A 144,179-nucleotide genomic window follows, 5' to 3' on the forward strand; every position below is an offset into this window, starting at 1 on the left:
GGGGAGGGCCGCTTCCTTCCCCCACAGCCATCTATCTCCCTGGGCTCAGCCTGTAACCAGAGTTTTTTTTTTATATAAGTCTCTTTGAAGTGGTGTGGGTTCTTTTGAAGGGGGTGCAACAAGGAGCTCACACCTCCTGGTCAAGCTCTAGCCACACTTTACCTCCTTTGAAATCATTGGGCTCCGGCCTTCATGTCTGCAGAGCAGGGAATTATGACGCCCTCTCCAGCATCACATTTTATTGCGTGATAGTTATCGGATATCTGTGATATCCAGTGGGAGTGGGGCTTTGTCATCATGAGTTCCTGCCTTCATCCCAGAACCGGTTGTTCCTTTAATAAGGGTCTATTAAAAGGTGACTGGAGTTTTGTGGGTTGGAACATAATCTGCATTTGCTTTGTTCAACCCCCACATGAAATTTCCCTGACATTTTCTGCTGAGCAATGCTATCTTTCCACTGCGGCTTTTAAAGCCGTTTTCTTTTCACACGTGTGCAGGCTTTTTGCTTTTAATGTTTAAATCCTGTCTTGCAGGTCACAGGATTCTAAGTTCTCCTTCTTAAGTGAATTCACATTTGCTGTTAGTCCAATGATCATGATAGGTAAGCCCCCTTTTACCATGGTTCTTTAATTTGACATAAACACAAAGAAAAAGCCCAGCCGTGTTTCGTTTGCAGTGTTTAAAGGGCTGCTGTTCATGTGAAAAGGAAAACAAAAGCCGTTTTTTTTGTAGTGTTGAAATGCTTCCCCCTCATGTCAAATAACAACAAAGCAGGTCTGTTTTTGGTTGCAGTGTATAACTACTTGTCATTCAGGTGAAAATAAAGTAAAGCAAGGCCTTTTTGGTTCCAGTGTAGAACTTTCAGGGGAAATAAAAGAAAAACAGGGCTGTTTTTTGTTGCAGTGTAGACATTCATGACATTCAGATGAAATAAAAGCAACACAAGGCCGTTTTTGGTCGCAGTGTTTTTATGTTGATGTTCATGTGACAGGGCTTCTGTCTGGGGCCTTTATATATACCCCACACACCCATTATTGGAAGCATCATTCAGGTTGCAACCCCTGTCTTTCCCCACTAAGTGCTTACAGAATTAAATATGCTTCCCTCAGAATGTAACACGCAGGCATAACATAGTTTAGTACAGATATGAGACATTAAATAACTATAATGAGCAGATTTGCTGCTTTCAAGTGAGTGTGTCATTGATTTATTACCTGTGTTGTGCTTTTTATAGTATTACATACACATCTATCACTGTGATCTCAGAAAACTCGTTATGGGGGAAGATTTCAGCATATCTGGGAATCTCTTTGTGGGTTCCTGTGTGCTCCACAGGACAGGTGAACACATTATAGTGCATGATTGATCGAGTTTAGCATGCTAAGTGTGGGATGTTTTTACCCATGCATCCAAGCCCTACAATAAAAGTGTGCAGTACTGGCATGGAAAACATCATGATGGCCAGAACTCCCCAGAGAGTGCGCAGGGAAAACATGAAGAATAGGCTGCCACCCATTTTTGCCTATGTTGTGAGCACAGGAGGGCACTGCCTAAAACCACCAGTGGGCTACACACACAGTAGCCTGAAACCATTGGGAATGGCAATGCTGATTGCCAAAAAAGCAACTCAGAACTGTGGGGAATTCATTTTCTTAATCCCAAAAATGGTTGCATTACCAGTACACACTATCAGAAAGCCGGCGTTTTAAAACCACCAGACTTTTGTGTAAAACTGAACAAATGAAACAAAACCGGACCAAGGAAAGACTTGCTAAGAGGTGGATACAATGTAAAACTATATTCTGAAATGACTTGAAGGAAGTAATTATTTAATGTATATGTAAAAATTTTAAGTGATTTAAACTGGGAACAAAAAGTGACATTTAGCTGAAACCTGGTTTAATGAAACTGAATTCTGCCTGACAACTACCCCGACAGGAGAAACCTGTTCAGCCACTCTTCCCAGGCCTAGCTGCTTCCACTATGCCCCTGGCCAAAAGGAGTTAACACCTCTCTGATGAGATTAGGGGTGGAGCAAAGGCCTGTCCTGGACTCAGGCAAATGTTATATTGGAGGCGTCGTAAAAGTGGCTTCCTCTTGGGAGAAGTGGGAGGAGAAGTGCCTCTGGGAGCCACCCGAGCTGGAGGCGGGGACAGGCAGAAGCTTCCCCCATGTGCTTTGGAACCTAAACCACACCCATCTGGGCCAGAGCATAATTTTAAAAAGATAGATAACTCATAGTGCGGACTTGTCAGAATTATATAAGTAATATCATTATTTTTGTGATTTTTCTGTGAACATTTTGAGAGGTCTTAGGACCCTGTGGTGTATTCTGGGGGGTTGCTAGCGGAAAATAGGGTCTCACTCCAAAATGTCTGCATGTTAAAAATCTAATACTTCATCAATTAATGTCCATACTCCTTGTGCACATGTGTGTAATTTTGGGTAAATGTCCGATATTGCAAAACCAGTTAAAAAGTGCAAAATGTTGTCATTTCTGAATGCAAGCCCCCAGGAAGATCAGAGGCGAACAAGCATGGACCATAAGGAATATATAATGTGTACATGTAATTTCAACAAATTGTATATCTGGGAAGGATGTATTTGAATCAAATATAGATGTGTGGGCAAACTGACCAGGGGAGGATCCTCTGACCATAAAACCTACAGCATCACTCTGACAATCCATTCCTTCCCCCAATCATGGGAGAGGGGAGAATTGGGCCAATGATAAGTAGAGAGGGGCAGGCTTAGCTAGGCCCAGGCACACACCCATTTTCAAAACACATAAAAAGAGACTGCTGGGACAGGTAGAGACATTCAATTCCATTTGCTGCGGAGCATGCTGACCGACGACTTCACATCCCGAGATCCAGACTTCAAATCCATCAATCTCCAAAGACCAGAACTTTACTTCAGAACTTAAAGCAAGGGCCTAAACCCACAAACTGAGAACTCTTCTCAGCAGGCCTCAGCAACCTTAAAATCATTTGCGAGCTATTCCACAGCCGGGTGAGCTGTTTGAATTCTTTTGCCAAGAACAATTGCTAGAGGCTAGACCAGAGATACAGAGTGACCCAGACCGCTGTGAGCAGAACCAGAGAGCTGACCCAGATCACTGTGAAGTGCCGAGACCAGAACCGGAGTCCAGTCCAAAACCTGACCAGATCCGTGGCGAGGCCTATTTCAAATTTATATTGTGAGTACCTAGCAGAACTGTGCAGAACCAATCTCTTAGTTAAAATAATCTAATCCAAACTATTTTAACCTAAGTAGAACAGCCTCCTAGAAATCGTGTCATCTGTCATTTGTAAAGCTGCACCACTGTCACCTGTCAATTCTGAAGCTGCAAGCTGTCACCTGTCATTTTGAGTTTACTTTAAATCCGAAAAACTACCTTTATTTAATCGTCCGTATCTCTGGAACCGTTTCGGCTAGGAACGAAATTTAACTTTCCTCTGAAAGCTTAGAATCCCAGCTCTACTCCTTATACTTTTGCCGTAATCACGATTCACGCACTTGCGAATTTTGCCGCGATTTGCGATTTGGCCTGATTTCTTTACCTGTAAAAAGATAGCAGCTCTTTGCTTTCCTCTGCTAAAATTTTGTTTGCCTCTTAATAACCATCCCTGAATCATTGCTAAAGTGAGCCTGAGCTCATTCCAAGTATCTCTCACTCAACCTGAACCTCCTAAAGGGAATTAAAAGCATTTTCAGCATATTTCTCACTTCATTGCCACCACATTCAAAGCACTTGGGCCTGTGTTTTAAAACTCAGACCGGTTTTCTCTAAGCTTGCTGGGGGGGAACTGAATTTCGTATTGTATTTGATTGCATTCCTGAGAACAGTGTGCTCCTCTTTCCATCTACTTCCATTTCTTACATTGCATAGAGGAGGGGGGTGAATTGCCAGAGAAAAAGTGATTATCTTATCTTTTGCTAAAATCATCTCAAGTATTTCTGTACTGCATTTTATTCCTCATTGCTTTTCCCTTGAAATCATAAAAGTATTTTTGCTACTTGATCCATCCTTATACTTTTGCCGTAATCACGATTCACGCACTCGCGAATTTTGCCATGATTTGCGATTTGGCCTGATTTCTTTACCTGTAAAAAGATAGCAGCTTTTTGCTTTCCTCTGCTAAAAATTTGTTTGCCTCTTAATAACCATCCCTGAATCATTGCTAAAGTGAGCCTGAGCTCATCCCAAGTATCTCTCACTCACCCTGAACCTCCTAAAGGGAATTAAAAGCATTTTCAGCATATTTCTCACTTCATTGCCACCACATTCAAAGCACTTGGGCCTGTGTTTTAAAACTCATACCGGTTTTCTCTAAGCTTGCTGGGGGGGAACTGAATTTCGTATTGTATTTGATTGCATTCCTGAGAACTGTGTGGTGTGCTCCTCTTTCCATCTACTTCCATTTCTTACATTGCATAGGGGAGGGGGGTGAATTGCCAGAGAAAAAGTGATTATCTTATCTTTTGCTAAAATCATCTCAAGTATTTCTGTACTGCATTTTATTCCTCATTGCTTTTCCCTTGAAATCATAACAGTATTTTTGCTACTTGATCCATCCTATACTAACTCCTCATTGATTATAAAGAAGTGTGCTAGTGTCAGATTACCCATTGTTGATTAACATTATATTTATAAGGGCGATATCGATTATTAATTTATTATAAAAGTGTGGTATCTATATTTTGTTTTATTTCTCAAATAAACCTTTTAAACTTGCAAAACAGAACTACTTCTTGGCTCAGTGGGGTCAGTGGGATTCTTAGAGAAGGGTGTTATATAGGGGTAGTCATCCAGAACTCATGAACTGGACATAAAGATATATCAATAAGGGTTTCCATTCAGTATCCCAGACTAGGCATTGACTTAGCTGTAGTGTTGAATTGAATCCTCTTACATAAGGGACCTCCATGATAATGATAGGACAGTCGCGCATGTGCAGAAATCTTAACACGGATCCTGTTACACCTCATGGGTGGTTCCCAAACACTAGGAAACCCGACTTGCAATGCATTTTAATAAAATACAATAAATTACTATTTTGCCGGGGCTGTTAGAACAGAGCTGTGATGTGGCTTGCACAGGGTCTGATCTTTCAGTTGTTGAAGAGTGTTGGCCCCACACGTTCTCACTGCTTCTTCCTGATGCTCAATATATTTGGATTTGAATAGTTGCAGGACTTATGGGGAGCATAGGCCTCCACCCACTCTCCTGGGTGCTCCCTGCCTGGTAGTTTAATAACAGGTAAATTGATTGGTTCATAGTTGATGACATAGCTTCCTGCTATGTTTACTCTCTTACCCGTTAATTATTTTCGTTTGCTTGCAGCAATTTCAGTAATACTGCAAATTCTGGGTGGCAACGCAGCTCAAGGGCAACACACTCAAATTGGAGACAAGACAATGCCGGGAAACATAGGTCTGGAGAGGTCTGGCATTAAGCACAATATAAGTAATCAATCAATACATATTGCAAACAGTAACCATTCTTTCTAGCCTATTATGCACTCTAGGACTCTGTTTTCTCCTAGCTCCGCTTTCCATGACAGGCTTGCCAAATTCCCATACCTCTGTTGGGCTTTCAATTTAATTCCTTTTCTCCTTCATGGCTTGGTTCTCCTGTACCTTGCTTTCAGGGTATTGTTGAGGTCCACGTGTGATTGTATTGAGAAGGGTGAGGCTGCTAAACCTCCCTGGTTTCCACATCTGACCCATGATGAATTCCACCAGCTTTTAAGTGGAATTTTTTATTACACCCATGCCCAGACAACGCAATTGTTCTGGTATATATGTGTGTGGGTTACTTGGATTCTATAGTATTTAATATATCTCCATGGGCCACTTCAAGATGCAGTAGTGGGTGAGGAGAAATGGAGGGGGCAATGGGAGATGGATATGAAGAGGTTATTTAATTAGATGTGAAATAAGAGGTTAGAAGTGAGGAGAAACAGGCGCTGGCAGCGAGCTAGTACTTAGGGAGTACAGTGAGCATGGCAATGTGTATGTGCCTCATTACGAGTGCAGCGATAACGCTGTCGGTGCAACTTGCGGGTTGCCGCCGGACTCATAACATTTTACCAGCACCTAGCTTTCTGGTGCCACTGGGACTTTACAAATCCCAGCGAGGTGCTGGAAAATGTTAGTCCCCATTTCCGTGGAGTCCGATAGGACTCCACGGGAATGGGTTCACGGAAGCATCGGCACCCATTGAGCTTACGACAGTTAGTTTACCAGCACCTCTGTTTCCGGACCTCCACACTCATAATGAGGCCCTATGTGTTTGTTTCATGTATAGTTGGGGGGCACTTTGTTTTTCGTTGTAAACCTTTAAATAAGACTGTCAGCACATTCACAATCATCACTTCTGCATAACGCTGCAAATAGTCATATCTAGCTAAGAGCACTTTAACTCTATGAAAGGGAAACATGACAGGCGGATGCAACAGAAAGTAGGACAGGAATATGCATTGGCATTATAAATGTCTTCAGAGATCCATTATACATGCTGAAAATAGAGGGAAGTGCCATTCTGTAATTGCCATTTTCAAAATGACATTATTCCTGGATTCTGGAAATGACAAAGACTTGGGCTGCATGAAACTCCAGTTTCTCTTTTTCTGCTTCTATAGCATCCTTATGCTATGGCTCTACCAGTCTTTGTATTGAGGTCCACAAGGACTTCAGCTTCTCTCCTCACTGATACTCTGGCTGAACCCCAGCTCTGGCCACACTGTTCTCAGCTTCTCCCCCTCAGCACCCTATTTAGCTCTTAGCCCTCTCGGTTGGCCAATGTTGATTTCTTAATCTGGACCTCGCTGTTCATCCACCTTCTGCCTTCCTTTGGCCTCGACCCTCCTATGCCTCTACTGACTCCCCCCTTCCTCTCTCTTGTTCTCCTCCAACCTCCTCCTCAATCTCAAGCTCCATCTCCTTAACATTGAAAGCGCCCTCACACTATCCAGGCACATGCCCAATCCGCCTGTCCAAGCCTTCATGTAAGATCACTCACATACACCTGTAAACACCCTTTGTATTACCCCTGTTTGTAGTTTCCCCAGTCCAGGTTTTACTGCTAACATCTGCATCTTCGGTTTCCACTGTACAAGTTCTGTAGTAATGTATCACCACTTGTCGGACTTCCCTGGCTACCGTTTGGACCTACCTATGTTTGGCAGTATTTGGGTGGTAAATGAGCCAAACTGGTATTACTGTTACCACCACTTAGTCCCCGCGTATTTATCGCAGGATTACAAGTGGTGGTAGAGCAGTCTAAGTCTCAATTTTTTGGATTCCATCAAGATTTTGGACAGAATTACCACTGGCGGTAATCCAGGTGATGGTAATATCACTGGTTTTCCTTCCTACAGGTTTCTCCTCCTCCTTAACACTAAACCTATAGCACAGCGGTGCAGTAATGCAGCAGTAATGAACTTACCACCTCGTTACTGCCATTGTTTAACCACACCTCTGTACTCGTAATGAGGCCCCTTAATAAGTACAACTATAAAATACTTAATTTCTAAGATGCATTATTTGTTGTTTGAAAGTGTAGGAACTCACATGGCAAAACACTAGGGTGAGGTGCTTGTGAGGAATACCAACATGATTCTTTTATATGGACTATTAAAGAATGAGGTCACAGTTGTTGGCTGCAGTGATCCAATGCAAAAAGCCCTGCAGCAGAAAAAAGGTTTGAACTTGTTTTTCCCTTTCAATGCAGGCGTAGGTGTAAGCAAACTTGTTAAAGGCAGCTGTTGATGGACTCTGGCTTGACAGCCCAGCCCAGCGCTGACTGCAGAATGAATACACAGAGCGCAAAGGGATAGAAATAGAAATCAGTGCCTTGGGGAAGGTGATTCAAGAGCAGATCACACCAAGCTTCTTCTAAAAGTGATTTCACGCTAGTCCATAGGCTGACAGTGCATTGCACGGCCACTGTGCATTGCATGGTTGAAAAAAGCTGTCTTGACGGAGATACCTACATCATAACATTAACACTTTAAGCCAATCAATATGTGTGGGGTTGTGGGTGCTCTGAGTGTGGCTGTGTTACTTGGTAGTGTTAGGTTTGGGAGAAGGTGAAATGGTTGGCAACATGGCTCAGTAGTTTCATAACCCAGGGTTTAAGAAAGCACGCCTGCAGGTTCAGCTGATATCCTGGAGCCATTTGGTTTAATTAAAGTCTCTGCACTGCAGGAACATCCATGTTAAATGGCACGCTTAGCATGTTTTCCAGGCAAGATGCTATTCTCATTGTCCACCTTGCTAAGGGAGCATGGGGCTGCTCCAGATGTCCACAGAGATCGAGCCGCACAATGCATATGTGGCTTTAAACGTTTCTTTCATCCATAAATTATGAAGTGCCCTCTTTTATTTATGTTGCATTTATTTCAGCGCTCAAAGCCCTCAGGCATCTAGCGCTAGTTCCTGAAAGTGCATGATACATTGGTGGAGTGCAAAAAAAGGGCATATGGTTACAGACATACAATAATAGTGTGACACTCCTGCAAAGCCTCACCTCAAGTAACAGGGGGCTACATCAGGCAGCATAAGAGTCATATAGATGTGATTACATGACTGGCAAAGCCTCACCTCATGTTACGGGAGGCTACATCAGGCAGCATAAGAGTCAAATAGTTGTGATTACATGGACTGGCAAAGCCTCACCTCATGTTACGGGGGGCTACATCAGGCAGCATAAGAGTCAAATAGTTGTGATTACATGGACTGGCAAAGCCTCACCCCATGTTATGGGGGGCTACTTAGAGATGAACGGCATAGCTGGGCTAAATAAGTAGAACACGGACTACAGAGGGTACAGTTAGAAAGTGCAAGTTACGTCACGAGAATCAGCTCAGGGCTGATAGAGAATTTCGAAGGTAAATTTACAGTATCAGGCATACTGTATATATCAGAATGATCGATACAGAGAGAAAATGGATATGCATGAAATGATTGTTTATAGAGCTGGGCCGGGAAAGCCAGATCCTGATGACTGGGGGCTACGTCGAGCAAGGAGCGAGAGTACAAGCATCGGAGTTGGGGTAGGTAGTTGGAGCCTTACCTTTTGAGACACGTAGGTATAGGGGGCCAGCCGTCGATTTGATAAGGGCGGATATGCTGAACAGGGAAGCAACGAAGGCAGTTGAAACTTTATGGTATATATGTTATATTTTGCTTTACAGTTATTTTATAACACATTTTATAGCCCCCGAAAGTGGCATGCACTATGGTAATTTGCTATTCTGAGAGCTACGAACTAGTGTCGGAGTAATCTGAATTGTATTCTCATTTTCTGTCATGTGTAAACAGAGGTTATTTATTTATTTGACTTGCAAATCACACAGATAGCATCCTGCACATTAACCGTTCCCTCCAAACTGACCGTACCCACCTTCCAGACCTCTGTACTTTATAGAGATGAACCACATGACCATCAAAACATCAAGAACGTCTAGACTAGGCCTACTGGCATGTTTATGCTACCTTTAAACAAGGAGTTTACTAATGCAGACTTTTCAGTCGATCCTCCCTATCTATGTTGGGAAATGATGTATAGCAATGTACTTCCGGTTCACCACAATGGATTAAATGTATTTCTGGTCTCGCCTCCTCAGGCAAGGGACCTTGGGCCTCCACCGCAATGACGACATCCTGATGCTCTGAAGGGCTCATTATCTGATCCGCCTGTGCCAGCATAGTCCACTGACCTTAGTCCAACGGCCTTTTCCCAGTTACCTTGGGTGGTAAAAGGACTCATAATCAGCAGTTTCTGGTCACAAGCACAGTACAATTATTAACAAACAATCATTTTCCACTTAAAGACTAAAAAAATAACAAAACACGAAGGACAGTGATATGGTGAAAAATCATAGGGGAGGGTGGAAAAACAATCCTTCCAAGGGGCGATCCTGAAAAGAAAAAGCTCTCCCCTTAGGCCTTTAATTCAGTTTTTAGGGCCCATAACTCTCTGTTCAGCCCTCGAGATAGATCTATAAACCTTAAGTACAACATGCAAGCATTCTCATGGAACAATCTGTGGGCTATAGGACCTAGGCTAGCCTGAAGACTGGTTTTAATAGCCACTAGAAGGTTCAGAACAGCTCAGTAGTTACTTTCAACCAATTCCCCGTAGCTGCAAAGGTAGATTTAAGAACTAATTGCTTCCATATACTGTTATATATACTCTTTGGGCCTGATTACACGGTAGGCGGTGAGCCATGGCGCTATTAGCGCCATGGCTCATGCCGGTAAAATACCGGCACCGTCTTGGCGTAAAGGGGATTTACCGCCCCATTCCAAGGTTGGAGGGGCGGTAAATCCCCCTTCCACCATTGCCCTTCCCCATTCCCATTTCTGCCCCATAGGGCTCTAAGGGAATGGGGAAGGCGCTAATTACGGCACCGCAATTTTGCGGTGCCGTAATTAGCTCTGAGGTCCCTTAGCGGGTTGGATTTTAACGCCTGCAAAAAGCAGGCGTTAAATCCCCCAACCCGCAAAGGGACCTCGTAGTAAGGCGGTAAGGATTTACCGGTACCGGTATTTTACCGGTACCGGTAAATCCCTGCCGCCATCCTTGTAATGAGGCCCTTTATATCAAGAGTGACAATGATTATAATAGCTTTCCAGACCGAACCCTCATAGGTCTTATGAGAAAATAGCATTTTTAACTTAAAGTCAGGATTCATTGTCCATATAGTCCAGTTGAGTCTCTGTGACGGATACATAAAATAAAGTTAATGTGCACACATTGTACTGCAGCACCATACATTGAGCACACGTGCTTGCACTTTTTATGTACTAAGTTGTATACCTTAGTTGCAAATATATGTTACACATCATTGGTTAATATATATGTTAAAAGCTGCACCCTGCATATCATTTGCCAATCTAGTGTGCTCCCTCTCTCTCTCTATGCACTCTCTTTCTCTCTCTGGCTATCCATGTCCCACTGTGTGTCTCCGTCTCTCTCTTTGTGGATGTGTGTAGCATCTTTCTAGGTGTAGTATGCCTCGCTCTCTCTGTATTAATGCAATAAGGCCCTCTCTCACTCTATCTCTCTCTCTCTAGCTCAGATAGTGTATACGTGTAAACTAGTGGAGCCCTCTTTTTGTGCAGGCTGGCATATGCTCTCTCTCAGTATGATCTCTTTTTACTATCCCTATCTCCTTCCCTCTTACAGCATCTCCCCCTCTCTGTTTCCCTCTCTCACTCTCTTTTTGTCCCTCTCTCGTTCTTTCCTTCTCATTGTCCCGCTCTCATTCTCATTGTCTCTCCTCTCTGTGTTGTCTCCTTCTATCACTCCCCCTGCCTTTGTGTGGGTGTATGTGTGTTACGCTATCCCTTGCCTGTATCTATATCTCTCCCTCTCTCTCTCTCCCTCCCCACTCATCTCTTTCTTCCTCTCCTACCCTCTGCCTTCATCGCTCTCATAATTATCTCTTCACCTCTTTCTCTTGTGTATTCGCTATACCTCCCTCATTCTTCATCCCTCCCTATCTCAACCTCTCCCTTCGTGTCTCTTTTCTCTGTCAGCGATCACAAAAGATAGGTATCCAGTAATTTTTTGGAAACACAAAGTTTCAAACACCAATCATGAGAATACTTTCTGTCGAAAAGTCTTTTTTTCGAATAGTCATTTTTTAAAAAAAGAATTTCATTATCATATCTAAATGAAGGTTAGTTTAAGTGTTAAAATAGGGTTAGGGTTGGGGCTTGGTTATTTTAGGGGTTAAATTAGGGTTAGGATTAGTGTTGGGGCTAGGGTTTATGGTTGGGGTTGGGGCTAGGGTTAGTTTAAGTGTTAAAATCGGGTTAGGGTTGGGGCTTGGGTTAGTTTAGGGGTTAAATTAGGGTTAGAGTTAGGATTGGAGCTTAGGTTAGTTTAGGGGTTAAATTAGGGTTAGGGTTGGGGATAGAGTTAGGGTTTAGGGTTGGGGTTGGGGATAGGGTTAAGATTTAGGGTTAGGGTTGGGGTTAGGGTTGGGGCTAGGATTAGTTTAAGTGTTAAAATAGGGTTAGGGTTGGGGCTTTGGTTAGTTTAGGGGTTAAATTAGGGTTAGGGTTGAGGCTTGGGTTAGGGTTGGGGGATGGGGGGTGGCGTGGGGGATAGGAGGGGCTGTGGGCGAACCTCCCCAATATACACAAAACTTTAAAACGTTACAAGGGGTTGGCCAGTGCTGAAATTTCAGCACTGGACAGCTCCATGTAACGTTTTAAAGTTACAAAAAAAGCATTGAAATGCTACATTTAACATGTGAAAGTGCATTTCAATTGAAACCAGTCCATGTTTATTGTTGATGGATTGGTTTAGAAAGAAATGCATTTTTGCATGTTAAATATAGCTTGTCAAAGCTTTTTTTTCGAAACTTGCAAAGTTTGCAAAGATTTTGTGATTCAAAACTTTTTTTTTCGAAAGAATCACTATAAACCCAAAAGAAACACATCATTGCTTTTAATATGACTGCAGGCAGCCCTTTCCAAGATAGAGGGCCAATTTAAAAGACAACATGTTGTGTAATCTTGGCAAGAGAAGGTACTAATAAGAATGTTACTTAATTGTGCTAACAATCAGCTTCGTTGTGTATGGGGCAAACCAGGAAACAGGTGCATAAAAGCACAGTGCAATCCTTGTGTGCCTCCATTTTCCGCTCTGCCCATTGCATACACCGAACTCTGCTGTGCTGACCGTCGCTGTCTTGTCAGTGCAATTCATGTCATGTCTGCATGAGTTTGTCCTGCAGGTGTAAACCGAATGGATTCCCATGGAATTCACCTTGATTTAGCACCTGCTAAAGAGCGAACATATTCCATAGGAACCCATCAGTAAATGCTGCCTTCAAAGCATAATCTGCAAGTGGCAGAGACAGAGAGGCAAACTGAAGACTTATCAAGAATGTGCCCAGTTTTACTCTCAGTGTGACCCTGCGCCTTGTTATCATTTAAGATGTCATGCATAGGACACAACCGCATGTAAGTGAACATGTCTGTGGTCCCCTGCATGCGATTTGCATTCAGTAGAAAATGACGACTTTGCAAAATTCACTCCCTTAAAATGTTACATTACCAATTTATATTGACCACTTCCAGTACATATTGTATTTATCGTAATAATGTTGCACTTGCTTAGTAATCAAAGCACGTTATCAAAAACCTAGAACAACTATATGACTTTTTTCTTTGTAGTCGAAATAGCCATATTAGGAAGGGGACACATAACATTACAAATGCTATATCATATCATATATCATATCATATCAATACGAGTTTCCGTCTGTTTTGCATAAAGTTAAGGACCGTTTTGGGAACACTGACCACAGATCTTTATTATACAAATCTGTCTCTGATGAAAGGGTTAAAAGCTTGTATCACTACGTACATAATGCATACTGTGCATGTCGGTCATTTCATTTTTCACAACACTCACCCTCACATGCAAGTGTGTGATACCATGAATCAAATATACTCATTCGAACAGCTTCAGGATTTCTATTGAATGCTGAAATGTCTGTGATTTCTGTCACTCCATTGGGATCTAAAGGCGGTCCTGCTTCTCATTTCCAGAGATGCTACACCCTCTCCCCAAAACTGGATCACTCTCTCAATTTTGGAGCATGAGCAAAGCAGCAGACACACAGATATCTTGGAGTATGGGGCTCACCACTGGTTCCACTGCCACACCGCCAGCTGTTTTAGTCCAACCAGAGTCAGCATAAGCAGTGTGTGTATGCACGGGATCCATAGGTGGTCTGGGGTCAGCAATGCTCTTAGGAATAATAGCACTCGCTACTTGTGCCGGTTGACGTGCCAGCTGTTCCATAGGCCCAGGTCCATAGTCCATGGTCCAGGGTTGCATTGCTCTGCAGCCTTCCCAGTGCCTTAGAGTGGTCAGTTGTCCTCGCCCTCATCCTCATTACCAGCTTTCAGGCCATGGTCACAGTATCAGATAGAGTATTGCTTACAGTGCTCAAATGTTGCATGGAGCGGCTCCTCCTGCGACAGCCGCGCAGAGAGGGGAAGGATGTCGGCACTCATGCTGAGACTGCAAGGCACAGATATCCTTAGGGAATTCTATACAAAGGGTTTTATATACATCTTCAATCTTATTGTTGACATGGGTTGCGAGATATGGGATGTTGCAGGGGGAATGCATAGGTTTGGGATGGGCGGGTGAGTATAAGAGTTGTTGGTGAGAGGTATGACCAGTTTCAAAGTAAATGCCTGAGGGTGGACGAGCTGGGTGACTTCAGGTCGTGGAGTAGTGATGTTTAGGGGAACGATGATAGGAAGACGCTGAAGAAGAAGCCATGGAGGTAGAATGGGAGTATTGTACACAGTGGAGACATTGCATAAACCAGAGGGCACTTACATTCCAGGCCAGAGAAGCTCAACACATCACGGTCATGTGTCAAATGCATGGCTTGCTGCACACTTTATGAAAAAAGGGAAACATGTATTTTACCACTGTAGAGCAATTAAGTAATCTGATAACTTACATTTAGCGGCTTCCTACATTTCAAAATAATCTTTAGTGACAGGAAAATAATACATTTTCTTTATTGTAGCATATTGCTGCAGGTGTCTATTGAAGAATCCGTCTGCCGGTGTCTCAAACCGATGACAGTAGCAGAACGGGATCAAATACCTGTTATGAAAACAAAACATTTATTTTTATTTATTACGGCCGATAAGAAACTATTTGCTTGCAAGGATAGTTCAATGGAATATGTTCGGCTCTAAAATCAATGCGAAAAGTAACGAAATAAATCGAGGCCAACACACAATGAGAAACAACAGTTAGTCTACATGCATGTGGAATGATATGATATATGATATGGCATTTGTAACGCGCCTATACACAAGTGTTTCAAGGCGCAACGAGGCAGGGGGGGAACAAGGGCAGACAGACAACGATCCTACTAGGCCAGGTGTCTTTCAGATCGCGCAAGGGGAAGGGGAGAGGGAGGTAAAAGTGCTGTACATGGTTAGTAGAATACAAGATAAATAATAGGGCTAGCTGGTGCCAAGTGCAAGGTAAATGCCAGGAGAAGGGGCTGAAGGATACAGAGACAGTCCCGTAGTGCAGGTAGGCAGTGCAGGGAAAAGTGGCTGGGCCAAGGACCGAGATCAGTGGACCTGCATGCCCATGTGCCCACTACGAACACGTTTTCCTTGCTTTTCCTAGCTCTTCATTCATTCATTTATTCATGCATCCATTCATTAATTCTTTATTCCAGTATAATAATAATAATAATTTGGCATTTATATAGCGCTACGAACCCTCAGGTATCTGAGCGCTGCTTATTATTATCCACAGTGTGTGGTGCTCATTTATCGACCTCGGAAGGATGAAACGCTGAGTTTGGCACTGCCGGGATTCGAACCTGCGTTCGCAGGCTCTGCACTGATGTCAAAGCGAGCGCTCTACTCGCTGTGCCACTTGACCGGTATAAAAGCGTCTAAAGATTTACTCAAATTATATTTGAAATTTCCATTGTGTCTCTGCGTAATGCAGTCTGTAAATCCGACCGTGCTCTTGACAACGATTTTTCGTATACTGAACTAAAATGAAACTCGGTCTAGTTTCTGAATTTTCTGCCTTATCGTCTCTTACATTATTGCGCACCCCCTTCAAATGAAGTTCTTTCGGCATGGTCCCTGTCTCAAGGTAAAAAAACAATAGACCCTTATACTTCCAGTGCGACTTGTGGGCCTCTTCTGGGTGCGAGCTGAAAATCAAAGCCGCTGTCCTTCGCATTCTTTATTTGCAGCATCCCGTATTAAAGGCATCTTTGAGAACTTGAAGTTTAGAATCCCTCTATGTAGAGTGCCACAATGTGCAAATGCGAACTGGCTTCTCTCCCAAATGCCACGGGCCGCTTTCCGCCTTCTAACGGCCCCAATTTTGTCCCAGTTGTCTGCGAGCTTTGCAGCCCCAAAGAATCATAACTATGGAGACATTTAATTTTTGGTGGAAGGTCAGGGAAAGTATTAAGTACCACAGGAGTTGAGTTAAAAGTGAGATTTATTGTTTGGTTGTTTGTTTTATTATTTGCAATACGCAAGCCTCCCCTCCGTTAACAGTGCGCGACAGTGCGCAGCATTTACATTTACATGAGATGAGACATGAGAAAAATATATACATACAGATATATGAGGTGAATAGAGAGAATTCAAAGATGAAACCCAGCTTGTTCGCCACCCATGATGGTGAAGGTAGGGGTTAGGGTTACAAGTACACTGTACAATAACATTTATTTACAAAAAGACAATCGTATTGCAATTATTTAAACCGGGATTTGTACTCCACAAACAGCTGTGCTTCTGGTGGACATGGCACCGTTGCAATGTTCGGTGGAAATGGACACTGCTCTGCACAGAAACGTCCAAAATTCCATATCTGTGCTTCTCTAACACAGCAACAATAAGGCCTTTCACAAAGTCGAACTGCATTTCATCATAGACTGGTTTGATCACCCATTGCTTACTTCATTTTGAAAACACCTTAGTGTAGCGAGGCATCCTTACTTTACCCCTAGTCCTAGATTGTTCACGTCTGACATTGCTGTTATGGGCCAAGACTGCTAGTAGAGTGCGATGTTTCATGCCCCAAAAGCTAAAATGCAAGCGCTTTGGCCTGTACTTTAGGCACATATTGTGGAACACCTCCAAATCTCCTGTGTGACAGAATTCTGTCAGTCCTCTCAAATCTCTTGATAAAGTTTTGTCGAAAACAATCTTCTCAATGGCTTTGTGTGTCGGTGAAGATGGAATCAACCACTTCTTCTTCCTTGCTTCCTCTGGGGACAAAGGGTCATGTTCACATTGGTGGAAATGTAGGTTTTCTGACCAGCGGTGAACGTTGGTACAGTGGAGAATCAGTGACCGCCATTTTTCAAGTAGTATTTCCACTGACCCTTCACAAGTTTTTGAGCTCCACCAAAGATGGTTGGTGATAGACTGTGACCACTGCAAAATACTTTCAAAACCTTTTTTTTTCCTGCAGCCCAGATTTTCTTACTGATTGATTTAGCAAGATGCCATACGTCAAATTGATGATTAATAAGCGGGAACTGCTCTCTCATTGTCTTGGCAATTGAAACGTGTCTGTCCGTGGCTATGAGGTCGATGTGCATTCCCCTTGATTGTAGATATTCCACTGATTTTATAAATCCTAGTTTCTCCATGGCCACTGAGGATGTACATTGTGTTACCTGCACGACCACCGAACTCATAATTTTCTTACTATCCATGTCCTGAAAGTGTTAGGTGGAGTACTTGGCAGAAAATCCAGGGCTGTCGCACTGTCCATCGCCGGCTAGCCTGAAACGTTTCCCTTCGAATGTACTTGCTAGAAACAATTGTTCAATTTTCCAAGCATCACTAATGGCCGGAAACAGATAATCACGTTGGTATATGTAGTACAGCGATTTAGAAATGAAATGGAGTCCCACAAACTGAAAGAAAGCCTCTAACTTTCTAAAACTGGAGCCACTAAAAAGTGATGCAGCTGCACACAGTAGATTGCCTGCTGGCATTTTCCCCAGCATCGTTTGTGTAGACCATGAGAACCTATGATTTAATCGACAGGCGGCATTTATTTTGACGTTACTGCCTTTTGTTTGACGAGTTACATTAATCAATGGCTTCCCACACACTTTTCCCTCTAACTGAATGCCAACATTTCAGCATACTTATAATTTCCATCAAACAACTGTCGAATACAATGTATTTGCTCTCTTTCATTAGACTGTCATCCTGCGTCAACGTTGTTTCGGCCTGTGACGTTGCGGAGATTTCAACACATTGGAAAGTAATATCGCTGCTATCAAGTTCTGATGCGTATATGGATGCTGCGGCTGGTTCATTCTCTGTCATTTCGACATCTGCTACTTCAACATTGATGGGAGAACACAACAATGTCGACATGTTTTTGGGTGGCAATTTTTTGGCGGCTGTAGATTGTGTGAATTTATCTGCAACTACTTCAGAGCTATCTTCAATACATTCAATATCATCTTTTTGCGGTGGTGCGGTCGCACTGTAGCAATGGTCCAATGCAACTTTGCTGTATTCTCCAAACACAGTTAATTCATGCTCTGGCCATTGGACATGAGCATCTCGAGCCTGAACACACCTCGCCTCGATTAATAGTTCCTCCATAGTGTACATGGTCTGGCAAGCAACATCTCTCATTCGCTTCACTGTCTGTGTATGTATAGTTCTGACACCCACGGGTAACTAGAGGAGAGATTGGAAAAGGGATGTTCAGTTTAAACACAAGATAAAGTGTAGTCCAATTGACTGGAAAAAAAACATAAAATAGTCCCCAGCACAAACATTTTTTTAAAGTTATGAACTGTTTGTAACTAACCTTTTTTTGGTTTTTTTCTTTGCAACTTTTTTGACTCGACCTTCAACATCTGCACGCTGTAGCTCCGATTTGTTTCCGCATGTCCTCCGACTATATTTTCTGTATCTGCATAGACAGCACGGAATGAGGCTCCATCGTCTCCCTGAAACATAGTACTTTCATTACTATGTATCAAAATATTGTTAGCATAAAACACACGTGAGGACGAACACACAGGTACATCTCAATAGCCAAACACGATTTAAACATTGTGTGCAACAATGAAATGACAAGTATTCGACCAGTGATGATCTATTTCGATGGAACTGTCAGTATCCATACCTCTGGCTCTGCATGGACTGCCATGAATGGTTGTATTGGAGAGGAGGCATCAGCATCTCCCTGAAACATAGTACTTTCATTACTATGTATCAAAATATTGTTAGCATAAAACACATGTGAGGACGAACACACAGGTACATCTCAATAGCCAAACACGATTTAAACATTGTGTGCAACAATCAAACAACAAGTATTCGACCAGTGATGATCTATTTCGATGGAACTGTCAGTGTCCATACCTCTGGCTCTGCATGGACTGCCATGAATGGTTGTATTGGAGAGGAGGCATCAGCAACTCCCTGAAACACAGTACTTGCATTAGTATGCTTTTCAATATTGGAAACATAACACAAACTTGGGATCGACGGCACAGGTACATATAGAGAGATAACCACAAATGATGCATTGTCTAAAACAATCAAGGGAAATATAAATATGCAGATTTCATCGACTTATTTGTCCGATTCCTTTACATCATCAAAATGGGATGTTGTGATTGTAGTGGAAGCTCCGTCGTCTCCCTGAAACACAATACTTGCATTATTATGGTTTTCAATATTGGAAACATAACACACACTTGGGGTCGAACGCACAGGTACATATAAAGAGATAACCACAAATGATGCATTGTCTAAAAGAATAAAGGAAAATCTAAATATGATCACATTTCATCGAGCTATTTCTCCGATTTATTTACATCTGCATCATCTAAATGGGATGTTGTGATTGTAGTGGAAGCTCCGTCGTCTCCCTGAAACACAGCACTTGCGTTAATAGGGAAGAAAGTATAGCAAATGGAATCACGTTATATGATCACGCATGATGGAGCTGTCAGTATCCATAATTCGTGCTGCTGAACAATATCTATGGATGTTGCAAATGTAGTGCACACTTCTGAAAGCTGTTGCGCCGATTCGTATACGCATGGTCCCGCTTCCACTTCCCCTGGAATTACTTGAATGTCAGGCTCCGCATCAAGTGCAGGGGTTGACGCTCCATCAACTGCCTGAAACATAGTACTTGCATTAGTGAGGATTACAATAGTGAAAACATAACACACACCTGGGGTCGACAGCACAGGTACATATCAACGGCTAACCACGAATGAAACATTGTGTAGAACAATCAAACGATTGTTTGGTGAAGAACATCTAGAAATGTTGTAGATGTGGTGGACACTTCAGCATCTCCCTGAAAGACAGTACTTGCATTAGTATGGATAACACTAATTATAACTGAAAACAAACACCAGTGGATGATAACTAAGCTGTATATCAATTGGAAAGCACTAACCAAACATTCGGTAAAATAATAAAACGATAGAATAAAACTATTACTTGACATGCATAAAACAAGTCTGTAGCGGATTAGCCTAGTAAGATTACCTGATACGCGCTAGAAGTGGTTGATAACTGCGACCACGTCAAGGATGTAGAATGTTCTTGCTTCAGATGCAAGGGATAGTCAAGAAGTTGTAAAGGTACATTAATGATTGATAATGAAATGCCAATATTAAAAATAGCCATGTAAGGCGACAGAATACTTGAAAAATGCTCAATACAGCACAGTTCCCTGTTCCCATATATATGCATTTCGTTTGTGGGTTATGAAATCGAAAAAGAATATATTGATAAATGTCATTATTCAAAAAGCTATACACTCATATCAATATTGAAATTATTACAAGGGATAGAACACCTACAATATCAATTAATCCATTCGGCTACCTACACACTACCGCAAGGACTAAAGCTAAATCCGGACACTTCACTCACCGGTGGTGGAATGTGGACGAATAGAGTGAGAATAGCGTTTTCAAGCAATTTCCGTGTCGTTCGCCATTTATTCTTCTTTGTTACCCAAGATGTTGTGTACATGTCCAAGGAAAAGTGCCGGCTGCAGATGCGGTATCGATCACCCCTCTTGTCCTGTAAGACTTGTTGGACTCTATTGTCCAGCTCATCCAGTGGATATCCGCAATGTCTGACCCATTCCCTTATTCGATCAACAGTTTTCGGGAATGCATGCATTGTAGTGCCTTCAGATTTCGCATGGGTCTTCGAAGGGCAACCGCTAATCGAACAGGCAGGCATTGTTGATAAATCTGAAAAGTAAATATCGACATTATTATACAATCTTCATGAATAAAGATTTGATACAAAAGTAAATGAATCATACAATGATCAATGCAAGGTTTGTTTTGGTCGCCGGAACTATACCAGTTAATTATGTGCGGCTTAGTATTTGCATAAGTTGCAGAAATGTATAAATGATGTGACTAAAATCTGAACATGTGACTTGTCCCTTGGATGTTCTGTCTTGCACGAGAAGGAAACATGCTTACATTATAGACTGGACCCCGAAGGATGCAATTCGATGACAATAGACAAAGTTGAAAATAAATAGATCTATTGATAGCATAGCAATGGAAACTCAAGTCAATAGCAATGAGACCAATGAACATAGCACTATTGTGTACTCTACTCGCAAATAGATAGAAATTTAAAAATCTGCAAAATATGACTAGGATACATGGCCTTACCTTGACCAACAAACAGTTGGATTCAGCAAGCAGAGCAGTATGTTGCAGGAGAATAGGTGGGTGGCCACAGGTATCACACTGATGGGTTTGCTCAAAGCGGTCACAGAAGTTCACGGATAGCACGACGACGAGCTGATTAGCGTAGATCTCAGTGGTTGCCAGGTAGCACGTTCAGGAGTTGACTTGCAAAACACAAAGATGTTCTCATGAGACATATCAAGTGGTTTATAAAGTATTAGAAACAGGGGTGTGTTTGTGAATGAATGACGTATGTATGCCGTGGTTTTAGGGGGGCGGCCTGCTTGAAGGGGAGGCCAGGCTGGAGACATGGGGTCTGAGGAGCCCATGTGAGCGATGGCCCGTGGGCGTGGGATACCTTTTGAAGTGTACATGCTGTTTGGCACCTTGGCCGTTTGCGCCCGTGACAGCCCCCCATGCCAGCGCTCATCCCCGGGTGCGAACCGCCTTTGATAGAGGGGGTGGGATGGATGGGCCTGGGGCGTGCAGATAAGGCACAGGAAGACTGCTGAACGGAGACACACTTATGTGGATTGCAGGGGGGCGGCCTGCTTCAAGGAGAGGCCTGGCTGGAGACACGGGGTCTGAGGAGGCCATGTGACCGATGGCCCCTTGGCGTGGGATACCTTTTGAAGTGTACATGTTGTTTGGCACCTTGGCCGTTCGCACCCCAGACAGCCCCACATGCCAGTGCTCATCCATGGGTGCGAACTGCCTTTGATAGTATATCGTTGCTTATCAATAACAAATGCCACATACCGGAGATTCTTGTGAGCACAGACCCACACTTCAACTGGTGTATTATAGTGGTTAAGACCCTAAGGCCTGTATAATCCAATGGTAATTGTTAGTATAGATATATGTGTGACTTTTATAGAGACATAACCTACTGAAAGACTTTGAACAAGTGTTATTTAGTGCATGCATTATCGAGAATATGTTATGTTAGCTTAGATAGATAGTGACCACCCTGCTTCACAGCGACCAGACCTTCACCCATTCGGAGCACAGATGTCTGATGTACATGCTTGAATGGAGACACACTTGATTCATTTAAAAAATGAAAACAACCGTTGTTAAAATATATGTGGTGTTTTATTTTGTATCTTATTTTCATGACACAAAAATACAAGACTTTAAAGATTATACAGGTCAGGTTGCAGCACAGCAAGAGAAAATCCCCTGTCCTGACCGTTGTCACTCGGGAACGTTTCTCTTATGGCACGAACGGCACAGGCGGGTATCACTCTTCGAATGCGGTGTCCAAGCCTCCCGTGGAGCCACCATGTAAAGGAACGATAGGCCACCAGCCTGTACCACCTGTGAAAAGGAATGAAACAAACTGTTTTTAAATGACCAAGATAAGTTTAATAAACGTTTGTTGTCAATGACAATTCTTGTAACTAATGGCATTCTGCACGGACAAATGCTATCTAGACAATGCACACTATTGAACGACTTTCATGCCTTACTATGATATGAATATATAATTTTGGATATAGTAGAAGAACATGAAATAGGAGTGGCATGACAAGCAGAGTATACTTACTCATTACTCGGATTACGAGGACGAACAGTTGCGCGAAGTTCGTGCATAAGCACCATCATTATTCTCAACACGGCCCATGTGAGGCAGGCTGCCCTGAAGTCTGGCAGCTCGGTGATGCATTGCGGTCGTGGCTCGCCTTCCGAAATGTAGGCCAGGCTTCCCGAGTTTTCTCGGCAGCAGCAGTTCTAGTCCTCGGTTGCCATTAGCTCGCACCGATTGCAGGTGGAGACGCCGTCCATGCGACTAGGCCCAGGCTCTTCATCTGTTAAATCGTCCTCCCAACTGTCGTCCGAATCCCCATCGTTTTCGCGTGCTTCCCTTTCCAGTAGTTCCTCCTCGGTATACTCGGGCTCGTACATGCAGGGCATTATTGTAGCCATTGTGTGGTAAACAAAGTAAAATAATTTACAGAGATGGTACAGGTGTTCACACAGGCTACAAGCGGCGAAGGTAGCTGACCAGAGCACAGAAACGAGTCACAGAATACTCAAAGTAACACAGAGAGAGGAATGGAATCAAAAAATCTGCTGCTGTGTTTTGGGAAACGGTTTGTTTATACTTATTGAGGAAAGAAGTGTCCTGCCGTTTCCATGGCTACACGTCATTAGCTAAGACGCAACGATTGTTGACACGAGACGTGCTTTGGCGTTGGGAAATGGGCGGTACGAGTCTGCTGATGACAGGCTCAGGGGGGGGGAATTTGATTTAGTGCCGCAGAAGCAGGTCAGCCAGGGCGATGTGGCAAGTGATAGGATTATCACAAAATGGCGGCTCCCTGGTGCCTGTTTTCGCGTGCGTTTAATGGACGAAAACTCGGGTAAGGTCCATAGGAAAGTTTTCTAAAATCGAGCTACTTAGGCTTAAAAAAACATGGCCGTCCCGAAGGGACAATACAATATTTTACTGGACCATGCCTTTTAGTAGTTCTGCCTCTTTCTGAATGATTGAATGCAGCTCGTGGTCATGGGAGAATTCCCTCCCCTTCCCCACTGTGAAGTTTGACCCATGAAGCCCGGGGCTAATCTCAACTTCACTGTTGATTCTATGTGACAGGCTGGTCGTGCAGCGAGTTTCCCACGACTTCCTGGGCATTCTTTGCAGACCTCCAAGTGCATGATGATCAAACAGACAGCAATTAGCCATGTGTTGGGTCAGCTATACACATAACAGTCATGGGCGAACCTGTTAGATGAAAACTCAAACCACACAAATTTTGGTTGATTCCACGTCCCTAGAACATTCACAATATTTAGTTGATCCAGCCTAAAAAGAAAGATTTTTTGGAAGCAGGTAATTATTATGTAACTAGTGTTCACATATTCAGCGTTCCTCCTTTGCTACTCTGTCTTATTCCTCAGTCCAATGTGATTCTGAAAAGATCTTCCTGAAGCGCAGATGGGTGGAGTTTGCCCACAGATTTGGGCTCACATTCCATGTTTGGCTCCTTGCCATAGCCCTTAAATGCGGCAGTAATGCTGTTACCGCTGCATTTAAGGGTTAGTCCAATCATCAGTCTGGCGCAAAAATCTGATTTTTACCTCCAGCTTCTTGCTGGAGGTAAAAATCAAATTTTCAGGCCATTTTCAGCACTATTAGCGCAGCACTATTCGTACCGGTGCTAATAATGCCACCCCTTTTTCTATTAGTGCAGAGGAGTTTGAATGCAATCGTTACCTTCACTGGGATCCAGTGCAATGCTTTCAGGACAGGGATTTTGGGGTCTTGTTTCTAGAGGTTCACTGGATGACTGATTCTGCACTCACTGACAACAGCTGGTGAGTTGTTTTGGGGTATCCCTTACATACATTACATTGCAATATACCAGGGTTTTCCAATTCCAGGCTTCGAGTCCTAGGAGTTGGACAGCTCTGCATTATACAATGCAAAAAATAAATAAAACAGTCAACCATCCCAGCCTGTCCTAGGATTTGCGGCCCATAGTTGGAAAAAGGTGTGTGGGACCCCGCCTTTATTTGCATGCATAGTGACATCAGTGATATTATGTTATGTTATTTTACATTTATATAGCGCCTTATATACCATTGGTATGGTCTGAAGGCGCTGGTAGGTTGAACGCCCTTGGGAACTGAAGTTCAGATCAGTAAAGGGAGTAGGGAGAGTCAAAGGTGTGTGTGGGCACCAGGTATGTGTGCAGCTTGTGCGTGTAATAGCTGCTTCTTAGCGACAGGTGTGGTGATTGAGGGGTCAGGAATATGTGTTCTTTCTGGCAGGATTGATCCAGACCTGATGTGGCTGCGTTAGGCCTGAGGAGTACGCTTGGCTGGGGGCGTGAAACCAGCAGTGTTTACATAGAGTGATGTGAAATATGTGGCGGTTGTTGGTATGAGAACAGTTATACCGAATGGTGTCGTAGTATCTCTGTGTTCTAGTTGAGTGGTGGTGTAAAGGAGAGAGTATGCATATGGTGGGTTATGTGGTCATTCAAACGTTTTCTGCATTCCAAACTATACTATGTACTTCACAACATCCATTCTATGCACTCCTATCCACTCCATGCACCCAGTCTGTTCCCTACATTCCGGTCCGCACCACGCACTCATGCTTTCCAGTTCCAGTCCGTCCTGCACGCTCCAGTCTGTCCCGCGTGCACGAGTCTGGACCACGCATGCTCTACGTCATCATCCCTTCTACGCAACTCGTCTGCTCTACGCAGCACGTCCATTTGTTCCCGGCAATTCTTTGCTCCTGGCACGGCACTCCTTCGCTCCAGGCACTCCTTTGCTCCAGGCACTCCATCGCATTATGCCCTTACATGCACTATGCACTCATCCCCTCTACACACTCATCCCTTCTACGCACTCATCCCTTCTACACACTCATCGTCTCTACGAACTCATCCCCTCTGCGCACTCATCCCCTCTGCGCACCCATCCCCTCTGCGCACCCATCCCTCTGCGCACCCATCCCCTCTGCGCACCCATCGCCTCTACGCACCCATCCCCTCTACGCACTCATCCCCTCTACGCACTCATCCCCTCTACGCACCCATCCCCTCTACGCACTCATCCCCTCTATGCACTCATCCCCTCTGCATACTCATCCGCTCTGCGCACCCACCCCATCTGTGTACCCATCCCCTCTACGCACTCATCCCCTCTATGCACTCATCCCCTCTACGTGTTCATCCCCTCTATGCGCTCATCCCCTCTACACGCTCATCCCCTCTGTGCGCCCATCCCCTCTGCGCGCCCATCCCATCTGCGCGCCCATCCCCCCTGCGCGCCCATCCCCTCTGCGCATCCATCCCCTTTACGCATCCATCCCCTCTACGCATCCATCCCCTCTACACACCCATCCCCTCTACGCACCCATCCCCTCTACACACCCATCCCCTCTAAGTGGCCATCCCATCTACGCGCCCTTCCCCTCTACGCGCCCATCCCCTCTACGCGCTCATCCCCTCTACGCGCTCATCCCCTCTATGCGCTCATCCCCTCTACGCGCTCTTCTCCTCTACGCGCTCTTCTCCTCTACTCACTCTTCTCCTCTACGCACTCTTCTCCTCTACGCACTCTTCTCCTCTATGCACTCTTCCCCTCTACGCACTCGTCCCCTCTACGCACTCGTCCCCTCTAGGCATTCGTCCCTTCTATGTACCCCTATTTTCATATGCAGTCATTCGGTTATATGCGCTCGTCTGTTTTATATTTCTGCCGGCCTTACCCACTGGTCTGTTCTATGCAGTCCTTCACTCTACACATTCTTTCGGTCAGCTCATTTGTCCTGCTCCGCTCATCAATCTGTTCCTCGCACTTGCATGCATTCGGCATTCATCCGTTCTACCTGCTTATCCATTCTACGCACTCACCTGGTCTGTGTAACTCATCCACTCTAGGCGTTTGTCGATTTTGACCCATCGCATGTACTACACCTTCATCTGCTCTATGCATTCACCCACCCTATGCAATCATCTGCTCCCTGCACTCGCCCGTTCCCTGAACTCATCAGCTCCCGGCGCACATCCACTCTCCACTCTCATCCACCCTCAACCACTCTCCCCCCTCATCCGCTCTCCACCCTCGTCCGCTCTCCACCCTCATCCGCTCTCCACACTCATCCGCTCTCCACACTCATCCGGTCTCGGCACTCGTCCGGTCTCCACACTCTTCAGCTCTCCGCACTCATCAGCTCTCCACACTCATCAGCTCTCCACACTCACCCGCTCCCCACACTCACCCGCTCCCCGCACTCACTCGTTCCCCACATTCATCAGCTCTATGCATATAAACATCCATTCCCCATGCTCGTCCGCTCCCCGTGCTCATCCCCGCCCCGTGCTATTCTGCTCCCCGCGCTCATCAGCTTTATTCACTTATCAATTTCCACGCATTTAACAGCAATATCCTGTTCTACATATTCATCTCTACACTCATCCGCTCTATACACTAATCCGCTCTACACACTCATCCGCTCTACACACTCATCCGCTCTACACACTCATCCACACTACACATTCATCCACTCTTCACACTCATCCGCTCTTCACACTCATCCTGTTTGCACATTCATCTTCTCAGCGTTCTACACATTCTTTCGCAGTCACTCGGTCTACACACTCATCTGCTCTACGCACTTCTGCATTCTACGCACATCTCTGTACGTATGCACTTTTCTGCTCTACACATTCATTCATTCTGCACATCCAGCCGCTCTACACACTCATCCGTTCGACATATTCGTCCGTTCTATACACTCCTCATATCTACACAATAATCTGATTTACACACTCATCTGCTCACCGCATTCATCCGCTTAGCGCATGCATCTGTTTCACATGTTTCATCGGTTCTAACGATTTCATCCACTCCATTCACTCCATTCATTCATCATGCATTATATCCGTTTCATTGATTTAAATCTGTTTGTGTACGATGTATTCTTATTATTCACTTCACTGCTTTGCTCTGCTTTACTCGTTCTATTCTGTTTGTCTTTTCAGTTTATATTAGTGGTTATTAGATGTTGATTTCTCACATCTGGTCGTTTGTTGGATTGGTGTCATGGAGGTGCTTTTATTCTGTTTGGGTCATTTCGCGTACGGGTCGATTCTAGAGGAAGAGCCAGGATTTCAGCAGTTTGCGGAAAGACATTAGATACTCAGTAAGGCGGATGTGGGGTGGGAGTGCGTTCCACAGTGTGGGGGCCAAGGCTGAGAATGATGGTCCGCCTAACCTGACTGAGTTTGTCTTAGGGATCACTAGGAGGCTGGCTGAGCTTGATCTTAGAGTGCATTGAGGGTGATAGGGTTTTAGCTTGTTTTGAAGAAATTGAGGTCCGGTTTTATGCACTGCTCGGTGGGAGATGCATAAGGTTTTGAAAGTCACCCTTCGGGCCAGTAGAAGCCAGTGCAGAGTCTTAAGGGCCGGGGAGATGTGGTCTCTTGGGCCGAGCGCAAATAGCAGTTTGGCTGCGGCGTTTTGTGCCCTTTGAAGTTTTTTCAGTTGGTATGCGTGGAGTCTGAGGTAGAGGGGGTTTGCGTGGTCGAGTTTTGATATAACAATTGATTGGACCGCGGAGAGTCTGTTGGGAAAGGAGAGATATGGAAAGATGCACCTAGGGGTATTAAGGTGGTAGTGGCATGACTTTGAGACGTTGTTGACTTGGCGCGAGAGTGATAGGTAGGAGTCAAGCATGCATCCAAGGTTTTTTACTGCGTTGGAGGGGGTCGTGAGTTGCCCATGGCGGATGGCCAGGGTAGTGGGTGTGGAAGAAGTTTGGAGTTACCACATATCATGATTTCAGTTTTGGAGGGGTTTAACAAGAGGTGGCTTTGGGTCATCCAGAGCTCTATGTCAAGGAGGCAGGAGGCGAGGTCAGGTCGGGAGTTGGGTTTTGAGTTCAGGAGTTTTAGTATTAGTTGAGTGCCATCAGCGTAGTTGTAACACAGGATGTTGTGTGAGCGAATTATTGGTGGGAGGGTGATCAAGTAGAGATCGAACAGGAGGGCAGATAGGCATGCACCTTGTGGGACTCCCGTGTCGACTGGTCGGGCTTGGGAGGAATAGGTTCAGAGCATCATTATTTGGTACCTATGTTTGAGGAATGAAGCTATCCATCTAAGAGGGGTTCCACGAATTCCTAGGGAGTGGAGGCGGTCAAGGAGGATTGAGTGACTGATATTGTCGAAGGCGGCGGATAGGTCAAGAAGGATTAATGCAGCGCATCCCGCGGAGTCAGCTGTTATTTTAAGGTCATCCCAGATTGAGGTTAGGTTGGTTTCGGTTCCGTGACGGGCTCTGAAACCTGATTGTGCGGGGTCTAGGAGATTGTTGGCCTTGACAAAGGCATTTAGTTGGGAGTAGGCGGTTCGGTCAATGAGTTTGGCAAGGAACCTTGTGTTTGAGATGGGGCAGTAGTTTTTGGGCTCGAGGGGGCTGAGCGAAAGTTTTTTTAATAGAGGTTTGACATGAACCGTTTTGAATGCGTCGGGAAAGATTCCTGAGGAAAGGGAGTCATTTATGATGGATCTTGCGTGTTCTCCTGCGCATGTGGAAGTGAATATTTCTTTGAGGGTTGTGGTTGTATAAGGGTCTAGGGGAGAGCCGGATGGTTTGCGGGCAGATAGAAATTTGAGAAATTGGTCTGGTGATATTGGACTAAAGGATTCGAACGTTGGTTGCGTAGTGGTCGCAGACGGTGGGTTGGCTGGGAGGGAGGAGGGTTGCCTGGTGGATGTAAGAGAGCCAGTTTGGTGGTTAGAGCATTTGTTCTTTCCAAAGCCGTCACGTAAAAGTGGAGCGAGAGTAAGTCGTATAGTGATTGAGAGGGGGTCGGGACGATCGTAGTGCATGCTGGTTTGGTGAATTTGGATATGATTTTGTGAAGTTCTTTGCTGGGGTTTTTGCAGTTTAAGATTTGGGAGTTCTAGTGGGTTTTTTTTGCTTTGTGGATTTCGGCCTTGTACTGATGAAGGTTTTTGGCCAAGGTGGTACCGTTCTCCTGGGACTTGTCTTTCTGCCATTTGCATTCTAGGTATTTATATAGTTGTTTAGTGGTTTTAAGCTCAGGTGTGAACCATCTAGGGAACAGGCCACGGCGGGCTGATGGTTTACAAGAGGGTGTGAACCGCATTAGTGTGAGTTGAGCCATGAGTCGAAGGCGTCTGGGGTTAGTTGTTTATTGAGTTGACCGGTGGATGGTGGAGATTGGAGGAGTGCGTCAGCTTGCTCAGGAACGATTGTTAGTTTTTTCCAGCATTTGCGTAGCTTCGGAGGTTCGGATTCGCGTACGGGTAGGGGGTCAGGTGAGAGAATGGTGAAGGAAACAATGAAATGATCAGACCAGATGATAGGGGTGGGGGGGTTTAGATGTATCTGGTTGTGGGAGCTAAAGATGGCATCAAGAGTGTGTCCTTTATAGTGAGTTGGGCCGTTTATGTTGGGTTGGAGGTTAATTGCATCTAGACCATCAACCAGAGAGTGTGTCATAGGGTTGGTGGGGATTTCAAGCCATATGTTGAAGCCTCCAAGAAGGGTGAGGTTGGGATGGTTTAGTTGAAGGGTGGCAATAGAGTCACAGAGGTTGTTTGAAAATTGTGTATCATAGCCAGGGGATCTGTAGATTATTAGGAAGCTGTGTGAGAGCGACGGGGAGAGGGATAGTTTAACGAGGAGTGATTCGCAGGCAGGAATGTAGGGTTGGTTGTCGGTGTTTTAGGCGTGGAGGTGAGACTTAAAGACAAATGCTATTCCTCCACCTCTAGAGGGTAGAGGGACGGTTAAGTGGGATGAGGGAGTAGTCAGGGGGGAAGGCTTCATTAGAGATCGGGGCGAAGTCGTCAGAGAAGTTTCGGTGATGAAAACCAGGTCTGGTTTGTCAGAGGCGAGGAGGTCAAAGATGCAGTGTCTGTTTTTTGCTTCGGATTGGGCATTAAATAGGATGCAGTTCACTTCGGTAGGTGAGGTTGGTGTCGGTGCTGGAGTGCAAGGGGGATGGGGGGAGAGGGTGGAAACTGGGGAGGGGAAGGAGAGGGGAAGCGTGGTTGATGATTGATGGAAAAAGTGGGCGAGCAGAAAGGTTGGCTGGTTTCGGGTGGGAGTGGGTGGATGCGTGTGTTAGGATGATAGGGTTTGGACCGGGAAGTTTGAAGGTGGGGTGCGGGCGGTTAGGGGTTTCAGTTGTAGTTGGTGAGAAATCGAGGGAGAGGGGTTTCAGGAAGGGTGAAGCAAGGGGAGAAGGTGGTGAATGGGGGAAAGAGGTAGTGGGTCGAGACAGGGGTGGCGAAGAGTGCTGAGAGATTGAGGGGGACCAGGTACGTTTCCTTTTTAGTGACTTTGTTGTGATTGGCGTGTGAGAGAGGGTTGGGGGGGTCAGAGGGGGAGAGGGCTGAGGCTTCTATTCTTGCTAGTGCTAGGCGTGCCATTTTTAGGGAGGGGAAAGGGTGTGGTCGGGAGAGGAAGGTGGTGGGGGTTTGTGGTAAAGGTGGAGGGGGGATGGTTGAAGGGCGGGGTGTGCCTGGAATGACCGTGAGGGGAGCGGGCATGATCAATGTCAGCTGGTGGGTGATGGGGTTCGGGGGACCAGTGGTCTTGGGGTGGTTGGCTCGCCAACGTGCCTCTCTGGCTTGGTGTTTGGATAGGGGAAGGGTAGGGGATGGGAGGGAGGGTGGGATGATTTAGGAAGGGGGAGCAGGCGGCGAGGCGGACCAGAGAGTGGAGCTGGTCCATGGTGGTTGTTTCCGGCAAACCCTGGTGGAGCGGGTGCATTCATGGTTAGCACGGGCTATTGGGTTAGTATCAGGTGAAGCTTACACTTTATTGGACTATATAAGTTCGGCTATCACTGGGTGAGATTGGTCTTGGTTTCAGTTAATGCTGATTAGGAGGCCTATTTAGTTGGAACTATAGCACAGTTACGCTGATTGGAAGGCTCTCTTCTAGTAAGCTGGAATACAGGTAAGCTATTAGGGAGACATTGAATGAAGTAACACCCCAGGTATGGTTTTAGGTCGACTTTTAAGTGCAGTTTAGGAGGGCTTTCTAATTTTAGTTCTAGATTCAATGTATACTATTAGGCACACTTCTAGATTCAAGCTAGGGGCTCTATTGGGCCCACTTCTAAATTTAGGTTTTGTACAGATAGGATATTCGGGGTGTTTCAGTATTCCAGTAATAACTCAACGATACTGGGCACACTATTGCATAGGGAGGGATATAATGTAGACAGATAGGATATTAGGCACGCTTCTGAGTTCAATTTGCACTGAGAGGGCATTAAGGATAGTTCTGAGTTCAACTGGGGCAATTATTAGCCATACTTCTAAATTCGAGCTAGGTGCGTTATTAGGACCACTTCTAAATTAAGCTTCGGGGGTATTCAGAGCGGATACACTTTTAGGCTCACTTCTAGGTTCGGCTTTACACAGAGATGATGTTGGTCTATTAGATAGACTTCTAAGTTCAGCTGTACACAGGGATGATGTTGGACTATTAGATAGACTTCTAAATTCCGAATTCCGCCGTACACAGGGATGGTGTTGAACTGTTAGATAGACTTCTAAATTAAACTGTACAACAGAGATGGTATTAGGCCTACTTCAGGTAGGTAATTAGACAGAACTTCTGAGTTAAACTTTTCCCAGTTCTAGGGTCAGCTTTGCACGGGGGGTATTGGGTATATTTGGGTTTGGGTTTGCACAGGAAGGGTATTATGTGCAAGGTTTGCATAGAATGGGTATTAGGTGCACTTCTATTTCTAATTTACACAGAAACGAAGTTGGGCACACTTTTAAATTCAGCTTTCACAAAGAGGCTATTGGGCACACTTCTAAATTTTATTTTCACAGAGAGGTATTGGGGACACTTCTACATTCTACTTTCACAGAGAGGTTATTGGGGACACTTCTAAATTCAACTTTTCACAGGGAGGCTATTGGGGACACTTTTAGGTTCAACTTTTCACAGAGAGGTTATTGGGCACACTTCAAAATTCTGCTTTCACAGGGAGGCTATTGGGGAGACTTCTAAATTTAACTTTTCACCTAGAGGCTATTGGGGACACTTTTAGGTTCAACTTTTCACAGAGGCTATTAGGCACATTCTAGAGTCAGCTTTCGCAAAGAGGCTATTGGGCTCACTTCTAAATTCAGATTTGCCAGAGAGGCTATTGGGCACACTTCTAAATTCAGATTTGCCAGAGAGGCTATTGGGCACACTTCTAAATTCAACTTTTCACAGAGTCTATTGGGCACACTTCTAAATTCAACTTTCACAGAGGCTTATTGGGCATACTTCTAGAGTCAGTTTTCGCAAAGAGGCTGTTGGGCACACTTCTAAATTTTAATTTCCCAGAGAGGTTATTGGAACACTTCTACGTTCTACTTTCACATAGAGGCTATTGGGGGTCGGAGAGGCTATTGGGGGCACTTCTAAATTCAACTTTTCATAGAGAGGCTATTGGGCACACTTCTAAATTCTACTTTTCACAGAGAAGCTGTTGGGCACACTTCTAAATTCTACTTTCACACAGAGGCTATTGTGGACACTTCTAGGTTCAACTTTTCACAGAGGCTATTGGGCACGCTTCTAAATTCAACTTTCACAGAGTCTATCGGGCACACTTCTAAATTCAACCTTTCACAGAGGCTTATTGGGCATACTTCTAGAGTCAGTTTTCGCAAAGAGGCTGTTGGGCACACTTCTAAATTTTAATTTGCCAGAGAGGCTATTGGAACACTTCTACGTTTTACTTTCACATAGAGGCTATTGGGGACAGAGAGGCTATTGGGGGCACTTCTAAATTCAACTTTTCACAGAGACGCTAATGGGTACACTTCTAAATTCTACTTTCACAGAGAGGCTAGTGGGCACACTTCTAAATTCAACTTTTCACATAAAGGCTGTTGGGCACACTTCTAAATTCTACTTTCACACAGAGGCTATTGTGGACACTTCTAGGTTCAGCCTTTCACAGAGTCTATTGGGCACACTTCTAAATTCAACTTTCACAGAGGCTTATTGGGCAACTTCTAGAGTCAGTCTTCGCAAAGAGGCTGTTGGGCACACTTCTAAATTTTAATCTCCCAGAGAGGCTATTGGAACACTTCTACGTTTTACTTTCACATAGAGGCTATTGGGGACAGAGAGGCTATTGGGGGCACTTCTAAATTCAACTTTTCACAGAGAGGCTATTGGGTACACTTCTAAATTCTACTTTCACAGAGAGGCTAGTGGGCACACTTCTAAATTCAACTTTTCACATAGAGGCTGTTGGGCACACTTCTAAATTCTACTTTCACACAGAGGCTATTGTGGACACTTCTAGGTTCAACTTTTCACAGAGGCTATTGGGCACACTTCTAAATTCTACATTCACAGAGAGGCTATTGGGCACACTTCTAAATTCTACTTTCACAGAGAGGCTATTGCGGACACTTCTAGGTTCAACTTTTCACAGAGGCTATTGGGCACACTTCTAAATTCTACATTCACAGAGAGGCTATTGGGCACACTTCTAAATTCTACTTTCACAGAGAGGCTATTGCGGACACTTCTAGGTTCAACTTTTCGCAGAGGCTATTGGGCACATTTCTAGATTCAGCTTTTCACAGAGAGGCTATTGGGGACCCTTCTAGGTTCAACTTTGACAAAGAGGCTATTGGGCACGCTTCTAAATTCTATTTTCAGAGAGGCTATTGGGGACACTTCTAGGTACAACCTTTCACAGAGGCTATTGGGCACACTTCTAAATTCAACTTTTCACATAGAGGGTATTGGGCACACTTCTAAATTCTACATTCACAGAGAGGCTATTGGGCACACTTCTAAATTCTACTTTCACAGAGAGGCTATTGTGGACACTTCTAGGTTCAACTTTTCACAGCGCGATTGGGCACAATTCTAGATTCAGCTTTTCACAGAGATGCTATTGGGGACCCTTCTAGGTTCAACTTTGACAAAGAGTCTATTGGGCACACTTCTAAATTCTATTTTCACAGAAAGGCTATTGGTTACAGTTCTAGGTTCAACTTTTCACAGATGCTATTGGGCACACTTCTAAATTCAACTTTTCACAGAGAGGCTATTGGGACCCTTCTAGGTTCAACTTTGACAAAGAGGCTATTGGGCACACTTCTAAATTCATTTTTTCACAGAGAGGCTACTGGGCACACTTCTAGGTTCAACTTTGACAAAGAGGCTATTGGGGACACTTCTAAATTCAACTCTTCACAGAGAGGCTATTGGGGACACTTCTAGGTTCAACTTTTCACAGAGGCTATTGGGCACACTTCTAGGTTCAACTTTGACAAAAAGGCAATTGGGCACACTTATAGATTCAACTTTTCACAGAGGCTATTGGGCACACTTCTGAATTCAACTTTTCACAGAGAGGCTATTGGGGACCCTTCTAGGTTCAACTTTCACAGAGTCTATTGGGCACACTTCTAAATTCAACCTTTCACAGAGTCTATTGGGCACACTTCTAAATTCAACTTTCACAGAGGCTAATTGGGCATACTTCTAGAGTCAGTTTTCGCAAAGAGGCTGTTGGGCACACATCTAAATTTTAATTTCCCAGAGAGGTTATTGGAACACTTCTACGTTCTACTTTCACATAGAGGCTATTGGGGTCAGAGAGGCTATTGGGGGCACTTCTAAATTCAACTTTTCATAGAGAGGCTATTGGGCACACTTCTAAATTCTACTTTCACAGAGAGGCTATTTGGGGACACTTCTAAATTTGGCTTTTCACAGAGAGGCTAGTGGGCACACTTCTAAATTCAACTTTTCACAGAGAAGCTGTTGGGCACACTTCTAAATTCTACTTTCACAGAGAGGCTATTGTGGACACTTCTAAGTTCAACTTTTCACAGAGGCTATTGGGCACACTTCTAAATTCTACATTCACAGAGAGGCTATTGGGCACACTTCTAAATTCTACTTTCACAGAGAGGCTATTGCGGACACTTCTAGGTTCAACTTTTCACAGAGGCTATTGGGCACATTTCTAGATTCAGCTTTTCACAGAGAGGCTATTGGGGACCCTTCTAGGTTCAACTTTGACAAAGAGGCTATTGGGCACGCTTCTAAATTCAACTTTTCACAGAGAAGCTGTTGGGCACACTTCTAAATTCTACTTTCACACAGAGGCTATTGTGGACACTTCTAGGTTCAACTTTTCACAGAGGCTATTGGGCACGCTTCTAAATTCAACTTTCACAGAGTCTATCGGGCACACTTCTAAATTCAACCTTTCACAGAGGCTTATTGGGCATACTTCTAGAGTCAGTTTTCGCAAAGAGGCTGTTGGGCACACTTTTGCCAGAGAGGCTATTGGAACACTGCTACGTTTTACTTTCACATAGAGGCTATTGGGGACAGAGAGGCTATTGGGGGCACTTATAAATTCAACTTTTCACAGAGACGCTAATGGGTACACTTCTAAATTCTACTTTCACAGAGAGGCTAGTGGGCACACTTCTAAATTCAACTTTTCACATAAAGGCTGTTGGGCACACTTCTAAATTCTACTTTCACACAGAGGCTATTGTGGACACTTCTAGGTTCAGCCTTTCACAGAGTCTATTGGGCACACTTCTAAATTCAACTTTCACAGAGGCTTATTGGGCAACTTCTAGAGTCAGTCTTCGCAAAGAGGCTGTTGGGCACACTTCTAAATTTTAATTTCCCAGAGAGGCTATTGGAACACTTCTACGTTTTACTTTCACATAGAGGCTATTGGGGACAGAGAGGCTATTGGGGGCACTTCTAAATTCAACTTTTCACAGAGAGGCTATTGGGTACACTTCTAAATTCTACTTTCACAGAGAGGCTAGTGGGCACACTTCTAAATTCAACTTTTCACATAGAGGCTGTTGGGCACACTTCTAAATTCTACTTTCACACAGAGGTTATTGTGGACACTTCTAGGTTCAACTTTTCACAGAGGCTATTGGGCACACTTCTAAATTCTACATTCACAGAGAGGCTATTGGGCACACTTCTAAATTCTACTTTCACAGAGAGGCTATTGCGGACACTTCTAGGTTCAACTTTTCACAGAGGCTATTGGGCACATTTCTAGATTCAGCTTTTCACAGAGAGGCTATTGGGGACCCTTCTAGGTTCAACTTTGACAAAGAGGCTATTGGGCACGCTTCTAAATTCTATTTTCACAGAGAGGCTATTGGGGACACTTCTAGGTTCAACCTTTCACAAAGGCTATTGGGCACACTTCTAAATTCAACTTTTCACATAGAGGGTATTGGGCACACTTCTAAATTCTACATTCACAGAGAGGCTATTGGGCACACTTCTAAATTCTACTTTCACAGAGAGGCTATTGTGGACACTTCTAGGTTCAACTTTTCACAGCGCGATTGGGCACAATTCTAGATTCAGCTTTTCACAGAGATGCTATTGGGGACCCTTCTAGGTTCAACTTTGACAAAGAGTCTATTGGGCACCTTCTAAATTCTATTTTCACAGAAAGGCTATTGGTTACAGTTCTAGGTTCAACTTTTCACAGAGGCTATTGGGCACACTTCTAAATTCAACTTTTCACAGAGAGGCTATTGGGACCCTTCTAGGTTCAACTTTGACAAAGAGGCTATTGGGCACACTTCTAAATTCATTTTTTCACAGAGAGGCTACTGGGCACACTTCTAGGTTCAAGTTTGACAAAGAGGCTATTGGGGACACTTCTAAATTCAACTCTTCACAGAGAGGCTATTGGGGACACTTCTAGGTTCAACTTTTCACAGAGGCTATTGGGCACACTTCTAGGTTCAACTTTGACAAAAAGGCAATTGGGCACACTTATAGATTCAACTTTTCACAGAGGCTATTGGGCACACTTCTGAATTCAACTTTTCACAGAGAGGCTATTGGGGACCCTTCTAGGTTCAACTTTCACAGAGTCTATTGGGCACACTTCTAAATTCAACCTTTCACAGAGTCTATTGGGCACACTTCTAAATTCAACTTTCACAGAGGCTTATTGGGCATACTTCTAGAGTCAGTTTTCGCAAAGAGGCTGTTGGGCACACATCTAAATTTTAATTTCCCAGAGAGGTTATTGGAACACTTCTACGTTCTACTTTCACGTAGAGGCTATTGGGGTCAGAGAGGCTATTGGGGGCACTTCTAAATTCAACTTTTCATAGAGAGGCTATTGGGCACACTTCTAAATTCTACTTTCACAGAGAGGCTATTTGGGGACACTTCTAAATTTGGCTTTTCACAGAGAGGCTAGTGGGCACACTTCTAAATTCAACTTTTCACAGAGAAGCTGTTGGGCACACTTCTAAATTCTACTTTCACACAGAGGCTATTGTGGACACTTCTAGGTTCAACTTTTCACAGAGGCTATTGGGCACGCTTCTAAATTCAACTTTCACAGAGTCTATCGGGCACACTTCTAAATTCAACCTTTCACAGAGGCTTATTGGGCATACTTCTAGAGTCAGTTTTCGCAAAGAGGCTGTTGGGCACACTTCTAAATTTTAATTTGCCAGAGAGGCTATTGGAACACTTCTACGTTTTACTTTCACATAGAGGCTATTGCGGGCACTTCTAAATTCAACTTTTCACAGAGACGCTAATGGGTACACTTCTAAATTCTACTTTCACAGAGAGGCTAGTGGGCACACTTCTAAATTCAACTTTTCACATAAAGGCTGTTGGGCACACTTCTAAATTCTACTTTCACACAGAGGCTACTGTGGACACTTCTAGGTTCAGCCTTTCACAGAGTCTATTGGTCACACTTCTAAATTCAACTTTCACAGAGGCTTATTGGGCAACTTCTAGAGTCAGTCTTCGCAAAGAGGCTGTTGGGCACACTTCTAAATTTTAATTTCCCAGAGAGGCTATTGGAACACTTCTACGTTTTACTTTCACATAGAGGCTATTGGGGACAGAGAGGCTATTGGGGGCACTTCCAAATTCAACTTTTCACAGAAAGGCTATTGGGTACACTTCTAAATTCTACTTTCACAGAGAGGCTAGTGGGCACACTTCTAAATTCAACTTTTCACATAGAGGCTGTTGTGGACACTTCTAGGTTCAACTTTTCACAGAGGCTATTGGGCACACTTCTAAATTCTACATTCACAGAGAGGCTATTGGGCACACTTCTAAATTCTACTTTCACAGAGAGGCTATTGCGGACACTTCTAGGTTCAACTTTTCGCAGAGGCTATTGGGCACATTTCTAGATTCAGCTTTTCACAGAGAGGCTATTGGGGACCCTTCTAGGTTCAACTTTGACAAAGAGGCTATTGGGCACGCTTCTAAATTCTATTTTCAGAGAGGCTATTGGGGACACTTCTAGGTACAACCTTTCACAGAGGCTATTGGGCACACTTCTAAATTCAACTTTTCACATAGAGGGTATTGGGCACACTTCTAAATTCTACATTCACAGAGAGGCTATTGGGCACACTTCTAAATTCTACTTTCACAGAGAGGCTATTGTGGACACTTCTAGGTTCAACTTTTCACAGCGCGATTGGGCACAATTCTAGATTCAGCTTTTCACAGAGATGCTATTGGGGACCCTTCTAGGTTCAACTTTGACAAAGAGTCTATTGGGCACACTTCTAAATTCTATTTTCACAGAAAGGCTATTGGTTACAGTTCTAGGTTCAACTTTTCACAGATGCTATTGGGCACACTTCTAAATTCAACTTTTCACAGAGAGGCTATTGGGACCCTTCTAGGTTCAACTTTGACAAAGAGGCTATTGGGCACACTTCTAAATTCATTTTTTCACAGAGAGGCTACTGGGCACACTTCTAGGTTCAACTTTGACAAAGAGGCTATTGGGGACACTTCTAAATTCAACTCTTCACAGAGAGGCTATTGGGGACACTTCTAGGTTCAACTTTTCACAGAGGCTATTGGGCACACTTCTAGGTTCAACTTTGACAAAAAGGCAATTGGGCACACTTATAGATTCAACTTTTCACAGAGGCTATTGGGCACACTTCTGAATTCAACTTTTCACAGAGAGGCTATTGGGGACCCTTCTAGGTTCAACTTTCACAGAGTCTATTGGGCACACTTCTAAATTCAACCTTTCACAGAGTCTATTGGGCACACTTCTAAATTCAACTTTCACAGAGGCTAATTGGGCATACTTCTAGAGTCAGTTTTCGCAAAGAGGCTGTTGGGCACACATCTAAATTTTAATTTCCCAGAGAGGTTATTGGAACACTTCTACGTTCTACTTTCACATAGAGGCTATTGGGGTCAGAGAGGCTATTGGGGGCACTTCTAAATTCAACTTTTCATAGAGAGGCTATTGGGCACACTTCTAAATTCTACTTTCACAGAGAGGCTATTTGGGGACACTTCTAAATTTGGCTTTTCACAGAGAGGCTAGTGGGCACACTTCTAAATTCAACTTTTCACAGAGAAGCTGTTGGGCACACTTCTAAATTCTACTTTCACAGAGAGGCTATTGTGGACACTTCTAAGTTCAACTTTTCACAGAGGCTATTGGGCACACTTCTAAATTCTACATTCACAGAGAGGCTATTGGGCACACTTCTAAATTCTACTTTCACAGAGAGGCTATTGCGGACACTTCTAGGTTCAACTTTTCACAGAGGCTATTGGGCACATTTCTAGATTCAGCTTTTCACAGAGAGGCTATTGGGGACCCTTCTAGGTTCAACTTTGACAAAGAGGCTATTGGGCACGCTTCTAAATTCAACTTTTCACAGAGAAGCTGTTGGGCACACTTCTAAATTCTACTTTCACACAGAGGCTATTGTGGACACTTCTAGGTTCAACTTTTCACAGAGGCTATTGGGCACGCTTCTAAATTCAACTTTCACAGAGTCTATCGGGCACACTTCTAAATTCAACCTTTCACAGAGGCTTATTGGGCATACTTCTAGAGTCAGTTTTCGCAAAGAGGCTGTTGGGCACACTTTTGCCAGAGAGGCTATTGGAACACTGCTACGTTTTACTTTCACATAGAGGCTATTGGGGACAGAGAGGCTATTGGGGGCACTTCTAAATTCAACTTTTCACAGAGACGCTAATGGGTACACTTCTAAATTCTACTTTCACAGAGAGGCTAGTGGGCACACTTCTAAATTCAACTTTTCACATAAAGGCTGTTGGGCACACTTCTAAATTCTACTTTCACACAGAGGCTATTGTGGACACTTCTAGGTTCAGCCTTTCACAGAGTCTATTGGGCACACTTCTAAATTCAACTTTCACAGAGGCTTATTGGGCAACTTCTAGAGTCAGTCTTCGCAAAGAGGCTGTTGGGCACACTTCTAAATTTTAATTTCCCAGAGAGGCTATTGGAACACTTCTACGTTTTACTTTCACATAGAGGCTATTGGGGACAGAGAGGCTATTGGGGGCACTTCCAAATTCAACTTTTCACAGAAAGGCTATTGGGTACACTTCTAAATTCTACTTTCACAGAGAGGCTAGTGGGCACACTTCTAAATTCAACTTTTCACATAGAGGCTGTTGTGGACACTTCTAGGTTCAACTTTTCACAGAGGCTATTGGGCACACTTCTAAATTCTACATTCACAGAGAGGCTATTGGGCACACTTCTAAATTCTACTTTCACAGAGAGGCTATTGCGGACACTTCTAGGTTCAACTTTTCGCAGAGGCTATTGGGCACATTTCTAGATTCAGCTTTTCACAGAGAGGCTATTGGGGACCCTTCTAGGTTCAACTTTGACAAAGAGGCTATTGGGCACGCTTCTAAATTCTATTTTCAGAGAGGCTATTGGGGACACTTCTAGGTACAACCTTTCACAGAAGCTATTGGGCACACTTCTAAATTCAACTTTTCACATAGAGGGTATTGGGCACACTTCTAAATTCTACATTCACAGAGAGGCTATTGGGCACACTTCTAAATTCTACTTTCACAGAGAGGCTATTGTGGACACTTCTAGGTTCAACTTTTCACAGCGCGATTGGGCACAATTCTAGATTCAGCTTTTCACAGAGATGCTATTGGGGACCCTTCTAGGTTCAACTTTGACAAAGAGTCTATTGGGCACACTTCTAAATTCTATTTTCACAGAAAGGCTATTGGTTACAGTTCTAGGTTCAACTTTTCACAGAGGCTATTGGGCACACTTCTAAATTCAACTTTTCACAGAGAGGCTATTGGGACCCTTCTAGGTTCAACTTTGACAAAGAGGCTATTGGGCACACTTCTAAATTCATTTTTTCACAGAGAGGCTAATGGACACACTTCTAGGTTCAACTTTGACAAAGAGGCTATTGGGGACACTTCTAAATTCAACTCTTCACAGAGAGGCTATTGGGGACACTTCTAGGTTCAACTTTTCAGAGAGGCTATTGGGCACACTTCTAGGTTCAACTTTGACAAAAAGGCAATTGGGCACACTTATAGATTCAACTTTTCACAGAGGCTATTGGGCACACTTCTGAATTCAACTTTTCACAGAGAGGCTATTGGGGACCCTTCTAGGTTCAACTTTCACAGAGGCTAGTGGGCACACTTCTAAATTCAACTTTTCAAAGAGAAGCTGTTGGGCACACTTCTAAATTCTACTTTCACACAGAGGCTATTGTGGACACTTCTAGGTTCAACTTTTCACAGAGGCTTTTGGGCATGCTTCTAAATTCAACTTTCACAGTCTATCGGGCACACTTCTAAATTCAACCTTTCACAGAGGCTTATTGGGCATACTTCTAGAGTCAGTTTTCGCAAAGAGGCTGTTGGGCACACTTCTAAATTTTAATTTGCCAGAGAGGCTATAGGAACACTTCTACGTTTTACTTTCACATAGAGGCTATTGGGGTCAGAGAGGCTATTGGGGGCACTTATAAATTCAACTTTTCACAGAGACGCTATTGGGTACACTTCTAAATTCTACTTTCACAGAGAGGCTAGTGGGCACACTTCTAAATTCAACTTTTCACATAGAGGCTGTTGGGCACACTTCTAAATTCTACTTTCACAGAGAGGCTAGTGGGCACACTTCTAAATTCAACTTTTCACATAGAGGCTGTTGGGCACACTTCTAAATTCTACTTTCACACAGAGGCTATTGTGGACACTTCTAGGTTCAACTTTTCACAGAGGCTATTGGGCACACTTCTAAATTCTACATTCACAGAGAGTCTATTGGGCACACTTCTAAATTCAACCTTTCACAGAGTCTATTGGGCACACTTCTAAATTCAACTTTCACAGAGGCTTATTGGGCATACTTCTAGAGTCAGTTTTCGCAAAGAGGCTGTTGGGCACACATCTAAATTTTAATTTCCCAGAGAGGTTATTGGAACACTTCTACGTTCTACTTTCACATAGAGGCTATTGGGGTCAGAGAGGCTATTGGGGGCACTTCTAAATTCAACTTTTCATAGAGAGGCTATTGGACACACTTCTAAATTCTACTTTCACAGAGAGGCTATTTGGGGACACTTCTAAATTTGACTTTTCACAGAGAGGCTAGTGGGCACACTTCTAAATTCAACTTTTCAAAGAGAAGCTGTTGGGCACACTTCTAAATTCTACTTTCACACAGAGGCTATTGTGGACACTTCTAGGTTCAACTTTTCACAGAGGCTTTTGGGCACGCTTCTAAATTCAACTTTCACAGTCTATCGGGCACACTTCTAAATTCAACCTTTCACAGAGGCTTATTGGGCATACTTCTAGAGTCAGTTTTAGCAAAGAGGCTGTTGGGCACACTTCTAAATTTTCATTTGCCAAAGAGGCTATAGGAACACTTCTACGTTTTACTTTCACATAGAGGCTATTGGGGTCAGAGAGGCTATTGGGGGCACTTCTAAATTCAACTTTTCACAGAGACGCTATTGGGTACACTTCTAAATTCTACTTTCACAGAGAGGCTAGTGGGCACACTTCTCAATTCAACTTTTCACATAGAGGCTGTTGGGCACACTTCTAAATTCTACTTTCACAGAGTGGCTAGTGGGCACACTTCTAAATTCTACATTCACAGAGAGGCTATTGTGGACACTTCTAGGTTCAACTTTTCACAGAGGCTATTGGGCACATTTCTAGATTCAGCTTTTCACAGAGAGGCTATTGGGGACCCTTCTAGGTTCAACTTTGACAAAGAGGCTATTCGGCACGCTTCTAAATTCTATTTTCACAGAGAGGCTATTGGGGACACTTCTAGGTTCAACCTTTCACAGAGGCTATTGGGCACGCTTCTAAATTCAACTTTTCACCTAGAGGGTATTGGGCACACTTCTAAATTCTACATTCACAGAGAGGCTATTGGACACACTTCTAAATTCTACTTTCACAGAGAGGCTATTGTGGACACTTCTAGGTTCAGCTTTGCACAGCGCGATTGGGCACAATTCTAGATTCAGCTTTTCACAGAGATGCTATTGGGGACCCTTCTAGGTTCAACTTTGACAAAGAGGCTATTGGGCACACTTCTAAATTCTATTTTCACAGAAAGGCTATTGGTGACAGTTCTAGGTTCAACTTTTCACAGAGGATATTGGGCACACTTCTAAATTCACCTTTTCACAGAGAGACTATTGGGACCCTTCTAGGTTCAACTTTGACAAAGAGGCTATTGGGGACACTTCTAAATTCAACTCTTCACAGAGAGGCTATTGGGGACACTTCTAGGTTCAAATTTTCACAGAGGCTATTGGGCAGACTTCTAGGTTCAACTTTGACCAAGAGGCAATTGGGAACACTCATAGATTCAACTTTTCACAGAGGCTATTGGGCACACTTCTGAATTCAACTTTTCACAGAGAGGCTATTGGGGACCCTTCTAGGTTCAACTTTCACAGAGTCTATTGGGCACACTTCTAAATTCAACCTTTCACAGAGTCTATTGGGCACACTTCTAAATTCAACTTTCACAGAGGCTTATTGGGCATACTTCTAGAGTCAGTTTTCACAAAGAGGCTGTTGGGCACACTTCTAAATTTTAATTTCCCAGTGAGGCTATTGGAACATTCTACGTTCTACTTTCACATAGAGGCTATTGGGGACAGAGAGGCTATTGGGGGCACTTCTCATATTGCAGAACATGATATTATAGAATGAGTCTTCCATATGCAAAAATATCATTGGAAGTTAAATTAAAAACACCTTGACACGAGTATGACAGGAGAGAAATAACTTTTGACGTGCAGTATATGAATTATCGCTATTAGTATTTACCTATGTGGAAATATCAGGAGTGAGGGTTTTTTTTCTCGAATTGCAGACACTGTGAGCTGAATACCTTAAATAGAGTTTTAATTTTGGCAAATAGGCATAATGAGATAAACAAATTTGGCCGAGAGCACACACTTTGGTTAAGTGGAAAAGCCAGGTTTTGAGACCAGCCTGCAATTCAGGAACTTGAACAGCTGTAATTTGTAGAAATATTGTTTGGTGAAGGTCATTTTGAAACTTTTGTATGAAAAAACACCATCTGACTGTGTAAAACATTGCAGAAGAATGGTGATTTTGCTTTGCTAATTGTATTACAAACAATGAGCTAACTGTTGTTTTTGCAGGCGTGTCCCAATTGTTTTGATTTTTATTGTGTATATATTTGGCCATATTGTCCAAAATAGCAAAATACTTTTTTTTCATAAGCTACAGATAATGATTATTTTGACTATCAAAAGAAATAATTCCAAGCAAATTCCGAAGATGTCCTGGCAGGGCAGGGATTGGTCTTGGGGCAGTCAGGTCAGGTTATGTCTACTGCAGAATTGCCTTTTATTGCAATAGAGCCTATTACCTGGGAGGACTTGAGGCAGGGAGGTAAGCAATTTATCAAGTCTTCAAATGTTAACAAAAATAATAGGGCTCAAGTCCTAAAGCAAAGTGTGGGGGTGTGGGGTTCAGTAATATTTGCATCACCCTGAGTACATGGGGGCAGAATGGGTAGTTGCACCCATTCTCCTTGCATTGCTGGTTGTGGCTGGGTGTCTGTCTCTTCTACCGCTGGGTCTAGGCTTGGTGATGTATTAGCATGCATCTTGCAAAATAAGCCAGAACAAATTGTATGGGGGCCTAATGAATGGACCACCAGACCTTTGGAGGGGGTGGGCAGGCCATGTCTGCCTTTTGGTGCGAGAGTAGCAGAGGATCCTACAGCAGAATACTGTAAAGCCAACTAAACAGGTTAGGTGACTGTTGCTGAGACGTTACTAGACCTTCCTCTATCTGGCTTTTTTCTTATTCTTTCTTAGAAATGTACTGTAAAATGTGTTGTTTCGACCTGGGGATGGGTACAGCACCCTCGTGTCACACAGTGTGGAATTCTCAGCAAAAATCTAAATAAGGCAACCATTAATATATCCACAGTAAATGAACATATCTTAAAGTGAAATATGTACATTTAGTTCATTTGAGCTTTCCCTTTCGAAGAAAGTGCACAAGACAAATGAGCATTTGCCTTTAAAAAAAAAAATAATCAAGCAGGAAAAATAAGTTGACGAAGTATAAACAGTGCCCACGTTTTACACCCAACAATTCATGATAACATTTGCCAAGGAACACAAAATCCGAACAAGAGATGTTTGCTTTAATTACACTTTTATGTGGTCTTCTGGGTAAACGTCTGCATTGGAAACATGATAGCCTGTGGTGAAATCCTAGTAGCCGAACACTTGAGCAAGCAAACCTTTTTTTAATGCTGGCCTCAAGTACAATCAACTGGGGTTGCATACGCTGTCCACCCACATGTATCCTCGATTTGCGCCCTGAAAATGAACACAGGTCCAGAACCAGAGAAAATAACCCATCAACTCTCCAGGATTACAACCTCTCTTTTGCCACATAGTGGTTGGATGGTCATGGCTCACTTGCCCTCTAGTCCTTTCCCCTCTCTGCCCTTTATTTTTGACATTCAACAATAATCCGTTTTATAAAGATAACTTGAAAAGTACACGACCCATAGTAAAGTACTCACACAGATATATAAGCCCTTTAAGAATACGCTTGGCAAAACAATTGTCGTATTATCCATCCACCTTGAATGAAAAACTACAAATACCAGCATGCAATTCAGTATCTTGAAAGTCTTATTGAGTCATAACAATATGTAATGTATGAAAAGGTTTCCTATTTGTGATTCAATGTTTGACAAAGGCATGCTTCCTATATAATGTGACAAAAAATGTTACATTCTTTTTGATGCGATAAATATGAACATGTGAAAATAAGGCATATGGTTCAAAATGGTTTCGTGGGATATTTTTAATTGTCTTCAAGAAGGGCACATATTTTGAACAATTAACTGGTGCTTTGCGCGTGCTTTCAAAATAAAAATGCCCCTTTGTAGTTCTTAATACGGAAACATTAAAAATGTCTTGTCCAAAACAATGTTCTCTTATACAGGCCATACTTGTAAATTACTCCCACTTTAAAAGCTCTGCTTTAAGAAAGCAAGTGATGAGGAGTACTTACGCCCTGCAGATTCTGATGGGCCGTCGAGAGGGAGGTCTTTGTCTGGAGAGTGTCGCAGGAGGAGGTTGAGAGGTTGCACTTTGGTTAACTATGACAAACAAGAAGGAAATAGAGCCTCACAAATGGAGGTAGGATAGCCCCATTTGAAGACAAAAACAATCTTTACATGCTAGAGGCAGGCATCTGGTGTGTGTGGGGCGCCTATGGCCGTGGGGCCCAGGTCAGCCGCACATGCTAGGGCCGGTCCTGCATCCCAGTCTAGGAAGGATGGAGGTGAGGAGTCTCAGACTGGTTTTACAAGTTCACATCTGCTAGTGAGGATAACACAAACCATGGCCACTGTTGTTTCCCAATACTATAGTTATCAGAGACTTCTTGATGAGATGGCGATGGCCAAGCTCGTTCATACTACAGACAGCATTTTGCGTGAAACCTTACATCAGTAATGCAGAAGGCTGTATGATTGCATTTGCTTGGAAATACGACTGAAGAGCATGCCAGAAAGGGAAAGAGATGAAGAGGACAAGGTGTCAATGACAATTGTTTTGAATATGTTGTGGCTATTTATTGATGTAATGAACAATTATGGGAACCCCTGACATGGTATGGTAAAGGCCCAACATGTTGGTGTATTTTAAGACATCATAAGTAAGGCTGTTGCCACCTTATGTGGATGGAACTCTTCTTTTTCCCAAATAGGATTAAATGTCAGTGGGATTGGTTCCGAGCCTCACTGCACTGCCTGCCATTTTAATTTCATGTGATGTGATTATATGTGTGTCGTCATTATAGTTTAAATTATACAAACAGTGCTTCTATAAGGGCAGCTTGCACGCCATGATATTTGGGGCTGTTTTGGGATTTTTCAGGTCAGTATACCAGGGGTTTGAAGTTGGAAATATAGGGCCTGTGCAAAATGAGAAGGGACTGGGTTTGTCAAACAGGTAATATAGTTCACTTGTCAAAATGTGTTTACTGGAATCAACTGGCATTTTAAAATTAGGAATTTCAGAAAGGGAGTATTTGAGTTTAGCCGGATTTCTGCAGTTAGCACATCTAATGAAAATGGGAGTGCACTGCAATTTTCGAAATGAGACTTTACTAAGATTATGTAAACTGAGATGTACTGGGTTTGTCAAACTGGGAATACAGTGGATTTGAAAATGAGAAGTATGCTGGGAATTTCTACTAGGTAAATTGTGATTATAAAGGGGGTTGCATAACTTTAGGTGTACTGGGTTAGCCAAACCAGGAGTACACTGGAATTGCCAAATTGTGATTATGCAAATTGACTAAATATTTGCACTGTAAAGCTGGGAATGTAATGGAATTACTAAAACTGGCACTTTACTGGGTGGCAACCTGCGAGTATGCTTGTTTTGTCAATTTTGGGGGATAATGGGTTAGTCAAACATGGAATATACTGTGAATTTCAAACTGGGAGTGTACTGAGATTGTTGATATGGCACAATACTGTGATTGTTCATATTGGACCTACAGTGTACTGGAATTTTGCTAACTTGGTATAGCATTTTTGTAACAATAAACTCTAAATAAATTTCTTATTGAGTATAATGTGCATGTTTAGCTCAAAGCTGATTGAGTGGTTCTTTTCACCTCTACATAACGGCACAGCGTCATTTCGACAGGAGTTTTTTCGGCAGGTGTTTTTACGAAAACATGATCGAACTTTTGGGGGGTGGGAAAGGGCAGATAAGTTATAGAAGGGGTCAGAAACAGTTAAAAATCAGTGGTGGAGGTTTTTTGAGGGGGAACCCCCAAAAATAAAAAATAAAAATTTCAATCACTTTTTTTCGGTAAAATGCATTTGTAAACACACCCATCGTAAAAAAATACCAGTTGATGATATGACATTGAACCTACATAACAGAGTCTTTATTTCACCCCATGGGGAGTGTGCTCGACCCAAGTAGGGGTGTGGAAGGAATAAATGTAGCGAAAAGCCTCTGCATCAAAAGAGAGCGTACACAATACACCACTGCAGTGGGTTATCCAGCCTCACCCATCCACACAGGACTGCTTTACTAATGTTATGTAATTCTACTGAGGGTCTACTGTTCAAACCCATAAAACCCATTCCTTATCAAAACATGCAATATATACAGTAAGACAATATACATCACAATACATAGATGCCCCACACTTAATATATTTGCACTAATTCTTCTGACTTGATTCTCAACAATGAACACTCAATTCATGCTTTCACACTCTCCTGTAAATTGACATTGTTTATTATAAGAAATAAGTAATACAAAATCATTGCCAGTATTATTTTAACTGCACATAACACACTCAATAAGTAAAAGGATATACATGAGAATACAGCTATCATTGTCTATCCTATTTGTCTACTCAAGTTGAGTCAACAAGCTCAAAAACATAACCGCTTCTTAAAAGTAATTGACCACCTCATAAAGGCCCTCTAAACAGCCTAATAAACATACTGCCTTCTCAATAGCTCATCAATTCTCAATAAACAGCCTCATAAAATGAACTGCCTTCATAGCTCTCCTCTTTCCCAATGTGATAGTAACAGGGGGTACAAACTGCCTATCATGCTCACTAAAGTCCCCTCATAGCAGGGAGTAGAGAGCTGAAGGCTGTGAGCTTGGATGAAGATGTGTGGTCTATGCCGTAAAGAACATAAAGAACATTCTACACATCCAGCAAAAAATCAAACCTAATTGGAAACACAACTTATCAAAACATCATAGTCTCTTAACAAAAAGCAGCAAATAATGCCTTACAAGATTTAGTGTCATTTGGAAATGACCATGACGGAAATATAAAACAAATCAGAATAAAATAGTTCCATGGAAGTTAGGTGATTACCATAGGTAGGATAACCTCCCTGTGTAGGTCAATCAAATATAGTAATTCTCTCAAAAAGCAAAAAAATAAGCTTTCCGATTCTTTGGAGCCTGACAATGCAATTTGCAAATGCTTCACAATCCAGGCAGAACAAGGAGTGAAAATCAAACCCTGCTCTCTCCATTGGCCATAACTGAGGGAGTCATTCCAGCTTTCCTCTGGTCCTCCAGCTCTTCTCTCCAGTCAGAGGGCATTCCTTTAGGATTCACGAACAGCACTGCCTGCCCCCTGCTAGAAACCAACCATTTAACGCCTTAGCACAGTTGTGTACCAGAATTCTGAAGCTTCTTTATCTCTAAAAGTCTGAAGCTTTTTATCTTTAAAAGCCTAAAGATTAGATTTTAGCCCATCAGTCAACAATCTCCCTCACATCCGGCCTGGCCTGTCCCAGAAGACTTGTAGTCCATTGCAGTCTTTCAGTACTTTGTTATTGTGTATCAGAATAGTGGGTACTATTTGCCAAAACTGAAACAACTATTGAAGCACGTCCCAGACCATTAGTTTGGAGCCCAGAAGCTACACTAGCTATAGTGCACCTGGTTGTTCCAAAACAACTGATTAGCCTGGCTCAAAGGCCAGACTTCCACAGCAATGATAGCATTTTTCATACTTGTTGATTTGTGTTCAATGCATGAAAACATATTAAGTCCTCTTAACTAAATGCTAACATGCAAACCAACTACACAGCCTGAGATAATGTTCAATCTCATGCATGGCTAAGATACACAACAGGTTAAACTAGAATCATACTCATATGACAATACATGGTATTCTGTATTATGTCATGTTTTGCCAAGTTGTCAAGACCTTATGTCAAGTAATAATGTTATGTCATCATGATACCTTGCCATTATGTTATGTTACCACAATTGCTTTTTTAAGTCTTGTCATAATGTCTTGATGCAATAATGCCGTGTCACGTTGAATAGAATGGAATGACATATCTTGATATCACATTAACTATCTTGTCATGACTTGCCATAACATGTAATGATATGATATGTTACGTTATGGTATGAGATGGTTTGTCATACCATGATTGGATGTGATCTCTTGATAGGTCCTACTATACTATGACCTGCATCAGATGTCATGAAAGTCATGCTATATCATGGTATAATATGTCATGAGATGACATCATATGGCATGGAACAAAATGACATATCATGATATGTCATGGCATACCTTGGCTTGAACTTTCTTGACATCTTGACATAGCATGACATGATAATTAAATTCATCATATGACATGATACTTCATACCATGATGGATTGTCATGTTATGATGTCATGCCATGCTTTGCACTGCATACAATGTCATGCATGTCATGACACGTCTTGATATGCCATGAAATATCATGCCTTAAAATAAAATATCATGCTGTGTATGTTATGCAATGGTAGATTATGAAAGGAACGTCATGCCTTGATTGGCCATGTAATGATATTTGAATATCATAATAAGATGTATCATGCCAAATCATAACATCATGCCATGACATTTAATCCTAATATGACATATGGCCTCATATCATCCATGACATGCGATGTTAAATCATGTTATGCTATACTATGTAATTCCATATCCAAACAGGGATTATACCTGGACCGTGTAAAGTGGGATTATTTCAGGACTGTCAGAAGTTTGTAATTAGGATAAACTGTATGGCTTGGACACATTTTTAATTTTGTAGACAGTGCAATGACCAGATTTACAATGATCTTCACTCTAGCATAATGAAAAAGGATGTGCAGAAGTAGTATGGCTGGCACAATTGCTGCACTTTTGCTAGTGTTAGTTCCAGTGTTAACAGTGGTGCACATGTTGTCATTGCTCCAGGGCTAAGACCATCTCTATTTGCCTATATAGTTGGGGTTATATTGATCACATATGCAACTTGCCTGATGTATTTTTAAGCATGTTTGGATCTATATGCTCAGGTCTTTTTATGTGTAAATGGTTGTATCTAACAGTGCACTGATGGCCAAGGGATTAGCACGTTATACAAATGTAAAAATAAATAAATAAACACAAACAGACATTTGCATGGCTGCCAGGACAACTACATACCTAATTTCACCTTTATTGGGTGAATCCTACATGTAAGGGCTTCTATCTTCAGTAAGGATGTACATTTCTGGTATTTGAATAGTTTGCAGAGTAATATCCATTGTCTAATACCCCCCATCATGGCATACCCAACCCACTAACAGGGACAAGAAACAGGCTGTTTTTAATTCGAATAATCCGTTTCATTTAAAATAATAAATCAATTAATTATAGGCGGTCCACTAGCGTTCAATGCTGGGGAAGTCACCCATAATACTCAACATGAATATTGGCAATTTGTCAACAAAATTAGAAGATGCAAATAGAAGATGCAAATAGGCATGCTTTGTCTTGCTGATATTTTCATTCCAATTCAAACAAACGTCCATTCATATAAAACCAAATATGAATGTCTATTCTTGGCAATAGAATACAATACCTCAAAATATGGACATACACATTGGAATACATACATACACATTGGCATTGATTAATTGATTAAAACATATAAACTGCTGTTTTAATAAGGTAGAAGAAATGAATTTACATTGTTTTCTCCCAAACCACTGACAAGTGTTGATGTCAGAAAATATTTTTTGGCTCAACATATGATTTTCTTGTTCTAACATTGATTCAACTGTAACACACTGGACACTATCTGTGACACACTATTAGTTCCTTGCTTGGTCATAGATGCCTAAATGTGATTTGATGTTGATTTGGTTACAATTATTTTCTTATGGGAATGATGGGACAGTATCATTTAATGTGCTCACCATTCTCTAAGAATCATGTTCATGTTTTCAAGACCCCAGCTCAATGTTTTCATTAAGGAATCATTCCAATTACTTTATTGAGTTCTGGCAAACAACAATCACAAAGGCTTGTCATTCCACATTTCAATTCAGGATGTCTAATTCCCCCATAGATCCAACGTTTCTGGGGTAAAGATGTATTATGGTGAAACTACCCAGTGTTTCAATGTTAGTTATTAACCGCAAAGAATATATGTCTTGTACTGTACTCCGCCTTTCTATGACATAGCTTGCAGACAGAGTACCCCAAAATACTTTTGATTGCTACCTGTGATTTACCAAATTGTTTGGCCATTTGTGTAAATGCTCTGGCATTATTATACTCACTTTTGGTTGGACTTTTAAAGTCACAGGCCAGGTAGGGACAATGACAGATATCTGGCGGCTTCACTAGGCAGTCTCTTTCTTTCAGTCTGCACACCGCCTCCTAAAATATCTCTCAGGTAATCTATTTATGACTTTAGAAAGGCATCTACATTCAGGCCCAAATATGAGAGGACCTATGAAGGATATTTTCTATCAGCTACTTTCAGCTGGAGCCCTAAACCACTTTTCTCCTCTCAAACAGGCTCTCTTCAATCTTCTCCCATTAGGCATCATTTTACTATGCAATTGTGGATTGGACGGGGCCTGTGATAGGGTTGCTCCACTACGAACACACACTGAGGTCAATCTCCTTGCTTATGTTGGCTCACTGAACTTTCTGCTCCTAAAGGGCATCTGTCTTTATAAAATGAAGATTTGAGCGTGTGGTTATTTAGGATGGTAAATGCTTTCTAGTGACATAAAGATGCACGCTGACATGAAGCATGAGAAATAGCACAGCCGGCTACCGCGGGAGTGTGCTTAATCATGAATTGCACATCAGCTGCAGCAGTAGTACAGCATGCTCACGGCCTCAAGAATGATGACATCATTATTGGGAGACTGGGAGATTAAGTAAACGTGGAGCGGAAAGTGGGAGAAAGTTGTCTTCAGTGGGAGTCTGCTTATTTCCTTTTGCTGGAGGTGTGGCTCTGAAGGGAGGACCTCCGAGCAAGGACACAAATAACCACTACAACAGTGGAAGGCAGAGCACGTACAAGTGGGAGAAACAAGTCTTTGGTGGTCTGTTGGTGTTGCAGCACAGCCATTTGCCAAGCAAGTCCTCTCCAAGAAAACCTTTCATCTCTATCAGAGATTGTCTACTTAACCCACGTGAGGTGGTGACTGCAGGGAATCATTCCCTTTGAGCCTCCCGCAGGAATTGGTGACAACATGCTGCATGAAATCTTGTTAATTTGTGAAGGAACTGTCTCGGCGTTGAACGGTAGAACGAGATGATCAGATTAAGAGCCATTCCCATTGTATAGCTCATGAAATAACAACAAATCACACATTGACAACCCAACGATTCATCTTATTAACCAATTGGTAAGATTCATTAATTGTAGGTTTTTGTGGAGCACAGGTTCTTTCCCAAATTGTGATTTTGTATTTGCACTAATGGATACCAGGAAAGCAAGATATGGCCTTTGCAGCCTGATGAAATGGAGAAGGAAGCGGGGATCCAACCCATCACCTAAGGCTCACAATAAAATTGTCGGCCCATGTTTAAAAAGAGGCAAAAAATAGGAAACGGGGCCGGCGTGACAATTCAACATCATGGGCTTCTTTAGTAAAACATCCGCCTCCCATACCTACTAAGAGGGGACGGCACCACAAATGCCTGCAGAGTGCGCTGAAGGGGAGCCAATGCCAATATCGACATATGTCTCCCACTTTGGTTAATTCTTTTATCATCGACAATAATAGGTCTTTACTTAACCTATGCAAAAACCTAAGGAGGAAATCTTTGGGCCCTGATGAGATTCCGCAGGTGGAAGTACCAGCGACCAAGTTATCTGGCACCTCAGACCTGGGCAAATTTGTGTCATTATCCACCCTGGAAGACAATGATAGCTGCTCCAATGAAGGGTCGGACTCCAGTGAAGACTCTCATCTCCCCGGTAAAGGGGAGATGCCAGAAGAAACATTGCAGGCTATCCAGTCTATCAAGTTCAAATTAGAAGCTCTTCTCTATCTAGTGGTGGAAAGCCAGTCTAATACCAGACTGGTTGCTGGTGAGCGTTCATACCCGGAAATTACCTCCTCCTTAAACAAAGCCTTTAGCTCACAGACCATGCAGCCTAAACTACACAGAAGCAAGAGTGCTAAAGCAAGGAATTACCCCTTCCCCTGATTCCATTGACTGCTGACTTAAGACAGCCACACATAAACCCAGAAATGGAACAAAACATTGTTAATATTGTGACTCATTCAGAGGACCGTGCACTCAAAGCCCTTTCTGCAGAGATGTTGGTTCTAAATACCCCATTGACGATGATGCCAGACAAAGTGGACCCAAGCATAATATTATCTATTGGAATTACTACCCCAGGAGAGCAGATTGCTAAAACCCGTCAACCTGAGCCCAAAGCCAGACATAACCTTCCTCATGTGTCTGGCTATTACACAATCACTTATGTCTTGGGTGAAGACACAGTGAGGCAGGTGCGCCTACATGGACCATTGGATAGCCGGATTAGAGCACCAAAGGGAGATGGGAGGGGGAAACGACCTATGCAGGATAACCTCTGAAATACTGGTGGGAATGGGAACTTGGTCAAAAGTGCCACACACCACTCCAAATTCACTGAGAAGCCTCATAAGGTGGATAATGGTTCTCAATGTATGAATAAAGATAACAGATTGAGTAACAGACAGTAAAATGTGGGCAATTTAAAACAATGGCCAGTGTGTCAACAGGTGGATAAACCAGCCCCTGCCACAAAGTAAATAGACTTGTCTTGCCCCCAAGAACAACAACAGCAGATACCCAGGACTACTCACGCCTGACCCACCTGTTAACATGCAACAGAACGTATTTTGCTGCCAATGCATCATGTAATTACTTGGAATGTGTAACTGTGTGTAACTGTAACCTGCAAGCTTAAAGTATTCTTGAACACGCACCCGGATACCTCTCGGTCTGGGACGTGCTATAAATAAATAAAACAAACAAACAAACAAACAATGGTTCCTGCCAATAAGACTGATATAAACAACTGTCCAACAACTGTCCATCTTCGGTTGACTACGTTGAACTGTCACAACAACGCAAAGAGCATCTGTTAGCCATGAGACAGTTGGCCCTTTAGGAATGTGAAATCAAAATTGGACATACATACTTTTTTCTTATAATTCCCTGCATGGATATGTGATGTTTATAAGAATAATATACTGAGATTCACAAGAATATTCTGAATCTGGAGAAATCCTTTATATTTTGTGATCACAGGCATGACATTGACCTATGTTAATTAATAAATTGTACTTCTTGATAAATCATGTTATATGCATGCGATGTTGCTTCTTCTGATAAATTCAGATCTGTTTTTATTTTTCTTATTAGATAAATGGTTCAAAAGTTATAGTTGAAAATCTATTTTTCAACGCCACTTTTAATGTACCATTTGGTTGACATTCTAGTGAACAATTGAACTTGAAGTACATGTTTGGATCACCCCAGCATCAACAGAACCATCAAAACAAAACCAAAGACTGCTTTAATAGGCTGCTTTATTGGGATAGACACATTTAACATGAGGCTTTATATTTTTTGAAGGTCAGAAGTAACAGTCTGTGTATAGATCTGTTAATTTGAGATCTCCATTACTGACTGAAAATGTTTTAATCAACCTCTTTCCAGGGTGGACTTCCAAGTAAGCTTACAAAATCCTGATTTTGGACTTCATTTTGTCTGTGATAAACAAAGATGTGTCAATTATGTTTGATTAAATTGATGATATGGAGATCTGAATTTCTGGTTTCAAGACTCTTACACTTGCACAAACAGAGAGTTAGAGTTAAAACTAAGCCCAAACTAAGTTGACAATTTCATTGTTACTTTTAAAAGGCAAATGCTCGCATGATATGGTATGTTATACCATTTGTAACACGCCTGTACACAAGTGTTTCTAGGTGCAACAAGACAAGGGAGGGAAGAAAGATGGGGGACAAGACAAATGATCTTACTAGGCATTGAGTTATTCTGATCATGCAAGCTTAACAATGCAAAATGCAGGGGGAAGGGAGAGTGGGCATGCCAGGGAGAGAAAAGGGGGAAGTGCAATGAGGGCAGCATTGCTCTGAGCAAGTGCAGCCAGGGCAGGGTAGTGCAAAGAGGCGGGGGCTGTAGAGGCTAAAGTTACAGCCTTTAAGTACACAGTGTGCTGGATGCAGTCAGGGGAGACTGATCATGGAGGAGCCTGGTACCCAGTGAGACTCTGTGGGTAGCCAAGAAACCAGTCAGCGGAGCATACAAGTAGGTCAGCAGGAGAGGGAGAGAGAGAAAGCAGAGGAATACATAAAGGTCTTGAGCTGCTTCCAGAACTTCAGGTGGTCTGGCTTAAGTTTGGGAGGGGCAAGGAGGACATTCAAGAGGGAGGTACCTTCAGAGGAGAGAGATCTACCCCCCACTCTCTGCCTGGAGAAACGTCTGACTCACCGAAAGTTGGAGGTAACTGAGCAAAGGGCTGAAGAAGAAAGGTATTTTGTATAAGAGAGATGGATGTAGTGCAGGCCCTGGCCCCAGAAAGCCTTGTGGATGATGCAGATGGTTTTCAACTTGATCCATGCAGCCACTGGAAGTCAGTGGAGAGATTTTAGGGCCAAAGCGATACAGTCCCTGGTCGTGAGGCCAAGGATAAGTCTCACTGTCCTGTTCAGGATTAGTTGCAGAGGGCAGAGAGTAGAGAAGGCAGATTGATAAAGAGGATGTTGCAATAGTGCAACCTGGAGAGAACCATGGCTCTGGAGACAGTGAGCATCTGGGGGAAAGTGAGAAAAGGAAGAATAACTCTGATGAGGTGTAGCTGGTAATGGGCTTTCTTGGCAAGTCTGTGATGTGGGGGGAGAAGGAGAGAGTGGATTTGAAAGTTACGCCAAGGTGAAGGAAGAGGGCCCAAGGAGGGCTGCCAGAATGAGAGAGGGAAACCAGGAGCAGGGGTCCCTAATAAAAAGGATCTCTGTCTGACTGGCATTGAGGAAGATTTTGTTGGAGGTGCACCAATTGTGAATCACGGATAGACAGTCAGTAATGAGCGAGAGAGGAGAGGAGGCTGAGGGGAGACTGAAAGAGAGCTGAGTGTCATATGCATAACACTGCTGTTGTACTGGCAATCTATTAAATTACACGCCTACAAAAAATGAACCTCAATCAGTCACATGATTTTTAATACATATTCTATCCATCGTTTCCTTGTAGAAGACTAAAATATTACTTGCACAGTTTATTATATTGTTTTTCTTTTCCACTGAAGCCTACAACATAACATGCTTTCTGAATATTCAGTCTTGTTTGTTTAACATTAATTACATGATATTTTAATGTAAAGCCATTTTGAGTATGGATTATTCAATGAAGAGATTTACAGTCAATCAGATAATAAATTATGCATTTTTTCTTATCCCAGTACTAGTTTGTTTGGGTAGCTGTACCCCAAGAAAGGGATTACTGTGCTACAATATAATTAGAGTATGTAGCAAGAGTGATACAAAGTTATCCTCCTCACCATTCCTGATCATTTGGCAGCCGTAAACCAAGACTGCCAATATCCCACAGGAGCTGGGCTTAGATCCAAGACTGGAACTGGGAAGAGTTTTTTTTATCATGTAAAGAAAAGACTCTATACACAAATGTATGTGATACTACAAAATATGATGATCACAAGAACGCAGTGAGCCCAGAGAAACAAAATCTTTTTTGGAACTGATGAACAAAAAGACCCTAGTAATGTGCTTCCTATCAAGCACACAGTGCTGGCAGATACATCTGCCGTGTTCAGTCCTTAGAAAGAGCAAAGTGGAATCTCCCCGTGGTTAATTCACAAAGCCTAGCTTTGTGACTGATGGTTATTGCACTACTGCTGGAGCGTCTTAGTGAAACACAACAAATTCCCTATTCTTTCCATACCAGACCCTGAATTTCAGTAATTGTAATTCTGCTAATGGTGCTGAACTACAACAGATTCAAAACAGAGGGTTAAAAACAATTGGGAAAGGGGGAAATTATGACATTAATAATAGATATGGGCCACAAGTGTTGACCAGTTTCCACTGCTTTTGAAGTACACAGCTTTCATCAGGACTGATTGCCCCTAATCTAAGATTATACCAATTTGTTCTCTCACAAGGACTGCCATGCTACAGCTTATCAACCTGATATTTGTGTGCTATCACTGCACTAGCCATCTGTAAAAGTGTAATGAGAATTCACACTCTTCCATAATGCATCATTCCAAAACTGCACAAGGTAAAATCTGAAGTCTTAGTCCTATAGACCTAAGTAAATTTCATGTCGTAGCCTAGTTGATGATTTCCAACATCCTGAGATATAACAACAATGTTTCACATGCCCTGTAGACCCTCAGGAGACACCATTCTACTCAGGTCTCCATGGACTTGGGACATGCCTCCAGCCTGAAGTTAGAAAGCGAACCCATTAACAGGCTGCAAGTGGGATCCATGATGTATTGGCCTGTCTGTCTTGCCCATAAACAGCCACAACTGTCACAATGTTTGTGTGTGCATGAGTGAGTATGGGAGGGCTGATATTGGGAGAGGCCTCTCTTGTTCAGTGTAAGTTTTGGTTTGATTGTGAGTGCCAGTTTAGATTCCATTGTAGCCAGTTTAAACATTCCCCCTATCGTTGTATAAACAATCTAGTGGAACCAAAAAGGAAGATGAGCAAACATTGTCCTGGGGAAAAGAGGAACTTGTCAATTTAGTGATACCACAACTCTCTTAGGTATATGATTTGTGGGACTGGTTTCCTCAGATGATTTGGCAGGTCTGCTAGAGAGCAGGGAAAGTACTTGTTTGGGTAGGTGTTGTCCAGCCACTTGAATCAGCACCTTGCGGAGTAGCAAATGGATGGGGGAGACTTTCATTGATTGTTGCATTTGTTGTCTCCACAATAATGATCTTTCAGTTCCCTACTACTGGGGTGATGGTGGGGGTTGGATTGGGCTGTAGTAGTGGAGCAAAAGCCAGGGCTCTCGCCTTCCTCCTGGAAATGTGATGACTCTTGTACTTTTTTATGGTTTTGTCTGTGCCCAAACAGAGAACGGTATGTAAACTCTTCACTCCATGGTACTCAGGGTGAAAACAAGCAACTTTGAAAATCACTGACCCGTAACTCTTTAAATATGTCTCTCGCACCACTTAATTCATATGGATGCAATGTCTCTCTCGATGCCGCAGTGCCTGATTTCTGCTTGGCCTGCTAGCATCTCTATCTATGGCAGCTTCCCTGACTTCCACCATGCCAGGTGTTTTGGCGTTCTGGTTTGAGCTCCGTGGTCCATGGTCATACCAGAGGAAGTGTGATGAGGAAGAGCATATGTGCATGTGTGGGGTCTACTGCTGCTACCAAGAGTAAGGGGACAATTGACGCAGGGCCTTGCACTGATGAGCACAAGTCCTATGCGTGTGTGACCTCTGACCTCTCATTGTGCCTAAAGGAAAAAAAAGAAAACAAAAGAAAACAAAAGAAAAGTAAATAAAAGAAACGAAAAGAAAAGAAAACAGTATTAATCTATCTACCTTACCATGGATTACTGTTATTCCTGAGAGACATGAAAAACAGGTGTACATTTAGAGGTTGAAGCATTGTATTGAAAGGGCAACACCCTTTCTCTGCACCTCTAATGGGGGAACATGGTCAAATTATATGTTCATATTTTAGCAGAGGGGTGTCTGTCTCTGGGTGTGGGTGACCATCATACATCAGTACTGGGCCAAGCAACAGGGACATAGATGTAATGGTCTTCCAATCTGTAGAAACTGGTTTGAATTCAGAAATGGACCTGCACATGTTCTTATTTGACACAGGAAACCTTTTTATATGTTTATTCATAATGGCCATGTTCTTTCTTTTCTGAAGTTGTGTTTAAAACCTTGTTGGAATGTGTGCAAAATAGATATTGGCTCAATTTTTTATTGTGTTCTGTTTAATTAAGGTAACAAAACAGAACAGATGCTAAGAAAACAGAGTGCAAAAGACAACAAGAACATCAAAAGAGGAATGAAGAGAAAAAGTAAACAGAAAAAAGAAGCAAAACATATAACGAGAAAAAACAGAAATCATAAAGAAATCAGATGGTGTATCCATTACTAGGCATGAACACCATATGTTCTAGGTGGATTGGAGGATTTTTGTTCTTTGCAAGTACAGAGTGAAGGAATACATTGGAGATGGCATGTCCGCAATCAAAATGAAGGTGTCCTATGGACAGCACGCCTGTCCGGACATGTCCGCAAAATCATGACGCACCTTTATATGATTCGGGGACCCAGGCCTTGTCCTGCAGACACCTGGGCACGGGTGCATTTGATCCCCTATGCCCTCCAAACACTGCACCTGTCCGCAAAGTCCATAAAGTTGTGTTGCAATTGTATTTAGTTTGGGGGTTCCACCCCTTTCCTACGGACACTGTGGCACATGTGCATCTGATACCCTGTGCCCACCGAACACCGCGCCTGTTCACAAGGTCTGTAAAGTTGTGGCATACTTTTAATTAGTTCAGGGATCCTGCCCCTGTCCTATGGACACCTGGGCGCATACGCATTTGATCCCCTATCAATTGTGAACACTGCGCCTGTCCGCAAGGTCCGCAGCACATGTCACACTTTTAATTAGTTCAGGGATCCCAGCCCTGTCCTGCGGACACATAAGCGCATGACCACATAGCATACCACGCGATAGGTGTCCTGATGACAAACGTCCCATTTGTGAACATTCACAACATCATCATGTGATCACACCCACGCCGAGTGTTGGTCATTATTCGTGAACACTGTCTGGGCCCCCAGACACCTAAAAAGTGTTTTTCTTAGCAATACCAGGTGTTTTACGGTGAAACTTCACCCTTGCAGAGGTCCTAGACCATGCCCCTGGTGATCTAAAGAATTATTTGAAACTCTTCTAGCACAGCTTACGGTTTGAAGTGTTCGCGGAGCACACAACTGTTTGCAGAGCACTCCCCAGAAGCCGTATAAAAGGCCACAATCCAGTGCTGCTCCTCATTCTGTTTTTGGATTTACAGAACAGGGCACTGTGCCAGATTGCTGCTTGTACCAGATTGCTGTTTCCTGTTTGCTGAACTCTAATCTCCTGAAGGATGGCATCCAGTGTTGCCTCTGCTGCTGCTGCATCCTCATCATCACCCCACTACCACCACCATCTTCTGGAGGGCCTAGGGAGGGGAACAGGTGTGGTGATGAAGAGGGGGAACAAGAAGTGGAAGAGGATGAGGTAGTGGAAGACCCCACTACCACCTGACAACGTGAGTCTTCCGTTTGGAGGCTCTTTACCACCATTGGAGGGTAGCCAAGGCTCGTGCGGCCATTGTTTGCTGCAATGAATACCACTCAGTCACGGAAAACCTGGGCTGCACAGCTATGGCACCACCTCCATGTAGAGACACCTCAGGTCGAGCCACAAGGCAGAAGTTCGGAGGGTCGTCTCCTTCGAACAGGGTAGTAGGAGTAGGTTGAGTTCCTCTGCAGCATCCTCAGCATCTGCTCTTGTCACCTCAAGGGACACTCCTGTGGGGCAGTGGATCCCTGAGCCAGCCTCGTAGGCCATACACACTGCAGCTGACCCTTACCTTTCAAAGGTCACTGTATTGTGCATGTACTGCTATGCAGTACTCTGCTAACAGGAACAATTTCAAAGTGCTTTCAAGGCTTCGGTCCAGGAGCACGAGAACGACTGCCCCCTACCTAAGTGAGGCCCAAATAACATCTTCCTCTCTTCACCTGCCCCATCATCCCTGTGGTTGGTGGCCCTTCCATTCCCTTGCTTCCCTTCCTTGTACGTCATGTTAAAAAAAAAAAACAGAAAATGTCAAACAAGAAAAACACACAAAAAATGGCTCTTTCAGAGCCAGCTTTCACAGTTTAAAAATAAAAATGTCAATGAAATGGTGCAGGCCCCTCTACAGTCTACAAAGTCTGTGGACAGCACTGTGGTCCACAGACTTCAAAAGCATGTAGTTGGTCGCAGCATGTAAACCATTGCATTCTTTTCAGGCAGAAAGTGCTGGCTCTGAAAAGAGCCTTTTTTTTTTGGAAGGTTTGAAGTGGCCAACACGTACAGCACAAATGCTTGCTATACTTGCCAGAAGGGCTGCAAAGCATTTGGGATATTTTGCAAAAAAAGGTGATTGACAGCATCAGTAAGATGGATGCCATCTCTGCGGAAATGTTGGTGCTACAAAATGTAATGTTTTGATTGTGGAAGGAAGATATGCCAACATCTATCAAAAGTGCAAAAACAGCCTTGTTGACATTGCGCCTGGCTTTCTCCATTTGCGGATCAAATGAAGAAGAGCACAGCCACATCGGTCTCTGGGCAATGCACGTAAAAAGTACTTAAGAGTTTGGAAACATGTCCATGACTTTCCCAGGTACCTTCTTCATCACAAACTGCAGAGAGATTCCAGTAACATGGACTAAACTGTTCCCTCCAAAATGACTAATAATAATGGCTGGATGATGCTGTGTTACCAAAGTGGCACAACGGGGTAGTAAATCCAGCTACTTCATGCCACGCACTCCATACCTGTGCACATCCACATGAGGCAATCCAAGATGTGCAGCCACTACACAGTGCTCTGCATAAACCTGCAACCAATGTATCCAAGAGTCCCCCAAAATCCAGACAATCTCCCTCCTAAAACTCACATCCATAGCCATAGCCGTCTGCACTCCTCTCAGCAAACGGAGCCTCTGACATACTCTCTCCTTGTGCAGCACAACAAGGGCACCTTATTTGCCAATCCCCTGGCTCTAAAGTCCCATTTCCATGTCTGCTATCCTTAAAGATCCCGGATGTGGCATGTGCGATCTGGAAACAACTGCAGTGCTCACAGATAAATCAGCCAAATCAAGGGGCTGGGGAGAGAAATGTAACCCATGGTAAGATTTCCTCTATTGTGGTCGCTCTGAAACGAGCCTTTTTTTAGGTGCTGGTAAACAAACAACTTTTATTTTCTATTTTTTTTTTTGGGGGGGCTTCTCTTCTTTTCTTCCTTACTGCCTTACATCAACCTCTACAAAGCATCTCTTAGATTGTGAAACAAACTAACATTTCCAAGAATGGACAACAAAACGCTGTCTGAGGTAAAATAGTGCACTAAGGGAATCAATGTTGTCATTAGAGAAAACAGACATCTCAGCACATCACAAAACTACACCCATGCCTCTACTAATAAGGGAACTTGCAGTATTTTACTGGGGATTAAAAACATCGGGGTTGTTCCATTGTGCTCTAGGCGGTATTTCAGAGACAAAAAATACCTTTGCAGTAGGGAAAAGCAGCATCAGTTCTTCCACCAACAACTTCAGTACAGGAACCAAACTTGGAGCACCGATGTAGCCCAAATGCTCTCCTCCACAGTGCACCAATTAAATATCAGGACTACCAACAGTACCCATGTCTCTGCAAAGAGCAAGCAGTGCCTGGACATTGAAGCCAGGCACACTGTACCACAAAGCCTGCAGGCCTGGAAACCCCAGATCAGCAGAAACACCTCTTGCCTGGGCATACCTCTCCAGATCATACACACATGAATCTCCCACTATCCATACAATACGTCTCTGCCTATCTCCAACACCAGCCATCTTCACTACACAACCAACAAAGCAATGAAAAAAAAATAACCTCCCTTACTGTAAAGCACAACTTGAAAACCTGATTGACTAATCCCCACAGTCCCATTTCCTTGCCAGGCATGCAGAGAAGCCCCGAATGTGGCACGCCCTATCCACGAACTACCACACTGTCCACAGATCCCTTGACACAGGGCAGCCCTTCTTCCCTTTCCACTTCTCTCTTTGCAGCACTCCCTCATTGGCTACTTTTGGCAGTCAAACAACCATACGCCAATCACAGGCAGGAACTCTATATCTAACTCTGTCATCACAGTTCAGCTCTTTAGATGTACTGTTGACCACTCAGAGTACAGATCTTCTGTAATTGAAAAGCACCTTCATCAAAAAGTACTGCAAAACTCTCCAAAATGTCTGCTTACAGATCCATCCACCTATGCATTCATCAGCACAAACTACAGGTATGTACATTTGCAACTCTTTCACAAATGCATCTGAACAGGCTGCCTACCACTTACCCTGCATAACTTACTGAATAATTGTACTCTCATTTGTCCCATCTCCTGACATCAAGTGGCAGTTACTTACAATGCTGTGTTCTTTCAAAGTTTTCTTTTAATGCCCACTTGCAGAACAGCTGCAAACCATATATTTCAATTCTATCAGCACTCTCTCTGTTATTGTAAATCATAAAAGGAAAAGCACATTGGGAACATTTGCACAGCAAATTCAAGTGGCAGATACTATGTTAAATGCCCAGAATGCACACAGAAATGGGAAACTGCATGTATGTTAGCAAAGTATGGGAAGTACATACATTGCAAAATTACCAAAATGCACCATTGGAAGGAAAGCAAAGAAATGCATGTGTACATTGGCAACAGTGATATAGGTATATTTGAAAAAATAAATGCAAGAACAGGGAAGGATTTCTGTACTCATTTAGCAAGCATCTCTATGTGTGGGAAACTTAATAAAATTCCACACACAGTAACATTCTCCTTTCCAATCTGTATATCTTTCTGCCCTTTTTCTCACCCTACTAGGACTTGTACTAATCCATTTCCAAAGTAAGTAGTGCAGCAGCATATCACACACTTGCAAAAGTGCATGCCCATAGGGCACAGTTATCACCACAGCATTGGCCCCCATAGCAACGATGCTGATGTTCCCCACTTCTATGCAGTTCTGTACAATTGGACACACACACTAACTCTTCCTGCCAACAAATCCTCCTACAATTTAAAATAATGTGTTCTCCTAGTGCTATTACTGTACCATTAACACACATACTCACTAACTTCCTTCTTTCACAATTACAGTGAAGAACAGCCTCCTAAACAGCCTCCTAAAAGTAATTGGCGGCTCTACTGGAAGATAAAACCTAGAAGAAACCTACTCTGCACATCCAACAAAGTAAGTGCAATACTGTAGTAGTGTTCTGCCTGTTACTCAGACAGTGCAGTGTTGTTGTATTGTAGCATACAATATTCTATCCAGTCCAACAGCACTTGATTCAGTCTTACTCATTGCACCTTAGCAGTACACTCTTTGTATTGTCATCTCAACTCCAGTATGGTAACAGCCACTAGTTTTGTGAAAACATTGTAATGTCCTTACATCTTCAGGCACAGTACACTGTCATACACACCGAAGCACACATTTCAAACAGGAACACAAACACATACCAGTACAACCTTCCCAACTAAAAGTAACAGCCCATTCCACAATCACACACCCCTCTATGTATGTCTACCCTCATATTCAGATACTCATGCACAATATACACAAACACATTTCACTATTTCAAAATCCACACTTTCTTTTTTCTCCAACAGACACAAGAGAATGCCTACCAAAAAGCAACTCTGTAGAAAACAATGCAGTAATAGAGCCAATAAAACTCAAAGCCTGCAAAATAGCCATTCACCTCTAGCCGAGTTTGTACGAAAAGTTCAAACAAAACAGCTAATATTGTCACTGAGCAAAATGGAACCAGGTAGCAGGAAAAAATGTGTGACCCATCTTCCAAAATGTAAAACTAAAAAGAAATGTATTAAGAAGAATGCAACTACCAATAGTGATAACACTGCATCTACCAATGTTAATGTAGCCACAGGTAAGCATTCCAAAAAGACATTTTTACAAACAAGTTTTCCACCATAGAGTGCTTCACACAGGGGAGAAATCATGCTCAAGCCTTAAAACGTACCACAGAACAATGATACTGGAAGCTCTCATAGACAGTGCAATGCTCTGCAAAAGGAAATTGTTCATCTTCATTTGAAAGAGAATGAAACCACTAGCAAAATGAATTAGTAAACTACACAAAGTACTTTGCAACATAAGCAACATCAACATAGATACCTTTGCAAACTTCTATGCAGTTGAGTGGATTCACACAACCAGCACAGAGCAATATTTCAATCAAGAGGCTTACAAACAAGAGCAAACAAACCCAATTGCCATACATAGCAGTGGCCGAGGGTATGAAAAGGTAGACAGCACAATTATGGCAGAAGAAACGCTGACTGAAAGAATATCCCCAACAAACTTACAATCAACTCTCCATTGCACTGGACCATTCTGTCCCGTCTACAAATGGCTGTGCACCTCAATGTGTAACATACAAAAACAATCCTTCAAATCTTTACAGCAGTTCCTCAATCAGTATGTGAAAGCCAAAGACAAATTAAAAATGAGAATATTACAAACCATGGACTCCTGTCCAGTGTGCAGATACACAGGACTGCGAGGACATTCATTAGGCTGCATTTCTGGCCTGCTTGCAGAAGCACCTCCCACCACATCAACATCTTAGCAACACACCATTCTACTATACAAAATCTAGTTCAGAGACTGTACTATGCAAAAAATTATTGCTTACGCACTGGAGCACTGAAATCACATTCTTCTACATGGCACAGCCAAAAAAATAATAATAACTGGAATAAATAGACCACATACAAAGCAAATATTTTGGAAGTGAACAGCATTTACAAAATCCAGTAACTTTAGAACAGAGTAGAGACAAACTTGAAGATGCCAAACATCTATTACACATGTACAAAAAAGAAATAGCAAAGTTTAAAAGCACATCGGCTGAAGTACCAAACCAAGTATGACTTTGTTGCCGCAGAACTTTTTATACAAAGACCGCCAAAACTGTACATATACCATACAAAGAAGAAGACAATGAGGAATCCCAATTGTTCAATTATCTCTCTACCTTATAGCAAAAAACAAATACGAAATTACTAACCCCTCAATACTTTGCATTATACTGCACTTCAAAGGCTATCACTAATAACTTGGGAATCTTCCCACTTCTAAAACCACTCCAACAGCTTTATTTGTATGAGAGCATTATAATCCAAACAGTACACCCATTTCAAGAGATAATACGCCTTCAATCGAAAACAGCCAAGTTGTCTTTTTCTGAATTACTGAAAGGCATGCGCAGCAAAGTAGTTTATTTGCCATTAGACGTTAAAGAAAATGTAGACATTCTGGTAGTTCAACGGCCAATAGATCAAATTTTTATTACCCTAGTGAATGGCATAACTATAAAAGGCTCACAGTACTGTGGGATCGCTATTGAATTGCGTGCGCTATTTACCACTCTAGAGTCCTAAATGAAAAAGTCGGCAGCAAGTTATAAACTGCACTCAAGCTTCCCACAAAGCTTGTATCCAGTAAACAGAAATTATATTGTGGTTCGGGTGGATATCTTGCGCTCAAACCATACACTTTTGATTTAGTAAAAAAAAATATTATTTTACAAGTCCAACATCCTTATCCATAGATTCTTTCCAAGTCAATCCAAAGAGTCAATTGGCATAATGTATCTAAAAAATGAGTGGTTTTAATTCTTCATGCAAACACACAGCCGACACGTGTTTCGACCTCAGGTCGTTCTCAAGGCTGTACCAAATTACACATTCATTTAGTTTATACATTTTGTATACTTTTTTAAAAAAAACATACCATACAGTGTCACATGTCAGGTCAGGATGATGGGAAAATCACGCCATATTCAAGTAATTAAATTCCAGTTTCAAAGAAAAAACATAAATTGAAACCATAAATTAGTGTCGCAATCCAAAACTTTTTGATCCATAAAAATAAGCAGTTTTTCTATGTTCTACAATAGGGCTTACTGATATATGTACTACAAAATTTAACAGTCAAAATATGGTCAAATAGACTCCATTAAATAAATCTCATGCGTGGTTAGTTGCCACTGTATTTAAATTTTAAGCCCACACACCTTGTGAAACAATTCCAACACACCCGGAATGTGAGTTACCAATTAAAGATTATAAGTGTGTTTAAAATATCTTATTGATGCTCTATTAAACAAAAGGTTTAAATAATTTTGTGAGATTTATGCTTACTCCATAGATGCTTCCAATATCTTTTAGATTTTAGTTCTCAATGCCCGGCGATTTTCTTTGAGCATTTATTTCAATCATATATAGAAAAAAACCCTAGTTTTTGAATCAGAGTTCTAAAGTAATGTTAGAATTATTAATAACGCATGCTACAAGAGAAAATAAGAGGGTTATAGAACAAATCAATAAAATTAAAGAAGAAATCAAGACTATGCCAAATGCAGTAACTACTAAAGAAAAGAATTATGAGAAAATGTTTGAAATTCTACGAGAATATCAGGATGAAATAAAATTAGGTAAATTTAGAAAGATTTTCAGAGATGACAAAGACTATAGACAGGAACGGGTGTATACCTTCCAACCCAAATATGACAATATAACACCACGATCAAGACCAAGTTCTTCCAATACCACACCTGCCAGCTCTGATCCTGATTCAGAGGAAGAATCTAGAGTGAGTGATACTAGTTTGAAAGAAAGTACAGAACCCACAAATAGTGGAGGACAAAGTTTTTTAGAACAGATTCGCAGACACAAGAAGGGAAACATCAGATTCACAAATGTAAAACAAGTCAGATTCGCAACACCACCAACCAGACCTATACCAATACCAGATGCCACCCAAAGGGTAGGAGAGGGGGCAAGTGGAAGCGGGAGTGGAAGCTCCGACGAAGATCAGGGACGTCCTGGAATCTTGACCAGGTCAAGCAGCAAGAAATTACAGGCAATTCAGTGATATGTGATTTAGTGATAAATTTGTAAGACAAATGCCTTTCTGAAGGCTGAAAATGCTGTGTTGAATAAAGGATTTTCATTTGCACCGAGTGTCAGGACAGACTTTGTGAATTTTCAGATAGATATTTTCACATTTCTAAGAAAATTGAAATTAAAGACATTTTTCGCAACACAGGTACAAATATTTCAGCCTAAAACCGCCTTGAATCCACTTAGCATATATACTATTTCTGATATTCGTAATATTACTACTTTGACCTGTTTAGCTGAAGAGACTACTGTAGATTCTGAAACTATTTGCAGAACACTGGGTGTCAATACAAGACACCTGGATCTAAAAGAACTGAAGCCAAAATCCAAATCTACACCCTGTTTGGGACAGATAATGTAATTGAAACCTTTCATAAGGCAATCTTAAAGGAAATACATAAGCATATGGATAACAGAATCTCTAATAGAAAGAGATGCAGATCAAATCTGACAAAAGAGGAAATGGAAGCCCTAGAGGTCTTAATGAATGATAAACTATCAAAGAAGTGGACAAGGGCGGTAACATTGTGGTAATGAATACTAAGGATTATATTAGCATGGCTATGTCTCATCTAAGTACACCACAATGTTACACCCCTTTGAAATCCAATCCAACAAAGAGAATTGTAACTGAACACTTGGAACTTATCAAGTTATGGTACGATAGAGGTTTCCTAACAGATGATGAAAAAGGCTTTTTGACCAACACGGAACCCACCATGCCAACCTTATATATTCTACCGTAGGTACATAAGAGTTATGAAACTTTACCATCAGTCAGACCTATTATGAATGGTATAGTTTGGGTCACAGGGGCATGTCCCAGTACTTAGATGAAGCATTGAAACCTCATGTTCTTAAAATGAAGTCCTACATTAGAGATAGCTTACATGTTTTGCAATTTTTTAAGACTTTGAAATGGGAGTCAGATTATCTTTTTGCTACTCTAGGTGTTTCAGCGCTTTACACTAGCATAGATCATGATTTAGCAGTTCAAACAATAGACTACACCTTTGGGGACTCATATGCTTCTTATATGCAACACATACATACGCTTAAGACCTTTCTCAAATTCACTTTGGACAATAATGTATTTATCTTTAATGATCAATATTATGCACAGGCCAAAGGGATAGCGATGGGTGCCAAATTTGCACCATCTCTGGCCAACCTATTTATGGCACAATATGAAGAAACACATATTCATGATCATGAAATCTTTAAAACAAATCTAATTGCATGGAGAAGATTTATTGACGATGTCTTAATTGTATGGAAAGTGTCGCTTGAATCATTTGAAAGCTTTGTGTCACATGCTAACAATAACAAATATGGGATCAGCTTTGCTGGCTCAGCGAGTTCCCAGTGTGTTGTCTTTCTTGATTTACATATCTTTGTTAAGAATGGGCAGATTGAAACCAAAACATATCGTAAGCCAACAGAGGTTAACTCTGTACTCTATGCACAAAGCAGTCACCAGAGATCTACAATAGACAACATCCCAGCTGGAGAATTTTATCGTGCCAGAAGAAACTGCAGTTTAGATGAGGACTATTTTAAGGAGTCCAATCTGCTTATAGATAGATTCAAAAAGAGAGGGTACAATCAGAGATGCATAAAGTAAGCAGCGGATAAGTACAAAGAGTGCAGTCAAGCAAAACTTTTATCTGACCATGTGAAAGAAAGAACAGGGAAGGATCATATTTCCATAATAACAAAGTTCTCACAGGATTCCTCTCTACTCTATAAAATGGTGTCCAAATACTGGGACATTCTAAGATTAGATAAGGAACTGCTTCCTTTCTTGACTGAGAAAGCAAAGTTTACTTTTACAAGAGCAAACACTATTAAACAAAAATGGAGTCCTTCTTTTCTGAATGTTAGAGAAGACAGCACTAAAGAGACTTGGTTAAAAAGGAAAAAAGGGTTTTTTAAATGTGGTAACTGTAACCACTGTAAATATGCCAATGCCAACTGTGATTCTTTTACTGATGCTAACGGAATGACAATTGAGATTAAGGAGTTTATGAACTGTAAAACGAGTTATGTTGTTTATGCTATCATGTGTAAATGTGGCAAATTGTACCTTGGTAGTACTATACGGCAATTGAGAATACGAATAAGGGAACATCTGGCCAGTTTAAGGAATGTTGATCCGAAGTCACCATTGGCCATACATTGGCAACAACAACATCAGTTTGATAATCAAGAGGACTTAAGATTTATTGGACTTATGCAAATTAAGTTGGGGAAACAAGGTGGTAACCTTAGGCTTAAACTTAGGCAACAAGAATGTAAGCTAATCTGTTATTTAAAAAGTAAAAGTACTATAGTTAGACTTAATCAGGACCATGAGATGCATGTATTTTTATGAAACATTTTAAGAACAATATTATTAACAATTCTGGCAAGGATCTATATAATTATCACTTGTGAATCTGCTCCATCCCTACCAGAATGTAGTGAGCCATAATAACTTTCTGTCTAATTCTATCTACAATCTAGTAAAAGGTCGAAACTCATGTCGATGACACATGGGGGTGCAATATCACAACTCTGATCAGAGATAAAATCTAATAATGTACCCAAAAATATTTGTTTTTGTGTTACATTTGAGGGTTATTGCATCAATCCATATATGTATAACAATATAAAAAGGTATTACTGTAGAATGTGATTCTGATATATAGATATATATAATATAGATTAAACCATATTAGGTTATATATTAGGTTTCACACTACACTGGAGGGATTTTGAATCAATCCATATATGTACAACAATGTAAAAAAATATTATTGTAGAACACAACTTTGCTACACTGATCAATATAATAAATAATAAGGCAGATTTAAGGTACAACACCAGAAATAAATGGCTAGTACTAGACAACCGAACTTGGAATCAGAATATCACATTTTCTTTTAGACATCAGAAAGGTGGAACACTTAAATAAGGAGGTGAACCGTAGTGAAATGCATAATGTGCATGGATATATTTGAAATAAGGTTATTACACATGATGCTAGGATACACTAGAGAATTAAATAGAATTTGGGGTTAACAAGTTATAAACGGCATACAATGATGATTAAAGCATAGTTTTTGTTTACAATGGATGCACGCATGACGTCATTGCGTGCGCATACACGTGACATCATCGCGTAATGCTCATGTGACGTCATTGCGTGCGCGTACGTGTGACGTCACCGCAATGCGGACCGTAATTCCAATTGGTTCTGGCACTTTTAAAAGGAAGCATAGACTCGTGTGACTCCCCTTTGGAGTATTCTTCAAGATTGGAGCCTGGGATTCAGCCCACTAAATGGTGAGTGCAATCGCATCCTAAAACTCAAAGGGACAGTGCTTGATTATTGTGTCTCCATCCAATAATTGGAAACTAAAAAAGCAAAAAGGTCTTTGTTAATTGGATTTAACAAAAGAATTAATAGAGATGGGGAATCTTTGTTGTTAGAAAAAGATGAACATGCTATATATAATCTCTGATGGACACAATTCATAAACAATTTTACTAAATTGAGATTATTATTTTGTAGGTGTTTCTTGAACTTTGGAGCTTAAAACAATTATAAGATTACGGGAACTTACAATACTCACCTAATTTCTGACCCAATATAATCATTCCTTCAGGTGGGTGAGCCTTTCAATCATTCAAGTTTTCAATTTATGGGACACCAGATACTTTTCATTGAGAACTAAAATCTAAAAGATATAGGAAGCATATATGGGGTAAGCATAAATACCACAACATTCTTTAAACTTTTTGTTTAATAGAGCATCAATAAGATATTTTAAACACACTTATAATCTTTAATTGGTAACTCACATTCCGGGTGTGAATTGTTTCACAAGGTGTGTAGGCTTAAAATTTAAATACAGTGGCAACTAACCACGCATGAGATTTATATAATGGAGTCTATTTGACCATATTTTGACTTTGTTAAATTTTGTAGTACATATATCAGTAAGCCCTATTGTAGAACATAGAAAAACTGCTTATTTTTATGGATCAAAAAGTTTTGGATTGCGACACTAATTTATGGTTTCAATTTATGTTTTTTCTTTGAAACTGGAATTTAATTGCTTGAATATGGCGTGAATTTCCCATCATCCTGACCTGACATATGACACTGTATGGTATGTTTTTTTTGATACACTAAATGAATGTGTAATTTGGTACAGCCTTTAGAACGACCTGAGGTCGAAACACGTGTCGGCTGTGTGTTTGCATGAAGAATTAAAACCACTCATTTTTGAGATACATTATGCCACTTGACTCTTTGGATTGACTTGGAAAGAATCTATGGATAAGGATGTTGGACTTGTAAAATAATAATTTTTGTTACTAAAGCAAAAGTGTATGGTTTGAGCGCAAGATATCCACTCGAACCACGATATATTTTCTGCATAGCTATAAAAGACAACGAAATGTGGGAGCAACTAGTAGACTTAAACTAAGTTAGAGAAGCCCTACAATATCTTAAAGAAAACAATGAATACTACAAAGAAATACACATTGAAGAAAACCTTAGAGAAACCACAAAAATAATTCAGGATTCCTCATCAACTGGCCAATTTGAACTTGTAGATCCTACTACAACATCCAATAGTTTAGACCAGTTTACAATATACCCACTGCACTCCAAAGACAGCATAGATGATGCACTAGAAACATAACAAATGTGGTAAGAATACTGGTTCTGACATCACACAGATGTATGGTGTATGCAACGCAACCTTGGCCCACCCACATAGTTTGTCACTTTAAGTTGTGCAGAGTATGCATGGCAAGATTTGCATGATTTCCTATGCATAGCAAACGAAAACAAAGCAGGGATGGACATGAAATACAAGTAGAACTCTGCTCTCTTGACCGGTAAATGTGTCAAGGCACTTACATCACTGCTTTATTGCCATGCTGCTCTCATCTGTAATAAAACAATTCACCCACTCGGAGAAATGCAACACTTCTTTTGAAGAAAAGAATATCAATCCAGAGGAACACCACACATCCACATGCTTTTGTGAATAAAAGATGCTCCTAAACTTGGTCAGGACAGTGATGACACTGTTTTGCAGTTCATTCACAAATATGTCACTTGCTAAATCCCTTCAGAAAGCACACATAATGAGCTGCATGCACACATTTTTCGGTTTCAAAGACATGAATGTGACAATTATTGTCAACACAGATGTAAAAACAAAGGCAAATACTACACCAAATGCTGTTTTGGCTTCCCTAGACCAGTTTCAGAAAAAGGACAAGTAAACAGCTTCATGTCTTCTGTTAGACAAAGTGAGAAAGGCAAATCACATAAAATACATAGGGGGTGATTACAAGGTTGGCAGTAGGGGTTTAACGGGGCCAGTAGAGCTGCTGGCCCCGTTACACCCCTACCGCCGCATTACGAGGTTTGCTCGCAGGACCTGGTCAGGACACTTGGTTTCACCAGGCGGCCTTAGTGGGTCCCACAAGCAGACCAGCATGCTAACAACAGGCCTGTTATTAATGGGCCAATTGTTAGCATGCTCCCCATTCTCATTGAGCCCTATGGGGTCTCAAATGGGAATGGGGATGTACCGGGTCCGGGTTCACTGATTGGGGAAATACCGGGCTCTCCAAGGTTGGAATGGACGGGTATGTCCCCATTCAGGGAACCCAGACCCAGTACCCAATAAGGGGGTAGCCATGCTGCTATTCGCCATAGCTAATAGCGGCATGGCTACCTCCAAACTTATAATGACCCCCATACTTCGTTAAAATAAGCATCAAAGTACATCAATGATTACTATGCAATCATTGCCCTCTTGTGGAATGCAAGCATAGATGTGCATTATATTGCAGAAGATCCCACTGCAGATACACAATATGTCACAACCTACTTAGCCAAAGCTGAGAAAACAGAGCCAAAACACCTCTGGGATGACATATCATCTGACAAAACAGTGTCACAAAAATTATACAGCTTTGGCATAAAAATGCTGTCCGATAGAGAATGTGGTTGCTACGAAGCTGCAGACCATTTAACCGGCTCAGTCTCATATGGGAAATCTGAAAACATAGTCTGGCTAAGCCTTGGTCTTGCTGCATCCAGAAAAAAAGAGTTTTACAATTATACTGAGACATAGAAACAATAGCTAAAAATGATCCCAACAGCAAGGACATTTTGAATAACAATGAATTCGACACAAACTACCCAAACAGGAGTACTGCTTTGGAAACCCTGTGTCTATATCACATAGCCCCAAATTTATCATACAATAATAATATTAAACCAGATGAGACAAAAGGTAAATACATAGTCAAAAGTTGTGAGGGCAGCCTGGTTTAATGTACCAAACACAGCCTTATTAATCATGTGAAGCTATCATTTAAAAGTCCTCAACATAGAGAACTGTACTACATGTCCCTACTGCAACTTTTTAAACCATGGAGAAAAGAAGATTTATTGGACACCAATGTCTCCTATGAAGATGCTTTCAATGCAAGTGAAATAACTAAAACAGATATAAATATAAAACAGTACAAAAACATGTTGGACAATGAACGCCAACAAGAGGAAGAACTTCAAGCACTACTAAATGTAAACACTCTTGAGCGCAGTCAACCTTCTCTTACAGGAAGTCAATAACCACTTAGAGAGCCACTCATGGTAAATGAGGAAGAATTAGCCATGAGTGAAGTACAAAACAACATTTGTCAGTATGAGGAATCTGAAGAAATCTTTGATCTATTGAAATCACAACTGAATGATGAACAGCGTAGCATTTTCCTAGAAGTAACTAAAGAAAGTGAACATGGTGTGCAGCACGAAACTAAAGGCTGTACCCGTCAAAACTATAAACCTGTGCTCCTGTATGTAAGTGGTGAAGCTGGTTCAGGCAAAACATAGTTAATAAAAATCATCAGCAATTTCCTCCAAAAATTGACAAACAACAAGCTGTTGTAACTGTCCACACAGGTTTAGCTGCCTACAACATAGGCATTGTTACTTTACACCGATTGCTACTCCTTCTAGTAGAACACCAAAACAAATTAGAGTACTGCACACTTTCAGCAGAAACTGCTATGGAGCTATGCAGAATTCTGAAACAAATGAAAATGCTCCTAATAGATGAGGTGAGCATGGTCGCCAACCTAATGTTGCCTTTGATTCACCTCAGATTGCAAGAAGTACTTAAAACAAACTATGAAGAACTCTTTGGAGGAAAACATGTCATTGTTTTTGCAGCTCCTCTTCAATTAACACCAGTGAAAGGTGAACCTATTTTTAAAACCTTAGGACACAAACTGTGCCGTAATACACTAGGCAGCATAGGAAATGTAAATCTTTGGAAACATTTCCAATACAGAGAACTAACTCAAAACATGTGTCAGTCTGCAGACCTCACATATGCTAACATTTTGAAAAACATTTGGATTGGTCTTCTTTTAAATAGCAGACTATTCCATGAGCTATTCAGGCATAACACATCTGCTACTGATGTCATGGAACTATTAACACACAAAAATGTAAAATGTATGTCCTTAATGGCAACCCTAGCAAGCTGTGCATAATTCAATTAAACCATTTTGAAAAAAAGAAATGCAATCAATAGTGAAAATTATCTCCACAGACAAACTAGACGTGCACGGTATGACAGTGCCTATGTGTCAACAAGCCACAGCACAACTAAATAGCTTAGAAAAATCTCCAACACAGCTGGTTTGGAGAAAATGTTAACATTGTGTTTAAACTGTAGAGTAATGCTAAAGTGTAACCATGTCATGGAGCAAGGTTTAGTTAATGGAGCACTTGGCACAGTTGTTGGCTTCCAGACATACCCACGTGACAACAACATACAGTTTGTCAACATCCACTTTAACAAACTTCCAAAAGTTAATAATATGCTCAATAGCGCAATTCCTTCTTTTCAAAGACATGTTTGTATGCAGAGAACAGTTTCTCTGTCTCTTGCATATGCAGTCACTTTTCACAAATCACAAGGTCTAACCCCAGATCAGGCATTGATTGACATTAGCAGCACAGTTTTTAAAGAAGGCATGAGTTATGTAGCACTGTCACACCTATGTACACTTGAAGGACCATTTCTAATCAATTTTGATACAAGCAAGGTCAAAGCTGACATTCCTTGCATTGTAGAGTACAAAAGATTACATACACTTTACACTCCCCATCTCAAAATGTACCCTGATCCTCAAAAAGGAAAACTTGGTAAAAGAAAATAGCGCATACACAACTTATAAGAGATCTCCCAACAGTACCACAAAAGAAATTGAAAGTAGCTGCTACTCCATCAATTAGCACAACCACAGAATGATGTAGTGAAAAGGCAAATCCATATCCAACTGCACAAACAAAGATACATATCTCTTCAACAAAAAAAAAACAAGTGGAGTTTCATCAAATGACTCAGACACAGAACTGCCTGGTCCATTTAGATTTTCCAACACAACTGGTGTAAATTGCTATGCAAATATAGCAATTAATGTTCTATTCCAATTGCCACCAATTTTTCAAAACATTTACTTGAACAGTGCAGACCAGTTGTGTTTGCAAATGCTACTCCTTCATAGAAATGCAACAAACAATCCTGCCAACACTTACAGTGTCTCAGGAATAAGGCAGGAATTGGACTACTGTGCGGGAATGGTGAGATTCACCTTAAACACACAAGAAGATCCACAAGAATGTCTCATGTACTTACTGCAAGTGCTGAAAACTAAAAACATACCTATGAATGAAATCTTCCAGATTTCATACATGTGGAAACATACATGCACTCTCTGCAGCCATGTGGCACAGTAACAAGCCCCTAATGAGCACTTTGTGTCTGTATCTATACCTAACTGGGAATCCATTCCATTTCAGCAGCTGGTGCAAACTGCAAATCATGGCATATTATGTACTACCTGTAATTCAGACAATTGTTCCTCCTTACAGATAAACTAACATAGCCAATGCATAATAGTAATGCTTTTACAATACAACACAATCGGTACAAAAAACAAGTGCGAGCTTACTAGCTCCACACACAGGCAAGTTTTGCTTGGCAAGTAAACCTTCACAACAGTAGGCATAATCTACCACACGGGTGCCAAAACCAGTGCAGGTCACTATACTGCATACATTATAATGAAATATGGGTGGTTTGAATGCAATGATATTTCCATTTCTCTGAAGCAGAGATTACAAGCACATCTTGAAAATGCCTACTTAATATTCCTGAAACCAAAATGTACTCACTGTCTACAAATGTAGCATAGCCTACTCCCAATATGCACCAACAATTATGTAACTGCAAATGAAAAATAACCTTCTGCCCTGTGAAACTGTAACAACTTAGAATACACCAACTGGCCCATAAGTACATCAGTTGCGTTGCTAATACGTTGTTTCCCCCAATGACCCAATGATTATAGACACAGATACAACTGTGGAAAACACACATTAACATTGTTTCAGACTTAGTAGTTAAAATGAAAAGTACTGAGTATGAGGGTCTACAAACTATCCTCACTGACCTGTAAAACTTCCAACAGTTAGAATAAGCCAACAGCTGTCTAACTATGCCCACACAATTGCAATAAATACGCAACTGCTTCTAAATGCATCCATAATACTGCAATGTCACTTGGTAATAGTGACAAATGGAAATCTGCCAATACGAATGAAGGTTTTTGAAAACATACCCTACAAAACTGTGAAACTGTAAACAGTTAGAATATGCCAACTGGTATCTAACTGGAACCATCATACTGCAATATTAGTTCCCATTATTACACATTTTGAAATCCACCAGAAAAATGAAAGTTATTCTGAGGAAGCACTTCAAGACTTATTAAGTATCAACAGCCAGAATATGCCAACTGGTATCTCAGTACATCCACGGTACTATAATGTTACCTCCAGAGGTTGAACTGCTAAAAACTGACCTTCAATAATCTAACTGCTACAAAACATACCCTAAACAAATATCAAAATACCATAGTTAGAATACACAAACAGGTATATAACTGCCCTCACAAGGCTGCAATATTAGTTGTCAATAGTACAGTACTTAGAAAACACCAACAGCAATCAAACAGCATAAAGGAATACTGTTAAAAAGAGGAAACAGATAAAGAGTTAGAATACGCCAACTGGTATCTAACTGCAACTATAACACCGCCACTTCCTAAAAGCAAAAACACATATATCATTCCAAGTCCTCCTACTGCAACAGTGCTTATCACAGCAAGACCACATAGATGTGCACCTTAAACATTCCTGTAAATACTGCACACTTCAATGAAACATAGGGCCTCATTATGAGTGTGCCGGTCCAGTAACAACAGTGCCGGTGAGCATACCTTCACCGGTGTTACCGGACCGGCAAACTCTGAGTTCTTTGAGCAGCTGCCATCATGCCCGCCAGGTCAGGCCTGGCGGGCATGGCGGCAGCTGCTAACAGATTTTGAAGGAAGCACCGGCAATGTTGCACATGCTGCCAGTGCTTCCATCCACCCCATTCTCATTGAGTCCTGTGGGACTCGAATGGGATTGGAGAGTTACATTTCCCAGCTGAAATGCCCCAGTGATTCCCTAAAGCCACACCCCAAAAAGTAAAGACAACTCCGGTGGCAGCCTTCCGTTTTTACCAGCACGGCTACCGTTGGAGTTGTAATGAGGCCCATAGTGTGCCACACCATTTTTATTTTAATCCTGCATGGATTATTTTTCCCACAGACCCAATGATTATGCAACCAAACACAGGAACTGAGCACATTGCACAGTACACTTGTTTGAAGCATAGTACTTGCAATGTACTAATTATGAGGGTCCACAATGTAGATGAATGTTTTAAATTGTGGACAATACAACATTATGAAATTCCGTCCCTAATATGTTATGTTTTTTTAATATACGGACAATGAAACAAAGATTTCTCCTGCATTTCCACATGCAACAAAGGAAATGTGTGCCTGTAGTGCCACAATACTCAAATGTGCTATTTCCACTTCAATGGTATTCTGTCACTGTGTTCAAAAAAGTTATACAGTGCTCAACAATATGTACAGTGAGTATTCGTGTATTGGTGTCATACTTCTTTGTAATGGGCAAATTGCATTTCTATACACATGTTTGTGCAATGCTTATGCCAGTGTACACATTCTTCAGTGGATGGGCATATTATGGTGCAGTGGTTGTGGCCAGCCCCTAGACTCTTGGGTGTATGGGTTATGGCCTAGGGTCTACAGCCATGCACCCAAGTCTCTAGGGCCTGGCCACAACCACTGCAGCATAATAAGGCTATACACCCAAGAATCTGGCCAGAGGCCACAACCCAGACACATAATACAGACACCTGAGTCCCTATCCACTTCTGTACACATACAATTGCTCTTCTTGCAACAAGTGGGCAGACTGTTATGCACCCAAAAGTCTAGGAGCAGCCCACAATCATCGTAACAAATTAAACAGAGCACAGATTTGCAAAGCCATGCTTTTAGGTTCTTGCTGACCCTCCTCGTGCATATTTGCTGCAATACCATCCAGCACTTCAACCTGTACCCCACAAGCAGCTTTTGTTTCCCATTCAAACCTATCTCAATTTCAAAAAACCTTAGCACATAGCCGGTCCCTGGTGGCCATACCCACTTGGGCCATGACACGGACATTCTGGCCACTGCCCATGGCCTCAGGCTATACCTCAGTAACCAAAGATATATCGCAACGTTTTGTACCCGCATAATGACACTTTTCAAAAAATAAAACACAGACACAGATGCAGTGAATAATGGGGGTGGTTTAGTTGGTCTGGGGACATGGTTGAGCCTTCTGCCATAGGCAATTGAACAATGATTTGCATTCCCAGCATACACTGTTGATAACAACAGACATAAGCATCTGTTGCAAAAAATAAGTTTCTTAAAGGAGGTTTATAATTCTTTCATATAGATAGCATTTTCACTTATAAAAAGCTATTTAAATTGACAGAAAAAAACTTTGTTAAATGGATTTTACGGTTAGGATGCATCCCACCCTTGGGACTCCTCTATAAGTGAAATGCAGATGCAAAGGATTTGTAGGAGATTGTTAAGTGGCAGTTGGTGTGTGGAAGCTCAATATGCTCAAAGGGTTATATGTACAGTTTTTGGAAGTGATTGGTGGATGGATGTGTGACTGTTTGAAAGCAGGCATTGAGGAAGTGTTATAAATATAAAATTAAAAACGGTAGTAGGGCTGCCCTGTGCAATGGTGTGCCCGTGTCATCCAGGTCTTTTAATGATCCATGGCCTGGAAAGGGGACTGTGGAGACTGTGGATGGTTATAAAGGTTAATTGAATATGGTCCTTATTGTATGCTAGAGAAGAGTATTTGGGACAGAAAATAGTTTCTGTCATTTTATATTGTTCTCTAGTATACAATTGTCCATCAATATTGGAAAATCTTATTGAGTCTAACTATTTTACTGAAAAATGTTAAGTACATGGAGTATATACGATTTTTTTTAGTTCTTTTTAATTGAAAGGAGGTTCCTAAAGGAACCTTTTTTTTATTATTGTCTTTCTTTTGCAGGAGAGTTCAGAAAGTAAGGTGGGGAGGGCAATGCAGGAAGAGGCACCAACCAGAAATATGGAGGGGCAGGTGGACAGGGGAAGATGTTGCATATGTGTTGCATATAAGGTAGGGGGCAGTGTTTTTCATGCTCTTTGATTACAGCTTTAAAGGCACTTTGAAATTGTCCCCCCCCTGCATAGTGTTGTTTTGCAGTATGTACCGAGTACTGTTGTCTTAGAAAGATATGGATCAACAGCCTCTTTTATCGCTTGCAAGGTAGCTGGTGGGATTTTGTATCACACCGAAGTAGGCTGTGGGGTTACAGTATTGTTTGAGGAAGATGAGGTGGAGGAAGACAGCCTACTACTTGCTAAGAAAGGAACATCCTTTCTGACAGCATTGCGGTGGTTGGATTTAGTGTGGCGGCGCATGGAAGCAGTCCCTTAGGAGTAATGTTCAGGTAGTCCGTGACTGAATACAACATTGCATTAAGTGCATTTCACTTTGGTAGCTTTAGTCTTTGGTGCATTCCTAATAGTGGTAAAGAACTGCCACCCCCATGATTCTCTGTGGGTGCTAGAGGTAGACACTTCCTCTACCTCATCCCCTTTGTCCTCTTAGTTGTCTTTTGAAGTATTTCGATTTTCTTGTTGTGCAGGTTCTCCAGCTGGTGGTGGTGCTGGGGGTGTCCCTTGGGGAGGAGGGATAGCAATAGCGGATGCTATTTTTAAGATAAATAGCAGTTTTGCTAATATTCTTCCAAGTATGTGCTGTGTGCTAGATTGTTAATGTATAATGAGTAAGAATAGGTGTAGGAGCTGTGCAAGGGTCACTTCTGAGCTTCAAAGTTCCTTGATTAGCTTAAAATGCATTTCCGAACTGTTCACAAAGCACGGATGCATTCGCAAACACGTGATCATGCCACACCCGAGCTCGTGGTCACGTGACACTGTCTGAAAAGTCTGCAATGATCTCAGATGTTCACGGACATCGACAAACACAAAAACAGTGGGAAAAGTTGCAAAAAGTGCATAGAAAAAATTATGCTAGAAGGTGGGAAGTCTTAAGGTGAAACTTTGTACATTGGAGAAGTCATTATATTCAGGTGTTGTTGTTAGAAGAGGAACCTAATCATACTTACATATGGGAAATGGTTGCAGCATGCGCCATAGAAGTACAATATTTTTTCTCTAGTAATTTACAATAGTAAAATAATAAATGCTACCTTATGAGAGTTTTCAGTAATGATAAACATGGAATAATTAGGTAACAATTGCAAACTTACCAAAAACTTGTGTTAGTAGAAAAATAGGCACCCGATCACACTGCCTCTCAGCCAACACTAAAACATACCCTGTCAAGTCAACCCCACAGACGTCATCACCCAAGGTCCTCCCACTGAAAAAAAAACATAGTAAAACCGCCACTTTCACCAGCATCCCTCCTAAAACAAAACTAGGGACAAATCAGAAAACACATCTCCAATGTGAACTCATTAATGCACTCTCCATCCCAGCGCACACCATGGAGATCGACAATCTCATCACCGACTTAAACCTAGACATCCTAGCCATAACCGAGACCTGGCTACACATAGCTTCTGGTCCTGCCATCTGCCAATCCCTACCACCAGGCTACATCATCCTACGCCAAGACAGAACCTCCAGTAAAGGGGGAGGTGTTGCCATAATCACTAGGGAATCCCTCAACACCAGGCAACTAAAAACTACTGAAGCTGACAACTATGACATGCTATCAGTACAAATATCTCCATCTCCAATGACACCATAACACTCCATACTGTATATCGGCCCCCAGGCCACACACCCGACTTCCAATCCAACATCATCCATACACTAGGAGCTAACCTTAATACAAATACAAGAGCCATCCTTCTAGGCGACCTCAACTTCGGCTACAAAGACCCCAACGACAAGAAAGGCACTGCCCTCTCTAAAGCTCTCCTAGACTTAGGATTCTCTCAACTAGTCAATGATCCCACCCACATCAAAGGTCGTATATTAGATTGGATAGCAGATCACAACTGCGCAGTAGACATAAGTTCCAATACCCCATGCGCATGGACCGATCACCATCTACTGCACTTCTTCATACCCTCCAAAACAGCTGCCAACCCAAACTCACCTGCACCAGCCACTATGGCTAGATCCAAGAAACTACTCACAGCAGAAAGAATTATCCCCCTCCTCGACACTTCGGTGCTTGCCCACCCAAACTCCAACGATCCGACAGAACTAGCAGAGAACTACAATACCATTCTAAAAAAAGTACTAGACACCATAGCCCCATTGGAATTAAAAAAAGCCAAGCACATTCTGCATGTGAACTCTTGGTTCACACAAGAACTCTCGGACACCCGCACTGCTAAAAGAGCAGCACTAACTGCGTGGCAAACAAACCCTTCTACCATCACAAGAGACACAAACACCACAATCGCCAAACAATATAAACATGCCATCGCCAAGGCCAAAGCCGCCACATAGAATTCCAGAATCCAGAAAGGCAACTCCCAATCAAAAGAGTTATTCGCCATTTACAAAGAACTGTCCATCCCTCCCACGTCCACACAACCTACAGGAAAAAACGAAACATGGTGCAACAACATACAACACGCCATGTTAAACAAAATCACAACTCTCCAAAACAAAATCAAGACTCAATATGACAAACTGCCCAAGATCACTCCATCCTCATCTGAGCCATCAACGCTCCAGATGGTCCAAGACCCTCCACACTCCATAAACAAGCCTACACTCTTCTCATTCAGGGAAGTAACAATCCCTGAAGTCTTACTAATCATGAAACTCATCAAACCTTTGCTATGTAAAGGAGACATATGCCCAGCTAATCTAATTAAAGATTGTGCAGCTGCCCTGGCCCCATTTGTCATCACTTTCATAAATGCCTCCTTCGCCAACAGCACTGTCCCATCAGCCCTTAAGGAAGCATGGGTTCGACCACTATTAAAGAAACCTACCTTAGACCCAGACTACCCTAACAACTACCGTCCAATCACCACAATACCATTTCTGCTAAAGTTATTGGACAGAGCTGCCTATATACAGATACAGTCGTACCTGGAAACCCACAACATATTAGGAAAAAGGCAATATGGTTTCCGCCCTCGTCACGGCACGGAATCAGCCCTATTAGACCTCAAGAACCAACTACTAGAAGCCATGGACAAAGGTCAATCGTCACTCCTCCTACTGCTGGATCTCTCTGCTGCCTTTGACTTGGTTGACCACAAGATCTTATGTAAACACCTAGCTGACAATGCCCAATTCTCCCAAGAGGCCACCGCCTGGATCACTTCCTTCTTGGAGGGCCGAGCTATGCGGGTCTTTTCGGACCAAGCCTCAGCTTCTCCAACTCCGATTGAATGCGGAGTACCACAAGGATACTGTACAGCCCCCACCCTTTACAACCTCTTTACCCTCCCACTTTTCAGAGACCTAGAAGACTTCGGCATAGCTTTCATAAACTATGCCGATGACACACAAATTATTCTCCCCTAACAGGAAACTACGAACTAGACCTTCACACTCTGGAGCTAACATATGCACGCATTGGGCTCTGCTTAAACGGGGAAAAAACTGAAATCCTGCTAGTAGGCCCCAAAGAAGCCCTAAAGAAACTGAATGTGAAGTATAATTCATTCATTATTGAGAATACTACCATTACAGCCTCCACATCAGTGAAAACCCTTGGGGTTTACCTCGACTCTACCCTAACTATGGACAGGCAAGTCAGCGCCATCTCATCCGCCGCTGCCCTCACGACAAACATTATAAATGCATTAAAACCCCACCTTTCTACAAGCAATCTCCTTAAAATTGTGGGAGTCACAATTGAAGCAAAACTTGACTACTGTAACATCCTTCTCACAGGCACTTCTGCCAATAACATTAACAGTCTACAGATTGCACAAAACAACACCCTCAGAGCCGCCCTCAGCATCCCCAAGAGAGAGCACATCTCCCAGGCAAGAATGGACGCCCATTGGCTCCAAATCAGAGAACGCATAACATTCAAAGCCCTCACCAACATACACAAGTGCCTCGCCAAGAACGCCCCAGCCTACCTAGTAGACAGAATACACCAGACTACAGTCCACAGACCTAAACGTGACCAATACTCCCACCTACTATTGGTCCCAGCGTTCAACAGAGCTAAAGCTGGCAGCACCAGCTTTGAAGTATTAGCCCCAATAGCCTGGAACACACTACCTCTCAACTTAAGAAGCGAAGAATTTCTCACAGTGTTCAGAAAACTGCTAAAAACAAAGTTATTTAACTAACACCTTTTACAAATGTACTTTCTCAACCCTGCTCCACTGCAACACTTGGAACTCTTGCTCTACACTGTCACTGAACATGTACCAACTTCTTCACTACCTATGTATTGACCGTCCTACTGTACTAAGTAACTTGTTGTAACAGCGCCACGATGCCTCCGGGCCGCTGGGCGCTTTATAAATTCAAATAAAAATAAATAAATAAATACACATTAGAGACACATACAGGGAAACAAAAGTAAGGAGGAAAGAAACAACAGCACCAACAAATTAAAATAACATCATAATTATCATGTACAAACATTAATTGTGTGTTTGAGGCATGCTTATTGCCCCATGTATGTGTACTATGAGCTCAGATTAAACTCTAAGGAAAGTACTTTAAGAACATATACAAAGGTTAATGTGTAAATATATAGCACTTTTTACATTTTGGAAATTCTCATTGTCAGTAAAAACAAAAAACGCGTCTAATCATGTCAGTAAAGAAAAACAAGTGACCCAGATATGTGATGTCATCAGTGATGTCATCAATGACATTTTTGATGTCTTGTTGCATTTCCTGGGTGTTAGGCTTAGCAGTGCATGATGATGGCGCAAGTAACAGTTGCTTAGCTTACCATGAAAGGCCAATTTCTGGGGGTTTTTGGTTTTACTTGTAACCCTTTAATGTTTTTTCATTGAATTTCATAGGTTTTTATTAGTGCAACTTGACCATAACGTCCATTTAAAGACACTTTTTTTCAGTGAATTTTATAGGTTTTTATTAGTGCAACTTAACCATAATGTCCCTTTACCAATGTTTTTTCAGTGAATATATATATACCCAGTACCCAAAAAAGATCATTGAAAAGCCATATCTGAACATCCGAGAAATGAATAGACATAAAATGCTAATAACATCCAAGACGGACCTAGCAAAAGAAGAAGAGGAAAACACCACCAGGCTTATTTTGACATTTGGAAGCCACTCACAAATTATCAAACGGATAATCAATAAGTATTGGAAGGTGCTGAAAGCAAATAAAGACATAGGTAGTATGTTACACAACTATCCTGATATTACCTTTCGTAAAAGCACCTCCATAAAAGACTTGTTGGTGAAAAGCTACATGGCCGTGGAAAGGAACGATATGAATACCAACTGATTTTCCACAACAGGAGTTGGTTTCTTTAAATGTACCAGGTGTAAGATTTGCAAATACGCAAGGAATTGCAAAAGCTATGCACATCCAATATTGAAACATCTGGTCCATATCAATTTTAAAATTACATGTGAATCAGAACTGGTGGTGTATGTCTTGATGTGCCCATGTCTTAAATGGTACATGGGGAGTACCAAATGTAAGCTCAAAGTACGTATCCTGCAACACGTTAGAGCTATTAGTAACAGGGACTGCACTTACCCCATGGCAAAACATTTCTCTGAAACCCATAATGCCGATCCAGCCTATCTAAACATTTTTGGCATATATAAGGTCATTCCAGGTCCCAGGGGAGGTGATAATGAGAGAACACTGAGACAAGAAGAGACTACATTTATTTTAGACTTTGAGAGCAAGACCCCGGTGGGGCACAACATTGATGAGGAGCTCTACACCTTTTTGGGGACATAAGGACTATACTTAATATGATATAGTAACCTGTAGGATTGTTTAGCGTGTTTTGGGAGCACAGAGCGCAGCACCACTGCACAGGATCAATGTATAGCATGTTTTTTTGAAGTGCAGCGCCATTGCATGCGTTTGGTGCATTGATATAATGTGGTACAGCAAGACATGTGTTATTGAGAATTTTTATGCAGCGCCACTGCACGGGTTTAATGCAATTGCTTCAAGCTATGTGTTGCCAGTGCAACCTATGGACATGTAGATGAAAACAGATTATGCAGTAAAAAACGATTTTCACATATAAAATGCAAATAATTTTTTCACAGTTAAAAGCATATTTTTACCTGAAATTCCTCTGTTGCAGGAGACACATTTGAGGATTAATGAACTAACCTCATTAACAAAAAACTAACACGCTAACTCATTAATAACATAATGTGTTCTCCAGTGCAAAATGAATGGAAAATGACAGGCTCTGAAAGTCATTATTTAAACGCGCTGTTCTGTCCACAGTAACTGCAGGAAGCAAAGACCTCGAATAAGCAGGAAATAAGTTTGGTTACAGTTGCAACTGTATAAACCAAGCCATTGTGTGCAGAGGGTGGTTAGGGCATGATAGAATGTTATTGGTTAGGATCCTTTGGTATGAGGTAACCAGAGTTTTCTTTTATAATCTCGAGGAAGAAGCTGGAGAGACATCTTGACACAGCTGGAAGAAGGACTGGGTTGATAGCTGGGGATGCCTGATTCCTAAAGCAGATTCAACTTGGTTGCAGAGACTGGGATTTCCAGTCAACAAGTCCCAGTTTGAGTGACAGCAAATGCTTGTCCTTGCTGGGCGAACCCCTCCAGAAGGCGACCAGCCAAAGAAGTTACATGCTGAATAAGCCTGATAATTATCTCGCTGAAGTGTGGGGGCTGAGTGTGTGCGAAAATATTCAGTCAGTGTAGGAAAGGAGATTCCTGTGCTTTAGCCACGTGTTTAATGTTGCAAATTGAATTCTTGTTCCCCGCCACTCTCTTCTCAGTGTATCACAAATAATGCTGCTACTGTGCTATTTCATTTATTTCTGTAAAAGAGTGAGATCGTGTTTAAATGCAACCTTTATAATACACAAAAATATCTGAAAGCGGACGGGTGGTGTGTTTTATTTTCTCTTTCCTTTGTGCATTTACCAATACAGTGCTGATTATGTGGGGAGATGTTTAGACAGTGCAATTGTCATTTTTAAGGTAGCTAAAAATAAGATTTGGCTGCAGCTGTGCGCACAATGTCATTCAGTATGAGCAATTATAACTAACTGTGTGTGTTGTAGTCTGCCGGAGGTCTATGAGTCGGCAGAAAGGGAGGCCCGGGACATAGTTCACTACCGTATATAAGTTAGTGAAAAATACAACATGTAGCTCATTGTTGTAGATAATTCAGTGAGAATTGCCCATGGTGGCACACTAAAAATGAAAATGTGGTGTTCCTGAAATGCAAGCCTGAGGTCTCTCTAGTGATTACACGAAAAATCTAAACAAAAATAAGGGGTTCTGGATACCAACCATGCAGGTCTGTTTACTGAAATAATGCATATCCACTGTATTAATATTATACATAACCCAATAAGAATACAAGGAGTGATTGTTGCTAAATTATTTTTCGGCGGTAAGAAAATACCGCCAGGCCCCAAATCTACACAAAATACCCAACATATTTATGGTGCGTTGCAGGCCGGGAAAGTGCTCACAGAGCACCTACTGGGCGTGGCAAGTGTGTCTCACACTGCCATCTGTACATTAAAGGGAACCCATTTCATAATAGCAGTGTGTTACTAAAAACGAATTTCAGAATGTCACAAAGGGAAACCACATTCTCAGACCTAGTGCAATATTTAGAGGCAAAGTTGTTTGCACATGGGACGTGGTCATCGAACAGTACCTTAGAATGGCATGACCGCATTCAGGGTGAGGTGCAGAAAGAAAAACTAGACAATATTTGTGCAGAAGGCAGCATAATTCAGGTCTGCCTTACAAGATTATTGAATGCAGCCGATAAAAGTGCAGAGAAAGACTGTTTAATACGGCTATGCGCCAAAATATGGTTTATTTTGAATAGGTCCCCGCGAATGCAGGAAAATGATACCCAGCTAATTAACAGGTTAAAGACTGAATTAGATGGGGCAAGTAAAAATCAGGAAATGTTAAGAGCAGAATTGGATGTATGCCAAAAAGACATGCAATTAAAATGCAGAGATTTTGATGCTCAGTTGTCCAAAAGCAAGAAACAATTTGAGGATAGTGAGCAAGAATTGCTACACTTAAAAGCCTTAGTGGACCACATTAGACAGGATAAAGATGAGATTGTTTCAGAAATGCAGATTTTACAAAAAGAACATTTTGAAAAAGAAAGTGATCTCCAAGGTGCAGAGCAAGAAATGGTTAAAATGATTCAAGAAAAAGACAAGAGAAACAAAGAATTCAATGAATGCCAAATGCAAATGTGCAACATGCAGGAGGTAATAAATAAAATGACTGATGAAAACAACTATCTGAAAAATGAAGCACGCAGGCTCCTTAAAAAGTGCAAAGACTTAGAACAACAAATGTGCATTCCCAGGTCCCAGGAGAGGCGACAGGGTACTACATTCAATGGAGTGGAGGTGAATTCTAGTTCTGCCCAAAGAGCTGGTGCTCCAGTGACTGGGCCGGTGACTGAACTTGGTTGCAGCGCCCTTGGGGGATTGGATACTCCCATTGGGGGCAGCCACCAATCCCATACACCTGAAACCAGGATTGAATCACAAAGTAGTGCAATTCCATGCATTACAACAAGTAGCCCATAAAAATAATGAAAACCATTAAAGCCCTGATCAAACCATTTAAAAAGGGAGGTGAATGCTGCATTGAGGATCACTTAGCAGCGGTTCATGACATTTTTAAAGCACTCCAGATACCTAAGGAACAGTACAGACAATATTTTCATTTAACTTTAGATGCCCCGACGGCCAGCATCATAAGGGGATTAAATGAACAGCAGAATATGACATGAGTGGAATTTGAAAAATAAATGAGGTGTCATTTTTCTCCTTTTCAGTCATTGCAGGAGGCAAAGAGAGTCGCTTACACAATCACTGCTGGGCCTAATACATCCCCTCGCCAATTTTTACAAGACTTAAAAAGAGCATTTTCTCGCTTTGATGTATCTTTTGACCCAAATTCCAATGAGTTTAAAACTGCATACTTCTATGGGCTACAGAAAGACATCATATCCCAATTGGTCCGTGAATTTGACCGTGACAAGTCCCTTGAATGGATTGTACATCAAAATACAAAACTATATGAGGTACTCTATTGTCAGGGTAGAGAAAGTGATAAAATGAAAGATACTAGACCTAAATCTAAAGAACCCTCAGCTACAGTAATGGAAATGAGGTCAGCAAAAATGTCACTTGAGTCTGCTCAAAGCCCAGGTAAAAATAATGTGACACCTGAACAAAGGGATAATCAACAAAGATCGCCCTTTCCTGTACCAATGTTCCAATCACATGATCCTAGTTATAGGGAGAGCTAAATCAGCCCTAGGTATTTAGGGGACAGACCCCGGCAGGATATCAGCCTGATATGTCACATATGAACAATAACCAAAGACAAAATCAAGATCAAAGAAATGATGGTCCCTACCAGACATTGAGGACACAGAGCAGATTTGATCCCAATACCATGATATATGGTAATCAGGATAGACCCCGATATGTGGATCGATTTACTGATAATGGAAATCAACATAGGGGCCAGTACCCACAATCTGAGCGACAGGACATGAGGCAGAACATGAACTACAATCCACGTCAGTACAATGATTCCCCACCAGGGGCCTATAATCAAAGGATGGGTGCACCCCGCTCCCCTCCACAAATGAATCAAGAGTTCAGAAACCATCCCAACAGACATCAATCACCTGAGAGGTATCAGAATAGATCCAATCAGGGGGAAAACAACCAATATCGACCTGGGCCACAGAAAGAGGATTGTAGAGAGATGGAAAGGTTCCAGTGCCTGAGGCCCAAGTGAAAATGTTAGCTGAGCAAATAGGAAAGCTCTATAGAGCGCAAAAACAGCCATCCAAGGAGGGGGCTGATGGCCATAGTAATGACCGGGGAGCGTCTGAAAAATGACTAAGTACTCATGATACCTGCTGTGCCAAAAAGACAGATTGCCCTGATGTAATTTCGCATAATGACTCTGAGATGTCTAATGATTTAAAAGTGGAAACGCCAGTGAATGAACATGTAACAGAAAGTGCAAACACTTCTAAAAAAGAGGTACGGTTTAACCTAGAGCTAAATCAAACATTGAAGGTTTGTGCAAATGAAAAAGAAACACCTGAAATTCCAAAAGAACAAAGGGACAGATTTAAGAAAAATTACTCATGCATGGGGAATACCAATGAACAGGGAGTAAGTGGGGATGCTATAGCTCCTTCCCTGGACAGTCAAAATGGTGAACAAACACAGACAGAAAAAGCGAATACTCAAAAGGAGGGTACAAATCAATCACCTGAAGAATTCTTTGAGCCAAGTATTTTTGAAGAGGCTGAAAGGGCTGGTACCACACTAAATGATCACAAATGCACAGAATTAAATAATGACAAATTACTAAATGATGTTGTTACACATGTTCAGTTGGAAGGTTGTAATGTGGTCCCTGATGATACCCAGATGGATGGGCGAACAGTGGCCACACTCCAAAAAACCTCTGATCATGGAGAAATGAATTAAGTCTCTCGCGCAGAAATGGGTAAAAAGGAGGGAAAAATGTCTTTCCATTTACCAATGTGCTTAGCCAAAAGTGAAAAAGGCCTGAGAAAGGTGAGCCCTGAAATCAGTAAGAATTCACACTTCTTATGTGTATTAGAGGAAGTTGAGGACAGATATTATGCACCCATCACTGTAGAAGAAAAATGCCAACATTTGCTATGATTGACACTGGCGCACAGGCCACAATTATGTCCAAGGAGCTGGTAAAGAGTATCAATGAAGGGAGACCCCCACAGAATCAGATCACAGTGAAGGAAAATCAAGGTCCAGTGCATAACTTTAATGGGGAGGAGGTGCCCATCATAGGTGTAACTGAGGTTGACATGAAAATAGAAAAGCACAGAATGAAACAAGAGGTATTGATCACATCTATTTGTGAAATTCCATTTCTGATGGGGACAGATTGCCTGAAAAGATTGTCTCCTCTCATAGATGGGGTGAATGGAGTGCTGTGGTCCTTAACCAAGAAACCATTGAGACCTAAGAAACTAAAATCACAAAACAGCAACATAAATGAATGTCACACCGTTGTCAAAACAAATGATGCTGTGGAGGTATATCTCCAGAATAGTTGCATACCTAGTGTCACTTTTATATTAATGTTTCAAGACAAAATGCAGAGCGACAATGAAAGACTAACTGTACAAATATACTTGGACCCAAGGAAAAATTGGCAGACTGCCATAGATGAGCACACATTACATTTTATTTAAAAGAGAAAACAATCAAATAGAATATTGCTCCTAGAACAGATTCAGAAAAACACATTACCACTCTTGCTGAAATACACATGGAAGATGGGCAACCATGGGTTCATGTTGGTATAAATGACTGTTTTAAAACAATAAAAGCCACTTTATCGCTTGAACGGGAGAGGAGCTTCATTAATGAGAAATTGTTGCAAAAAATAATGGAGAGGGAGGAAATCCCGAAATTTAGGATTAAAAACCAATATGTTTCTGGGTTGGACAGTCCAGACTTTGAACACCGAATTGCAGGCAGATGCATGCTTAAAATTAACATTGGACAGAAAACAATTTACCATAATGTATGGATAGTGAGTGGAGCGCAAAATGACTTTTACATGGGCAATGACATCATGCACAGAATGTGTATGGTGTTAGATTTCCTTAATCAAAAAATATGGTCACGCCTAGGTGGGCCGGCACCTGAATTTGAAGACAAAAGAAGGGCGTATCATTGTGCACAACTGGTTCCTTATGCAATCGAATTACAAATGAGGAAAGATACTATTATTCCTGCATTTACAAAACAGTTTGCAATAACACTGAAATGCAAAAATGGACAGCAGATGAAAGACTCTGATGCATTTGTATGCCTGAATGAATCCATAAACCAGCAAGGCCTGGATTATGAATACATTCCATTGGTAGATATTGGTGAAGGGCCTGTAAAAATTATGGTAAATAATAAAGGTTGTCAGGATATTCATTTAGAGGAAAACTTCCCATTAGGAATGGACATACAAAAATCACACAATACGGCAGATTTAAATACCATGGTGATTGGAAATATCCCTGAAAAGTATGTAGATGCCAAGGGTGAGTTGCCAGAACACCTGGACTCTCAGCCCAAAGGAATATTTAAAATTAATTCTGTGTATCCTTATGATTCAAATGAGACAGTGTGCTGCCATCAAGAGGATTGCATAACATTTAATTTAAATGCAAATGAAACAGAAAATCAGCCCATTGAAGTGGAAGCTAATATGCCAAAATATTTAAAAGTGGCAGTTTTGCAAAATGACACCGCCACACAGTTAGAGGAAAGCGCCGAGATTCCCTTACCAGAAGATTTTCCAGAATTTTCCAAAATGGTAGAAGAGCAGATCTCCTTAGCGGATGCCTGTAACAACAATGAGGATAGAAACAATCTGAGGGAGATATTTATGGAGTTTAAGGATGTATTTGCAAAAGATGCTTATGATTGCGGTTTAACTGATTTACATGTGGCCACACTACCAGAAGGGTGTAGCAGAAGTCCAGTATTTGTACGCCAGTATAGACTACCGCTGGCATGTTTAGAATCATTAACAGAGATTATAAAGAATTTGGAAGCTCGGGGAATCATCAGGCCCATTCATAGCACATCCAATACACCTATATTAGGTGTGTTAAAGCGAAATGGTCAATGGTGGCTATGTGCAGACTTGAGGGAGTTAAATAAAAGAGTGCCAGTATCCAGATGGCCACTGCCATTCATTGATCAGGGCCTAGCTCAGGTACATGGTTCAAAGGTGTTTACCACATTAGATCTCACCTCTGGATATTGGTGCGTGCCATTGGCAGAGGAGATAAAGAATTTATTTTCCTTTACATTTGACAGGACTCAATACGCCTGGCTTAGAGCTCCGTTCGGGTACATCAATAGTGGGAGTGAATTTGGCATATTTTTGAGAAAGGCCATGCCAGATGCAGCGGAAAGAGGAACCATAGTTTATGTGGATGATGTCCTGATAAAAAATGAAAGCCTGACAAGCCATTTTGATGAAATAAGACATGCGCTTGGCCAATTGCAGAAAGCAGGCGCCAAAGTGTCCTTACAAAAAGCACAATGGTGCAAGAAAAAAAGTGAACTTTATAGGCCATGAAGTGACTGAACATGGACTAAATCCACAAAAGAAGAAAATAGAGGCCATACAAAAACTAAAGGACCCTAAAAATGTGAAAGAGGTAAAAGGTTTATTAGGGATGACAGGCTATAACAGAAAGTTCATTGAAAATGATGCTGAAATTACTCAACCATTGACTAAACTGCTTAAACTGAATACTCCCTGGAAATGGGAAAAAGAGCAGTCTGAGGCAGTGGCTAAACTGAAAGAATGTCTGGTAAAGGCACCATGTTTAGCATATCCCATAAAGGGTAGGGATTTCTTTGTAGAAATGGGGTTCTCTGAACATTGTATGTCAGCAGTGTTAACACAAAAACATGATGTGAATCACAAAACTATTGCATATGCAAGTAAAGCATTTTCCCAAGTTGAAATGAAATTCAATGAATGTGAAAAGGCCCTATTAACCACTGTGTGGGTGCTACAACATTTCCGCCCTATTGTTCAGGGAGGAAAGCTGATTATTAAAACAAATCATCAACCTTTGCAGTTTTTAGAGAGTAAAAGAATTAGGTCAGGTAATCTAGCACAGTCCAGAATCACTTCATGGATGCTGGCATTACAAGGTTTTCCTGTAGAAGTGAGATATGGACAAAATAAAAAGAGCCCAATTGCTCAAGGGTTAGCTGACTTACATGACTGTGCAGCTGAACAAGTATCAAATGAAATGGAAGAGGAACCTAGTTTGCAGGAATTTGAACAATCACCACACAAAGCTTTTGATGAAAAAACATGCAAGGATCTGCCAACTGTATATGTGGATGGTTGTGCTTTTCACATTGAACATGACAGTAATAAACTGCAGTTCATAATAAATTCAGTGAAATTGTCCTGGTGACTGATTCTGACTATGCACGAAATAGCTTTGTGGAGTATTTACCTGGCTGGAAAGCGAGAGGCATGGTTACATACAACAAAAAGCCATGGAAAAATGATACAAGCCATAGACAAATTGGTGTCAGAAAATGATTTGACAATATACTGGAGAAAAATTTGTGGGCATTTAAAAACACCCGGAGATGATAAGGAGGGAAATGATAAGGCAGACCACCTGGCTAAAATTGTGGCTGTGATGGAAGAATTGCTACCTATAGATGATTTACTGGGTGACATACAAATTGATGCAGTAACACGTTCTAAAACAACAAAGTAGACCGAGCAACCAGTGGTACAGTGGGGTCATGATATGCCAGACCAAGATTTGATTGAGGCACAAAAGAATGATCGAATCTTGGGAATCTATTATAATCATTTGATAGATCCTGAACATAACCCTTTAACAGAAAATGATTGTATGGGAAAAGAAGATTTGAGGGTGCTATTAAAGAATGAAAAAACGAGTTAGACTGCAGGATGGACTCATGATTAGAGAGTTCATAACAGGACAAATACAGTGGGTGGTACCCCTTTCATTCAGAGGGCTAATGCTACAACATGCACATGATGCAATAACTGCAGGCCACAGAGGTTCACAAAAAACATTGGAAATACTAAAAGATTATGCTTACTGGCCACATATGTCTGGTATGCGCCCAATTTAAACCTGCTTGACCAATGCATAGAGCCCCATTGATGAAAAGAGGCCTAACTCTTCCATGGTCAGATTTGCAAATGGACTATGTAGGCCCTTTAAAAAGGTCGAGCAAAGGAAACCGTTACATTTTAATTGTGATATGTTTGATGTTGAAGTGGATTGAATGTATTCCTGCACCAGATTGTAGTGCGCAAACAGCAGCCACATTGCTGGTGAACCATGTGTTCTCAAAGTTTGGGTTGCCACAAAGAATTGAGTCAGACAGAGGAAGTCATTTCACAAGTACTATAATGAGTAAGGTATGGCAAATACTGGGTGTGAAAAGGAAACTACATATCACATATCGGGTAGCCTCTTCAGGTGGAGTTGAACGGAGCAATAGGTCTGTTGTGGACATATTAAAGAAATTTGTGGCAGAAGCAGGTTCCAGCTGGGATTTACGTTTACCGTTGGTTTTGATGGCATTCAGATCAACTCCTGCCAAAGCAACAGGTATTAGTCCACATGAAGTCTTAACAGGTAGGAAAATGGTGTTACCACAACACCTACTATACAGAACACATGAGCAGACACTTGTGAGTGCATCCACAGTTCATGAGTACATTGATGAACTGAGGAAGCATTTGCAACATGCATTTGATTTTGTGCAGAGAAATCTAGAAAGAGCTGCTGACAGTGCAAAGTCATACTACGATAAAAGAACATCAGTGAGAGAATACAGTGTAGGGGATCAGGTGTATAAGTTTCATTTTGGAAAAAGTAAACAGAAAAATTCTAAATTTCTAGCAGCCTGGGAGGGGCCATTTCGAATTATAGATAAGATTTCTCCTGTAGTTTATACAATTTTAAAGACTGAAGGTGAAACAGCGATAGAGCAGTTTGTCCATGTAAATCAGATCAAGCCATGCCATCCCAGACACGAGATCATGCAGCTTGAGCATGTAGAAACAGAAAGCCCTGGGGCTACTGCCCACTGATGTACACAATACAACAGAAAGTCCCTTGAACACAAAAAGATAAAATAAATGGATACAGTCAGGAGGCAGTGACAGAGAAGTTAAAAAGTTGATTATAAGGGCATATAAACACTGTAGTATATGGATATATATATATAATAAAAAAATAAAAGCGGAAGTTGCAGAATGAAAATGCATTAAACATGAATGTTGTTTTATGTATGCTTGTTCTCTATAACATGTGTTTAATTTCAGAAGGCGAAATAAAATTTTACAAGGCGTGTTTTATTTTGGCAAAAGGGTGATATTAGTATTGTGCTATATACTTAATCTGTTTATTTTCTATTTGATTTAGAATATTAACATATTTGTACCGGAGGTCATGGGAGACGATGGAGTCCTGGAGTCCCCTGGATGAAGACCAAAAGATGCCTGCCTCCGGGTGGAGGTGAAGACAAAATAGCCAGAATTCCAAAGAAAAGATGACTTCTATAGAGAAGGATCCAAGAGTACCAAGATGAAAAAGTACCCGAATGAACCAAATGAGGCAGACAAGTGTCCTGACATATGGAGTTCCAAGTATTTATTATTTTAATTAATTGTTTTAATCTGTTATGTTAATTAGTTGTTTTAGTTAGTTGTTTTATTTTATTATTTTCAATTGACTTCAAGTATAAAATTGAAACACTGGAATATGGACACTTCCATTGGGAAGGCAAATGTAGAACATTTTATAAGAATTGATAAATTCAGATGAATTTTAATGTTATATTGATTGAACAGTGACTTTCAATTATCATCTTCACAACAAGAATGTTAATTGTATTGGATTGTTACATTTTGAAAGAAGAAAAGGAGCAAGTTGGATTTTTTCCAATTGTGGCTCGGATTAGCCAAATTCTCAAAAAAAGGAGGGTATATGTAGGATTGTTTAGCGTGTTTTGGGAGCACAGAGCGCAGCACCACTGTACAGGATCAATGTATAGCATGTTTTTTTGAAGTGCAGCGCCACTGCATGGGTTTGGTGCATTGATGTAATGTGTTACAGCAAGACATGTGTTATTGGGCATTTTTATGCAGCGCCACTGCATGGGTTTAATGCAATTGCTTCAAGCTATGTGTTGCCAGTGCAACCTATGGACATGTAGATGAAAACAGGCTATGCAGTAAAAAACGATTTCCACATATAAAATGCAAATAATTTTTTCACAGTTAAAAGCATATTTTTACTTGAAATTCCTCTGTTGCAGGAGACACATTTGAGGATTAATGAACTAACCTCATTAACAAAAAACTAACACGCTAACTCATTAATAACATAATGTGTTCTCCAGTGCAAAATGAATGGAAAATGACAGGCTCTGAAAGTCATTATTTAAACGCACATTTAGTTTTTTCTTTTTGCTCTGCTGTTCTGTCCACAGTAACTGCAGGAAGCAAAGACCTCGAATAAGCAGGAAATCAGTTTGGTTAGAGTTGCAACTGTATAAGCCAAGCCATTGTGTGCAGAGGGTGGTTAGGGCATGATAGAATTTTATTGGTTAGGAATCTTTGGTAGGAGGTAACCAGAGTTTTCTTTTATAATCTCGAGGAAGAAGCTGGAGAGACATCTTGACACAGCTGGAAGAAGGACTGGGTTGATAGCTGGGGATGCCTGATTCCTAAAGCAGATTCAACTTGGTTGCAGAGACTGGGATTTCCAGTCAACAAGTCCCAGTTTGATTGACAGCAAATGCTTGTCCTCGCTGGGCGAACCCCTCCAGAAGGCGACCAGCCAAAGAAGTTACATGCTGAATAATCCTGGTAATTATCTCGCTGAAGTGTGGGGGCTGAGTGTGTGCGAAAATATTCAGTCAGTGTAGGAAAGGAGATTCCTGTGCTTTAGCCACGTGTTTAATGTTGCAAATTGAATTCTTGTTCCCCGCCACTCTCTTCTCAGTGTATCACAAATAATTATGTTACTGTGCTATTTCATTTATTTCTGTAAAAGAGTGAGATCGTGTTTAAATGCAACTTTTATAATACACAAAAATATCTGAAAGCAGACGGGTGGTGTGTTTTATTTTCTCTTTCCTTAGTGCATTTACCAATACAGTGCTGATGATGTGGAGAGATGTTTAGACAGTGCAATTGTCATTTTTAAGGTAGCTAAAAATAAGATTTGGCTGCAGCTGTGCGCACAATGTCATTCAGTATGAGCAATTATAACTAACTGTGTGTGTTGTAGTCTGCCGGAGGTCTATGAGTCGGCAGAAAGGGAGGCCTGGGACATAGTTCACTACCGTATATAAGTTAGTGAAAAATACCATATGTAGCTCATTGTTGTAGATAATTCAGTGAGAATTGCCCATGGTGGCACACTAAAAATGAAAATGTGGTGTTCCTGAAATGCAAGCCTGAGGTCTCTCTAGTGATTACACGAAAAATCTAAACAAAAATAAGGGGTTCTGGATATTGGGGCCACAAATAAAACAAAGGAATTATGCTCACCAAAAATACCACCAACCACGCATACCAACCACGCATACCAACCATGCAGGTCTGTGTACTGAAATAATGCATATCCACTGTATTATTATCATACATAACCCAATCTGAATACAAGGAGTGATTGTTGCTAAATTATTTTTAGGCGGTAAGAAAATACCGCCAGGCCCCAAATCTACACAAAATACCCAACAAACCCCAATCAGCTCATCAATTTTAATGACCCTACATTGTAACCTTATGTGTTTGACCACTTGTGCAAAGTTTTCTTTCTTTCCTTTTTTTACTTATCACTTTTTATCTTTCACTTTTTATGGTGACTTACAATATGACTCAAAATCTTAATTTACTTGGCAAACCAGTGTACACAAGGGGGCATTTATATTCATGACCACACGATTTTAGCATGTTATCTGAGCAGTGGTATCTTTTATACATCTTTTAGATATCTGATGTTTTTACAATAGTGCGATTATAAATTTACTTTAGTGTTAGGACTCTGTTATTCTTTGTCTTATATATGCACATGGCACTTTAGAACATATTTCTCTTTTATACCCATTTCGACACTACTATGCTTAAGATAGCAACTATAGGAATGTATTATTGCAAACTTATTATTTGCGGTAGATCCTATGTATGTGATTCTGTTAGAAATTTGGTTTTTAGTGTTGTATTATGTAATTTTGAATGTATCAAAGCAGTTTAGAGAACGTCAGTAGCTTGCACTATGCACTTTATACTATGACAATGTTGTTCTTTTTAATGTGAAATTATCCCTATCAAAGGAATGCATTTTATGCACATAAATATATCTATGTATACTGAAATATCCTTGAATACATTAGGTATGCACTATGTACTTTATAATTTTACAACACTGTCCATTAATTGAGACACTAATTTGAATCACATACATATATCTCCATGATTATGGTGATACATATATGTAATGACTACCTTGGTCTGCAAACATTTTTTGCAGATTTTAACGCATTATATCATTTCTGTCATGGCTCAGGGTAGCGATCGTTCCATGTCTATGCACTTGGCAAATATTTTTTCTTTAAAATCATTTATGATGATGAATTCACCAATTTCAAAATGATTTTCTGAACATATCCCTGGCGTCTAATTTGAAGAAATGTGTTATCTTTTAAAAAGTATGTCCATAACACCATACTAACAACATTGCAGAGTGCATGACCAGGCTCCGCCTTTTTACCACGGACCGAGCAATATGTCATGTTTTACTTGTGCAATACAAACTAATCAGGTTTATTGGCCGTTACTTCACATGATTAGTAATGAGACCTAGTAGCCCAAGCCAAAATGGCTTACAGCCATCATGTTTATTTTGTCAGCCACCTTTTCTCTGTTTTCACTGATGTGTGTTTTTTATAAAAACAAACTTCCTGTGGGTGATGAGTGACTGTGACTGTGAACAAGCCACTGGGTAGTGGCGAAACGCGTCAGGCTGCCGTCTGGCAAGAGACTCTTACTGGGCGAATTTAATGGATTTTTTAACTGCTGCAAATGAAAAATAAAGGTTGTTTTATAACATACAACCGGTGTTGCAGTGTTTGCTGTTGGCTGCCCGTGATTACCATCCGCCATTTGGAACACTTTTGTGTGTGGAGTGCTGCTCGCCTGAACAGTGTCTTTTGATGCCGTTCTCATTTGAAATACATATATATATATATATATAGAACATGGCCCGAGGTAGCAGCCGTGTAGTTATGGTTAAGTTGCTAATATCATAGGAAGACCACTTTTTGGCCAGCTTATAACTTCGCCCAACCTGGACAAATTTGCTTAAAACCTTGTAAAAAAAGTGTATGGCCCCCTCTGAATGTTTTTGGGCAGTTGGGTGAGGTTTTGTAGAGGGGACAAAGTTACAGCGGCGGTCCCAATTTTATTTTATTTCCATAGTCTGAATGGTCAAAAACTTTGTGCATGCCTGCAGGCCAACCACTGGACGCATTTTCACCAAATTAGTTCCAGGAGCAGCCGATTGGTTCCGAGAGCATGCTTTTGTAAATTTGGTGGAAATCTTTCCAGTACTTTCTTTAGAAACAGTTGAAATGTACGTTTCAACAAAAACTGTGATATCTGGCTCTGCTCCCTGGTCCCATTTCCCTGTTTGCTCCGCAGTCATTGGCCTGGAGTGTGGCGTGATGTCGGCAAACAGTGGACGCGCCCGGTGGTTGTCTGGAGGGAAGCATGATGTGTGCCACAATTTTGGGACACTTTGTCATGTTTTATCAGAGGATAGTGCAGTGCTGAAAGGGGCTAGAAAACATGGTTTGCAGCATCTGGTGGTGGGAAGAGGGGATCAAAAGGGTGGGCGAGTGAAAAGTGGTTCATGTAATATATATATTTAGGTCAAAGAAGACGGTGGTGTGGGAGAGTTGTCCACAAGTACTGCAGCAATTCACAGGTAGCGCGTCAGACTTCTTTGATGACTGCAGGGAGGCTGAATTGGGGTTGGCGAGTGCATTGCAGATGATATCAGGATATTTTCATTGGGTGTAGCTTTCTGTGTTGTTTGTGGTAAGCACCAAGCGGATTCGGTGCATGGGCGGAGCCCTTGCACTGAAGAGTATGCCCACTGGTTGCAAGTATGTTTCACACTGTTGCCTTGTGTGTGTCAATTGTGCGTAGTAAACACATTGTTGGTTATATGGCTGTGGTGATTGTTAGCATGTTCTACAATTTTTCAGTCCATTATTGGAGGTGATCCTGTAGTGTGTCCACTGGGTGAAGTGTTGCAATACTGTCTGTTTACAAATGTATAGTGTTCCAGTGGAAGGATTATGTTTTGGGGTTCTGCCCATTGGCCAGATGACTGATTACTGTATTATGATGTATTGGTTATCAGTACTTAGTGCAGTCGGGGATGCAGGGGCAATGTTCACAAGATTTTGTGGTTTGGTTGGAAGTAAAATAATAGTATGTGATCGTAAGTGGGTAGAGGTGCCAGAGGTTGTGATATATTTGTGAGTTCTGGTAAGTAGCTACATGTTTAAATGCATGGCTGTATTATGTTGCAGGGTTGCGTAGGGGTGCCAGTGCCTGTGTCACATTTGCGGGTTGTGGTAAGTGGCCACATGTTCCTATGCATGGCTGCATTGTGTTGCAGTGATTGTGGCCAAAGCCTAGCCTCTTGGGTGAATGGCAGGAGGCCGTAGGCCTCCACATGCACCCAAGAGGCTAAGCCTTGGCCACACCCACCCCAACGTCATGCAGCCATGCATGCAAACACTGACATACTGGTATATGGATTCCACAAATAGGTTTGTGGAGTGCATTTCTTTTCCGTTGCTTGTTTGGGTAAGTTGTTATAACCATACGTTGCTCCATGGTACACCCTTTCAAATATGCATCTCTTCTATGGGTGGTCACAATTACAGATTGGTTGTGGAGGACATTTTACACTTGGTAGAGCACCAGTGGTGGCATTGCAGATGATGATATCAGGATATTTCCATTGGGTGTAGTGTGCTGTATTGACTGTGGTAAGCACCAAGCCCCTTGGGTGCATGGGCAGAGCCTTTGCACCGAAGACTATGCGCACTGCTTGCTAATATGTTTGACAATGTTGGGTTGTGTGTGTCTTTTGTGCGCAGTGTACACATTGTTGGTTGAATGGCTACGGTGATTGTTAGCATGTCCTACACTTTCAAGTCCATGCCTGGAGGGGATGGAGTCAATTGCCCTATAGTGTGTCTACTGGCTGAAGTGTTGCAATACTGTGTGCATAGAAGTGGATAGTGTTACAGTGGATTGATTATGTGTTTGGGTTCTGCTCACTGACCAGATGACTGAGTACTTTACTGTATTATGATGTATTGGTTATCAGTACTTAGTGCAGTCGGGGATGCATGGGCAATGTTCCCAAAATGTTGTGGTTTGGTTGGAAGTAAAATAATAGTATGTGATCGTAAGTGGGTAGGGGTGCCGGAGGTTGTGCTATTTTTGTTTGTTCTGGTAAGTGGCTACATGTTTGCATGCATGGCTGTAATATGTTGCAGGGTTGGGTAGAGGTGCCAGTGCCAGTGTTACGTTTGTGGTTTGTGGTAAGTGGCCACATTTTCCCATGCATGGCTGCATTACATTGCAGTGGTTGTGGCCAAGGCCTAGCATCTTGGGTGCATGGCCAGAGGCTAAGCCTTGGCCACACCCACCCCACCCCAACGTCATGCAACCATGCATGCAAACATTGTGATACTGGTATATGGATTCCACAAAGGGGTTTATGGAGTTTTTTTTTGCCTTTGTTGTTTGGGTAAGTTGTTATAACCATACGTTGCTCCAATGTACACCTTTTCAAATCTGCATCTCTCCGATGGGTGGTTACCATTACAGAATGATTGTGGAGGATATTTTAGACTTGCTAGAACACCAGAGGTGACCTGAAAAGCGTGCAGTTGAATATGGTGTACTTCATTACACTTGTTGCCCTTTACGGAGTCACATGCCACTATTTGTGTTTGGTATGGTTTGCCCCTGATCCCACTCTTTGCTTAGGGAGTGAAGGAAGATATTGCAACATCAAATGAGTTCCTTACCATCACACATTTCAAATATGGCTAATGTGCACATATACCCCCATATAATTGAAGGTGTACCTCAGATACATGTGTATACAATGGTTGCCTTACAGACATGCTTTGGAAAGAAAACATACTTGCGTTATATAATTGGTCATAGAAATATGTTCAACCAAATCAGTATGTTTTTATTCTTTTCTCCCCCATCCAGCATGAAAGGTACAGCAGTACTAGACACACTACTGTAGGAGAGAAAATGTACACTTCATTCTGATAGTTACACTCTTACTTGCCAGACACCATGCTCCACTGCCGCTTCTATTCACTCCAAGTGCACATTTCTTAAGGGACAACAGTCCTTGCTAATATCCCCCTCTGGCCCCTATTGATGTTTATTTGCTTCCATTGCACTGCTCTGTTTACACAGAGCAACATCCTCAAATGCTGCACATCCTCAGAGAGCTCCCCTACCGCCTTTCTGCTTTGGCATTCAATTATCACTTAGAAGTATGAGATCAGGGCACAAAAGCTTTTAGGCAGGCAGGGGTTGCAGGCAAATCACCGGACAAAACCATATATGCGGATAAGTATCTCATACATGCCAACATTCTGTGACCAAAAATCAGTAGGAATCTTAACGTTTCAACTATAGTAATTAGCATAGTTATGACATCCCAGGAATGATGTCACATTAGCTTGACCCGATGAAATGACAGGAGGTGACATCACAAGAAATTATGTCACAAGAACTTTGAACTTACAACATCACAGGAAATGATTTCACTTGACACATGGCGTTGAAGAGATTGCAGGAAAGGACTGCCTGTCCTCTGATCCAACATGAGAAAGAAATGTACCAAATGTGTGAGCTGTGAGCACTGTGTGTAACCAACTTCGTCCTCATTAAGACATATTTTCCTCTTCAAACATACAATGAGGTGATAACAAATCTGTATACCCCAAGTTAAGTGACGGGCAGATGGGAAAATGCAGATTGTAAAGCAAGTGCTGCAAAGCACACATTTAAAGCCCCAGAACAAAAGCAATATAGAGAGAAATATATTGTTGTAGTTAGTTGCTGCCGGCCTCCCTGCACCTCATGGCCACCTTCTACTGAAATAGTCGAAAGGCCCTGATGCCGTCCCTACTTTTGACACATGAATTGCCAAATATTTTTTTTAAAGTATGGCAGTGTGAAAAGACAATGAGGTGATAACACTTCTGTATACACAAGGGGAAGTGACAGCTGCAAAGGCTCCAGCAAATGCAGCTTGTAAGACGAGTGCAGCAAAACACACATTTAATGTCCCACAACGAAAATAATATAGAGCGAAATATATTGGTGTATTATGAGACTGATGGCTCAGAAAATGGCACAGTTGCTACCCCCTACCCCCTCGGGCTCAGGACTCCTTTGAACTGAAAGAGTTGAAAGGCCCTGATCCTGTAGTGAGACAGAGCACTGGCTCGGAGCTCTGAACAAACAGTATGCATGGAAGAGCTTAGACAGGCAGCTCTGAGATGCACAGGATGTTTGTGGCCGGAGCTGCTACAGGTGTCTTCACCTTTTGGATCTCCAAATGTTTCGGACTACAAATCCCAATATCCCTCTGTATTGACAGTGAAAGCTAGGGCGTACGGGAGCTGTAGTGCAAAACATCTGGAGAGCCAAACGTTGCAGACTTCTACACTATTGTATTCTATATGAACCAACATTTAGAAATTGGTTTAAAAGACAGATGGCCTCATTACGAGGCAGGCGGCCACGGAATGAATGGTGCCAGTAAGGGATTGGCACCGTTCATTCCGGGCCGCCCCATTAAGGAATGCCTGTTCAGACTAGGCGTCCTTAGCAGGACCCGCTAGCAGTCCAGGATGCTAACAACGGGCCCGTCATTAACAGGCCCGTTGTTAGCATCCTCCCCATTCCCATTGAGCCCTATGGGGCTCAATGGGAATGGGGATACATTTGTACTGGCTCCCAGAAAAGGGCAATTACCGGGTGCGCCAAGGTCGGCATGACCCGTTTATAGCCCTTTTTGGGCTCTGGTAAAAAATCATTACCGGCAGCAGCCGTGCCCTTAATGAGGCCCAGAATCTTTGTTACTGTGCCCTGGAGCTGGGAGCCATTGCATTAGAAACGTGTTTCAAAACATATAGTAAAGTGTGCTTTTCTGGTTTGCCGTTGTCATTTTACTTTTCTGGTCTATGTTTTTTTTTTAAGGGAACAAAAACATGTGCAATGTCATGTCCACCACATGTACAAACCCTAACCTGCTGAGCTACTGAAAAGGGGAGAGCATGGGAAAAATGTCAGAGAAAGCTTCACAATAGTGAAAGTGACATTGAACAAACACCACAACACACCAAGGGCCCGATTCATGGATTATTTGCACAGTTCAAAGTCAGTTCACATGGTTATTTTCGCAGTACTAAATGATTTTGCACTGACTGTACACTGCAAAAATGCACTTTGCACAGTTCCATGATTCAGGGTTCATGTCGGCAGTGCAAAGACATTTTTAAGCAGTGCAAAGTCACTTTGAAGGTTGCAAAATGTCAATGAATCGAGCTCCAAGTTCTGATTAGAAAGTAACAGGATTTGAATGAAAAATGCTGTCTGACGTTACTTAAACCGGTATTTGGAATATTTTTAGACTTAAAAAAATGTGTTTATTTGGTACTAACGTTCGACGTCTCAAGCCAAATTTACTTTTCAAATGCATTTTAGACCACTCTGTCATGTAAACAAATCTGTCCCAAAACATATGCTTTGCTACTTCACATTTCCATTTTTGGGGGGCCTGAAAAAATCGACCGTGAATGTAAACTTTGTCAAAAATCCAACATTATAGCAGTATATATATTCTTGCTAGCAGGTAATAACAATAGCTATTAGAAAGCGTGGGAAGGGATTTGGACACGCATTGGGTATGAAAGCCCATGAGTTTAACTCGCCCCAATACCCTCTCTGTTGCCTTATTTTTTCCTGTCAATAAAGCGACCAAAAACAGGTTACTATTAACAGTACAACACTAAATGGAATGTATATATCCAACATCTGATGCACTAATCACAAAAAACTTGTGCAGTGGCACTGCCATATCTCTGAATCTGTCAACATGGGCAACGGGTTCTCACAGATATTAAACTGCAGCATAATTTATGACATCTGTCATGCCAAAAAAATGGTAATTGCAAGTCTTCAAGTATAGCAATTTGTGGATCAAACGCAAAGTATGGTCACTTGAGGGCACAGCATTAGCCGTAGCACCAGCATAAACAAAAATGAGTAAATTCTGAAATACAAGAATGCTTTCAACAATAAGAAATGCAGCTTCATTACGTGGAGCAAGAAGATAATTATTCAGGAAGCCCCACATGGCCCCAGTACCTTTGAAACCACCACTGATATTCTTTGAGATCTGAAGATTCTGCTGTTTACTATGGTATGGTAGTAACCAAGCAGCAAAGCGATGCCCTTTTCAAGACTGACTAGAGACTGTCACACTTGCAGTGAAATCCTTTCTCCAACTCTACAAACCGCAGGTGAGAACTTAACACTTTACCTCACGGTGGTCAGAGCGAGACGGTGTGTCTGTTTCATGGATCATGCAAGGGCAAGCAGCACATCAATCAAATTAATGGGCAATTTAACATGCCCCTTGTACACTGGAGAATACTGTTCCTTGCTCCCACTGGGCCTCAGGCAGCCATGCCTGCTGCAGTCACAAATCAGTAGGTTTGGACAGCGAAATCCATAGACAATAGGACTGCTTGAAATGTGGTAGCTTACTGCATGAATTGTTAGGGTTGGCAAGTAAGTATTTTGTGTACTTTTTGAGATGCACAAACAATGCGGTCGGCGTTGCCATTCTATGCTATTGTTATGTGTGCATCACTTGCACTAACTTTATTTGTGGGTGCGCCACAATATCACCACACTCACCTTCATAGGTGACATTATTGTTGACAGTAGTTGCTCAAACCGTACACTGAAGATATTTTCATAACATGCTTGACCAGCACAGCCCACCCTGTCATGTGAGGAGCTAGGTCCGGATACCAGCAACATAAACAGAAGCTAAAGCAGACATGCGCACACAGAGTGCACGGTCACAGTCTTCTTGTATACAGTAGTTGCTCAGAGAACAGATGAATAATTTATGAACAAGACTATGTAATGTTGCAAGTGGTTTTATTTTTCATACAATGTTCACAAGAAAGTGTAAGATGCCTGCAAACACTGCTTTTTTAATTTTGTGGCTAAATTCCAGCATAGAATGACGTCTGTGCTTTTCTGCACTTCTTTTGTCATCTAGCAAAGTAGAAAAGGATTACTTGGTGATTCTTGGTGGTTTGTGTGGGAGAACACACTTTCTTTGTAATTTAGGAAAGGTACCAGCTGTTGTCTCTGTGATGCCTTACACCATAAAGGTTTGCAGGTTGCTTCTTATTGCCGGAAACACAAATGGACATACAGGCCCATAGCGGTCATCCCAGATAACAATAAGTGAAAACAGACCGCTTAGGTCAATCTTGCAATGATTGCTGCACCACCCGTCATGTGAATGGTGTGGCACGGGCAGTAAGGTGCAAGATATCTGCAAACAAACAGGAATAGAATTACATGTAATTAGCAGTGGCAGCATAAAGGACAAGGGTCTGCAGCAAGGATGTCGTAAATGGGCACTATGTGGCTGGGTTATGGACCTTTGGTGATTTACTGTGTGTTATTGAGTAGCGCCATATGTTCACCCACTGCCTTGCTATCTGTTTTATAGGTGACACTCTCCTTCTATGGCTACACAAATGTGACTTGTCTTTCAAACGTTGCCAACACACCCTCGTTTTGTGTGTTTGCTTTTCACAAAAGATGTCAGTGGCAGCGAGTGTCGTCAGACCCACGGCACATTCTCTCTGTGTATGTCCAAAAATAAAAAATAATCATAGGTGATGTATCTGAGTCAGGAATGACATGGAGCAGGAACCAGGCTGACTCAGGTAAGTATAAAAGGAACAGGCTTTATTCTTCTTAGTTACATAGGTATAGTCAATGAAAGGTAGGAGAGTAAGTAACAAGCCTCTGCCCTGGTTCCCAGTCTATCACCAATTCCGAACCGACACAATGTGGAATCCCCGGCCTCCCACACTCCAAGCTCCACCTCATCATTCCATGAGGCCCCTGCATACACCCAGCCAGTCACCACCATCATACCAGGATACCACAATTGCAGGACTATGCAGGAGCTGTTTTGCCAAAACATGCAGCACTTCAATATTACCTGTCGAAGTTTGTGTTCCAGTCGAGTGCTATGTAGACCTCTGGCCGTTATTAATTTTAATACAATGAAGGTGCGTAGAAATCTCTTAAGTGTTTGAAAGGTTATTGTAAGGACAACAGGCAATCCAGCAGTACACAATGGTGCATACTGTGTGCTGTTTCAGTACACGAGGTGCATTCACTTTCAGTGCTGTGCTTTATATATACATTTGCATGGGCTGAAGAAGCATATCAGCAAAACAGAGAACACTCATATCTGCGATTTAGGCAGAATGGTGGAGACATGGCACTGTAATGCAGAGAGACCACTGCTGTTACAAACCCCCGTACAGTGCACACAGACAAAGTCTACGGTCTGCTAACTTCATAATTGTGCATACAAAAATGTATAGTAAAACATTTTAATCCCACTACACGTGTATCGTAAAGTTGTACTTACATAACTTCTGCAAATTGCATGTTTATACTGTGTGGACAGGAAATTGCTATGTGTGACGTATTTAACAGTTGCAGACTAACTTTGCGAAACATGTGCGCAGCCACTATACTGTACGTTATCTTTGACTTTTTTTTACATTTCATACAATGTCTGCCCTTGGAGCAAACTGTGCGTCCCACTCAAGGCTGTTTTACAATGAGTTTTTCTCCTATTGACAGAGAGGTATGTTAGGTTTTGCTTTTCAGCGACCATGCGGCAAAAAAAAAAAGAAATTCTGGTGGCAACGTGTTTCGATTTCACCATGCATTCCCGAATGTCAGTAGTATGGTTACGTTGAAGTTAGTATAACTTACATGGAGAGATGATGATATCTTACACATGCTGCACTGAATGCACAGATGAAAAAATACATAAATGTAACTTGACAGGTCCTATGTACTATTTATATGTGCAGTGTCGTACGAAGCAATGTACGATGGTAGATATTGAGTGTGATGGCTCCACATATGTGGGTGGCAGGGCTATTTTACGCAGTTTGGTGTCTTGTAACATAAAGATATTTGCGGCTTTCGTTCATCAAACAAAAGGAATTACTTATCACAGTCTTCAAACATTGTAAGGGGGTATGGTTTTCAAATTGTGTCTCCATTACCCATTAACTAAGAGAAGCAGAAGTTTGAAATTTTAGGGAGTATCACATACTTTACAATATGGTTGTCGAGTTGTGCACCAAGTGCTACACTCAATTCTGTTTCAATACCTTCTAGGGAAATGGTGTACATAACAACAAAGATGAACTAATGCCCTAAAAGATGCCAGTGGCATGCAAGGAGGCAAATCTTACAGCACATGGGACAGTAACGTAAGACATATGAATGCATTTTTGTGTTTGGGTTGTTGTGAGTGTGCACATTATTGGGTAGGTTACTATACTATAGTGCATTGAATGTGTCCACTTACTACAGGCTTAGGTGAAGAGGGTATGCAGCAAAGAGGTTGTCCATTGTGTGGAAGTAATGTAATACAATGTGAACTGAATTCGCTAAGGGGTAGGTGGCTGTGTTATGTGTCGGGTTTGTGTTTTGATAGTACACTAATCCACATGTTTTTTTAAATGTTGGCAAAGGTGAGGTCTGCCGACTGACGCATGTTTTCTGTATTGGAAATGTTGCCATAGATTTACATTCCTGATGCTGCTAAGACTTTTACGGCACAGTTTGTGTCCTAAGGTTTTAAAGAAAGTTGCACCTTTCACTAGTTTTAATTGAAGAAGAGCTCAGAAAACAATGACATGTGAAAACAATGACATGTGTTCCTCCAAAGAGTTCTTCGTAGTCTGTTTTGAGGACTTCTTGCAATCTGAGGCGAATCAAAGAGAACATTAGGTTGGAAACCATGCTCACCTCATCTATTAGGAGCATTTTGATTTGTTTCAAAACTCTGCGTAGCTCCATAGCAGCTTCTTCTGAAAGTTTGTAGTATTCTAATTTATTTTGGTGTTCTACTGGAAGCAGTAGCAATTGGTGTAAAGTGACACCACCTTTGTTGTAAGCAGCTAAACCTGTGGGGGTGGTTAAAACAGCTGAAAGGTGGTTGTTTGTTAATTGTTGGAGGAATTTACTGATCTTTTTTATTGAGAATATTTTTCCTGATCCAGCTCCACCACTTACATAAAGCGGTACCGGTTTTTAGTTTTCAAAGGTACAAGTTTTAGTTTCATGCTGTATACCATGGTCAATTTTTTTACTTACTTCTAAAAAAAATGGTACACTGCTCATTGTTTAGTTGGGATTTTAGTACATCAAACTCTTCTGCAGATTGCTTATACTGACACGTGGTGGTCTTTACTTCTGTCATGGCTAATTCTGCCTCATTTGCTATGAGTGGCTGTCCAAGTGGTTCTTGGCTTCCTGTCACAGAAGATTCACTGCTCTCAGGAGTGTCTACATTTAGTTGTGCTTGAAGTTCTTCTTCTTGTTGGCGTTCAATCTCCAATATTGTTTTGTACTGTGTGTAGTTTATATCTGTTATGGTACTTTCACTTTTATTGAAAACATCTTCATAGGAGGCATAGGTGGCTAATAAATCCTCTTTTCTCCATGGTTTGAAATGTTGCAGTAGAGCCATGTAGTACAGTTCTTTGTGTTAGGAGTTTTTAATGATAATTTCATATGATTAATCAGGCTGAGTTTGGTAAGTTTTACCAGGCTGCATTCACAACATTTGACTCTTTATCTACCTTTTTTCTCATTTGGTATAATGTTATTTTTGTATGAGAGGTTTTGGGCTATCTGGTACAGGCACATGGTTTCTAAAGTAATACTCCTGTTTGAGTAGTATGTGTCCAATAAATTGTTTTTTCAAAATGTCCTGGCTGTTGGGATTGTTTTTGGCTATTGTTTCTATGTCTTCGCACAATTTCAGTACTCTTTTTCTGGATGCAGCAGGACCAAGGCTTAGCCACACTATGTTTTCAGATTTCCCATATAAGGCTGTGCCGGTTAAACGATCGGCGGCTTCATAGCTGCCACATTCTCTATTGGACAGCATTTTTATGCCAAAGCTGTTCAATTTCAGTGCAAGTGTTTTGTCAGATGATATATTATACCAGAGGTCGTTTAGCTCTGTTTTCTCTGCTTTGATTAAGTAGGCTGTGACATATTGTGCAACTGCAGTGGAATTGTCTGAAATGTACTGTACATCTACATTTGCATTCCATACGAGAGCAATTATTGCAAGTTCTTTTATTAGTTTCAGTTGATGTTTCCTTATGTTGATTTTACTGCTGGGCCCATATTTGAGGCGTTTGAGATCTTTAGTGGTTTTCTGTTTGAATAAATTGATTGCTGCATGGTTAAGTTGAGGGTGAAATGTGTTTTTGTTCTTCATTTCAAGGAACTCATGTTGGTTACGTCGAGTTGGAGGTTCAGGTATGGAGTCGAAGAAGACTTTAAGTTCCATTTTACGGATTAGTTTAAAAAGGTTAACCTCTTCTTCAAAGAGTGTTGTGTAAATTGTGGGAATAAAAGAAAATCCCAAATTGAGAGTGTCTTCTTGTGCTTTGGGGAGTTGTTTAGATGAAATATTGAAGATGATTGAATCCTTTACTTGTTTACTTCGATATTGACCGCAACTGCGCAGGCGCGTGATGACGTCACAGTGTTTACACCATGACGTCACATGTTCTCTCGACGCAGTACGTTGATTTACAATGCTATACTTCTGAGTATTTAAGGACCGCTTCCAGTCACCTCCTTTGTAGCGGATCCTGCCCGGAGACAGCTCCCCCGGAAGACTGTGTTGTTCTTCTTCTTTTCTTCTACACTATTTCGTCCAAAGTGAGTGTACTTCAACTCTTGATACTTGTTTGACTTGAAGCCCACTAGGGTCATTTAACCCTTTCTTTTTTTCGGATTTCTTTTTAGAACTGGGGTTTTCCCTGGCCCATTCATTGCTGAACAAAATGGCTGACCACACTACTAAACTGGATCCCGCTTCAGTATTTACTCGTTAACTGTGTTGAGACCCTTGCTGGTAAGATACAGCTATGCCTTTACTATCTTTACTTTTTCTTACCTACCTATCCATTTTAATTATTTTCATAACATATTTTTTTGCATATTTTTCAAATAGGACCTCAGCATTTTCTGACATCAGTAGACAGATGTTCTACTTCCCACCTTCTCTATGATGTAAAACTATCTTTTTGATGACTGATATAATCTAAACCATAGGTAAATGTTCTCTCTGAATATTGACATGCCCTATTTTTGACAGCAATTACTTTATTGACTATTGGGTTTAACACAACATACTAAATAGACATTATATGTGATTCACTTGGTGATGAACTTTTTTGTACAGATAGGACACAGTGTGTCTATGACTATCAGTAAGGAACAAATGAATGAGCATGTTATGGGTTTCTCTTTGGATCTTTATCCACAAAATTAGGCGTTATGATATGACTGATTTGATTACCTTTGTAATAATATATAAGAGAATGTTTGAAAAGGTTGAAAATTTAGAAAATTATGAAAATTGACCCTGAATAAGTGAACCAATTCACGAAACGCGTTGGCCTCCTAAATAAATAATTGGATTTAAACTAATATACGTTCTATCATTGTGTATATTTGTACATATGCAATTGAACAATTATCATTGATCATTCTACTGTTAATCTCAATCGAATATATTACCCAATCTTCTATTCAATAGAAAAAAATAATAATAGGACTCATCATTGAGCCACCCATAGAGTGCAGAGGACGTGAGTTCCCAGATTTGGGAACTCGACTTTTGTTTTATGTCTTTGCAGCCCATATGCCAGGGCTGTCATCTTTCTCCTACGCACCTTAAAATGCATTATTCCCTTGTATAAAATCCACTTACTATATAGACACAAAAATCAGGTGTGTCGATTGATCTACTCATATTATGAGTAAGAATGAACCACACACCGGTGGGTTGACGCAATTCTGTAGCTTCCAATGCAAGAATACTGCACACTTTTAGTAAGAGGTAAAACACTACGATGGTACGGTACTTACTTTATTGCTTGGCGAGATTAGGTTTATTCTAGGTTGTATTTTCAAGGTCACACGCCAGTGGTTTCAGGATACAGGTGGGTACTGCAACTGTATAAGAAGATGTTGAGAAAATATGTTTCTTAATGGCATAGTGATTGCATTTGGAGAATACATTCTTTAAAAGTGTAGCGGGATGTCTTGGCAGGAAGAGTTAGGGTGTGTGTATAAATGGATGGCTTAGTATATGAATGGGGACTTGGGAACATCAGCATGTTTGGGAAGGGGGTAAGTGGGTTATTTGTAAGTGTGTTGTTTGACGTGCTCTTTAGCAAGTGTCTGTATTGGTGTAGGACTATTTACTCTGAAAATTGATTACTTCCCATTGTAGAAGGGTGAGAAAAAAGTTTGGAAACATATACAGATTGCAAAGGAGAATGTTTTTGTGTGTACAATTTGATTTAATTTTCTGCATGTATATGCTTGAAACATGAGTGGAGCAATTGTTTCAGTTGTTTCATTTATTTGTGCACATTAATGAATGGAACTGTTGTCAATGCACACATACACTTTTTTGTTTTTTAAGTAATGTTTCAATCTGTGATGTGTGCAAGGTAAGTGGCAGGCACCCTGTTGTCATGCATGCAATGTATGTACTTGGCTTACTTTGGTAGGATCTATTCACTGATCCTTTTCTGTGAGATTTTTAAGAATTTCATAGGTGCGTTAATGGGGCAAACAGTAGTAAAATTAACAGAAAGAAAGAAGAGAGTAACCGTTTGCATATTACAATGGTTGATATGGGTAAATGCCAACTTTGCAAGCACATAGCACTGTAGGTGGAATTTGATGGTAGGTGATGGGGGAAATTACAGTATGCTTTTTGAGTATGTTATGGAGGTTCGGTGGGAGGTACTCTGTTGCGAGGCACTTATAACAGAGTTGCAAATGTACTATATAAAAATGATTGATACCTGCAGCTTGTGGTGATGGGTGGTGATGTGGATGAATTTGGATGCAGAAATCGTATATAGCTTTCCAGTACTTTCCAGTGGAGGTGCTTTTCAGTCACAGGACACTTGTACGCTGAGTGTTTAACGGTTGGTATGGAGTGTGAATTTCTGGGGGTTTTTGGTTTTACCAGTAACCATAATAGGGATAGATTGTTATTAGTGCAAATTAACTATAATGTTCCTTTAAAAAAACTTTTGCACTGAATGTGATAGCTTTTTATTAGGGCAGCTGAACCATAACATCCCTTTAATAATGTTTTTTCACTGAATTTGATAGGTTTTTAGTAGCGCAACTTAACCATAATGTCCCTTTAACAATGTTTTTTCACTGATATATATTACATGGACGCGATAGCGTCCATGTAGTTATGGTTAAGTTGGTGTTTCCATAAGAAGAACATTTTTTGGGTGGCTTATAACTTCGCTCCCCCTGGACAAATCCTCACCAAACTTTGCAAAAAAAAAGTATATGGCCCACTCTGAATTTTTTTGCAAAGTTTGGTGAGGATTCGTCCAGGGGGGGAAAAGTTATAGGGGGGGTCCCAAAACTTTTGTTTTTTCCTATAGACTGAATGGGAAAAAACTTTGCGCACGGCTACAGCCCGAACCGCTGGACGGATTTACACCAAATTTGCAGCAGGAGCGGCGGCCTGGTCCCGAAAGCGTGCTTTTGCAAATTTGGTGTAAATCCGTCCAGTATTTTTTTAAAAAATGACCAAAATGTAAGGCAAAACAATTAGTGATATCTGTTTTCGCTTCGCGGACGGACTTCCCTGTTCGCTCTGCGGACAGCACCCCGATTGGCCCAGCGGCTTGCGTCATGTCCGCGGACATGCAACGTGTTTGCTGATTGGGCGGTGTGGTGCGTGATGCGCGTCAGATTTTCCGTCGCGCCCGCCATCTTGCATTTGCGGACGTCCGCAGACAGCGCAGTGAAAGTTTGTTCAAAATGTGTATTTAGTAAAGTATGTTGGTGTGTAGAAGTCTTTGGGGAGGATGGGGGAGTATGAAATAGGTTCAAAGTTGTATTTTATTTATGTGCTAGACGCTTTTGTTTTGTTCGATTTGTCTGCGGACAACACAGCTGTTCTGGAATGTTCGTAAATAAACAGAATGGATTCGGTGTCAACTTGAAAGTGTTCTAAGAACACTCGTGGGGTCTTGGAATGTTTGCAGGGGGTGTCCTGCAGACATTTTCTGTATTGTTCGTTGTAAAGGTGAAAATGTTTTAGAACAATCGCGGTGTCCTGAAATGTTCATACATAAAGAAAATGGGGGTGTCCTGAGGACACTGTTTGTATTGTCCTCTGGCAAGTTGAATATGTCCTAGAAACTTCCCTCTGTCCGCGGACATAAAAATGGTTGCAATGCTTGCATCTATGGGTGTGATATGCTGCGGTGGTTTTGGCCAGGGTATAGAATGTTGGGTGCATGGCCATTTGGCCATGCACCCAAGAGTGTATGCCCTGGCCACAACCACTGCAGCATATCACACCCATAGTGGCTTTTAACTTTGCGTCAAAAACTAATTTATAAGGAACAATGTTATAAGCTTGTATGGGTGTGATATGCTGCGATGGTTGTATTTATCTTGTTATTCGTACTATTTGGTTTAGTAACAGGAGTCCATGTTTTTCTTGTTCATTTCTGTAATAAAAGAAAATAGCATGTTAGTATTAGTATTTTATAATGACTTATTACATTGTACAATCAACATTTTCTTCTTTTTATTGACCCTCATATTTAGTACATTACAAACCAGAGTACTGTGCAATTTGCAAAGTTTCTGTGTTTGTTGCTAAAATCATTGGGTCTGTGGGAGAAAAAAAATCCATGTTGGATTAAAAAAAAACCTTTTTCTGTTATGCTACAGTTTATTTATTTGTTTGTTTTCCGCGTTTACTTGTTCTTTCTGCCTAATGCTTTATGCATTGGATTGTTCCAGTTTTTGTGAGCAGTAAGATATTAGGTATTTGTTTGGATATTGTAAAATTGTGGCCCAGTTAGATTCCAGTAGGCATATTCTAACTGTTTATGTTTTGATATAATTTCGTGGTATTGATTTATCTGTTTGCATATTTGTAAATTTTGGGACAGTTAGATACCAATTGGCGTATTCTAACTGTCTATTCTTTGCTCTATTTGAGTGGTATTCATTTATCTGATTAGTTGTTGTAGAATCTTTGGGCAGTTAGATAGGTTTTGAAATATTGTGACAGTTTATATTTTTTTACTACAAGTGTACTTAAGGTTTAAGTACAGTTCAGTTATCAAATTTTGGTTTTAAGAACATTAAATACGCGTTTGTAAGATTAGCTGGTAATCTCTGCTTTATAGTAACGGTATTATCATTACATTCAAACCATCCACATTTTTTTTATATATGCAGTGTAGTGCCCTGAGTTGGTTGTGGCTCCTGCATGGTAGATTATACATATTGTTGTGAAGGTTTTGCTACCAAGTGATATTTGACCATGTGTGAATCCAGTCAGCTTGCAGTTGTTTTCGTACCATCTGCATTGTAACGTAGAAGCATTAGTATTACGTATTTACTATGTGTTTGTATTAGTAATGTGGAGCGATTATCCGAATTGCAGGTAGAACATAATCTACCGTGGTTTGCATTTTGTACAAGTTGCTGAAATGGAACGGATTCACAATTAGGTATTGATATATAGACAAAGTGCTCATTGGGGATTTGTTCTTGTGTCACATTGTTGCAGAGAGTGCATGTATGTTTCCACATGTATGAAATCTGGAAGATTTCATTTATAGGTATGTTTTTGTTTTCCAGTACTAATAGTAAGTACATTAGAAATTCTTGTGGATCTTCCTGTGAGTTTATAGTGAATTTCACCATTCCAGCACAGTAGTCCAATTGTTGTCTTATTCTATAAACACTATACGTGCTGTCAGGATTGTTTGCCCCATTTCTGTGAAGTACTAACATTTGCAAACACAATGGGTCTGTACTGTGTAAGTAAATGTTGTCAACAAGTGGTGGTAATTGAAATAGAATATTCATTACTACATTTGCGTAGCAACTTACACCAACTATATTTGAGAATTTAAATGGTCCAGGTAGTTCTGTATCTAACTGCTTTTTTTGGAGTTTGTCTTCCTTCTTTAAAGAAGTACCTGGTTTACTTTCCCTAATTGATTTTTTTTTGCTTGTGGTACTTGATGAAGTTTTAGTTTCTTTTAGTCTCTTTGGAGGATTTGCAGTGACATCCTGTTGCATTTCTGTTTGATTTAGTTTTCTTTTAGAACATTTTCCTTTTTGTGGAACAGGATATGTTTGTAGATGGGGGTGTATAGTGAACGAAGTCTATTGTATTCTAAAATGCAAGGAATATCAGCGTTTACTTTGCTTGCATCAAAGTTTATTAGAAATAGACCGTCAATTGTACGTAGGCGTGACAGTGCTACGTAGCTCATGCCTTCTTTAAAGACTGTGTTACCAATGTCTGTGATTGCTTTGTCTAGAGTAAGACCTTGTGATTTATGAATGGTGACTGCATATGCAAGAGTTAGAGAAAATTGTTCTCTGCGTACATACATGTCTTTGAAGAGAAGGAATCGAGCTGTTGAGCGTCCTATTCTTTTTACTTCTGAAAGTTTGTCAAAGAGAATATTGACAAACTGAATTTTGTTGTCACGTGGGTGTGTTTGAAAGCCAACAACTGTACCCAGTGCTCCAATAACTAGTCCTTGGCCCACGTCAAGGTTACGTTTCAGCATTACTCTGCAATTTACGGATAATTTTAATATCTTTTCCAAGCCTGCTGCGTTTGAGATTAATTTTTCTAAACTATTTAGTCTTGTTGTGGCTTGGTCACACACACATGGGTAGTGTCATTCCATGTACATCTAGTTTGTCTGTGGCGCTAATTTCCATAATTGGTTGCATTTCTTTGCTTAACATTATTTCATTGAATTTGGAACAGCTTGCAAGAGTTGGCATTAAGGCCCTATAATTGACATTTTTGTGGGCTAATTGTTCCATAACATCCGTAGCACATGCATTATCACCATAAAGTGCATGAATGTGCCGGGTTTTCAATATTGCTTCTGCTTCTCTAGAAAGTATACCAACTCTGATACTTTTTAAGATGTTGCCATAAGTGAGATCTGCAGATTGGCGCATGTTTTCTGTTAATTCTCTGTATTGGAAATGTTGCCAAAGGTTGACATTTCCAATGCTGCCAACAGTTTTACGGCAGAGTTTGTGTCCTAATGTTTTAAAAATAGGCTCACCTTTTACAGGTGTCAATTGAAGAAGATCTCCGAAAACAATGATGTGTTTTCCTGCAAAGAGCTGTTCATAGTTTGTTTTCAGTACTTTTTGTAATCTGAGGTGAATCAAAGCTAACATTAGGTTGGACATCATGCTCACTTCATCTATTAGTAGCATTTTCATTTGTTTCAATACTCTGCGTACTTCCATTGCAGCTTCTGCAGAAAGTTTGTAATAATCTAACTTGTTTTGGTGTTCTACTGGCAGGAGTAGTAATCAGTGCAAAGTGACACCACCTATGTTGTAGGCAGCTAAACCTGTGGGGGCAGTGACAACAGCTGACAGTTTGTTGTTTGTCAATTGTTGAAGGAACTTACTGATGATTTTGATTAGGAATGTTTTGCCAGAACCAGCTTCACCACTGACATACAATAGTATAGGTTTGTAATTTTGGCAGGTGCATTCTTTGTTTTCATGTTGCACACCATCTTGAAAAATGCTACGTTGCTCTTTGTTTAGTTTTGATTGTAGTGTAGTTAAGTCTTCTTTATCTTCATAGTGACACATGGTGTTTTCTACTTCTATCATAGCTAATTCTGCCTCATTTGTTATTAGTGGTTCTCCCAGTGGTTCTTGGCTTCCTGTGACAGAAGGTTGACTACTGTCAGGAGTGTCCTTATCTAGTTGGACCTGGAGTTCCTCTTAGTGTTGCTGTTCATTGTGCAACATTGTTTTGTACTGTGCAAAGTTTACATCGGTTATACTGCTTTCATTGGCTTTGAAAGCGTCTTCATATGAGTCATAGGTATCTAGCATTTCTTCTTCTTTTCTCCATGGTTTGAAGAGTTGTAGCAGGGACATGTAATATATTTCTTTATGTTGAGGAGTCTTTAATGACAATTTGATTTGCTTAATTAAATTTGGTTTGGTGAGTTTTACTAAGCTGCCATCACAGTTTGTCACTTTGTATTTCCGGTTTTGCTCATCAGGTTTTATATTATTTGTGTATGTGTAGTTTTGGGCTATGTGGTATAGACACATGGTTTCCAAAGTGGTACTCCTGTTTGGGTAGTATGTGTCCAATAAGTTGTTTTTTAAAATGTCTTGGCTGTTGGGATCATGTTTGGCTATTGTTTCTATATCTTCGTATGATTTTAGAACTCTTTTTCTAGATTTAGCTGGACCAAGACTTAGCCATACTATATTTGCAGATTTACCATACAATGCAGTACCAGTTAATCGATCAGCTGCTTCATAGGATCCACATTCTCTATGGGACAGCATTTTTATGCCCAAGCTGTATAATTTCTGAGACACTGTTTTATCTGATGACAGGTCATTCCAGAGGTCTTGGAGCTCTGTCTTTTCTGATTTGGTTAAGTATGCTGTGATATATCGTGCAACTGCAGTAGAATTGTCTGCAATGTACTGCACATCTATGTTTGCATTCCACAAGTGGGCAATGATTGCATTGTAATCATTGATATATTTTTCTTCTTCTTTTCTTTTTATGCAATATGTATTTTTAGGTGACTTACCTTTAACACTATGTCTAACTGAAGACATGAGGTTGTTCACTTGACCTGTATTTGGAACTGGTCTAGGGAAACCAAATCGGCATTTGGTGTAGTATTTCCCTTTGTTTTTCTATTTGCGACGACAACATTTGCCACATTTGTGTCTTTGGAATTGTAAGATTTTTGCATGAAGATCACTATTTGTGGATTCTGACGGAATTTCACAAGTGACATATTTTTCAATAAACTGTAAAACAGTGGCATCACTGTCTTGACCAAATTTAGGAGCATCTTCAATCCATAAAAGCATGTGGACATATGGCGCTCCTCTGGCTTGGTATTCTTTTCTCCAAAAGAAGTGTTGCACTTCTCCAAGGGGAGGAACAGTTTTATTACAAATAAAATGTAGCATAGCAATGAAGCGATGGTGAAAATATCTAGAAACATTAACAGGATCCTGAGAACAAAGTTCTCCAGGTGTTAGTATATCTATGTTTGTTTTGTTTTCGTTTGATATGCGTAGGAAAGCATGTAAATCTTCCCATGCATATTCTGCGCAACTTAATGTAACAAACCAAGTGGGTGGGCTAAGGTTTCTGATCATACAACGTACATCTCCATGGCGTCGAAACCAGTACTCTTTAGTACCTCGCATATTTGCTAATAGATTTGTAAGATTTGCCTGTAAAACCTCATCTTTTTGTTGAACTTTTTGTAATAATTGTGTGGCTGTCATATTTTGAAAGTGTGATCCTGATTTTAATATGTGTGCAACTCCGTAACATAAAGTTGCTAGTTCACTTTCAAAGAGTAGGTGGAATATGTATTCCACATTTTGTCGAAATCTGGGATCTTCAGAATACATTCGTAATGAGCGATATTCTGATGCTGATATTTGAACAGGTCTATCATCATATCTTCCTCCTTTGCCAGTAGGAAAGAGTAGAGGAAAAGCATGTGCTTCTATTCTTTTTTCCCATATGCTGATTGGTGATCCTTTTGTTTGACGCATTTGGTACTTTTCCAGTGCATCTTCTATGGTGTCATTAGAGTGCAATGGGTGAATTGTATAATGGTCTAAGGTGTTTGCTATTGTAGCAGGATCTAGGAGCTCAAATTGACCAGTTTCTTGTGTCTCTTGAATTATTTCAGTTGTATCTTTCAAGTTTTCTTCGATATTAATTTCTTTGTAATCATCATTATTCTCTTTGAGATATTGCAGGGCTTCTCTAACTTTATGTAAATCTACCAGTTGTTGCCAAATTTTTTTGTCTTTTGTAGGTACTCCATTTACCAAGATAATTAAAGATTGTTGCATTGGACGTTGCACTCCTAGAGTGTGCACATTTTCTTTTAATTCTAATGATAAATACACTACTTATCCACAAATACCTTTCACTAATTCAGAGGGAGGTAATTTTGCAGTTTTTGGTTGAAGGCATATTATTGCTGGAAATGGATGAACTGTTTGAATTATGATGCTCTCATATAAATTAAGTTGTTGAAGGAGTTTTGGTAATGGATGCAATTCCAAGTTATTTGTGATAGCATGTGAAGGAGTTTGGTTGTTGTCAAGTTTGGTAGTGCAGTAACTGCAAAGTATTATGGGGTCAGTTATTTCATATTTGTTTTCTGCTACAAGGTAGAGAGCTAATTCAAACCATTTAGAATCTTCATTGTCTTCTATTTTGTATGAAAGGTCTATAGTTTTTGTGTTACTTTTATAACACGTTCTGTGGCAACATACACACACGTGGTTTGGTACTTCAGCTGAAGTGCTTTGAAATGTTAGTATTTATTTTTTGTATATGTGTAGTGAAAGGTTGCCATGTGCAGATTTGTTACGAAGTTGGTTGACAGCTAATTCATCTTGTAAGTGGTTTTCATTTCCAAAATATTTTTTCTGTATATGATCGATTTCTTCTAGTAGGTCTTTTGGTGTACCATGTAGAAGAATGTTATTTAAATTGGCTAGTGCTAAAGCAGGACTTTTTGCGTAATACAGTTTATAAACTAGATTTCTTGTACTTGCATGATGTGTTGATATCCTTTTGATATCATGGAAGGTTGTTTTGCAAGTAGGTCCTGATATGCAGGCCAACGAATGTCCTTGCAGTCCTGTGTGCTTGCGTACTGGACAAGCATCCATATTTTGCAGTATTTTAATTTTGATTTTGTCTTTGATTTTCACATATTGATTGAGGAATAGGCGTAAAGATTTGAACATTTTTTGGGGAATGTTACACATTGACGTGCATGGCCATGTGTAAAACAGATGTTCTGATTCAGTCGAATGGAGGGGTACATCTAAGTTTTCAGGGCATATTTCTGTAAGGAGTACTTCTTGTTCCATTATGGTATTATTAACTTTTTCATAACCTCGACCATTGCTATGTATGGCAATTGTATTTGTTTGTATGCTTCTTCATTAAAGTATGGTTCTGTGCTTGTAGTGTGACTCCATTCACCTCCACAGATATTTTTAGAAGTTATTTCTGTTCACATTTCGTTTATTGAGAAGTCTTTTTTGTAATTTAGTTATTAGTTTTGTTAGTGGTTTAATTCTGTTTAACACAACAATAAATAAGTTTCTTTTGAGAAGAATTGCACTGTCTATCATCGCTTCTAAGATTACTTTCCTACGATAGGTTTGAAGTGTTGAACCTGGTTTCTCTCCTGTTTTTATCAGATTATGAAGGACTTTGTAACGGAACATTTTGGCTAATATACTTTTCTTGGTATGCTTACTTTGTACTATATCAAGATTTATAGAAGACGTTTTATTTGTAGTGATAGTTGATTTTCTGTTAATAGTTTTTTGGGTCGTTTTACTTTGTGATAGAGGAGGCAAAGTTTTTGCACTAGAAACTTCTTCTGTTTAACAACATGACTGTATTAGCTGTTGTGTTTCAAAGTTTTTTTACAAATTCTGCTATAGATGGGTGTTTATGTTGGAGACTTTTCTTTTCATTTGCTCTACTTCTGCGTCCCTTTCTACTGAGTTGCTTTTTGGTGGGCATTCTTTAGCGTCTGTTGAAAAAAATACAGAAGGTATGGGTTGGGGTATTCTGCAATGCATGTGTGTTGTGTGCATGATTGTTTGAGTAAGATGATAAAGATGTATGTAATGGTGTGTGATTGTGAATTGGGAAGTTGAACTACTAGGGATGGTTATTCTTCAATTAATGTGTTACTAAACTGGGGTTCAGATGACAGAAAAAAGTAAGCCGGTGGTGTGGAGAAGAATAAATAATATAGGTAAAGCTATACAATTAAAACAGTTGTTTGTTCTACGACATCTACATTCTTGCGGCTGAGTTGGGTAATTTGTGTGTCGAAAAATAGGAATTTGAGGGCCATTCTGAAAGGAGACCACTGTTTAAGACGGGGTGGATTTTTGGTCAGAATGGTGCAGAATCTCTTTAGGCACAGAAATACCATGAATGCACCGTACAGTGCGTGTGAGTTATAAATCAAATATTATGGTAACAATCTACTTACTTTTTTTTCAAAAATGAGTAGTTTGCTTCTTAGTTGTTCTTTGTAAATCAAAATTGGCTGCTTCGATTCAGGAGAATGGGCTTCACTACAATTGTATAAGAAAGAAATTAGTAATGTGGTTGCTATATAGCACTGTTTTCATTTTAGACATAGATTTATTTAAATTGAAATGCTTAGCGCCTTCCTTAAAACCATTAAAACTATATTATGACTAAGAGTAGGAAAGAAAATATCTTTACTATGGTTTGTGGAATTCATAATCTACCAACGTATACCACTATTCTTGTAACTAAGCTTTTCCACGTAATAGTGAGTCATTGTCATCATAGCTCTCAACCATGTGTGTCGCAAAGGTGGTTGAAATCACCTGATTTTGTTTTTGGCGGGTGAGACGCCCATTGGAATGAATGGGCGTGCAGGAGGCTTGGCGGGTGAGTCAGTCCTTTACAAGGCGGGTGGCACCCACAAAAGCGTGTGAGTTGAGAGCTATGTGTCATAGCCTGCTTTTGCACGTAACAGTGTGTGAATGTCATAGTCTGCTTGTCCTATATAAATGTATGTAAGTACTTACATAAACAAAAAAAAATTAAAACCAATTATGTGTTTGTACAAATATTATTGTTTGAGATTTGATCATAGAGTGTGTATGTTATTTTGTGTGATTATATGTCGTGTATATATTTTATTTAAAAAATGTTAGTTTAATAGTATTTGCATGTGTGTGTGTGTATGAAGAAATTAAACGATATAAAGGTTTGTAAGTGGCAGGTCATTTTAGGACAATGAAACAATGATCCTCCATTCATTTTTCAGATTATAGAAGGTAAAAGTTGGTTAGAAAATGTGTTCATGTACTGTGTAGAAAATATGCATACCTATACTTTCTGTTCATGTATATGGATATGGACCAAGCTGCAAGTAGAAATATTGGAGATTTGTATAGTATTTCTCGTAGATCGTGGTTGTCAATGGTATGAGACTTGTACTCCGAGAGATACACCGTACATTTGTAGTGCTGCTCTATGATGATGCAGTTACATGTAGAGTTATTGGATTTGACTGGTGGATGGTCATGTGATTGCTTAGCTACATCCAATGAGGGAATGGCACAAAGAGTGAAATCGAAATGGTAGAAGGGCTGTACATGTTACGATACGTTCGCGGACATGGCGATAGTTCTAGGACACCGCGTATTACATCCGGGGAATTTGGGGAGGGGTGGTATGGAAATGAGATTGGATGAAGCAAGGGATTGGTCAGTAAAGTTTAGTGAGTGTGTTGTGCTAGGAGAGGTTTTCTCAGATATTGTTTTTGCAGAGAGAAGAACAGATAGATATGGCTGAGTGTTTCAAAACACAGATTGTATGGATTTTGGGAGACTTGTGGATTCATTGGTTGAAGGTGCATGCAGAAAGCTGTGGAGTATCTATAGATCTTGGATTCCAACATGTGGAAGTGCACTGGCATGGAGTGCGTGGAATGAAGTGGTTGGACTTGCAACCTCTCTGTGCAACTTTGAAGATAGAGGAACATCCAGACATAATTGTAATTCATTGTGGAGGGAACAGTTTAGGACATGTGTCTGGAATTTCTTTGCAATTTGCAAAGAAAGAAGGACTTCAGAAGATAATGGACATGTTTCCAAACTGTAAAATAATTTTTTCACGGATTGCGCAGTGACAAGTGTGGCTTTGTTCTTTCTCATGTGGTCCACAAATGGAGAAAGCAAGGCGTAATGTTAATAAGGCTGTTTGTGCCTTCCTAAGAGATTTTGGCATGTCCTCTTTTAACAATGAAAATATTTTGTTTCGTAGTACATACATTTTTCGCAAAGATGGAGTCCATCTTACTTATGCTGGCAATCAGATTTTTTCTGAGAAATGTACAAAATGCATTGCGACCTTTTTTAGAAATACAGCATTCGTTTTGAAGTACGTCTTACGTAGTTAAAATGTTTTACATTCAAACACCTCCCAAAGGCTCTTTTCAGAGCCACCACTTCCTGTTAGAGAAAAATGCATTGGTTTCAATAGGGTAGCAATGCAATTGTTTTTATGTTCGCGGACCCTCCGCGGACTTTCACGAAATGGAAATGGCTATGCTTTATGTATCTTCACTTCTATTTTTTAATTGTGAAAGGCGGCTCTGAAAAGAGCCTTATTTTTTTTTTATTTTTGTTATTTTGTATTTTTTTTGTTCTTTTTTATACACAACACACTAGGAGAGGAGGGAAAGGAGGGTAAAGTGGGGGACACCAACCAAAGGGATAAGAAAGGGCGAGCTGAGAGAGAAAGATATAGAGTGGGTTTTATTTGGGTAGTGAGCAGGTCTTCTGGTGCTCTGAGACGATCGTCTCAAAAGCACTCCGAAGTCGCTCCCCCCTGCAGAGTACTGTGTCACAGTACACACATACAACTGTGACCCTCGAAAGGTAAGGGTCATCAGAATTCTGTATGGCCTGTGAGGCAGCTTGAGGAAGACACTGTCCCACAGAGGTGTTCCTTGTGGTGACAGGATCAGAAACGGAGGATGAAGTAGAGGCAATCAACCTACTACGCTTCTCGCAAGGTACAACCTTGCCAATGGCCCCAGTGTGGAATGAGCGCAGGTGTCGCTTCATGGTAGTGGTCCCAAAGCTATACGAACCATGCTTCCCGCGACTGAGTACCATTTTGCACTCATTACAGGTGACACGGTTCGCATGAGACTTAGGACCATTTCCATGAACGGTAAACAACCGCCACACCCAAGATTCACGCCGACGGCCGGTAGTAGGGATTTCCTCTACCTCATTCTCGTCATCCTCTTGTTCCTCCTCTGTATCCTCACTCCTGTTCCCCTCTTCAGGCCCTTGGGGAAATGGTGGTGGTGGAGGGGGTGGGGGAGGTGCTGAGGCAGATGTAGCACCATGTGGTAATAGTCGAGCCATGGATTTCATAGGCTTGGAGATAGAAATCTCAAAATCTGCAAAGTATGCAGCAAAATGCAGTGTGCTCTGTGGAATAGTCAGAAACACAATGAGAATGCGCTCTAGGGCGTGGTCTTATATAGGGGTGCTTGTGCGCGGGTCGCGGACATGCGCGCCATCCGCAAGACAGATTGAACATCAAAAAAGGTTCAAAAAGTCACAAAAACTATGTGGAAAGTTAGGATTAGTATGTGGGATTTGTGGTATGGTGATTTTTTAATGAGAAATATTGTGGATTACTTGGAAATGTACTTTTAAACTGGTCGGGGACACGAACAGTGTCCGCATTTAGAGCACGAGATGAGCGTGGGCGCGGTCACATGATCGTTTTGTGAGCATGTTCGCTAAGGTAGCGGTCGTCCGCAGGACACCCAATGTACGGACATTGTTTTGCGCATGCGTGTTGATGTTCTACGGACAGTGTTCGGGTCCTGAACTAATTAAAAGTGCGTCACATGTAAAACAAACAGTTACGGACAGCCGTTTGTTCTTAGCACAGTTTAATTTATTTGCTAACAATACGGACAGACATAGCGTTTCAAGCACACCTCCATTTTCGTTTATTTATGAACAATTCAGGACACCACGAGTGTTCTTAGAACAGTTTCTGCTTGCTATCGAACACTACGAATAGGCATAGTGTTCTTAAGGACACCTCCATTTTCGTTTATTTACAAACATTTCAGGACACTACGAGTGTTCTTAGAACATTTTCAACTTGCATGAGAACATTACGGACAGATGTAGTGTCCTCAGGACAGTTACATTTTTGTTTCTTTACGAACATTTCCGAACAACCGCGGTGTCCATGGACACCTAAATTGGTTTTATCACAAGGAACTGAAAGTAATTACAACACAATATAAGAAAAGTAACTTTATTTCATATATATATACAATTATGACTGGGAAGGTGGGGCAGAAACGGAAACAAAAACAGGAGAATTAGGGATTTCTAGATAACTGGGATCAGATGAAGAAGGGAAGGAAATCTCATCGAAATGCTTTGGTCCATAGACAGGGTTTGGGGTTAACTGCGTGGGATAGGGTGAGGGGGGACAAGTGCAGGTTGGACAATGGTGTGCTGTTGGGGGTTTCACATAATTTTCCACAAAGTTTTTCAAATCCATAAAATTTTGCATAAGGTCGTCCATTTTTTGATTAATCTGCTGTAGAGTGATATCCTCTGATTGTTGTTGTGAGATGCTTGGAATTTTTGTATGGTCTGTAATAAAAAAAATATATATGTTAAATGTATACAAGATAATATTTATTAATTGGTTTATATAGTAAAGTGTGTACCATTAGGTGGACTATTTTCTAACATTTCCTCTCGTGGGAAATGCTCCTCTAGACAGTGGAGAGTACTACACGTTTCTGTGAGAAAACAAAAAAGTAATATGTTTTTTTTTTTCTAATATAGAAAGTTTATAAATATATGAGTAAATCGAAGTGCACTTACTATGTCTGGTGAGATATGTAATCAGTAGTGTAGACGTCTGGTCTTGCTGTTGGTTGTGAAGCGTCTGTGAGGTAATTATGGTGGAAGCCACTTTATCTTCTTTTGGTATATTCCATTTTAAAACATATTGTATTTACATGAATGGTAAGTGTGTTACATATATGGGTAACATTTTTTAAGTATTACTACATATACTTTGTATGTGTGCTGCTTTATGGATTTTTTAAATGTTCCTATGTTATGATATAACTATTACACATACCCCCCCAGAGTTTTTAGGTGGTGGTACTGTTGTCCAAACATGTCTGCGGACCGTCAAATTCAGTAGAAAGGGTTCAGTATGTTCCATATTATATGTACATAAAGTCAAAGTTATTATTGTTAAGTTGTGCTACTAAAAACTATGAAATTCAGTAAAAGAACTTTGTTAAAGGGACGTTTTGGTTAAGTTGCGCTACTAAAAACCTATGAAATTCAGTAAAAAATCTTTGTTAAAGGGACGTTATGGTTAAGTTGCGCTACTAAAAACCTATGAAATTCAGTGAAAAAACGTTGTTAAAGGGATGTTATGGTTCAAAGTAAAACCGAAAAACCCCTGAAATTCGGCAGTTATGGTAAGATAAGCAACCATAACTCGCACCGCCACCGTGCACTGCTAACATTAACACCCAGGACATCAAAGATGACATCACAATTTTCATTGATGACATCACTGATGACATCACATGTGCATTTACCTTTCATGAAAAGTCTGTACAAGGGATTCTTAGTGTAATGTTAATAAAAAAGTGTCAAAGATTATTGGAATAAATATCAAGTGCTAATCAGTGCATTAAGCTATGCATTGATATAAATAGCATTCTATTATTAACTTCAATCCAGTATACTAAGGTACTCATGCAGAAACATAGGCATTGTGCGCAGCATACATGATGGAGGTGCAATATTCATAAGCTTGCCATGTTGAATATTGAAATGATAACTGTTTTCATATTAGAGTTTTGCGTACAGTGAAACTTGTGATAAGTAGGTAATAAAACCCACTTACTACATAATTGCATTATTATACACAAATCACAAAGAGACAACACCACATACAAATATGAACATATACAATGGAATTGAAGTAGGAAAAAGAAACAGCAATAGTAGCCGAAAGTGTTCATAACCTAACTGATTACCTTTATGCAGAGAAATGATTGCTCTGTTTCAAATCTGTTACTTACCCTATCTATATATATCACATGATGTGTCTGGACCCTAAGGAAAATAGTGTGAGTACAACATATAAAAATATGAGCATATACAGGGAAAGTACAGTAATAAAAAAAACATCAAAAATATCAGAAAGTGCTGATAAATCTACTGATAATTTTAATGCACAAAAAGGATTGCTGTCTTTCAAGGTTGTGACTTCTTCTATGTATATGTTTCATATGATATGACTGGACCATAACAGAATTATTCTAAGAACATACTTGAAGGATAAGTCTACGAATATAGTAATTTACAATTTTTAGTTCCTGACTGTTACTGAAGAAAATCATGTGGCCTAGATATGTCAGGAAAGGAAAAAAGGGGGAGTCAGATATGTGATGTCATCAGTGATGTCATCAATGACATTTGTGATGTCATCTTTGATGTCCTGGGTGTTAGTGTTAGCAGTGCACGGTGGCGGCGCGAGTTATGTTGCTTATCTTACCATAACTGCCGAATTTCAGGGGTTTTTCGGTTTTACTTTGAACCATAATGTCCCTTTAAGAACGTTTTTTCACTGAATTTCATAGATTTTTAGTAGCGCAACTTAACCATAACGTCCCTTTAACAAAGTTGTTTTACTGAATATATATATATATATTCATCAGATATTGGAAGAATGAGGCTCTAGGAATAGCAGGAAAGCTCAAGGACTTACCTCTAGAATGTTGTATCGTCCATGTCTGCTACTGATTTGTTTCCTTCACAAAGAGTCTTACACTTCAGAGGTTCCCCCAAACATTTGAGTCACAATTATTTAGGACACTAAAAATGATGCGCAAGCAGGCAAGAGAAAGAAACACTGCTGGGCTGCTTTCAAAGATGCATAAAGGGATTGGAATAGTGTCAGTCATGGCATGTGAAAACATACTGAATGCTGGTATGTTTTAGAATTGATCAATTGCATGTCTGAGACCTAGTTCTCTACCTGGGCCCAAGCTAGTGTCTCATTTCCCTCCAGCACCAATCATTCATATCACCTGAAGGCCTCATCTCAAATCTGATGTAGGCCTTCGTGTCAAACTTACCTGATAGCATGCTTGCATTTCAGATCAGGCATGAGATGATGTTTCTATGCACACTAGTGAAGCTCCAAACCCTCAGTTCACTCAGGTCAAGCTCCTGTCTGCTTAACCAGGCTGAGACCACCATCTTAAATCAGCCCATACATCTCATTCCAGCCCATATGTTGACATTTATCTGACCACAGACCAACTCAAAATGTTTGTTTTTCCCAAGCTCCATTTGCCTCTCACCTTTAGCCCAGCCAACGACGTTGGTCTATATGCAGCCAGGGGACTTTATCTCACTGAATTCCCAAATTCCATGTCACCCCTGCCCCAGGCTCATACATCATAATAAATTCAGGCCTCCATCTCGCACCAGAATTACCAGTTGAGCGGGCATCTGGACATTTTGCACATGTACAGGGACATTGTACCATATTTGCTTCGACTGACCAGTGCAAAAACAATTTGCATCTGTCATTCATGCAGATATCAGTGTGAATCTGACCGTCATACATTCTGCAGAGGGACATGGGAGTCTTCTATATGCCTTGACCTGATCTTATGAAGCCACTTATCCCAACATTGCCCAGTCAGTTGTTGGGGAAATTGGTTTGCTTCTTCTGGGTGGAGGAGGACCTGAAAAATGTTGGGTCTCTGTTAACCTGTCAGTTTGTTCCGAATCAATTGGGCCGAGACTGCCACTGAATGCGGCCTGCCTCCTTAGTTTGGAATGTTACTAGTGGTGTTTGTTGCTTGATTTGCTTTTTGTGTGTTTTGGAGGTGACTCTAGAGGTCTTTGGCCAGTAATGAGAGGACAAGTGTTGCTTTCCAGCTGATACCTATGTTGTGATGAGGGAAATTACCTTTTTCCACTGTCTTGTATCACTGTCTTGTTGCCTAAAGAACACTAAGGACTGCCACAGACACAACTAGTGGTCATTTCTTATTTCCTCCCCACCCTGTAGTGCTTGTCGCAGGTGGAATCTTTCCTATGACATCACTTATTGCGAATCCACTTCATGTTGTAGCACATGTTGCTTAGGGTCCTGTGGATCAATTTCTGCCTCATGCATTAAAAGATTATTAGCTAACAGACATCATTGCTGACCTCCTCTGGGCCAATCAGAAGGCTTGAAATTACGTCAGTAACTAGCACTATTAGTGCATTCTGAGCATTCTGATTTAGGAAGTGGACAGTACAACAGCAGAAAGCCTTTCTCTGCTTTTCTCTGCAAATTTCCCAGCAAGTCTCCATTCATCAAGACACTTTTCCTCTGCAAGAATCGTATGTAACTTTTTAGCTGCAGCTGAAAATGAATGGCAACATCAAATTTAAAGTATGGCAAAACTTCTTACTTTTACATGACACCTTATGCATAGTTATGATAAAACCATTCCGGTTCAACCAAGCCTATAGTTGGTATGCTTACGTTATAAGGTACACCGTTTTATTAAAATACTACGAATTAAAAGAATATTTAATTTACTAACACATGTTGTCCATTTTCTTTACTCACTACTAGTATGTTTCCCTTCACCACCAACTAGAAAATCTATTTTGCTATTTTATGTACTAACAGCCTTATACGGAGTGAGGTGTCATTATCGCTTGGAATAATGGCCCTTCTCCAACCTTTGGTCCTCAGTTTAGCCTCTACAAGAACGTCTGGGTGGTTCATTGTCCCACACTAATGTTCCCTCTCGAGGTTCATTAGGCCATAGTAGGACCCTCTATATTTTCACAACAATGTTTTCTGGTTCAATGTGTTTACTATTTTTCCAGGGATATCTGGTTGCGTGTCAGTGATCCTGGAATGCCTGGCCGAGGTCACTGCAGGTAAGACAGAGACCACTGCAATGGAGCAGTGAGACTGTAGTTGAAAAAGATGTAATGCAGATGGAGTCTATGACCGTAGAGTAATGCTGGGATAAACAACTACATAGACAAAGAGAAAGTCAAGAGGTAGGGATACTGCAGGAGAAACAAAGTGCCATTAGGGGGTGACAGACACTATACCGTAGAAGGAGCATGGAATACAGAGTAGAAATAAGTCTGCAGTGGAGAGTGTGTTATCAGAGACTGCAACAGAAAGATGGAGTACAGGAGAGACTGAAGGTCTGCATTGTAAAACCTAAACTACAGCAAAAGAGATAAACTGTAAGAGATAATGAATGTATGGGAGGGAATCCACATCCCACTGCACGAGAGAGCACGAGAGAAAGAGAGAGAGACACAGAGAGAAAGAGAGAGAGAGAGAGAGAGAGAGAGAGAGAGGCTGCTCTTGTTTGAAAGTCAGAGAGCAGAGAAGGCATGAGGGGTAACACCAGTGATGCAAGTCTGGGGGAGTGGACTGTCCCTATAGAGGTAGACATATACTGCACATATACTGCACATGGAAGAGGGCGACTGGAGGAAGTAAAGAGGAAGTAGACACGAGGGAACTACTACACATGCCACAGAGATTAGACAGTAGAGTGCAGAGGACTCTTGCAATCTTGTGGAGAGAAGGGCTAGTCTGCAGGGGCATCAGACCGGAACTGCCTTAAAGGCAGTCAGTCAACATGGAGTATTACGGAGGTTATTTTCAGTGGACATCGTTGCTGCATTTTGAGTTTTAATGGAAGCGGGGGTGTAATACTCTTACCAAATCCTTGGTTTTGTATCTATGGAGTGTGTGCGATTAGTACATATAAACACATAATAAATATATAGAAACAAAGGAAGGACGGACATTGGGAAATGAGGTCAAGCACATGTACCACTTCAGGAAACTGCCACCAATGTGTGCGAGCAGCTCCTGCCAATCTAGGCGAATGTATCAAAACATTGTTTATGCACTGATTGCTTGCACAAGTAAGCATGTTTTTAGCCAGAAGGAACTCCAGATGGTCCCTCGCTTCATCAGCTTAGTTAATGAATGGGGAAAGACACCGAAGCACCTTGGCAGATGTCCAGAACATCTTCTGTAGGGAGAACATTACCTTTTATACCTACAAATAATCTCTGAAGCTGCGTTCATAGGGATTACATCAAGCAAGCAGTGGCAAAGTCAACAGCTCTACATGTGCCTTTATTTGGGATTGCAATCACACAGAGGGGCTTATAGTCAAAGTCCAGAAGTGCACAGGTGAGGTGCAAAATCAAGGTGTTACACTACCAAGGGTTTGGGGGCATCTCCAAAGTTGTTAAAGCCCTGAGGGCACTGGCCCCAAGCACACGTACATGCAAAAAGGTCCGCTTTGTACAATATCCATCAGTTAGAAGATTGGAGTGGAAATCGAACATACAACACTGAGCAGTTTCAGGCTTCACACATTCTGTTCCTTTTTGTTTAAAGAAATACATCAAATATTTCCATGTGCTAGAATGCCATCTGTTGCGGGTGAAATAGCCCAAGCTTTATTATCTTCATTACATAAAACGATGCAGGTATTTTTGTTTCCAAAAGAGAGGTCTGCTGAATGCGCCATGCCAAAATTGAAGTGCAAATATATGCCTTTGCTGTGATAATCTACAGCCACCCTCAGGCCCTGACTTTCAGTGGCACAGGGCTGGTTCAAAAGTAATATGTGCATTCATGACAGCAGCTGGAACGCAAAGCTCCTTCAAGCTTTTTAATCTTCTGTACCTCGGTTTCCAAATTTAATAATTGTATTACTTAGTCAATCTCGTGGCAAGTCAATCTCTCACTAGAAGTCATAGATGACTGTGTCATGTTGACTACTAAGACCACACCAGAACATATCCATTAAACATCCACAGCAATTCAATATCACATTGGTGTCAGCTCTGAGAGCAGGATTCAACTATGGCAGCACTGATGTATATTGATGTCTGGTCTGACTGTCACCACAGTTGCTCTGGGGCACAATTGCCAGGAAACTGCATCCTTGGTCACTCTTCAGGAAGGTCAATATCTTCCTCATAGGTCACAGTCACCTCCTTCAGGTAGTCTCATGAGGACAAATGCATCAAAACAGCACAATATAACAAAGCGTCTCTCACACCAGGGTACTGACCACTGGCTTCCCTTTGAAGTCAGCAAGCAATGAAAGGGAGCAGAGTTAGAGTAGACGAGAAGGAGATGTGGTTTTAGAGAAGGGTTCCACCATCTCGATTGCTGTTGCTATATTGCTCCCTGTCCACACATTGCCTGCAGGCAAGGCACTCTGGGTGTAATGTCAGAAGGCAAAATACATTTTTTTAATACAAAAGCATGGATTGGACCCCTTAGAGGAGATTTGCTTTGGATCAATCCCCTGTGACATTTTGCCTTGATAAGGAGAGGATCTCCACTGCTTTTTTGCTTCTATTTTGGACTCTAAAAATAGAAGGATTTATCTGAAACTATGTTCTATTCCAAAGTCCTCTGCCATGGATGGGAATACAGAAGCTTCCAGGGCATGGGAGAGATCCTCTCCCTAACCATCCAAAGTACATCCTTTCTGATGGATAGGATGCATTCAGCGAACAGAAGGCAGAACTCTGAGTGTGTTAACAAAGGCATGTGTGTCCTTCGCCATAATGACCATCATTAAAATCAAGCCAGAGGGCATATTTATTATACTTCCTTTGAACCATGGGGCCATGGGTGAGGGGTCTGGCTTCCAGGGGTATTCGGGGTGCAAGCAGGAATTGGATTTACCAATGTTCCCATGTCTATCTCAGGGAAGTGGTGATGTGGGGAGGTTAACATGACTGTTACTGTTAAATACAGAGATGTCATGTGAGGTTCAACAGTCATTTTGCATGGGCAGGGTGTCAAGTAGAGAAGGGTGCATTAGTATGACAGTTACCAGTGCAATTGTAATTGGTTATTTATAACACACTTAATACCCAGATGTTTCTAAGCGCGGACCCGGGGATCGAACCAAACCTGTGTTGCTCTGCATTGTCTTGCTTCCAAGGCGAGCACGTTGCCCCTGAGCTATCCTCCCAAGTAGAGGGTTGGTGGGTGAACGGAGCAATACCATTGCCATTTCAGAGTGTTCGGTTGTTGGAATGAAAGGCATGAACACAGGGGTTAGAAGTCATGGGTTATTCCTACTCTTTTCAAGGTTACAGTGTTTATCAAAGGAGGTGACCCTGGGAAATGCCCCTTGTGTTGCTCCCTGCCACTTGTTCCGTGGAGCAAGCTCTCCATGCATCTTCTATGCACAATGGTGGCATGGTCTGCCAAGGGTAACACGTGTTGGCATATAATTAGATAACAGATATTAGATACATATCAGGGCTATTAACATACCTGATCTTGATGAATACTGTGTTCAGACCTGAAGTTGCAATTGCAAGTTGAAGTGGTAACAGGTTAGCACTCAGCATGGAACGCATTCCTGTCTACGTGCTATGCAACACAATACAAGGTACCATTGATAGTCTAAAAACTGTAACTCTGGGCAGTGAGGTGAGCAGCAAAGTTTACAGACATGATGAAGCAATGCTTTAAATAATTAAGCATTGGTTGTAATGAAGACCGTATTTCATATGTCAATAAAGACTTAAATACCATAAGTACAGTAGAGCCCAAGACACATTTCTGATGTGTTTTTCTCTTTTATGTTGTCAAGGTATGGTTTGGATGTTCCCGGGATTGATGTCAATCATTCAGCAAAACCTATTGACTGACTAATCATCCCGTATTATAGGATACACAACATACTAAAAGGAATAGCTGAGACAAAAATGTATTATATGACATCATTGGAGGGGAGGATCAAACCCACACCTCCAACTCTTCAGCTCTTAGGCAAGCATCCTAGTCTCTGGTCCACCAACTCCCCGGTAATGATGCGTGCAGCTGTGTTCATGAATATACATTCCTCACAAGATGCCTGGGTGCCGTGCAGAAAGAACATGCAAGTGCATGCACTGTTGAATGACAAGGAGTCTTCTTGACTGACAAGAAGGCAGCTATTAACAGCATCATACATGGATGCAGACTTGAATTACGACAGTGCAGTGAGGAAAGAACCAGAAGACAGGCTTTCTCTGTCTACACTCCAAGACTCTGGAACCTCCCTCCTCCATCAACATCAGACTTGCCCCATCACTTCTACAGTTCAGGAAAGAGGTTAAAACCTTCTTCTTCAAGGAATGCCTCCTCCTTAACACCTAGGTGCACACACAATGAACTCCCCACCCTCCTTGAGACTCAGTGATATGCTCCCCACTGTCTTCCCCCCATGCTCACCCTCGCCTGTTAGCTGCCTGCTACTTTTTTTCTGCTTCTATCACGATGTTCTTGCCCCTATGATTGTAAATCGCTCCATTGCTTCTGGATGCTCGTTCTGCGCTCAATAAGTACCATAATAATAATAAAAATAATAAGAATATTGGCTATAGGCTATATATTGGCGCAGAGATGCGTTGGGGCTCAAATAGTTGCACGATGTGTTGATGAAATGGCTGTTTTAGTTGATAAAATACAGCAATATTCTAAAAGTTTCTCTCGATTGCAGAATGGTTACCAAGGCAACATTTGCTTCCATCCTGCCATGAAATGCTCCCCACACCAAGCATGACATCACAGATGGCACCACAAATGCAATCACCCATGAAATCAGATTGTGACACATCATTATCAAACATATGCATGTTTTCAAGCCCCGTGAGGCTCAAGTGAAACGCTCAGCCTGGAATCAAGTGCATTAAAAGACACATTGGCAGCTTCAACATATACCAACCATTGGTTTTGGTTTTACACTGTATTTAACTATTCCTTTTTTTAATGTTTTTTTTTCTTTAAACATAACTCTGTTTTTCTTCACTTTATCACTCTGTCTTCTTTTCCTACTTATCTGATTGCTCATGTAAGTTTCTTGATGCCCAAAATGAATAGCTTAGATGTTTGTCATCGTATTCTGTTTTTGCTGTCCTCCCAAAAGTGGGATCAAGACAACGGAGCCATGTGCTGCTGATCGTGTACGAAGCTGAAACGTATTCTATAGGCAGTATATTGTATATTTGCGTTTTTAAACTGAGATTAATTTAGTAGCCCCTCCTCTATTTCACCAATCAGTATCACCAAGCCATGTGTGCCAACTTTGTACAGTGAAAACGTATGTGAACATACATTGCAGAAGAGTTTCGGCATTCAAATGTTGTGCCTTGATACATGTTTTTCAATTAAAGCACATTCACACACACCAGCAAGGGTTTGCTATTAGTTGCCACTTTGTTTAGCAATAACGTGTTTGTGCCATATTCTGTTAATTTGGGAGATACCAGTTATGTTTATGCTACCCATATGTTAGTATACTGCTGCCATACCCTGTAAGTATTGACCACTGGACATAGCTTAAGGCCATGTTCTTGGGTGGTCAGGGACGGTCCCCATCATTAGGAGGGATTCATGTTGCGCGTACCATTATTGATTACGGGGGGATGGCAGCAAACTGTGTAATGGTCCAAACCCATATGTATCGAGTGGAGATAATTATGGATTGAATATGTTACTTTTAGCGTTAGAGTTGTTTAGAATATATATATATTAGATCTCCACACACGTAGAAAGACACAATATTAAAACTGCAAATGCAACGGGAACACAATCCACACAATGGGGTGCTTTGCAAAAAGTATGGCAGTTGGGACTCTTTCAAAATGCATGTTTGACATTTAAAATGACTTTCTCAGGTTTTCAGACAGCAGACATTTGAGTAAATCAGTTATTTTAATCTCTGTGGTTAGCTGATGCACATGAATTTTAAGTAGCAGGAACATTCTTGAAGTAATGAAGAATGAGTCACCTAGTAAGAAGGTCAGCATACAAACAGGACTAGGTTTATGATTTAAGAAGATCCTCTTTATTCAGACCTTCCTCTACTTGCTAAAACATGTAAGCGGACCATTTGCAATCACACTGAAAGTTGAAGGATTTAGGCCAGTTATTGCTAGTAATGAGTTATGTTTTCAATACCAATGTTTAACCATGTGCTGACGTAATGGCCTACTAGTAAATATAATCTGAAGATGACAATCAAGATAAGACTGGCCAATGATAATGGAAGAATTGGGCAAAGATGGTATTTCTTTGGAGAGGTTGGTGTCCAATAATATTTAGGGGGTGGATTGTAATAGAGTATTTGGGAGTGTTTTGTTACATAAATTATATAAGTTGCCAACTGATGTTGTATTGTTCAGACTTGGATTAGTTTGGTCCTGCAACACCATCAAACTGCTTCCCGCGGCTTTGCACAATAAACATGCTTTATGTACAATCGTGTACTCACTTCTTAAGTCGTGGTACTGTTTGGGTTAAGGTGATTAAAAGCACAGCCATACATTTGGTGAGCCAGATAGGAGCCCAGGCATTCTGTGATGTTGGGGGTCTTCTGTCCACACCTCTCAGCTGCAGAACCTCACGACGGGGACCATTATTACATGCACGATGAAAAAGAGGTCTGTGGATGCCATATTGGTTGAAGGTCTGCCTACTCCCTGGAGACGTGGTGCCATGGCCTAACTATGCAGGATGATTTGATAAAGCACCATATCAAAGCACCTCAGGTTCACCTGAGTACATGTTTGGGGTGTAAAGCAAGGGGAAAATAGCAGTAAAAGGGGGTTGTTACTTAGAATTTCTGTTTGGTAAGTGTAGACTTGCAGTGTGGTTATGAAATAAGTTGAGGTTGTAGGGTTTGGAAAAGTGGATGTTTTTGATAGGGTGGTTGAACTGTTCTGTATTGTAAGGCCCTTGTATATATTATTTCCTAGCTCGTTATTTCAGAGGTATGTGGGGGGAACTTACCCCACTCGCCCAATGTGAAGCTTGTCCTGTTATCCTTTAGTGTGCTTGTCTGGTTGGCTGGAGCCCTCACCTGAAGGTGGGGTGGTATTTTAGGGTACGTCCAACCATAGATACCTTTCTGAAGTACGCCTTGAGATTCTTTTGTATTTGCTGTGCGGGCGGAGCCCCTCTCCTAGGTTTGCTTGGTTAGTCGAAGTAGTAAAGGGAAACTTCCTGTAGACAGGAAATGACGGTTTTGTAGTAGAGAAAATCATGCTAGTGATGAAGAGAGCAAGAGCAGCGGTGCTGTGGTGGAAAGCATTGCGCCCCTCCTAATTGGTGGGGATATCTCAGAAATATTGCCGATGAGTGTTTTTGATAAGATGCTGTCTTCTGTGTATGAGTGACAAGTAGAATTGGAGTAAATGGTGAAGGGAGGTAATTGCAGTATAGGCGAGTACAGTGAATCAGTGGAAAATGCGACTAGGGAATTGTTTAAGGTTAAAAAGGGAGGTCTTGGTGAACATTTGTCCGTGCTGCAGGTTTGGCTCCATATCAGACTTCTGTGAAACTATTTTTTGATAACTTGGGTTGGAGTATGGAGACTCTGTTGAAACATTTATGGCATGTGTTTCCCGGTTATAAGGCGAACATTTTAATATATCATAGGGCATGGTTGAGGGAGAGTAAGGGGAACATGATAAATGTTTGGCCTATTGAAGGATACTATGATATGGGGATATTGGAGAACCTGCGTACCTTTTTAACTACAAAGCACAAGGGTTCGAAGTTAGAGAAGTGGTTAACCATTTGGAATTATAGAGGATGAATTCAAAAGCGGGAAGGGCCACAATGTTGAAATTGTGGGGAAGGGGCCAAAAAGGGAGGGTGCAGGAATGTCTTCTGCACAATCCTCATGTGGGTGCTATCTATTATTGCTGGCATAGAAGAACACAGACCCATGAGTTTGTAGCACCGTTTGCCCCAGCAGCTACTCCTGTGGTTGCTAGATGGACACAGGTAACGCCTCCATCAGTTACGATTTCTAAGAACTGGGATTTTGAAGAAAGTGGAAGGGCAACTTTTTCAATTGTTAGGGCTACAGAGAGTATGAAAACAGAGTGTGGGAAGGTGATAACTCCACCCACCACTAAGTTAGCAGATAGATTAAGGGTGGAGGAGTGAGAAAGATTGAAGCTGATAGAAGAGCAGAGGAAGGATTGAAAATGAGAGAGAAAAAAGAAGTTAGGTCTGTTCCTGTGAGGATAGAGGATAGGCTGCAAAAAGTTGTGGATATGCAAGAACAGGAAAATATAATGGAAGTTCTATGGCTAGCGGAGGAAGAGGTAGTCCTTCTACTGTTAGGGAGAATTCTCTGTTTAGGCTGAATTTCCTAACCTAGTGTGTCCCCCAGCAGCTTTGCTGGATTTCTGGAGTTTTTTTTTCCATCCTGCCAAGAGTGAGACTCTTTTTCTCCCAATCTTGGACATGAATGTGTGTAATTCCTTTAAATGTCAATGGGCCTCATTACGACCCTGGCGGAAATCGAAAAACGATGGCGGAAATGCAATACCGCCATCGAATAGCGCTCGGTGCGACTATGACACGTCACCGCAAAGTACGATGCCATTAGCGACACCGTAGTGAACGCCAACGCTAACTGCACCAAGTACGCGCGCGCGCGCCATGCCAAACCGTAATTACCACCATGGCGCAACGGTACGCGAATTCTGACCCTAGCGGACATGCACCTAACGCCATCAAGCACCTAACGCCATGGTGAGAAGTACGGCATCGCGAATCAACCGTAAACGGCCCCACTGAGTGCCTGTACACCGCTCCCTGGCCACATTGTACAACTCCCCGTAGGTGCAATGAAGTCACACAATGCAACCAGTGAAATGTACTAGTCATCCATGCCTGCCAACGAACAAATGAATCTCAAGAGGGGCCAATGGGAGCTGCAGGGCACAGATGGCACGAATACAGAAGCCATCCCAATGGACATGACCTCAGTCCCCCACCAAGAAACGCACGCAAACACAGGCACCTGTGACCAGCAATATTCCGAAAATCACATCATTCCACCAATCCACCTGGCTGACCGGCATCCGTTACACAAAAGCAAATCCCCCGCCCATGAGCAGGACATCATTAAAACAGTCATATTGGCAGCCCTCATCCCTGACCTCACTGGGCTTCGTAGGCAAACGCGCCCAGCACAGTACCACGCAACTATACTCCGAAGCTGGAACCCAATGCAGATCTCCTCACAATACATCGCTCCCCAAATAGGAATATGCCACATCACTTGCAAAGAAGAACGCTACACGGTCCATATCAGAATAGAAATTTAATGCACAACAAATTCACCAAGCCCATACAGCCATTAGGCCATGAACTCCAAAACACATTTCACCATTGTGGGCTGCATCCGCAATAAATGACCAGCTACTTCTTGTGTGACGCCCTGTTCCTTCATGGTACACAGGGGCTACATTCTCGTACGAAAAGGCAACATGGAAGCGCCTAGAACCGCAGGGCCGTCCCAATAGGGAGGCACTAGTCCAGCTGAAAGGCCGAAATGTTGCTCCTAGCCACTAGTACTGCGTAAGGGCATGTGGCCCATTGGCGATCGTCCCATAAGATCGTAATGCTGCTCCACTGATGAACACGAAGCAGCAGGTGTCGGGAGTAAAATCCATCTGCAGGAGTGGCATACAGATGGCAGTGGCAAAAGGGGAGGAGATACCTGTCAACCAAATTAAATGAAAAAGAACAGTATGGCCATCAGAACTTCATTAGTATTACTCACTTCAATGATCACACCAAATCCACAGCCATATGCATGCTAGCCCACTCCAAAGGATCATCACCACCCAAAAACCACTTGCGAATCATAACTATCTATATCGAGGTGAAAACACCATCACAAACGAGTGTACCTGTGCATG

This window comes from Ambystoma mexicanum, chromosome 3p (genome assembly GCF_040938575.1).
Source record: "Ambystoma mexicanum isolate Mex_15411 chromosome 3p, UKY_AmexF1_1, whole genome shotgun sequence".
NCBI classification, from domain to species: domain Eukaryota; kingdom Metazoa; phylum Chordata; class Amphibia; order Caudata; family Ambystomatidae; genus Ambystoma; species Ambystoma mexicanum.